We start from the raw sequence: 144179 nt of genomic DNA on the forward strand, positions 1-144179 counted from the left end.
CTTAATCTTTTAGCTTGAGTTACTATCAGGGAGATGACAACACATTGATGACAGCTAATTTTTCCCATGTACACGCCATAATGTGCTCATGATGCAGGATAAACTTTATTTTTAGTTTGTGGAAATAAATTTTTAAAAAATAGGCTTAAAATATTTCTTTTAAAAAATTGATTAAAAAAGAATTAAAATTAATAAATAAATTAATGAAGAATCTTTCCAAAACACAATACAAGAATCCCTTCAACAGTAATGGAATGATATACTAAGTAGAAGAATTAAATGACGATCAAAATATTACGTTTTGGAAGTTTAGAGACTGGCAGAAATTAGAAACGAAAAGGGAATGAAAAATTTTACTATTGTAATTCTAATATGTCCACAACTGTCCATAACGATTGATACGCCTTTCCCTTCTTACGTATGGGAAAGGTTAATGAATTCGAAACCTGAATGTCAACTGATATTTCAAAGTAATTTTAAAAACTGTGTTTGTTTTCATGATTTATTGTAGACTGCTTACCATTCTATGGATATATATCTCTCTAAATATTTGATTTTAGATGTACTGAAGCTTAAGCGTATAGCAATATTCATCTAAAATTTGATTAAATATTCAGAACAGCCATTTCTCCCTTAAACTAATGATAGAAGAAAAGTAAAAATGCATAAAAAAAAAAATAACTGTTCAATAGCTGTGCCATAGAAATGAACCGAAAATAAAAGCCAAATAGCTCATAGAACATTCATAATTCTAAATAATGCATAGTATACGATGGCGATTTCGAAAACATTCTAATGGAAAAACTAACACAATATTTAAATTTCCCTTAAAACAAATAATAGTGTTCCCAATTAACCCTATTTGACCTTGGCAATACTTTTCATGATAAATTATGAAACTTATCGAGAAAAACTAAAAAACAAATTAATTAATTAATAGGCGCTTGTTTAGCAATTCATTTGCTCTAAATATTAGGAGATTGTCCTGACTATTTAAAGCGGTTAAACTGATCGATCTTCATTTACCATTTTGTCATTTTTTGTGTGTGCAGTGAAGATATCAAAGAGAAACTGAAATGAGCAACAACGACAACTTGAATGAGAATCCAGTAAGTTTATACATGTTGAGATGCTCTTTATTATTCTCAACGTAGAATATAATCCATTTAATATTTCATTAAATCAATTCTTAAAGAGTCAGTTCACCAAGGTAACTTAATTTTCAACTTCAAGGAAGTACAAGTAACTTTTACTTATTCAAGAAATAATTAACGCTATTGCATGCCATCGTAAAATTATAAGTATTTTATAACGTAGAGCAGATATCAGAACTTTTAAGCGTTCAAGAACAAGCTGCAAAACAGTTTTGAACCGCGCAACACTTCCAAAAACTTTGGTTGATTTTGTTTTTAGTTTTCTACTTCAGTTGGATTTTTTTTCTTTTAAATTAATTTTTAAATTTTAAATTTTTGACACTGAATAGATTTGGAACTTATTGTCTTTTCTTTCATGCCTTTAATATCTAGTAATCAAAATTGTAAAATTCATTTCAAATACAAAATTTCTTTTCCTAGAGTCAATTTTAAGGAGTAAAATAAAAATGCAACTTTATCAAAATGTGCATTCCCACAAACAAACTACGCACAATGCATTCGTACATTCGTTCCGCTGTACGTTGCATTGTATATTATCGTTGTCTAGCTTTAGCTTACTTATATTTATATTCCGTATCGAAGTATCATGAAGATTGTTATATGCATATAATCACTGCGCTTAATTTAGTTAATTAAATTTACGTTCCACTTCAAGACAAAAAATAGATTATTATGTAAGTTATCCTGTGATTACTATCCATTAAAACAATTTTACATTTTTTTCTTTATAATAATTTCGGTTTATATACACATATATATAGTTTCTTATTTTCTTCAATCAATTCTTATAATTATTCATATAACTAAGCTTGATACTCATTATTTGATTTGCATATCCTGCTAAAAATTGCTTTTGAATAGTTATCGTCATGTTTTAAAGCAGAAGTTTACAATCAATTTATTCAAAACTTTTGAATTGGTTCTTTAATTGATATTATAAATTAACTTATATGTAAATGTCGTCTGTATGCTTTTGAAATTTCTGTTCATCTTTTTAATTACTTTCAAAAAACATTTACTGGCATCAAAGAGAGATCAATTTCAGTTGATAATGAAAATATAATTATTGAACAGAGCTTTTATAATGCAGCTATTTTCAATAGCTATCACACGCCGACAAAACTCTTATTATATCGTAGAATTATCATGCATTCAGGTTTAATAAATAAATAAAAAGTAATTGAATGAGAATAGAATTTGAATGAACGAATGGTGCGTTTATCCATTTTATAAATTATTTCCAGCAGACAAATTGAAGACTTTGTGCCGAAAATTGAAGCCGTATTTCTTTTGTTGAAAATGTATACATTTATTATTTACTACTCTATTGTATGCAGAAAATACTCTGAAATTAATTTTGCAATCCATGAATTATAAACAGAAAATTTCCCCATTAAAATCCCTATAAAGAAAGAATTTGAAACACGGACAGCGACAGTTCTTTTTGTTCACAATGAAGCGGATCTTTTTGTTGTTGAATAAATCTCGTGTAAAAGGGGAAAGTCCGAGATTTCTGATATGCTATCCGGTTGTGTGTCTTGCGTCGTTCCTTTAATATTTTAACACTTTATTCATTGAAAACTCCTTAGCAAAGTCGAACATTTTAATGCAGTCGCATGAAACAGTGAATATTGCTCACCTCTCTCCTCAATTTGTCTGAACAAGATGACTTAAAGTTTGCTGGCAGCCACACGCAACACTTTGATGAAGCTACAGTACAAATAAAAGGAAATTATTACAACTGAAGCAATTTACGATTCCTTTTCCGAACGATTTCACCACCTTGCTGAAAGAAAGCCTACATCTACTTAGAATATAGCATATACTACATATACAGAATATAAAAATATTGAAGAATGAAAATCCTATACCATATTAATTTTTATTTCATGGTATTTCTTCATTCCACGGTATATCTTCAAAAATAATTTATGTCATGAATCTCTCAGCCTGAAAAATATACTTTTTCAAAATGGTTTTCTCAGTTTCAGCCTCCGACTCCTTTTGGACCACCAAAGGCGAGTGTGTAAGTATTTTATTCAGAGAAATTCTTTCCATTTCATTCATCGCGAAAATATTTTGAAATAGACGAAATCATCCCTTCTCGTATCATAGTTTAATTTTTTTATATGAAACTGGCTTTCATAATAGGTATCCTGCAAAATTAAAACCATTTTTAGAAGAGGAGAAAATATAATTGTACTGACAATTAGGGTTGGGCGATTACCGAACTTTATCATCGCGATATATCGTCCAGCACATATCAATATTTTTTTCGATGTATCTTGACATTATTTATTTATAGCTATTATAAATAGCATCTCTTAACCTACTGACTGATTAGAATGACTCCAAATGAAAGAAAGTTTCATTTTATTTAATAAAAATATTCGCATTCTTTTCATTAAAAATAGTTAGAAAATAATTGCGTTAAAACCCCTTTAATAAAGTGTGTCAATGAAAAAGCAAAGTCTGCATGTTACAATTTATCATATTGGGTTTTTCAATAATTAAATAATTTTTAAAATTTTACCTTTTTTCTGCTTTCGAAAAAGAACTTTCTTTCATTCTTCATAAAAAGGAAAAGAAAAACGACATAAAAATACCTTTAACAAGAAATGAAACCCGATTTCGAAATTTGATGTCTTGGAAAAACTAATTTTGTAACTTAAAATTAATTTTGAAGCATAAATTTTTATTGTTAATAGTATTATTGGCAGATTTAATTTAAATATGTACTAGAATTTTAATAATATGCATATTAGATAGATAAATATTTATCGCTCAATTTACTATTTCAAAATTCAAAAAGAGATACAAAGTAATAATTCCGAAATGAATGAAAAACATTAATAACAAATATTATCGAGAAAAATTTATGGACGAATGATGTAATACATTAAAATAACTAGAAAAGTACTTGAACATGATCAAATAAAAGAAAAATATGCCTTTGTATATTACCATTAATATAAACTCAATGAAAAAATAATCAAAATTCAAGTACAACGATATGTTTCTGAATATTAAAATTCTAGCTAATTCATCTATTATTTCTAATTATTCTGTCAAAACTTTGGCGTATTATGAAATTCGAAATAAAATAAAAAATAAAATATCAAAAATTAAAATGAAGGTGGAAAAATGGGGAAAAAAAAAAGATTATATAAAAAAAACAGGTAAAAGATTGAAAAATTACCATTTAAATATACTTAAAAAAGAAAAATAATAATTTTACACAAACTTTCTTGTATGAATTTATAGTCAATTGAATGCGAGAATTTTAAAATCAATTCAAAATACAGTATATTTGAAAAGAACATGAATATAAAAGGGAAAGAAAATAAAGTTCTTTTAACTGCGTGAAAAATTGAAAATAAAATAAAATAAAAACCGCAATATATAATCCAATCATATAGAGTGAAATAAATCGGAGAAATAAATTTATACATTAAAATTAATCTTTAACTTAAATAAAAATAAGATATTATAATAAAAGAATATATTCTGAAATTTGAAAACATCATTTTTTAAAGCTATAAAACAAGAAAAATTATGAATTTTGAAAATATAGAAGCACATACTATAGAAAAACCTTGGATTGAAAAGTTGAAAAAACACCAATACACTTTCTATTAATATACAAAATAGTATATTAATATTCAAATTCAGTCCTAAAATATTACACGACTGATTTTCAATAGTCACGAAAATTCGATCATTATCAAAATCTAATTCAGTAATTATCGAATCATCACCAAAATATATATCATTATAACAATGTAATATCTATTATCGAAATTCGATAAGTATTGAAAATTCGGTATGCATCGAAATTTAATAAGTATTGGAAGTTTGATCAAGACCTATCGAGCATATATTATGCAATCAATTTAGTTTCGAAAGGAGGAATTTCTAAGAGTCCTAATGGTCATCATTTTAGGAGGCATTGATTTCTTCTCCATTGTCCATTCTGATTGATTTCTTTTCCATTGTCCAAGGCGGAATGGAAGAGAATCTCATTCAGAAAAGGGTATTCATACAAAGTTTCATTTCGCATGTGCTGTAACCCTTTATGCAAAAATTCCATGTTATGACAAGTGCATAATATATGTTATATGTGTAGAAAGCATTTTAATGCAGATTATTAAGCTTTCGCATTGTAAGTTTGACTCGCATTAAAAACGCTGATACTAATCTCCCTTAAATGTATTTACTGTGAGGAGATCTGAAAGACTTCAAATGCTGTTGCCTTTTTACACCAGATTGTTTGAGATCAAATATAGTTTCATATTTATACTAAATTTTTAACATCAAAAAGAAACTGAAAATTTAAATTTCGCGCTGCTCCATTTATATTTATATATATCTGTAACATAGAATTTGAAAGTTTCCTGCTACACTCATTTTTTTCTCTTGGAAGAATCACTCTACATATCTCGGCTACATTTAGTTGTCAATAGTACATTCTTTTACAGTAAGATATAATATTTGTGTTCTTTACTAAAGCAAGTTTTATTTTAATTCTGTTTATTTAATAAGAATATTTATTGATTAAATAGCAACCTCTGTCCCTTGGCTGTCTAGAACAACAATACAAAGAAAAAAAAATGCCAAATTTGACAGTAAAAATGTTTTAAAAAATTATTATAGTAAATTAAAATCGGACCTTTAAAAAACATTAGATGAAAAATTAAAAAGAGACATGACTCGTTTAAAATTCAATTTAGAAAAAAAATTTAATTTTTAGCTTTACAGTGTATATACATAAGTACATTTTCGAAATATTTATAAGAATTAAACAAAAAAGTGCTTGGGAAATGATGACAATGTTCGAATTAAACATACTTGATCTGAATTTCAAATTTAAATTAATATATTTTTAATGAAAAAATAATTAATATCTCGCTTAATTGTTTTAATTAGACAGTAATTTCTTAATTGCATAAAAGCTGTAAGTTAAAAAAAATACATTTTAACATGAGCTGATAATGATATCGAAAAATCTATTTTTTTTTTAAAATATCGAATTTTTTCGAATCGAAAATCAGTACAACCCTACTGACAACCGAATACAACTAGGTTGAATAATTGAATTTATGTGAAACTAGATAAATAATATGTTTTAAAGCACATTAACGCTGAAATCGTGTATGTTCTAAAGGTATACCTTTTTGACAATATGATTTAACAACACACATTAAATGTCACATTTTCAGTTTCAGTATTTATCGCTGAAAAGAGCAGCTAAGACCGACAATCCTCAATAGTTTCAAGGCAAACTTTTAAAAAGGCTTCCAAATATTTCAAACCTTTCCCAGTCGGAGGGGTCTTTGCAAAGATTTAAAAAAAGCTTTAAACTGAGATTAATTCTATTTTTAGTTTGAAAGTGCTTAGTAATATTGCCAGTGCTGTAATTCATATTTTGCTAATATCTGCAAGAAATCGTATATTGATCGTACCAGTATTCTATGACGCCCACTTTTCGACGATTCTATATCATTAAGGGGAGAGAAAAGGAAGAATGAGCGCATTTCCAAAATTCTTTGTCATTGTTTGACCTTTGATTTTCGCCTATTAGATACCTTTTTTTTTTTCAATTTTTTTTCACGTGTATGTGAATGTCGTTTCTGATCTTATTATTTTAATTCAAGTCTGCGAGTAAGCTGAGTTTATTCTTTTGTTAAATGTAAACATCCCCTCCTTTCATCTTTCCTCTCAGCCCTATTTTGACGAATTAAACCCATCCTAACGCATGCGTGAAAGCGCGGAGGGTTTTAGAATCAATTGTTAAACACTAGCAATGATTGCATACACAAAATATACCATTTTGAAACCCGTACTAAAAGATTATTAGCTGATGCAGGCCGATTAATGAAATCGTGCCAGAATATGTGGCTATTCTTTTATTTTTTGGACAATTTACACGAAACTTCATGATTTAAAATATCATCAGGCTTGCAGATTGAAGCAGAAACCCTTGTATATGATGTAAAATTGGAAACTTCCATTAATTCACAATTTCTGAAATCAGATTGCCACCTGTCGGCGATGTCTGATTCGAAGAAAAGAATGAAAACGAAATCCTCTGTTGAATGCACAAATGAGAAGAATTCGCATAGGGTATTTCGTATTTAATCTTTTGAAGGAAGTTGGGACAGCCTCCGTTCCAATTTTTAAATTTAAAAATATAAACAAAAAATTAAACAGATATGTGAATAATAAATTTTTTAAAACAAATATGAGAATGTCTGCTATATTTTAAAAACTCATTAACCTCAACAAAATGAACCTCATCAGATCATTGATCACAGAAATAATAGTTGCTTGGTATTTTGAATATTTGAGGAGGGATGGGGAGAAAGCTCCAAGAATATTTGGGGGAATTTTTGGAAAAAATTAGTGATTTATCAACAGAGAATAATTCAGCTTTTTTTTCCCTTTCAAAATATGTTTTGATTGGGCTAACACGATCATTTCAAATACCTTGACATAATGATTAATGACAATAATAAACTCAGAGCAGAAATTGATAACAGAATGAAAATGGCTTATAAATGTTTTTTTCGACTGAAAAAACAACTAAGATCCAACTTAATCAGTTGAAAAACTATACTAAGAATTTATAACTCTTATTATGCCTGTTCTGCTCTATGCAAGTGACACTTGGACGCTCAGCGTTCTCTGAACACGTTCGAGAAAAAGATCCTTAGAACTATCTTAAGCCCAGTACTAGAGAGAGGATGTTGGAGAGAATTAGATTCAATTTTTAACTATACAGACTCTGTAGGCAAACACAGATAACACTGGTGATCCGGAGCAATAGGTCAAGATGGCTCGGCCATATCTGGAGATGTCCTGAAAACAGCGCCCTCACATATCCACTTTTAAAAATCCTATGGGATGCCGGGGCAGAGGAAGACCTCCAAATAGATGGCTGGATGATATGGAGAGAGACCTGAGTGTTCTGAGAATAAAGAACTGGAAGGGAGTTGCGGGGCATAGAAGACGCTGGGAAGCGCGTGTGGTTGAGGCAACCAAGGGTGCTCATGAAGCTGTGTTCATGAAGAAGAAGATAGAATACGTTATTGCTTTGTACGACGGAAAATTTTAGAATAATGAAATTTGCAGAATTATTTTATTGATCCTCAGAACTTCTGAATTCAGAATGTCAGCTACTGTCAATATCTGATTCAAATAAAAAGAAGAAAAATAATAAAATTTTCTCATGTTGTACTTTATTCTGAAGCGATAATAACATAATTGACTACAAAATTTACTTATTATTTCAGGTTAAGAACTCCCAAATTGTGTAAATGTGTATGGAATTGCAGTTGTGGAATCTGTATATTGTCAATTTTTATTCCAAAATGTAAATGTCTAATAATCAAAGACATCAAACATTATACTTCTTTTCAACTTATTTCATGCTGGAAAGATGGAATTTTGTAACTATTTCTCTCTTGACTTTTGCTAGAAGTTTGAAATTGTGTATATCTATGTATTCGTAATGACAATTTACTTAAATATTTGCAGAATTTAATTATTAGGATATCTATAATTGTAATTAAATTTTATTTTTATGTCAATTTAATTGCTTTTTAGAGAATTTATAAAAAAAGAATCCTTTTTTTTCAATATTTATTTTAATGAATTAGTATAAAAAATCATATAAGTATAAAAATACTAAAGTGAAGAAAATGGATAAATTACAAATATTTGAGATACTTAAATGCTGTAACAAAAGTATATTTTTAAAAACTTTTATACGCTTTTATTGTATCATTGATCTTTCAATAAATAAAGATTATTTTTGACACTATCAAAAGAAAGAATCTTGATTTTGATAAGGAATTTTTTCAACTTTTTTATTGTGTCATCTCATTTCGCTCCGAACCACTTATTTTACAAATGATAAAAATTTCTGAAGCAGTTATAAATCTATTACTTTCGAATTTATGGCTTTAAATGTACAAAAATTCAATTCAAAATTTTTTTAGCATTTTTGTCATGCTGCTACAAGAAATGAGAAGCATCGTAGCTTCACGAGAAAGATATGGACTTCAGTAGAAATTGCCCTTGAAGATCCAAAAAAAGACAAAAGTATTTCCAAATGTCAAATTGCTTGGAGAGCTTTCAAATGCGTCATCTTCATGACCTGCTTAGCCTATCTTCTCATACAAGCAGCTGAGTTCTACAAGCATTTCTACACCTACCCGACGAACATTAACATCCGTGTGGTATCCTCACCTAAGATAAAGTTACCAGCTGCCACCCTGTGCTACAGAAACAGGTGAGATTTTAATCAAGGTTTTTAATTAATTTGCAAAAGAAGAGTAGTTTCTGTTCTTCTTCCTTGTCAGGAAACCAGAATATTTTGAATGAAATAAAGAAATCCTAAAATAATTTCTATCACATATCTGCCTTCTATTTGCTAACCAGTAGAGTCAATGTTCATACAAAATGTAGGATTGAGGCATTCACATCTCATATAAAAATTTTAATAAAGCAACAGAATTCCATTCCAATCGCGAAACGACGAACTGAGTTGTTGTTTCTTATCTCCTCTTGGACTGAACTGCAATTCAAATCACGTCCAAGGGACCGGGGAAAGAGGGGTGCTGCAGCTTCTGAGGGTAAGGACCTAGGAACACCCGACGGCAGAAGTCTGACTTTAGCTCATAAGAAGATGACACTCACACTTGCACAATCTTTTGTTACGGGGGCCTTTTTCACACGCCTCATAGATAGAACACAGGGTAGAGAACACCCATCCCCGAACCCGGACTCAACCCTGGGACGCCCAGATCACAGGAAGACGCGCTACCCCTAGGCCAGGAAGCCGGCAAGAGCAGAGTAGCGTTAGTTATTTACATTAAAAATTCAGTCAGTCATTGTCCAATGAATTGGAAAGACTGGCTCCAAAGGATTATTACAAATTCATGGTAATCATAAACACAGAGTATCTCAATGCAACTGAATCAACTTGTTTTGTTTCTAATTTCTACTCTAATTGAGATATTTTAATAAAAGTTTCAACACAAGTACATTTTTTGAAATATTCATTCATTATACAGGAATGTATGGGAGCAAATCACACAAATAAGAGACAGAAAGAAAGACAAAACGTTTTATGATGGCGCCGTTGATAAGTGAAATGCTTACAAGAACTGCTCAAAATTTCGTTCACCAACAACGGCACATGCTTGACAGCGTCGGTGAAGTGATTGGTGTACACTGCCAATGATGTCAGGTATTTCATGCACATGTGCATCAGCTATTGAAATTTGAATAGCGAAATCCTCAGCTGAAGTCTCATAAACAAGATTCTTCAAATGTCCCAGAAAAGGTAATCGATGCTCGATAAATCAAAATATCAAGGTGGCCAAGGGACTGGCCCATCACGCCTAATCCATCGCGGCCCAAGAGTGGCATTCAGGTAATTGCGAACATCACTGCTGACGCTTTAAATTCGGTATCATGCTGTAACCACATTCGGTTACGACTATCTTGCAGCCATTCTGGCAATACCATTCCTAAACAATAAATGACTGTTTTAAATAAATGTCCCACTGTTGGAAGTTCCATAAAAATATCTTCACTAATGCAGAAATTAAACATCCTATTTCAGCTAAACTGACACACCCTGTATATATGACTAATGAAATGGGTTGTGAGCTGGATTTCCTATGTGAATATTTATATTATAGTATGAATGTTGTATTCTATTATGTCAATATTTATATTCTAACTTACCTCTAAGTTTATACCGTGAATTTGGAATCCCGTTAACCTTTTCTTAAACCAGGTTACAATACGTTTTCTGTAAGATATACATTCCAGAAGACATCGTATTATAGTTAAAACACACCAAAATTTAAAATTCTTCTAAACTTACAGAAGATTGTTGTCGGATTTGTCTTTAGAAGTTAGCAGTAGATTTTCTTTTAAAAAATAAACAGTCCAGGTGACAGAGCGTGAATATTGCTGACACGAATTGAATCATGTCATGATGACGAAGCGATTTTGTCATTGCCAAGATAAAAATACGGTGGTAAAAGGATGTAACGTACCCGTACTCCACCTCAAAGGAGAAAAGATCTTACGTTTGAAAGTGTAAAATAACGTGTTTTTTTTTTTCGTTTTTTTTTCTAAAACAGAATCTTTTATGAGATTTCGTTTTTGTGAAATATTTCAACATAAAACACAAATAATAATAAGAAAAGCATATAATTAGAAAATACAAAGAAAAAAAAACAACCCTTTAAAACTTTTTTTCGAAAAGCAAATTCAGCATTTATAAAAATTAAAAGCAATTAAATAAAAATGGTGATGGTGATGTAATTATTCAAGTTTAAGATTCTTCTTTTTTTTTTTCATATAGAAATATTCGTTAAGAATGTGAAAAAAAAAACCGGCAAGAAATTCTAAAATGCAGTTAAAAAAAATGCAGCTTCAAAAAATTAATTAAATTGAATTAAGTTAAAAAGATCGTTTGTGGGACTTTATGTTATAAAATTTAAGTTAACACTTGAGTTAAAAATAAATTCTTCACTTTGAATTAATTAAAATATGATGCATTAAAAAATCTTAAGTAATTTTTTGTGTCTAATCTAAACATATTCTTTTTTTAGAATTTCGGCTGACGCATTTTGCAAAATGTATCCCTCTTTATGTGAAAGTCCCAAAAATGCAAGAGAATATTGCGAAAAACATCCACAGTTCTGTCCGGAAAATATCTCTAGCTTAGTGGTAAGTTTCTTATGGATGCATTTAATTCTAGTTATAAATGACCATTTGTTTAATTATACAAATATAGCGTCGTAAATCTGCATTGTTTAAAACAGGGAATGTTATGATTTTGGATATAAATTGCCGACGAGGCAATGTTTTGGTGATTGATGTATAGATATTGGACGACATGGGAAAAGAAAAACAGGCAATAAACAAGGAATCATTACATTTTTTAAAAATGATATTTGTTGGTAAACAAAAAAAACATAAAAAAAAAGGCACGATTCTTGTATGCATAAGTAAACAAACAAGCAAAAATGTGATTTCTCTGATGAAACCGAGTTTGATTAACGGGTACGATTTTATCTGATCGAAAGCAACATCGCACATCATAAAGCAAGGAATCAAAAAGTGATACTCTGTCCTATTGTTTGACAACGAATTCTAAAACCCTCCGCGCTTTTGCGCATGCGTGAGGATGGATTTCATTCGTCAAAATAGGGGTGAGAGGAAAGATGAAAGGTGGGGATGTTTTCATTTTACAATGAAATAAACTCGGATAACTCGCAGACTGAATTAAAATAATTCGGTCAGAAACGACACGATACTCACATACACGTGGGAAAAAAATGAACAAAAAAGTATCCAATAGGGTGAAAATCAAGGTCAAAAAATGACGGAGAATTCCGGAAATGCGCTCATCCTTCAGCGTCTCTCCCCTTCATGAGATAGGATCGTCGAAAAGTCGTCTCAGAATACTGAATTGTAGTCTTATAGAAGAGAATTTTTCCAATTGCTGAATTGTTTCAGGGGCTGATAAGAGATTGACAACCCCTCTCCTCAGAATGTCAAATACATGTTCTAGTGGGTTCATATCTGGGAAGTACGCTGGGCATTCAAAGGATTTGGTGTCGAAAGGGAAATTATCCAAGGAAAATCGAAGCAGGATGTGGGCGCTACCATCAATGATAATGCATTCCTGATTCCTTCAGCCTAAATCCCCACAATTATTCTGAGAATTCTTATATCCCTGATGGTTAATGTTCCATTCCCGATTATGCACAGATCGGTGCGGCTATTGAAGGAAATTGTTGTTGTTACTTATGGCACTTATTTGATGCAATGATGTACCATCATATAACTCTGAAAAGAAAAGTTGACTCGGTTCTCGATAAAACAAAGACTTAGATGTCTCAATTCCTTATCTCAAAAGAGATCGGAGGGTCTTGATCTAATAATTTATGATCAAATTCTTTTTACAAATATAATTGATTTTTACCTAATTAGTTTAAAGTATCTCTTTCCCTAAATTAAATTGATTTCCAAATATGTTTTGATATATCGAAGAGGAAAAAATAATCCTTTAATGGCAGGCAGCACGTCCAGAATCTAAATCGAGAACAAGGCTGTAAAAGAATTTTTAATTTTAAACCATATAAAAAGTTATTATTAAATATTTTTATAGAATTTTTTTAAATTTCAGTTTTGAGATTCAGTAATATATTTTTATATGCAGCTAGCTTGATACAAATTCGTTTTTATATTTTGGAGCCAATTTCAAAAAGAAATCAAACTCTCTGCTGATAAATGTACATCTGAACATAATTTCTAAAATTTTTATATTTCTCATGCAACACTAATTACAGAAATAAATATCCAAAATTAATGATCTACTCTTTTTTTAAATTTTGTTTTTCTTTGAATTATTTTTAAAACGATATAATCAAATTTCTAGAATTATATTATTATTAACATCGAGATGTTCTGTTCTAAATTCGAAAAAATCTTTTGTTGCTAGTTTGTAAAAAGTGAGACGATAATTATCAAAAAAAAAATTAACTTATCATGAAAAATAAGGCTATTTAAAAAAATCTATTTTAAAAATAGCAAACATTTCTGGCGATTAATTTCAATGCAATTTCTGACTTACATATTTACAAATATTTTTATCTTTTGTGCTTTTTTTATAACTTTTAACATATTTTTTAACTAAAAAAAATCGAGTACAACAAATGAATTGAAATATAATTTCTTTACTCTCTAAACAAGATGTAGAACTTTTAGAAAGAGGTAGAATTTTACCATTCTTTCTGAACATGCGTTTAATACCGAGAATTATGAAATGGATTATTCTTTTCTAAAAACTTTCAGTTTGAATTCGTTCCGTTTCAGATTCCCAAGCATGGATACCACTCAACTTTCTCGATCGAAGTCGCACAAGTGTCTCAACAGCTACTATTTAACAGAAGTGACGACTTACCTTTCACTTTCTCCATCCCTCGGTATGACAAATAGCTCCATGGAGTTTTGCTACTCTTTTATTTCGTGGAAGCTTGCTGAAATTTGAAAAACCGAAATGTATATATGTATTTCTCATTTATGTCAGTGAAGGAGAAGGAATAAATTTTGGATTTTGTCCATATTTGAAGCGGCGGTGAGACAACAATTCTGATAGTTAAAAGGATTCAATATCAGAAATATTTTTAGCATTCATTTTCACACGAATTGATAAAAATGGGAAGATTTTTCTATGGCCTTCTACAAAATAAAGTTCTTCAAAATAAAAATGAAATATTAGTATTGACCATTGATTGACCAATGTCAATTTGATCACTGGTATCGAACCAATATAATATATTTCTTATCAAAAATTGTCTAAATAAAACTGTTTTAAACTAATATAATATAAACATATTTTCATAAATCATGTTTAGTGTTTAAGGAGATATAAAAGCCGAACTCCATTGAAGCACATTGTCGGCTCTGTGTGTATGATAATTTGTGTAAATATTTGAAAGTTGGCCATGAATTAAAAGGAATAGAAAATCACAATATTTACGTAAATATTTCTGCGTCATCAAACATTGTATTAAACATTTAATTACATAGACATTACATTACATAATTAATATATGCATAATACATTACATTATATAATTTCTAAAAATAGTTTGCTAATAGTGTTGTAGTATCAAAAAAAATAATCTGTAAATGGTTTAAAGATGTAGATAAATACTAAAGTTTCTCTGACTTCTGTGAATACCTTTAAAATAATGACTCTGAGTAAAATTTATGAGCTGTGTCATTCCCTTTTTTAACTCCATAAATTAATATTTTACTCATAGATAAATTGATATTTTGATCACTACTTGTGTTCTTATACGATGCAAATAAATAAACAGAAGTATGGATTGAGCTAAAACCAATTAAATCTGCTTTTTTGAAATAGCAGATAGATGCAGTTATGAAATCTGGAATTAAGATCCATCTTATAGACTTCAAGTGCATTAATAAATCTGTTTCTACGTGCATTTTGCTTTCTAGAATCAAATCAACTGTAATTTATTGCTATTTATAGTACATTAATTAAACGTAAACAACATTATTTTTGCAACATGAGAAGTTTTTATGTAATATTCTGCTATATGTGTATTTCAAAATTGATTTCTGATGGCAAACTTTTTTCCAACTAATATACTCGGCGGAATTTTCTTTTTCCTTTTCTGTAGTAAAACTTTGGATTAAAGTCAATTATCTTTGATTCGGCATTTCTTTAATGAATAATAATTCAATGTTAGAGACTATGGAGTTTATTTATAACCTGATTTTACATGCATTTTTTCGAAACGAATATTAAGTCTTATTACATTTTAGGAAGAAGAATGTAACAGTTTCATATATTCAAGAAACTGTTGAAGGATACGTTAAATGCTTCTCAGAGAATCTCCATTTATATCAAGACGGAAGGGAACAAGAAATGCAGGACATTGGTAAGTTTTTGTTGCTGCTTATCCCCCTTGGATTCAAACACCAATTCAAAAGATCAAGAGATCGGGAAAAGAGGAGTGCAGTAGCATCTGAGGGTAAATACCGCTGAACACCCGAGGGCAGAAGTCTGACTTTAGCTCATATGAAGATGACACTGACGCACACGCTTGCACTATCCTTTCTCACAGGGGGAGGCGGCCCTTTCATACACCTCACAGATAAAATACAGGAAGAAGAACAACCATGTCAGAACTGGGACTCGAACCCGGGACGCCCAGACCACTGTGTAGAAGCGTTAACCGTAGACACGGAAGCCGGTGGCAATTTTTTTTCTAATAGATGTTCATTTTTTTGGTAAAGTGAGCTGTTTTTGGGAAAATATGCGGTTTTAGGGAGCTTTCAATAATTCGTTACAAAGTTAATTCCTTATTGTTAGTTTTGAGAGAAATTAGTTTAACAGATTTGATTGACTCTATAGTTTTGTTTCCTTTTCTTTAGTTTTGTTCCAACGTCCCGTTTCAAATTAAAAAAAAGGCTGGTTTGGCAGGAACAACGTAATGTGGTAATAATGGTCAGACACCATAGTCAACATTCTCATGTCAAATGTTTGCACCACACCATATGAAAATCATTTGTCACTCAACGTCGTCCCATTTAATAGACACCGGGACAAGACATACAGAGGATCTTGTGTAGAGATGTTTTTATATTCGGAAATCCTCCAGCTCCGAGACTTAGACTTACCATTAAATCACTTGGAATCGTAAGATCACTGGCTCCAATTCTGGCTCGTATAAAGAAAAGGAAATGAAACTTATCATAGCTATTTGTGAACGAAAACTGATTCATTAAATTTTGAGTCAACAAGGTTTCTATTGATCATATATATCAGTAAATGATGCATATTAATGGCTTGTTCGAAAGCATTAATGTGATGCAAGCTTTATAAAATTTACTAAACAGCCAATTTCGCCCTAATAAAGAATTTTGTCATCTATTGTGAAATAAAGAGAAAAAAACTCTTTAAAATGAGGCATCGTTTATCGCAGAATCTAAATTTAAATTAATAAATAGAAAGTTTTATACATCTTATTAATTTTTCATATAATTTGGAATTTTTGAAAATTTTCCTGGATACATTTTTTTACGCATATAAAAACATATTGTTTAGAATTGAGGGAAAACAAAATGCGAATTTTCCCCCTCTTTTTAAAACATTAAAAGATTTTTGATATTCCAAAAGGGAAAAATACATTTTCTAATGACACTTTAAAAATTTTTTTTGGAGATCAATTTAGCACCGATTCATTGCATACAAAGTTTAACATACTTTGATTTTCAGTAATAGTAAGGGTTGATGCCTCTCTTTTTTCACACTCTATAATCATTACCATTTGAAGGGTTTGCTGCAAAATGGATGTAGCTCCAACCTAGGGGAATTTGGAGTTGCATGTACTATCATGTGGTAAAATAAAAACTTGTTCGTTTGGTGCCAGAAAGATGCAGCAACAGTCGTTAGTTCTCGCGATACTCAAGCGATGGAGCTGTTCGTCTCATTAGTTTGTTGCAGTATAGAGGTGGCTCCTGGAGCTACCGCCATTTTCCCCCACCATGCCTTCGGAAACACTGAAAAGCGTACAAGGAAACTCTACTTTTCTTGTAAGTATACTGGTATCATAGAGAAGACAAGTGAAAAGTGCGTTGTTACTCAAGTTACCCAAGGAATGATTTTTAACTTCGTTGACCTATTAAAAGGTTTCTTCCAGGAAACACCTTACATGATTTCTAATGGTAACAAAAGTATTTTATAACGAAATATAAAGTTTTTTCTCATGAAAAATCTCAAATTTATACAGGACACATATTATGTAAAGAGAGTTTTAGACTACTCTGTAACAATCCAGTAAAAATATTCAACATCCACAACTTTACTCTATTAATGTTAAACAACATTCAGCCCTCTCACTCCCATTCCTTTCCAAAATACAAAGATGTAACGGAACTAACTCACAAATACGTCCCAAAAGATGATATGTGGTTCTACGATGGCCTACAATCCGACGCAGCAGCAGAAGAGCCCGACGTTACAGAGGGAGAGTGTGATGATTAATGGGAATATAATTTTTTGTTTTTAAAGCCAAGTTGTGTATATATTTTGTAAGTTTACTTTAAATAAAATAATATTATGGTAAACTGCATTTTTATTGTGAAATATTTTTCATAGGGATAAACAGACTATCTATTTGGTTCCAAGAAAGAGGTAGCTCCAACATTCCAACATGTGCCACGTCATCTGGAAAAGATATTTTTGAGTGAAAATACTGTCATATTATATGTAGGAACAATTAAGAAGATTTATCAAAAGAAAAATCTTCACACAATTTAAAGTTTGGAATTTTGAAACGTTTTTTACAGCTTTCTGCAAGCTTGAATAATTGGAGCTACCTCCTTTTTACAGCAAACCCTTCCTTCTACTTCCATGCACTTTAGGCAGTTAGATAATTTTTCCTTCTAATTGTTCGCTATCAGCTTATTCATGATAATTTAATTGCATCAAATCAATTTGCAAAATCTTTTAACAGAATTAGACACATTCACAGTATCTGAAGTCTACCGCTATAATTTGACTTTGCATGAAGAGGAATCCTTTAACCCGGCTCTACCTCAGGTTTTCTTCGCCATTCATCCTCCATTTAATCCGATAAATCCCGTCTTCGAGGGCCACGCCATCAGATCAGGATTTATTTATGCTGTAGAGATCACACTGGTGAGTATAGAATCCCACTTTATACTCATTTTTAGATGCCAAAAGTATCTATTGCTAAAATTCGCCGTAGAGATTGAATTGAAATTCTCGGGGAGAACTTTAAAGGATGGCAGAATGCGTCACAATTTACATTTGAGATCAGAAGAAGGCACGAGATGGGGCACAATATAAGGTTGGTTGATTAAAATTTAATGGCGTAAAAGCCAAAAATAGGCTATAATGCGCCAATCATATGCTTTGAGATGATACCAAGTGAGGAGTTAAAGTTTAAATAGATAAAGTACATTAAAAATCAGTTCAGTAAAACAGCAGTAATCAAAACCAGAGAAATAAGTCAGGTAAAACAAGTGAATCATAGAAAAACATCTATATAAAATGATGAAACCTAATTTCCTTTAAAAAGTTAAAAATATACTAATGGAGAGATTTTGTCACTGATTCCCGTATGTTAAGTGAAGATAAATTCAAATATATCATACGATGAGAATTAAAGTTGGGGCACTCAGCTAGGATATGCGCGACTGTAAAATCTACATCACATGATGGGCATCTGGGCGCTCTCTCGCCAAATAATAGATATTTGTGAGTGAAACGAGTATGAGCGATGGGAAGTTGAATCAGTTTCACGTCGGCTGTTCTTATTGGAAAAATCGACCCTAAACGAATGTGCGGTTTAATGAAATATAGCTTGTTACGAGTCTTCCTTGTTACAAGACTCCTGCCAAAGGGAATGGATATAATGAGTAAGGTGCAAGTTTTGAATCACGATATGGAATCGATATCTAGCATAAACTTGAAGCTGCCTTGAAAGCGCAGTCAGCTTCTTCATTGCCTAAAATTCCAACATTGCTAGGAACCCAACAGAAAAAAACTGAAAGTCCCTCGGCCTGTAGTGTTTGCAAGCAACAGAAAATATCTACTGTGACAGGAGGATTCCATTTTCCAGGGTGGGATAATATCTCCAAAGCATTTAGGCTGTCTGTATATACGAGGGATGATTCAAAAAAAGTTTACAAGCAGCAGTATTTGGAAAGTAGAAATTGTGGATGGGAATATTGTTACCCAGAGTGGAGACAGATGGCGTTAGTTGTCTCATACCAGTCGTTTGAGCGGATCGTGTTAGTACTGAGACCTGAAACAGCGACACTAATGGCAAGACGTCCAGAGAAGTGGTCTCGCGATCATACAATTTCTATGGGTCAAGAATGTGCCCCCATCGGACATTCACGGACAAATCGCTGGAGTGTACGGGGGCGAAGCAATGGCAACAGGTGACGAAATGGTGTTATTCTTTTGAGCGGGCAGAGATATTGCTGGAAACGTTTAGATGGAAGGTCTGGAGCCACTCCTCCATACAGTCCAAATTTGGCTCCCAGTGACTATTTCCTTTTCCCGGCATTGAAGAAACACTTATCCAAAACAAGCTTTATATAAGACGGTGATGTTCAAAAAGGTGCCGAGAACTGGCTCAAAGGCCAGGGACCTGATTATTACCAAGAAGGATTTAAAAAATTGGCTCAGCGGAGTGATAAATGCCTCAACCGGTTTGGTGATTATGTAGTTAAGTGACCGTCACGCATGTCTCTTAATTACCATTTGTATCCTGTATCTATTGTTGATAAAGTATTTTTCCTTTGCCTTGTAAACTGTTTTTTGAATCACCCCTCTTACGATTATAAGAAACTGCAATTTTCTGAAGTGCGCAAAAAACTGCTACAAGTTCCGCAATTGCACAAACATAAAGAGTAGACATGAAAATAAACATAAATGCGGTGTTAATAAATGCCGGTGCCATTATGGCCGGTGTAATGCCATAATGTTTCTGCGTGTGTACTTTGTTGCTCTCTCAGTGCACAAAGTACACAAAGAGAAATCTAATCGTCAAAAAAATTCTTACTCGAAATTTTTATTCATTTCCAAGTTCCAGGCGTTTTTGAATCCAAAAAAATGTAATAAAATTGTAGAGTCTCTCCTCTAAATTTGTAGATTTTGGCCAAATTTTAAAAGAAATCCATTCGGAGGAAGTCTGTCTCTTTGGCTGTCAGAATATAAGTTAATGCATAATTATAAGGCGAAGAGAACTAAATGGATAATATCTGAAAAAAAGATTTAACATTTAAAATTTAGATACGCATCAAATTCGTCAAAGTATTGATCATCTGCTGATTTGCATTTTCACAATCAAGTAAAGGCGTGGGAAAGAGAAGCGCTTAAAAAGAAAGTTTTTTTTTCTCATTTTTAAAAAAAAATTAGAATCTAATTATTTTAAACTCGGAAAGTGGAAAGAAATAAACATTTTTTTTTATGAGTATCGCTTTTAGATGTTGGGTTTGTTATTAGTCTGGCTGGGAACAAAATTAAAAATATCCCCTGTCGTACTCTTCATCCGAACATGATTTAGATGACGAACTGTGTCCAAAAATCCCGCAAAAACGTTATTCTAATTAAATTAACTAATATTTCACTTTCACTTCCCAAACATAAATCTTGATAACAACAACAAAAACAATATAGTATAGCTTTAACTCGTTCATACATTTCTCAATTTCAATAAAAATTTCGGTATTAAAAGTCTAAGAATTTCAATTCTGATAATAGATCTTACTAAACAGCAGGGGAAAATCTGATCCTTCATTATTTTATTATTAATTCTACTACATTCATTAACTATGTTTAGATTATATTTGTTTTCTCCACAGATATATACACGATGCAAAAACATTTTATGATTCATTGTTATTGTTGTTGTTGTCGTGTCCATGGAAATGTAAAATGTAGGAAATGTAGTTTCAAATATTGTCAACGGTTCGGAGGACCCATGCCGCCAGCTTTGGTGCTTCAGGATTGTAAAGGATCTCCTGAAGCGGATCCATCAGCTATAACCAGCCAAGCTTTAAGATATCTGCGGTAATAGATGAGCACTCGAAGATGTGTCTCGGTGTGAGCTGAGTTTCCGGGCTGTTCTTGTAGTAAATATAAGTTCTTGTCCCATCGGGAAGGATCTTCATTCTCTTATAGTGATTTGTTCTTAATCTAGCCAGTGTAGTTATTACATTTCTAGGAAAATCAAAGTCAGTGATTAAAGGTTTTCTAGAGGGCTGATTTATAAGTCTACATCTGGCCACAGCGTTCACATCTGCAAGTGTGATGGTGGAATTAGGTTGGACAAGATTTTGTGCCTCTTTGGCCAAAGCATCCGCACACTCATTATCCTCGATGTTTACATGTATGGGTATCCACTGCAGCACACAAGATTATGATTCATTATTTTGTAGAAATGAGAAAATCCACTGCACCACACAAGATTATGATCCACTATTTTATAGAAATGTTATTGTGGCTTATCACACCTGGTCGACAGTAACATCGAACCAGGTCCATGAGCCCGAACGCCTCTTGATAAAAGGGCTTAAAATGCAGTTTCAAGAGGTCAAAGACCCAGAGGTACCAAAGTCTGAAGTCTGACTTTGCCTCATGCATGTATTGCATTTAGCTGAGAATAATGGAATGGCCTTCCACCTTGAGTGACCTTACTTCGCTCGCTCCGTCCAGGAACACTCTCCCGCTGCGATGAGGCAGCAATACAAGACTTTAGGGGAGATTTTGTAGAAATGGATATGAGAATCCTTAAGCCGTATCTGTTAAGCAACATAAATCGCTTTCTTATTTGAACCATAACAACACATTTTTAGTTTCTTGCATTCATATACAGGCGATTCCGAATTCATGGTACAGACATTAAGAGTCGGTGTTGGTCGCTGCAATAGTCACTTGTTGCACAGGTCTCAAGGAACATGAGCAGGCTCAAGCACATGAAATAAGAGATCAAAGGAAAGATGAAGTGTTTACTGGCTGCGTTGTTGACGAGTGAAATGTTTACAATAATTACTTCCCAAATACGAGCCAACTAACGTGCTTAGCAACGTTGGTGAAGCAGTTTACGTATGCGTTCAAAGATGCCAGGTATTTCACGTGTAGGCGCAGATATTCGATCAATGAGATTCTCATATGAATCAGGAGAACTAGCATACACAAGACTCTTCGGATGTGACCATAAAAAATATTTTAGGGTGTCCCATAAGTTTCTTTACTATTTCTAATATGAAATGAATACACATTATTTACAGTTTAAGATATTATTTATTTTGTTATATAAGAATCATTTTGCTCCATTATATTTCTCCATCTCTCAAGAAGCCTCATTATGCCTAATTTTTAAAATTATTGTGTTTTGGACAAAAGATAATCCTCAAAGTGCGCTTTTATTTCGCTGATGGATTTTAAGCGCTTATCGCGAAGTGAATTTTTTAAGAACATTAAAAGATAATAATTAGATGAAGCGAGATCTGGAGAGTAGGCAGGATGCGGTAAAACATCCCAATAAAACTGTAAGAGCTTCTCTCTGGTGGTCTCGCATTGTCATGATGAAAAACAACGCCTGATCGGTTCATTCATTTTGACCATTTTCTTGCTATGGCGGTTTTCAGTTGATTCAGCTGATGATAGTATTTCGTAGAATTTATTGTTTCACCTAAAGGAAGGAGCTCGTAGAAAATTATGCCTTTCCAATCCAACCAAATGGACAAAAGAACTTTTTGGGATGTTGTCCCGGCTTTGCGACAGTTGAAGGTCTATTGTCCTTACATCAAGTGACATAGGCGGCTAATAGATAAGCCTGCATGTTTGGACAAGCAGACCCAGATAAGGCCATTCATAGCGGGATGAGAAAGAAACTTTTAGACACCCTAATAAATCGGGATATAGAGGTGACCGAAGGATTCGTTCATCAGGTTACATTCATCGCACTCCAAAACTCTATCCTTCTTCATTTCGTCTCTTATTTCTTGTGCTTGAGCCTTATCATTTGCGCAGCCCTTAAAGTATGCATCACGAATTCGGGGTCATCCTGCATTAATGACAAGAAGCAGAAAAAGACACAATCTCATAAAATGCACTTAATGATTCATTTGCTACAGAGCGATTTTGGAAGCATAAATTATACAATTCTGAGAGGCTTTTTTGTACAGTTTTATTGAAACTTTTTAAAGACTTTATGAACCTGCAAATAAATGTGGTTTATATTTATATACTTTTGTTTGGTTTTTCTCGATATTTTAGTGTAAGTTTTCGGAAAAAAAATTCAAAAAATATAAAGAAAATAAAAATATAAATAAATTCTATAGGATCAATGCCCAATTGTTTCACTTACATGACATATGTTTTTAACCCTTAGCTGGGGACGTGCGGTCTGTGAGACGGCTAGCGATGAATTTTCGGTCACTCCTGTTCTATTTTTAGCTCAATTGAATGAATTGACTCTGTAGCTTCCTGTTTTGTGACCTTCAATACACGTGCACTTTTTCAACTGATTTCAGCAGATACTTTTTTAAATAATTCAGTTATTTCTTCGAGCGCGGTCTCTAAGACCGCATCTCCCTGTAAGTGTCCCAGTGATAAACAAGGCTTAGCAGATGGCGCTAAAGCTTGGGCCCCGAAATATCATCCAATTTACTGATCGTATTAGGAAGCAGTGTTCCAGACACTTTTAAATGAAGCATAAAGTGATTTTAGTGATAAGGATAATTGTACAGAAGAGTTTTCGATGAAAGTTTGCATTCAACTGATTTTAATATGTATGTTCAAACATAATTATTTTTTCTAGTGATAATGTATTTTGAAAAATTTATAAAATATATTAATATACCAAGATATATATATGCAGAATTTATAGGTTGATTTTTATTCTAGTACTTAACCTATATGTTTAAAATGCCCTTGGAAACTCTGCTATGAAAGTCAAACAAGCCGATAAAAAAAGGGCCAATTTTACCTATTGTCATTTTTTTTTATTTTTCATATAATTGTTGAATTTTACATTATATTGTCTTCTATATACTTTCATATACTGTAAAAATAAATATGATTTAAAAAGTAAAAAGTAATATGCTTTTTCAAGAATATTATTTATTGTAACAGGCAATTTGAGAAGAAAATGTATGTTCCAACGCATTTACTTTTTTCAATGATAATATATTTTGAAAAATTTCTAAAACGTATCTATATATCAAGAAAAATATCTGCAAAATATATTGGCAGTTTTTCATACTAATATATTCATTAGAAAATTTAATTTGAGTGTAAATGAAATGCCGTCTCGTAGACCGCACCTCCCCAGTTAAGTCCTAAAATTTCACCTCCCCAGTTAAGGTTTAAATTTATAAGACAAAAGTAAGTCATTCATTTCTGTTACAATTTGATACAAGAACACAGAAGGTGGTATTAAAGGTTAAAAAAAAAGTAATTGAAGTTGTGATCCGGAACGCATCTATTTAAATGACAGTTGGTGCATGAAATAAAAGGATATGTTTTCTTCTTATTTTACATTGCAGGAAGAAGATCACCTTTTGCCATATCCGTATCCGACTAACTGCACGGATTATACCACTAAAATGGCAACAATCAATGGGGCAAAACCTCGCTCTCAAGAAGTAAGACTTTTTGCTCTAATACTTAAGAAATTGGAGGTTTCTTCATTTTTAAGTACCTCTGATATAATCTATCAATGATTAATTATTATTTGAGGCTATAAACTGATAAATTTATTAAAAAAATAATATGTCAATGAAAATGTAATAAAATTGCTTCTCGAAATCATTAAAGCGGCTTAAACTTTAGAAGCATTTATGAAATGAGACTCTTTAGTTTAATCATTGTTTCTTCAGTCGGATATAAAATTTAATTCTAAAAATCAAGTCAGTTCTTTTCCCTTTTTTGAAATCTAAACTTCTTATTTTGTATCTTGATTTATTACGTGTTTGCCTTGAAATAGAAAAGTTTATCCAATGAATATGTCATCAAATAATTAATGCTTCGGGTTTTTAAAAAAATGATGCGAAATTTTTAATTATTTCCCTTACATTGATAAGTCTGTTGATGATAATGGAAATTTTTTAAGTTTAATCGAATTTTAAGTAAATACGACTCCCGTGATAATAGATCATATAAACAGAATAAAGAATCCGAAAAATAGAATTATGTATGATTTAGCATATAGATCACTAGAACAAATCATTTTTGAGTTAGGAAAGGAAGTCATTAACGAAATTAAAGAGGATATGATAGCACTATAGTACCCAGATATTTACCATGAGGATGAAACTTCCGTCATTATTAAGTTTGAAAATTTTGAAGAGAAAAGGTGAACTATAAATGAGTTATTTATAGGGTTTATTAAAATAACTGGAGAGATGTAACTGGAGAAAGAGTAGCAAAGACTTTATTGAAAAGGTTAAGAGAGATTGATTTAGATATTGTAGAAAAATGAATTTTAGAGGAAAGGCACACGGCTGTGGTAGCAGCATGGAAAGGAAATATAAAGGTGTAAAATCTAGAAGAATTGCTCTAAACCCTCAAGCAATTTATGTGCCTTGCCTATCACATTCTTTTAATGTATTAATTTATAATGCCGCTTTCAGAAGAATATGTTGCATTTTTTTGTATATTTCAAAGTTTTATATCGCTTATTTTATGTATCTACAAAATTGTGCGAAAATTTACAAATATATTTTAAATATTTCCTTTCAAGAATTATGTGACACTAGCTGCGAAGTCAAAATAGATTCTATTAAAGCGGTGTACACACAGTTTGAACAAACTTGTAATGCTCTAGAAGAATTTATTGATGCAAATAACGATGATACAGCGGTATTGGAAACTGTAAGTCTAATAAGAAAGGACATTTATTTTACATTTAATAATATGATTTGCAGTATTGTCCAGAATTAAAGCTATCAATAAATATTTCAAGCAAAACCGATTGTTATTGATTGATTTAATTTATAATTTGAATATTTCAGAACATTTTCTTGGAAAACGAACTCGGGGGGGAAAAAGGAAAAAGCTCATATTCCGAAATAGCAGAAGATGAAATTGTAGATACCCCGATAGAGGAATTTAGATGTTAATTTTTAACACTGTGATTGTACAGGTATAAATTGGATTTAAAAGTATTTCAAATCAATCACTGATTAAAAAAAAAGAACTTTAGAAAAACAAAAAATAGAAAAATGTTCCAAAACTTTGTAAAGTTTTATAACAACGATGTAAATGAAAACCTAACCCAAAAAATTGCTTTGTTAGGGGATTATATTTATATTTAAAAAAAGACGAAAATTCATATAATTAAATATAATTATAACATGCTTTGCGATTGTATTTGGGCTTTATTTACAATACTTAAGTTTTTTCGAAATATTCTAATAATCAATATTATTAAATTTATATTAAAATATAATGACTTGTTGAATAGCTATAACATAATAATTAAACCTATATTAAATGAATATAAATGATGCTTTCAAGGATGCTTTAGAGGCTGATTTTAATGGAATACTTCAAATTTTCAACCTGAGAATTTTTATGCATGTGAAATATTTGAATGCATTCTTGAACTTGCACTTTTGAGAGAAATTTCTAAGAGAATGAGTCATGATATATCAGAAGGATAAAAAGTGAGTTGAATTTTAGAAGGTTTGAATTCTACTCATTTAAGCAATGGAAATTTAAATAGTTCTTTTTTTATTTATTTATTGTCGTGCATTGAGGTAATTTTATGTTTTCCTTCCACACAGATGTGCAAAGAATTGTGCAGATCTGAATTTTTCAAACAGTGCATCGGTTGTGACATGGGCATGACGATGCATTTGACAACAGAACATATGTGCCGCAGAAGTAAGTTCACAGAGCAGCGAATGATTTATTTGAGATTGGAAGATGGGAAATGAGAGAGAAAATTGTTTGGAATAACACAGATTTTGAATGTTTATCTATTTACTTTTCTATTTTCAAACGTATTGCAGAATTAAAAATTCATTTTCAATCAGTGTCCAATCTTACAATAAGGAAACAAAAATATACACTATTCCACGTAAACAAGAGATAAAAAGATATTAGAGTTATTTTAAAATATACTAACGGATGAAATTAAAAATTTAATCAAGTAAATCTGAATTAGTCGTAATTATATCAGACAAATAACCGCTAAATAAAGTGAATTACATAAAAAAGGTTAAATAAAAAACATTATTTTATAAAAAATAACATGATATCTGATATATTTACTAACAATAAGGATCGCCCATGGTCCTCTCACCCAAAAAAGGTGATATCCGGCCAATATTGTATCCCGGGGTTCCAAGGTCTTCCCCGGATAGCATTGACCGGAGAAAAAAAAAAGAGAGGGACGGGGTGTGTAGAAGCAGAGAGAGAACAATAGGGGATGTCATGTCCAGTAGTGTTTGTTGATTGTGAAGAAATGTGTTAGTTGTGTTAGAAATTATTTTTGAGCCACTAAACCTATATGTTCCCAAATGTTAACCCCTGTACATAATGTAATTTAATCTATAGCCTAGAATCTGGCGCTTGATCTTTATTTTTATGTCGGCAGGCATTTGCCCATATCTACACTACATGGAATGACAGACTAATTGACAGAACGGACAGCCCGTGCCGCTGTGAAACGCGGGAACTCATCGTAGCTGGACGGATAAAAACCTACTGAATTTTATCTAAATTAATATTATATGAGAAGAAGGATTATGAACGCAGTTAACTGATATTATTATAAGATTGCGCACATTTTCTCGAAAAACTTCAGACAATGCCAAATTTTGCTTCAAATTAAATTAATTCATCGTTTAAATTGTGTTTATGTACACCACCAACAAATCTACTCAATTGAAATAATTTTGAAACTGCATATTGAGGTGTACCTTCAATTCGAATAAAAATTATTTCTAAGTATTTATTCCATTTTTGGACGATGGAAATATTATTTGCATCATTTATTTTAAATGAAAAAGGTGGATTACTTGCAAAATCGCATTTCCGTAAAACGTGTTGTGAAAAAAAAAATGAAAAATCCTCTCTAAATACAGTTTGGTTAAAAGGAGAACTGAAGAGCTTTCGTACGACACAACATCTTCCTATTTTGGCAAAGTATAGGGTGGATATAATTAAGGTACAGCTTTGAAAGGATCATAAAAGAAAAACTTCTGGACCAAATGTTATCAAACTTGGTAATAGTTTAAAAGAGGTCATGGAAATTTCTATTCCGACGAAAAAAAAGTTAAAAAAAACTTACAACCAGGGGCGGATGGGGATGTATGCAATATTGTTAAGCAAAATAGGATATGGAGACATCGGTTTAAAATATGTTTAATCATTTCTGAAACGTGTTTGCAAAGCATGTTCAATGTGTGTTATCTCAAAAAGCACTGTTTATGGTGATAATCTGAACAATTTGGTGGAATTGAACGATGCGATACACAGACATGTGCGTAACATTCCTCCTGATATGCGAAGAGCTCCTGTTGAGAATGCAGTAATGCGATTTAACTTGCTTTCAGAAAATATTGGAAGCCACATTGAACATGCTTTGTAACACGTTTCAGAAACGATTAAACACATTTTAAACCGATGTCTTCATGTCCCATTCTGCTTAACAATACTGCATACAGCGTCATTTCTCCCCTAGTGGTGAGTTTTTGAACTTTTTTTGGGGCAGAAAAGAAATTCCCATGACTTCCTTTAAATTACTGTCAAGTTTGAAACATTTGGTCAGATAGTTTTTCTTTTATGTTCATTTCAGAGTGAAACTTTCATTATAACCCTGTAAAAGATGAGAAAGTTAAATATCGTGGAAGAATTTATTGAAGCGAATTTATAACTTACAATATCTGGAATATACAATTCGGCATATGCAATTCAAAGCGACGGTTTAAATTGAAATCAAAATGTTATTCTCAAAAGGCATACCAAGACAGTTAGAATCAATTTCCTCCAAAACTAGAGAGAGAAGGCTTCTAAATTACTTAATGCCCCATGCAGAAAACTTAAGGTTCTTATTCTTTTTAAGCAATCCTGCCAGTAGATGGGAATTTTTTTCTCCTTCAAAGTTGAAGATGCAACTGAAAATTTGAGTAGATTCACTTTGAATCGTTCCCTTTGAGCAAAAAGATTTCCAAGCTGCAATCAAGAAGAGATGCCACTGAGAATGATCCATTCAATTTCTTTCTTGCGCAGGCAATTCCTCATTTCATTGCTTTAATATAATCCAACTGTTCCAGGATATAAAGGATGTCACTACTCTTCATTAAATGAGCAAGAACTGAGAGATACGCCACACATGCTTACTGGAATGTCAACCAGACTGTTTGTAAGTTTCCTCTCAAATTTGATTCATTTCTGATAAAGCCAAAAGAAACAAAAAAAAAATTCATTATTCAAGTATTAAGTTTTGCAAGAAAACTTCGCTTTCATAGCAGCGATAGCATGAGTGCACACAAAAAAAATATTTAATATCATCACCACCAATGTAAATCCATTAACTTAAAGAGATGAAAAATGTTGTAAATATTGTTTAAATATCTTTAAAAATTTATTGAAATTTTGAAAAAAATTCTAAATTAAAAGCGATTTAACCCAAAACTAATGCATAAATGGATTTCGATCAATAATATATTTAAAAATTGAGGAAAAATCCTTAAAATTTTCATTTGATTTTTAATTTTTTAATTAAAAATCGAACCTTTTCTTAGTGAGCACCTTATACCCAAGAATAAATGTTTACTAACTTTGATGTTTCAAGATTCGCATTCTTGTTTTATAGAGCATTTTGAATCATTTTTTATAATGCATGTTTCAATAATTTTAAGAGTATATTAGGCATATGAACAATTGCGTCAAAATTGCGAACGCATTATGCAATATTGTAAATCTTTATAAAATGTTCTAAAGCTTGTTTCGATTGTTTCTTCAACTGACATTTTTTTGATATGTTGAAAACTTTTTGAGAGAGTAGACACCTTTTGAAGTATAGAATTTACACTGTCAGTGTCTTTACGCCACTGTTTAAAGGGGGAAAGGTCAAAACATTTTTGCACCTGTTTCTGTAATCACTAGAAAGAGTATAGTTATTGATAAAGACATGTTATAAATAATAAGGAAACTGTCATTGCAAGATGAATTAATTTACTTGATCAAAAATTTATTTATTTTTAAGCTCCAAAAAAGTAAACATCGACAAGTCTTCGTTTCAAATACTTTTTTAAATGTACAAATGCCATCATTTTTTACAGAATAAGTTTTCCAGATTAGTTATGCATTTCATCTTTGTGTTGATTTATGTAATTTTCAGAGGGGGAAAAAGTGAGAAATTTTGTTCATGAATAAACAAACATCGCCAGGAGAGAGAGCAAATAAGTAGAATGAATGAAGAAAAAATCACAAAAAGTCATTAAAAATGAACTCTGGAGCTCGGTTTTGTATTTAGTGCTAATTAAATGACACTAAGCCACCACTTCTTGGGTTTACTAAGAAATGGGTTTTCAAAATTCAAATTCGAATTTTAATTTAAAAATGAATCAAAATATTAACATTTTCGAGGCATGTTAATGCATACAATTAATTTTTACATCAATTTAAAATTTAATAAAAATATCTCTTCCATTGTATTAGTTTCATTTCCGTTCATTGCTTTTCCTGATTTAATGAATTTTTGCAAATATTTTAAGTACATTTTACTATAATATTTTTCATTGTTTCATTTATTGAGTTTAAATTAAAGCTCATTACAATGATATTTAATCTTTGTCTGTACATATCCATGATATTTGTCTCTACATTATCACTGTTGTAATTAATAGCAATTTTTAAGTAGTAAAAGCAAATGAAACATTATCATGCTGCGGTATATTAGACTAGCGGCTGGAACCTCTTTTAAATTTTCTAAATTACGAATGCGACATTGCAGCAAAACTCTTTTATTATGTTTACTTAGTATCTACTCAATTAATATTGTGTACAAAAATGGGATCATATATCATAATAAATAAATAATCCACCTTCAAAATGCATCGATTTTTAAGTCATTGCATTGACGAGTTTAAATTTTATATGAATGATTTTTTTTTTCTTCAGACCCATAGATGGTGAAGCGCTCGACAAATTTGTCGAAGGGTTCAAAATCTGATAAGATTCTACATTTTGGATGCTGAACGTGTGCACCAAATTTTATTGATCTAGCAATTTACGTTTTGTAGCTCTAGTTTGGTTTGTACTCGAACAGCCAGACAAAACTTCCTTGTGCATGTTTGTCCGTATACCAGATTTCATCTGCCTGTTTCAAAACCTTTGTGAGTTATCGTGTTCAAAGACAAACAGAATGCAAAAAATGAGTTTTTCGAATACAAGGAAGTCTAAAACGTGGAGATTTTTGTTGATTACAATACTTTCTTTTTACTTCATATGCGAAAAAGTAATAAAAACATACACTTCTTCACAAAGTTACTGAAATAAAAAGTTAACTTAAAATGAACCATTAATAGTTTAGTTAAGTTTAAAGTATGGTTCTAGTGTAGATTTAGGTGCCCCTTCGATTGGGGACAAATTTCAGCGATGAAGCACTACTTATGGTTTCCATATTATTTAGTTTTCATTGACGTCACTGTTGGTTACCGAATTGGGTCTTGGCGTAAAAAAAAAATCGCCAAAAAATCAAGGGGCACTCAATTGTAAATTTTTACCAAAAGTATGCTGAAATGTAAAACTGCCGAACTTATCAGTTTACTAAGAAAAATGCCTTTTAATGTTCATAAATTAAGGTGCCGATATCGCCACTGCCTGCTTCAATTCCTCTATTAATTTCATCAGAGCCGGATTTCAGAAGATGATAATTTTTTCGAAAAATGTCTTTTGCTCATTCTTCCGTAACTATACAATGCAGATAGACGCACTGCAATATACAAAATAGACTTTTATCGCACTACATCGGCCAGTTGGAAGTGTTTTGCATGCTTTCGAGAAATTTCAATGTCACCAAGGATATGCAAATGTTCATGATTGAATAAATTCTTGGCTCATTAGTTTCTCAATACAGTTTGTTTTCAGTTGCTTTATATCAGGTGAATGAACTGTAAAAGTTTCAGACAAAAAGTAAACATCTGAAACTTAAAAAAAAATTTAGAAAATTAATAACAAAATTATGTAGTTATATCTCGAAGTGCTAAATCTTTCTTATTGAATGAAAAATCATTGACTTATTTGACTGCTATATGCTGGGGTTTTTTTTCGTAATCAAGCCTTTCAGTCCTAATGGGTAAATATGTCATTCTCTATTTCGTAAATGGTAATCAAGTAAATTGCTTTTACAGGGGTCGTCGTAGTAAGAACCATTTTTACTAAGGATTTAAAAAGCAAAGTCTGACTGTAAGGGTTAAAACCTACTCTATTAAATTTTTTTCTTGTCTCTCAGTTTGACTTACACTTTCTATTGATTCAACATTCATGAAATCACAAAAGAGAAAGAGCTCAGTATTCATAATTCATCAGAAGATATATCTCAAAAGGAAATCTATACACAATAGCTGATACTAAAAATTATAATGCAGCTTGCTGTCTTATCCATTTTTGAAACTTATGTCAATTCTATAGCTTTTCATTCTTTTGTGAATATTCACTTAAAAAATTCACTTATATTCTTTTAAGTTTAAAATATGCATGCAATCCCATGTCGAAGTAACGGTGTCAGTGAAGTGCTATGCATAAATTTCTTAGCAGAATATTTGTTACTAAAGCTTTATAGTCCCTAAGTATCTAAAACTTAGCTACCAGAACCAAAATTTTCTTCATTATTATATTATATTCTAGATAATTCAGAAAATTTGATTATAAACATCTTGGAGCACAATTCTTATTTTAAAATATGTTTATGCCAGAAAAAATATCTCGTTCAGTTTAATAGCTTTTAATCTATTTATTTCCTTTGTTTTTTCGTTTAGAAAACAAAGATATCCGTACACAGTAGTGAAAACAGAAAACATACAAAATTTGGTAAAATTTATTCAAATAGCTTTCAATTATTTCATTCACTTATTCCTGTTCATTGATGGATTTTTTTTAATTCATAAGAGTATGTTTCTTCCAATGCAACGTACAGGAAAGTGGATTAAAGAGTGAAAAGTAAGTTGATATTTTTAAAAAGTTTTTATTTTAGAAAAAATTGTATTGAAGTTTCCACATCACATTTTTTTTCTTTTACTGAGTAATCCTTAACAGTATTGCAGCATTGAAGCATTTTATGTACTAATAAATCACTTAAAAATATTTTTTGGAAAAAAGTAAAGCATGCCTTTCTCTGAGAAGAAGAATATCTCAATAATAATCTTATTTATCTATTTATTTTGCAAGTTTCTGATCATGTGCAGGGTTAGGTGGAGTAAAATGAAAATTATTATATTATTGGATGTTGAATTTTATGCGTCTTTCGTATCATGAGTAATATTTTTAACTAATTTTTTTGTATTTGGCAACATTTTATTAGTATTTATTGGCATAATTTTGATTTCATATTTAATTCTGTCAATGAAATCGTTATTTTTCTCCATCATTTAATATTCTTGGAAAAATTTGATAATCTATTGCCCACTCTTTATCCTAAAAAAATATAATTCTATGCCTCAGAAAGTATCGTTCATTTTCACTTCTTGAAGCAGTTGAAGTGACAACTGTGCCTATTTGTGAGTTGAGTTATTGAACTGTGCTTACTTTTTATGTATTGTTTTTTGAGAAAAAAGCCACATATGCTTAGATTCTGATAAAATTCTTTATTTTTCCTATTCAGTTATCCTGCTGGGTTAATCTGAGAATGGAAAAAACAGTTATATATATGTAATGACATCTCTTAATCTAATTTTAATCTCAATCAATTTTTTTTATCTTAAATGTGCTTACATGGCTTTATTCTAAATTTTTCTCTTGCTTTCTAATCTGAATCCCATTTTTTTATTTAATTTTTTTTTCTAATACGAGCTCTTAAAAATTGCTCTAATTCTTATGCTACAAGGGAAGGGATGAATATATCTAATGCCCTTGATATAACTTCCAAACATGCCTAAGATTCCCTTTCCTGGATCGACACATGTCAAAGGAATCGCTAAAACCATCTCTCACAGAGGATAAAATGTCTTCCATTTTCGGTTTTATGTTCTGGTGCGGACAAATGGGCTCCACTTTTGTCCTCGTGTATTAATCTTGGAACAGTAAATTGAAATTAAATTTATCCAGTAAATAAATAAGAAAAATTCTTTTTAGTGTGTATTTCAGAGGAATTGTGCATTAGATAAAATTTAATTTTCTTTTACAGCGCAGAAATCATAGTTTTCCTGAAAAATCCTGATGTTAAAATAATGTCACATGACTCTTTATATGCGGTAGGTAAAGTTTGAATTTAGTAGCCCGCAGGCACTATTGACGTATTTTTAGTTTTCTTTTTACTACATATTTTGTTCATTGAAAGGCATTTCTTAAATGCATAGAATAATAAAAAGTCATTGAGCACTTTATCATGTTAATATGTAAAAACTCGGGAGAATCGAAAATTGGGAACACAGGAGCCAGAAAATAACGTATATTGTTGTATATAATATAAACCTATTAAATAAAAAAGAGATGACGTTATTTACAATGCAATTAAAAATGATAAGATTTACTTCTCCGCTTGTTATTCAATGTCATCACAGAATTTCACAAAAATGGTTTTTATATTCTTTTAAAATTTAAAAAATTACTATTTTATCAATACATTCCGTCATTCCAGTTCCGTACATTAAAAAACTTCTTTCATGAATTTTAAAAATATAATTCGATACTCAATCTCTAAAATTTTTTTACCGATACGATGAAATTCAAACGAATTCCTCTCCCATTAAAACATACATGATTTTTGATCTGATTTTTTTTTTATCTGTAAGAATTTTTTGGGGTTTTTCGGACATTAACTCCGAAATAATCTTTTCGCTTCCTGTTTTATTTTGGGTATATACTTTTTTAAATTTGCACTGACAATGATTCCTTTAAACTCGTGTTTTTTAAGTGTACGAAATCACGAAATAAAAGTTTCATAAAATTCCTTCCATATTAAACAACTAAAAAGTTAATTATCTGGGTGAACTAGGTGGTCGCCAAAGGCGGCTCATTTCAATTATTTCAATACCGTAGTTAGCAGAATATTACGAGTTTATTAATTGAACCTTTCCATTGCATCTAAAACACCGCGCCAATTTTGACTTTTAGTTCTGCGACCCTTATTATTTGTCTTCACTCATCCATCTCTATATTATGATGAATGTCCATCCGATTTTTATTTCCAGAAGGGAGAGCTCTTCAGTTACATCGGCGGTCTCATCGGCTGCTGGCTCGGCATCTCCGTCTGGGCGTTCACGAGCATTTTGGAAAAATCCATACAGAAGATTGCTGTGATGAAGCGAAATTACAGGCTGAAGAAAGAGCAGGCCAGAAAGTGATTGAGCTCGAGAGGCACGGATCTGGTGTGAAAAATATTCAATCTTAATAATGTCCTATTTTTCAATTGAACGTAGCGTTATTTTTCCCTTTCTGCTATTTCTATGCTCTAAAACGTATCATTCAATGGATACGCAGGCTCAAATAAAGGATTTTTAAAATGACATGCACAGTACTATGTCTTTATGTATTAACTTGATTTTATCATATGCACATAATCAGTGTTGCTTATCATGTGAAACACAAATAAAAATACTTCTGCAATGGCTACAGTTTCTTTGGTTATTTTTGTTTCCTATGAAAAGAATTTCATTTCCAATTTTTTTCTTTTGGAAACTTTGCAGTCCTTCAGTGCGATATTGCATTAATTAACATTATATCCCTGCTGAGACAACATATTTATAATTTTCTTTATTCAATCTAAGAAATTATAATTGTTTTTTATTTTATATGTTCATTAGTTTGCAGGATTCAAAAAAGAAATCACGATATTTCTTATCACCTATATCTGTTTTGAAAATACTATTTAAAAATTATTAGATTATATAATTTTAAAGTTTTAGCTTTAGATCTTCAATACTATTTCATTTAAATAACATTTTAAAAAAGAAATAGCTTACTTTTCTTGAGTTATATTGGATGGGCCCTAAACATTTCCATATAATAAGATCTCCTTCCTGATATCTTTTGGAGAAAGATAAATCAAAGAAAAATCATACCCAAAGAAAGGAAAGAATTTGTTCTGTATATCTTAAAGACGGATTAACAGTTTAAATAACAAAAGAGATCACATAGCGATCCCAGTTTTTTTAAACGCATTATTATTCATTAAACACATTTCATTCATGAATGGCGGTTTAAATTTTATTTTGCCCGGACGCTACTCAGAAGATTTGCTGCATTGCAAATGGTGTAAATACTTCGTTCTAACACCGTCGTGCTGGCGATTCCACGTCCAACAGCAGCAGCATTTTTAACACCATTCGCTGGGGAATGTGGTCCTTGACCTCGAATATACGAAGAATCTCTAATGAATCATCTTTCTGAATGACAATATTGCCCCTAAGGAAAAAGCAGAAGGAACGCCTTTAGCATTTGGGAACAATTTTAATATTATAAAAGTGACTTATTATAAAGTTTTATTCAGTCTATAAAAGTCGCATAATAAAATAGGAACAATCGACACTCATTATTTCGGTTATATCTCTGTCTTAAAAAGAACAATTTTCGGTCTCCTTTATTGAACGCGCATTTCATTTCCTTAGAAATAACGGTGTCGCCTAGATGCCAGTGGCGCATATACATAAAAGGGCGCCTGAGGCAAATATCAAAACTGCGCCCTTCCCCCATTTTTTTAAAACGCTACCCTTGTTGTATCAGGTATTTATATCGAGAACTGGAAACATTGAAAGTGCAATTAAACCTGAATAATAATATATGAAGTATTTTTTAACTGATGTGATTTAAAAATACAAATAACTTCACAATGATCGGTCATTAGTGGACAGCTATATAAAAACTCTGAATATAAAATGAATCCTTTGTTAACAGATATAAAAATCATTCGAAAGTCTTGGTAATTGTTAAAATCTATAAGAATATACAGAATTATTTCTTGCGTATCTTTAAATTATCTATAAAAATTTACAATTAATTACGTTTCATAATACAGGGAGTCCCACAAGGTATGCACGTCTAATATTTACTGATTCGGATAGAACACGTGATGAAGAGTATTTTGATGTATGACATTTGAGGTCCCGAATATAACGTCGTAGTAAAAAAAACCAATCTAAAATCAATGTATATTGAGAAAACCAAGTTAAAATCAATGTATATTGAAAACTTTCAGTACAACAGATTTTCGAAATGTCGGCCATTCGAAGAAATGACTTGGTGAAGTGCTGAATAGAAGTTTCACAACTGCTTTCTGCAAAACTTTTTTTAATTTTCTTGACATCGATTTCAATTACTGCCCTCAAGTCGTCCAATGTTGAGGACTGTGTAAGATACACTGTGTCTTTCAGACGCCCCCATAAAAAAGTCTCACGGGTTAAGATCCGGCCTGTAAGGTGACCACTCTATACCTTTGCCTGCTCTCATAACGGAATCTAATCCTATTAGTTTATCGTAAAAATGTTCCGCTAAGAGATCGAAGTTTTGCGGAGTGCGGTGAGGTCTAGCATCATCGTATATAAACCAATAATCTTTTATCTAATTTATGTCATGAAATAATAGGATGACACCGTCATTCAACACTTCAAAATAAGCTTCACCGGTGAAATTTTCGATAAAAAAAAACTGGACCATTGACGCCTTCGGAAGATAGCGTACATCAAACTGTGAGGCAAATTGGATGCAGCGGCCGAACTATTGCATAATAAAGATTTTAAGTGGCTCAAAACCTTCAGAACTATTTGTTAACAGGTGGTGACATTTTCGATGAAAAAAACTAGCCCAATGGCGCCTTCGTCAGATTATGCACATTAAACTGTGAGCCAAAGTGAACCATTGCATGATAATGATTTTCAGTGACTCAGAACCCCCAATTCTATTTGTTAACATATCCTTGAAGGTGGAATTGCGTCTCGTCACTGAACCAGATCCGTTTAAAATCAGTTTCGCCACATTCACCCTTATTAATCATCGAGCCTGCAAAATCAAACCTCCTTAAACCATCCAAATCTGTCAATGGTGATCGATTTGAATTTTGTGAGGGAACAGAGCCGCATAAGAATTTGCATATTCGCTTACAGAAGCGCTTTTCAACTCATTGATTGCCACAAATTTGCATAGTCAGCTAGGAAAGCTTCCATGTTGTGCAATCATAGTATGCATTGTAATTTGGAATACAAACTGCCAGATTCGTAACGAACTTTCTTCGTGTAATTAGACTATAGCGCTATATTCGAGGATCCCACATGTTATATATCAAAATACTCGTGTTGATGTGTTCTAACCGAATCTGAAAATATTAGATGCTGCATATCTTATGGGACACCGTGTATATTTAGCACTCTGACAAAGTTAAAACGCAAAAAATAAAATAAATTAATAAAAATATGTAAATAAAAAATATGTAATTACATAAAAATTTAGATGCAAAGATGAATTAAAATTAACATATTATTAATTTGTCTATGGCATGTAAAATTGCACTCTGTTGTAATTTAAAAAAAAATTATTTATATAGTTATAAAAAGCCATACATTACTTTTGAAAATTTTTGAAGGCTTTTGGCTTCGAAAATCGCTGTTCCTTGCTGTTATCGATGCGAAAATACTTATGGTTTTGTTAAAGTCATTTTATACCCAAGGGAACTAAGTCTCTTCTTGTCTCTGTTTCCTTGCCTCTGAGACTCTTCTTGAGAAGCTCTGATATGAAAATATATGTCTTAGTTAGATAAGAGATCTCTCACAACTTGATTTGCCAAAAGTATCAGAAGAACTGCCTCACATAAATTAAAAGTAAAAAAAAAATAAATTTAAGAATGTATAAGGTAAAAATATTTAATTGATATTTGGCTATGATATTGTTACAAACCTGTAATGTTGCTTCCCAGCATGGTTAGTTCTCTCACTGGAAAGACCGTTTTACGATCAGTTCTGTTGGGTGCTGATCGGATGTCGTGTCAGTAATACCAGAGCTTGGCGACGAATTTAGAGACTTTGGCGACAAAATAGTTATTACTGGAAACCTTCAGAGTTTTAGCAATTAAGCCATTAGGAACCGAGATACGCTTGATTGGACCAGAACCAGCTCTGGCCGCCTCCCGGTGACTATAAAAGACTGGCAGTCTCAAGCTGCCGTCAGTTGTAGTCGTGAAAGGAGTCGTAATCCTGTAAAGAGTAGCTGGGTCAGTCCAGCGAAGAGCAAGCGGTGTGTGGAAATCAAGCAATTGCTAAATTGAGCTGTGTCCCAATATTGTGTTTATTGTGGAAGCACCATCGAATCGTGTGCGGAGTAGCCAGTCATGTAGTAGTGAGTCGTCATTTGGATACAGCTATAGCGAGGAGACAGTGGAGAATTGCTGGAGGAGAACTGAAGAGGTCGTAGAGTGGAGCTACGTGAATTCCCTCGTCCTGCTGAATTCTGTCAGGCCGTTTTGTATGCTGTGGTTGTAATTGCTACCGATTACTACTTGTGGGCTACTGTTTGTTGTATTGTACTGCTGTGTGTTGCCTTTGTTCATCTGGGCTGTACATTTGTCGTCTGTGTGTTTTCGTGTCTTCGTGTTTAATAAAATTCGTCGCCTTCACTAAAATAACCAAAAAAATCGTCGAAAAGAACCCCGATGGAGAAATAATCCGTAACAATACATTCTCCTGTATTATGGGGCGAACAAATCGCATGCCGTGTAATGCTGTACAAATCATGCCCTTCTCTCTTCTTGTTTTATCAGTGCATTTTAGCTTCTTTTTCTTTCTTACCTTGGGAAGTGGTAAAATTTGTTTCATCATTAAACACATTCTCTTTGTTGCTGTACCTTTCCCTTTAAACATATTTCTTTTGAACCAATTCATACCATGCTCAAAAGGATGCTTAATAAAATTCTTGTATAGTTATATATATATAAAAAGCCAACAATTGCAGACGTTTGGAGGGATTGTAGACTGAAATTGTGCAGATACCTCCTTCTGCTGAATTCTGTCTGGCCGCTTTGTGTGCTGTGGTATTTTTTATTAAAGATTACTGCTTGTGGGGTATTGTTTGTTTTAATGTGCTGCTGTGTGTTTCCTGTGTTCGTCTCGGCTGCATATTTGTCGTCATCGTGTTAATAAAAGTCGTCGTATGTCACTAAAGGAGTGTTTATTTCATCGACCAACAAATCGAAAAGAACCCCTTTAGTCCCGTAACAATATGACCTTTCGGACTCATTTACATTTTGTCTGTAGTCTTCTGCTGACGCTCCTAACAAGAAAAACTTTGTTTTATTACGAGTGTTTCCCTTTCACTATTTTATCTCTATTTATACCCATTGGTTATATCAATCATAAATATTAGTGATTCGATTTTCTGGAATGTAAATCTCAATAATTGTTCAGATATGTGAAAGACGACCCTATTCTGAAACAGGTATGATATTTGTATAGAAATCCACACCATCTCTAGTTATGATGTATGTCAAGTGTTCATTGCTTCCGCAAGAATCGAAAATCTGAAAGATTTCTTCCCTTTTATGCACACAAAAAAGTTATTTAATATAAGTTTTATTATAATTTATTCTGTTTAACACATAAAATAACCATAATCTGTACGCGTTCTATATCATCAGCATCTAACAAACCCTTATTCCCAATTGGGTTGAAAAAATTAATTTACTCTTATTTTCCAGAAAGCATTTTAATTTTTTTTAAAAATCTTGGGAAACGAGAACTTATTAGAAAATTTTCTTTTAAATACACAGAACTAATTCCTTAATTTTGTGCTCCAGACCACGTGCCCTGTATGCCACTGATTGGTGCTAAAAAACAAAGCACCACCAAGATAATTTAGCAGAAACCGCTGCCAAAAAACAAGCAAAATATGTTGACAAAATGAGAGAATCATAAATTAAAAAAAATTAACTAGCTTAAAAATTTGATATTACATTGTTGTTGAGTCCCTTTAATTATCATTATTATTATTTGCCTTTTTCAGTTTCCAAAGATTCATTTGCTTAATTCATATCAAATTTAATGTAGAAAACTGTCAGTTATCAGAATATAATTGTGTCTAAAATAAACCTCACGAAATATAGGGAAGAGAATTTTGTCTAAGTTTGTGTTTGAAGTAAATATCAGTTTTTATGCCATTAAATACATTTCAAAGGATTAAATATGAATCAGTATCATCCAATTTCATGATTTTTTGGACCGAATTTAATTCTAAAGCAAAAAGAAAGACGCGATACTCAAGCAGCAGCAGAATTTCTGAAAATTGCGCATCTGTTTTTGAGTCAGTAGATCTTGAAGTTAATTTGAGCATAATTTAATTTATTGTAAAAGCTTGAATTCGAGTTGACTTATTAGGAAGCCATAAGTTTTAATGCATAAAGTGTTTTAAATAATAAAATTCTATCTTAATACAAAATAAAACCAAATGATGAATAACAACGTTTATTGTTTTCAACTTTTTATTTCAAATTACAATAATTTCTATAAGCAAGAAAGAAAAGCTATTAACAAATAAATGAAATATAAATTCTCTCGCGAAAGTACGAATTATTCATGAAGATACAAAATGAGCTTAGTTTGACATAAAAAAGACAATGGAAACAAAAATAATAAAACCTGCTTTCAATTTAAATGACAACACATAAGGTACTCTCCAAAATGTCTCAAAAAACTCTAAAGAATTAGTAAATAAGCAATATCTAATGTATTTCAAGGTTTTTTCATAATTTAGCATTAGTTTCCTATATATTCCAAGTACAATCGTTAAATGACGAATATCTGTCGGATGTTGACGCATGCGCTCTGAATATTTATTTAAATCTTCTCTTTGCGTTACTAGTAAACTGTTTCCGTTTTATTATTACAAATGATAACAATCGAGATATGATAAAACTGCAAACATCTGTGCATCAGGAGAAAAATATTAAGGTGAAAATTTATCATGTGAGGTAAGTGCTAATTAAAATATTAGGGTGTCTCATAAGTTTCTTTCCTATTTCTAATATGAAATGAAAAAACAATATTCACTGTTTAAGATATTATTTATTTTATTATATAAAGTAACTTTCACTTTATTATCTTCTCCCGTCTTTCAGAAAGCCTCATTACGCCTTCATTCCAAAACTGTTGTGTTTTGGACAAGAAATAATCCTCGAGGTGCGCTTTAATTCACTGACGGATTCAAAGCGCTTATGGCGAAGAGAAATTTTTAAGGACAGGAAGAAGTAATAATCAGATGGAGCGAGATCTGGAGAGTATGCAGAATGCGGTAAAAGATCCCAATCAAACTGTACGATCTTCTTCTCTCTTACGACTAATGCATTACGTGGTCTGGCGTTGTCATGATGGAAAACAACGCCTTGTCGGTTCATTCATTCTGGCCGTTTTTCTGCTATGGCAGCTTTCAATTGATCCAGCTGATGACAGTATTTCGTAGAATTTTTTGTTTCACTTTGAGGAAGGAGATCGTAGAAAATGACGCCCTTCCAATCCCATCAAATGGACAAAAGAACTTTTTGGGGGTGTAGTCCCGGCTTGGAGTGTAGTAGAGCTCTGGGACGACTGAAACCGATGACAAAGACGGCTAATAGAGAAGCCTGAATGTTTGCACATGCAGATTCAGATAAGTCCATTCATAGCGCGATGAGAAAGAAACTTTTGGGACACCCTAATAACACCAGCCTGCAAAAAAAAAAGAAAATTTTTTCACAAACTGCTTTATGAGTCCCAATTTTATGTGAAGTGGGGGCAATAAAATATTTTGTGGATCTATTAAATATTTATTTAAAATATTCTTCTTACCAGGAATCCTTTCTTGTTTCGTCGGATATATCTTTTTTATCCAATGACTTTCTCATACCCTGCTATCCCATTCACAAATAAAGCACGGAAATTTAGTAAATCCACTTTGTTGCCCGAGAAGCAGACCTATAACCTTTAAGTCACCACATATTGCACACTTGTGTTCAGTGTATTTTATTTTAGTGATAAGCATCTCCATACTTTCATATGTTTCTTTCATGAAAACGGAATGTGCAACTGGAACTGATGCAAGTTTAGATTCGTTATGCATTAAAACTGCTTTTAGACTCCTCTTTGAGGAATCTATAAATAGTCGCCAATCATTCGGATTATAAGGAATATTATCTTCTAATTCATGTAATAAACCAGGTATGTCAGCTCAATAAACCAAGAAGTTATCAGATTTGAAAAATGATAAAAATTGTTTTTCTCGATTCCTGTACCAACTAAACTACGTATGTGTCGTTAATAAATTTTTCTCTTTTAACCGAGAGTCTAATAATTTTCTGTATTTTCTTTAGTTAAACCAAAATCACGAATTAAGTCATTTAATTCGGCTTTATTAAATTTTTCAGGTACTTCATTTTTCACGTTGAAATCCAACTGCCATCTATGTTTTGAATTTTAAAATAAAAGGTTTTTTTAAATACAATTATAAGTATTTATTCAATATAAATGTATTATTTAATTTCAATGAAGTAAGAGGTTTTCAGAATTTATTTAAACAAATAAACACACATACTTTATTAATTTATCCTATCCAAAGCGCAAAAAATCTGTGTATTTTTACTTATTTAAAAAATGTACTTTTCAAAAAACACTGTACGTGATACGCAAAAACTGATATTATTTTTGAAATAAGCATGCGAAAATACATAAAAAACAACTATTACTTTTAAAACAAGAAATTGTTGCAGGCTGGTGTAATTTAAGTTATTCCCTTGAATCCCTTGAAATTCGTAAAAATTTTCTGGAATATGCTAGAAAACAACGAAAAAGGAAAAAAAAAAGAGTTTGCCTTAGTGGAATATATGATGCACAGATAGCAGGCTTTAATACTTAAGCGAGTATTAATACATTTAAGTCACACTCTGGTGAAAGCAGTGTTTTTAATTACTGCATCCAGTCCATGATTTTCCGGACTGCTTTCTCCATCATTCCGACCATCGCCCAGATGGAGATGCCAATCCAAAAAGCGAGCAGGCCTCCAACATGGCTGAGAAGATGTCCTACCTACAAGTGTTGTAAAAGTAAGTACACACAGAAATAATTGCAAGATTTATAAAAGAAAAAATGAGCTGAAATGTGAAACTAAATTGACCATCTTGTTCAAAGAGAGGGAAACTCATAGTTCACACTAGGGCTGGGAGATGACGGAACTTCATCATCGCGATATATCGTCCAACACATATCGATATTTTTTATATATCGTGATATCATTGCTTATTTATAGATGTTATAAATTATAAATAGCGTCTCTTAACCTGTTGACTGATCAGAACGACTCCAAATAAAAGGAAGTTTCAATTTATGTAATAAAAATATTTGTTTTCTTTTGAATAAAAATAGTTAGAAAATAATTGTGTTAAAGTCGCTTTAATAAAGTGTGCCAATGCCAAAGCAATGTCTGCATGTTACAATTTATAAGATTGCTTTTAAAACAAGTGTTTTTTATATATTAAAATATGACAGTATTTATAGAGATATTAATAAAAAATCTGTATGAAGGCCAATAAGAATAAAGAGCCACAAAAATAAACCAAAACGAAATCGAAAACGTAAATGAATTGTGAATATCCATTTATTGTATCGCGATTTATCATGAGCCGTTAATCAAGAACGAAAGTATAACAAATTTTTTTTATGCCAGTACGCTTAAGAGTAAAATTGAATAAAGTAATTGTAAAAAATTGTAAAATTGAAGCTGTGAATAAAATTGTGATTTTAATCTGAACGAATCCTTTTTGCTTTTATTTCTGAAGATGCATATTTAGCGATTAAACAAACGACAGTCGACAACCTTCTGATAAGCGCAATTGTTTTTCCATAATAGTATCATTCGGTTAGAGAACAGACATCAGTTTATTTCAAAACGACATGCTTCAAACAAGTATTTTTATACATTAGAAAAAGACACTATGTATAGAAATATTAACACAAATTCTGTATGAAGGTGAAAATTATGAAGAGCAACAAAAACAAACACTAAAATATAACCAAAACGAAATCGAATGCACAAAATAATTGTGAATATCGATTTATTGCATCGCGATTTATTATGAACTATTATTCATGATCACGATTTCGATAGATCGATATTTTTCAAAAACTGGCATCAAAAAATCGATTTTTCAAAAATATCGATTTTTTTTTCAATAAATCGAAAATTTGCACAGTCCTAGTGCGCACTGCGTAGGAATCGCAAGATGCGTACATCTGCTACTAATGAAGATAATTGGAAAGTGGTTCTTTTTTAAAACATTCATTAAGACTTTCTAAATATTTTACTGTTGTCTATGTAAGAGCTATTTTTACGGAAGTGCAAGAACTCTCGAGAACAAGTGTATGTATTACTGAAAGGTTGGTTTGATCCTTAACAGTTGTAAGTCACCTTTCATAAGACAGCAGTGCTTGTCAACTATGTATAAAAATGTAGCGTCCGATAAGAGTTACTTTAAACGGTTATATTACAAACAAATTTAAATGAATTTATTTTTTGGAAAACTTGTTTGTTACTTCTCATTATAAAATTGGAATTTCGTTGCACAGTAGCCTGGTTCTTGCAAATACTTCGATGGGATAGAAATGCAAGTTCATCATATATACAGTATTTAACAGTTTTAGTTCTGTGTCATTTGTGAATTTTTAAATTTAGGTACATTTATGATAAAGTTGTTTGGCAGATACTATTTTAAGCGATTATCGAATCGAATCACTGAAAGTGTTTTTAAATTAAATAGTTCATTTACCAAAAAGGCTGTTTATCGAATCAATAAATAGGTTGTCAAATGTGAATCTATTCAATAGGTACAATGATTAATAATTTTTGTCCTAGTGTATAAATTGCTCTCTCCACTCTCTTTGCTCAAGCACTCTATTTAAATATCATGAATTACTTTTAAATAAGTTAAGTGCTAAAGAAGGGAAAAGAATTTTTACATAAAGCCGCGAGATAATACGATCGAAGATCCAAAAGAAAAATATAACATGAATTTATTACTTTACAATTGATGAAACATTAAATGCTCTAAATGCTAGATATGAATAACTTAGTCAGCATAATAAATATTAGGGTGTCCCATAAGTCCCGTATGAAATGAATACACAATATTTTCTGTTTAAGATATTATTTATTTTGTTATATAAGAATTCTTTTTCTCTATTACCTTCTTCCATCTCTCAAGAAGCCTCATTATGCCATCTTTCCAAAACTGTTGTGTTTTGGACAAGAAGCAATCCTCGAGGTACGCTTTTATTTCGCTGACGGATTCAAAGCGCTTATGGCGAAGAGAAATTTTTAAAGACAGAAAGAAGTAATAATGAGATGGAGCGAGATCTGGAGAGTATGCAGAATGCGGTAAAAGATCCCAATCAAACTGTAAGATCTTCTTCTCTCTTGCGACTAATGCATTACGTGGTCTGGCGTTGTCATGATGGAAAACAACGCCTTGTCTGTTCATTCATTCTGGCCGCTTTTCAGCTATGGCAGTTTTCAGTTGATATAGTTGATGATAGTATTTCGTAGACTTTATTGTTTCACTTTGAGGAAGGAGCTCGTAGAAAAATGACACCTTTCCGATCCCACCAAATGGACAAAAAAACTTTTTTGAGCTGTAATAGAATTCTGGTACGACTGAAACCGATGTCATAGACGGCTAATAGATAACCCTGCATGTTTACACAGGCAGAGGCAGATAAGGCGATTTTCATAGTAATAAAAAATTTGGAGAGTTAAGAATGAGAAAAATTATTTTTTTGGGGGGGCGGGGGGGATTTTAAAGTATTTGATGATATTTTTGTCTGATTGCGCAATAATGCATTAAAGTTACAAAAAAATGTAGTGGTTAATAATTTATGGCAACTACAAACTGTGAACTACTTATTTTTAACAACTACAGTTATTTCGTAATTTCTACCGATTTGCACTATTTGCTTATCAATTTTATGTTACACGTTTCTTTCTAAACATTAAAATTAATTATAATTTCAAAAGAATTGAATTTTATTTAAAATCAGAAATATACTTAAGAAAAATATGTGTGATTTTTGTATGAAAGAGCATGTATTTTTTAAAGTCAAAAACACCCCTAACAAAAAAAAAAAATCATGTATGTGTGTCTTTGTGTGTGTGTGTAAAAGTATATATATTTCATTTTTTTTTTATTCGGAGCAACATAAATTTGAGGAAGGATGGACGCTCCTTGAGTTTTGGTTAAATTTTATTGAATTGTCTATCTTATTCTATGCATATGTATCTAAATGAGGATTCTTATTTCAAAATAATGAATTTTGTACAAAAAGAAGATGTTAAATCCGTCTTCTTCTTAAAACATTATTCTTAAATATCTAAAATATGCGAGTTAATAACTGAAAATTAGAGTTATGTTGCTCTATAAATAATAATGTCAATTTCAATAGTATTTTCTGTCATTAATTTATCTAAAACGCACGCGCCCCTATTCTTTTCAAATCAAAATTCAAAACAAAATAAAGAAAAAAGTTTTGACAAAAAAAAAAAAAAAAAACGGAGCTTTTTTTATAGGAAAGTATTTTTTTCTTTTTCAATAAAGCGAAGCAGTCATCTTTTATGTACTTTAAATAAAATTCACACATGAAAATTTAGGCATGAAAATTTGCTATATCTTGTAAATTGAAGCCTTAAATGTGTATAATTGTAATTTGCTTAGGTGAACATTCAACTCTCTGTAATTAAAAAAACAAAAAAAAACTACTTACACCAAACGATTGAATGTGCATCGTTACTGGCACCTGAGGATCTGCTATTAAAATCTGAACTGATATTTCATCGCTAAAAAATAAATATTACGTTTTCGATTTTATACTAAAATTATCAAATGATCAAATGGCAACAATTAAAAAAATTACTATGGAGGAGTTTTGAAATGAATGGAATCACAATAAAAATACAATTTACGTAAAAATTCTAATTAAAAAAACAATTATCTAAAATGAGCACATTAAGAGAAGAGGTTTTAAGGTTTTGACAGGTTTAAAGCAAAAAAGATGAGAGTGAAGACAGGCTTTTTTCTACCGTTAAAAATTTAATCAATAACACAACATTAATAAAATAATAAGTAATTTTAATTAATAAATTGATATATATTATTTATCATAACAAGAAAATGTTCAATAATTTCAATAATTGGTCAAGTAATTTGAATAATTGGACAAGTAATTTCAATAACTAAACAGCATATTGAATACAATAATTGACCAGAATATACACTTAAAATCTTGAAAGTTTATTAAAAAATCAGAAATATTAATTATATTTTTGATTGAATACATTGTATAATCCGCGTAATGTATTCATTTAAAAAGGGAATGAAAAACCAATACTAGCTCGCTGCTTTTATTTTTTCGAACGCATAGAAAATTAAATACTGGAAGGTTTCTTCTTCTCGACTACCTTGTTCCTAATATTCTCATTCATAGGGCCATTTTCTCTGCCAGGCTCATTGATTTTTTGACGTCTGTTTTTGCGATTTTCGCCAAATAAATATCACCTAAGACCCTATGTTTTATGTTAATTTTTCATCTCCTTAATACCTACTATCACCGATGTTGCTGCGATGTTTTCTGGTGCCCAGTTTAGTTTCTCTTGATTATCTTAAAAACTCCTCAGTTTTCACACTACATGCTTATATCAAATTAAAGAGTATAAAATTCCTTATATTTTCCTGTTTTTATTCTTCTTCTAGTTTTAATATTTATGCAGATATTGGTTCCAAACTACTTTTTCGTTTTCAGTAATTTACGACCTCCCTGGATCATCAAATCGCCATGTTACTTACATAAAAAAACACTTTTAAGATTGTGTTTTCACTTATAAAAAAATTATTGTTGAAACATCACTTTTTTTTAATTAACTTTTTTACAGTTTCCAATAATTCTGGGGCACTTTATATTTTTGCGATTTTCACCTATTAAACGTTTGGGACCCTATGTTGTATGGTGATTCTTTTCATCCTCTTGGTATCTGTTATCACCTCTCTGAATTTGTTAGTCGAATTCGGCAACACCCTGTATATTCCAAATTTAGGGTATATACCAAGCCTTATATACATAACTTGAAGGCTTAGTAATATGTTCCAGACGTATCGTGTATAGCTAAGCCTTCTAGAAGGATACACATATGCCAAAGTTCATTCCATTCCCTTGATCGCCTGTCATTTTAATAAACTATTGATTAATTAATGATGAAATATACTTAATTTTTAGTGGCTTCTATAAATCATCAAGTTCTTTTTTAACTAAATGATAGATATAAGTCTTTAATTTAATTAAAGTCATCCAATACTCTTCATATAAATTATATTTATTGTCTTTATTTGAATTTTTTCATGGAAAGTTTCAGAAACACTATGTACCTTCACTTTTGGAGATAAATTTATTTTATAAAGTGAAAATCTTGTAAAAAGTTAATGAACTTTCGATGCACCGTTTTATGAAAATAGTTTTAAATTTCTCAACATCATATCCAGAGTACAATCCCTGAAAAATATTCAGAGCACATAGACAATAAAATTAATAATTATATGCAAAGCGACATATTGTTGAAATTTCAACCTTATCACCTTTCAGCCTTTGTCATATGAAACTGACTTACTTTTCTAAGGGTAGAAATCCATCAACGGCCTGAAAAGAAATCAAGATCGTAAATAAAGGGTTTACATTGATAAATTTGCAAAAGTTATGAGACTCGCCACACTTTAGAATAAGTTTACAAAAGTACAGTTTTTAAATTATTTAAAACTGAACATTTCTTTGATATTTAGATAGGTTTCGTATCTCTCGAAACAGCCACTGACATCGAGTTTCTCGAACAATTTATTAAGGTTTTTCAAATTGGTTAGGCTGCCAAAATAATCAGAAATCTCAACTCTCATCCAAATAGATCTCCATCATTCTTTAGGACCCCTGAACAGCTTTAATGCAATGAACTCGTGTGAAACAATTCTCGTCTATGGGTGAAACAATTCTTTTTTCATCATACGATTTAACATTTCATAGGGAATTCTTTTTAGAAAAATAGATCTTAAGTACTTTCCTTTTGTTTATATTCGAACAAGTTGATAGTTTAAAATTGATAGTTGAAGTTGATAGTTAAAAAATAATATAATCTATCAATATTCACAGTTATAATATAGATACATATTTGAACATGCATGAATTAATCCGATAATTCATGTCTTGTATATTGCGGTTTCTTATTATTTGAAGCATCGGAGACTTATTATACAATATGCGAATAGAATGTATGAGCATATATAAATTTGATGAATTCTATTTATAAATATCAAACGAATACAGGCAGCACAGTAAAACCGTAGCAGAAATGTCATTTTTTTTCTTTTCATAGTTCAACTAAGAAACGGTATAAAATTACTTTTGACACTATTAAGAATTTATTTTTCATAAAGAAAGGTGTCAGAATCGAAAAAAATTATTAAAAGAAAAATGTTTGCCATGGGTCATTATTGAACCACACACTGAATGGAAACTTAATATGTTTTAATACACAAGTTAGAATACATTAAATAAAGTCATGAAAACCTGTCCAAATAAAAATGGAACACTTTAGAATTTTTCAATTTCATCATATAGTATTATATACATATGCTGCATAAACTTGATGCAGGTTTTATTTTACTTATTTGTAAAAAAGCAATTAACTGTATTCTATAAAAAAAATAAAAAATAAAAAAATATTTATAGTGTTTTTATATCCATGGAAGCCTAGCTCGTTTCATTTTAAATAAAAGTCATCTTCTTAACTTGACAAAGTGGTCGAAAATTTATGATTTATATTTACAGTGTTATAACTTTCTTCTTGACAGCCTTAGATTAAAAATATTATATTATCTAAAGATATTGGTTATTAAGTAAAAATATTAGTCCTACTTACTCCCAGGAACCTTTCAAACACAGAATAACTGTACTTCAGTTTCCTAATAAAAATTAAAGAGTACACTGTTATAATTTGAAGCATAAATGGCCGCTTAGAAAAAATTATAGACCTTAATAAGTGACAGCATTGCTTTGTCCGTTAACACATCATTCAAATTCTTATCTATTCTAAGTAAAATTTACTTTGAAGAACTGATTGAGGGTATATGCATCATGACGGTAAAAAAACAGGTTATAGTCCTTCCTGACAGATTATTGTAGACCTTAATAAGTGACAGCATTGCTTTGTACTTTAATACATCACTGAAATTCTTAGCTATTCTAAGTAAAATTTGTTTTGAAGAACTAATGGAGGGCACATACATATTGACGGTCTAAAGGAAGCAGATAATTATAGACCTTGTTAATTGTCCGTTAACACATCATTCAAATTCTTAGCGGTTCTTTATTTGAGGAACTGATTGAGCGCATTTACATCATGTTGGTCTTAAGGAAACAGATGATTATAGACCTTCCTGACAAATGATTATATACAATAAGTGATAGCATGGAATTGACCGTTAACACATCACTCAAATTCTTAGCGATTCTAAGCAAAATTTGTTTTGAAAAACTGATTGAGAGTATATACATCATGGTGGCCTTGAGCAAACAAATGATCATATCATTGAAACTTGTACTAACGATTTTTTAGCAAAAAAACTGAATTACGCTTCGGTAAATACTAGGCGTTGGACGCTGTGATGAATATGGAGATACATACCATCTTGCATAAAACTCGTTTCCTGGACCCGGTAACATTATTGGATTTCTGAAATCACCACTGATTTTCACTAATTATTTACCATTGTGAAACAAATTGCAAATAACTTTGGAACGGACTAAACATAATAAGGCTCAATAAAAACCATAGTTTTAATTTGCATTAAAATTGCATATGGCATAGTTTTTACCATACTTTGTGATGACCTTATAGGATATTTTAGTTGCCAAAATGAAGAAATAGTGCTCATTAATTCCATCATTCGAGTGAAAATTTCCTTCATCCGCCCTTTAACCCATCGCAGAAGAAACTGCAACTCCCGAATCTCCACTTTATCTAATAGTTGCAGATTTTATATAAACAAAAATCAAGAACACTTCTTATTAATTTCCAAGAGAAGTGATCAAGTGATTGGCATATCCAAATGTTCCCCATGTGCAGAATACTCAAATTTAAATGATATGCAAGGTGAAATTATAAGACAACAAGTTCCTCAAAAAATTACTATCTATTACGTAGGAGATCTCAGTATTTTAATTTCTCATCATTATTCAATAATCTGTAACATATTGTTACGCAAATTCAAGTCGGGTGTTCTTTTGCCGAATTGTTGGTAAGTGAAATAAATTCGATCAACAGCCCTCAGTAGAAAACAATGACGAAGTTTATTGAACACGAAGACGGCAAATATACAGCAGAGACGAACACAGGAAACACACAGCAGTACACTGTAACAAACAGTAGCTCACAAGTGGTAATCGGTAGTAAAAACAACCACAGTACACAAAGCGTCCAGACCGAATTCAGCAGAACGAAGCAATCTGCGTAACTTCATTCTATGGTCTCTCCAAACGTCTGCAATTCTCCTCTGTCTTCTCGCTTTAGCTGTATCCAACTGCCGCCTCATTACTACACGGTTGGCTACTCCACCCACCACTCGACGCTCTTTCTATAATAAATACCAGAACTCAGCACACATCTCAATTCAGCAATCGCTTGAGATCTTCGCTGGACTATTCCGCCATTGCATCGTTATCCTCTCGACGACTTGATATTTGACTACAATTGACTACAACTTGAGACTGCAGACCTTTTATAGTTCCCGGGAGGCGGGTAGAGAATGTTCTGGACTAATAAGGCGTATCTCGGTTCCTATTGGCTGAATCGCTAAAATTCTTGAAGTTTCCTGTAATATCTATTTTGTCACCAAGCTCTGTGATCACTGACACAGCACCTGATCAGCACCCAACAGAGCTGATCATAAAACGGTTTTTCCAGTGATTAAACTCACCGTGCTGGGTAGCAACGTTACAGGTTTGTAACAATATGTTTTACTGATAGAATGCTCCTGCTGTAGCAGTGGAGTTTTCACCATTTTAGTAGAAATATTTGATTCCCGGTCTTTTTTTTACAGTAATTGCATGATTTGTTGATAAACTCTTATTTCCATATCAATGTTTATCTTTCGTCGCTAGTTTGAGCAAGAATTTCCCTTTCTGAAAATCCCATATCACTAAACAATCTTTTCTCACTTTTTAAAAATATATATTAAGCATAATTTGAAATTTCTAAATTCCAGATCACTATGAATTATATTTATCCTATAGTTGGAAGAGTTTAATTTCGACTTCTACTCTTAATAAACAAACAAATATATCCATTTAAATTTATAAATTAAAAACATGCTAGATCTTTTGTCACTCTAATTTATTGATTCATCAGTACAACTGGTTATCTTATAAATAATTCAGAAGTAAAAACAGAATATTTGATACATTCGTAATTAAAGAAAGGTTTGCAGAGACTCTACCTAAAGTATCGGCTTCGGGATATAAAATTTCCAGGTTCGAAACCTGATTCCAACAAAGAAATGCCATGTAAGCGGCACATTAAATCTATTGAGCCCAAATGCCCTCTCGCAAGTGCATCATGAAATTTTGTAAAGAGGCTGGTTTGGTTTGATGATGCAAAGGCAGGCCGCCATATGACCGGTTTCGATTAGGAGAAGGAAACACCGATTCTGATCATGGCCCGAAAGTATGAAATTTGTCCCTCTTGCTGCTTCGAAGTGTGGTTCAAATATATCGGAACTAAACCAATTTCATGATTTAAAAACATAGCTTAGACGGGTTTTTATTCTATATAAGCTATTTCGCCCCCAAATAAATATATCACTAAAGCGCCATTAGCATCTTTATTTTTTTTACACAACGAAATATTTTATGCTTAAGCTCACTTTTAATAAAATGTAATGTTTTTCTATTAAATTTCTGATTCCTGAAAGTGTTTACGGCCCAAAACACTTATTCAAGTAATAAAGTTCATTGACAAGAAACATAGTTAACTTGGAACTGTGTTGAAGTCGAATTATGCTGCAAATATTAAATTCGTGTAACCTAAGCTGCAATTTTTCGGTCTCTCTATAAGCTTTCATGTTATACTGAAGCGGAATTCGTAAGATAGTACATTTATAACAATGCATACCCAAGAATTATTTAATGTTCACGTTGATTGAATTATTTTTTTAGTTCTGAATTAAGTGAATTCTTTCAGTTTTATTTATTGATGAAATTGGGATTTTTTTTTTGTCTGTACCTTGGAAAGCAAAACTAAATTAGACGTTAAAATATTAAATACCTACTTACGTGCAGTCTGTGCTGCAATTTTCCATGCATTCATCTGTGGAATTCCAACGTTTGTACATTTCTATATAAAATGGAACATTTTTTATTATTTTGTAAAGAGTCGCTTTTTGCTTGACTAACATTGATGCGACATATTTCTTTAAAATGCCACTTCGCTGAAAATAGGACAAATTATAACAATTTTTAAACAATGGGAAAATATCAAAATGATTCAGACTGAATGTTCAAATGATGTCTAAACTGAAATTTTAAATTGTTCATGTTGTAATTATTAATCAAATACAAATACAGATTGAAAAGCTGGAGAATTCATTTTCATATTTTTTTAATTCTTTTACTGTATGGAGTAAAATATAGTACTCACCGGAATTTAAAATTATTATACAAGATGTTGAACTGCGAGTAAAATTCACTGATTTTTTTAACCAGTTGGACGATTATTTATTCAAATTCATAGAAAATATCAGCACTATTATAAAGTCATAGTATCTCCTATTATTATTTTTCACCAATACTACTTAAAAACAATCATTAATTGTATTACAAAATAAAATAATAAGGAATTTAAAAGGTATTTTTGTAGAAGTTAATTCATGTATATAGGCTTCAATCTTTCAGTGGTCGCTCTATAAATGGCCCCTTTTCAAATCGACAAATTGCGGATGAGTTGTTGAATAGGAAGCGTGCATTTTAGTTCAAAAATGTAAGAAAGACCTGAATGCTTATTCAAAAACATTGATTACTCCACTGCATAGCAAATGATCTGAACAAAACTTACATTCCAATAATCACTTTTGGATATTTTATTTACTAATATGTAAAAGAATTTACCTAAATACCTTTGAAACAGGGTTTGAAAGATTTTCAAAAAAAAAAAAATAATAATAATTAAATTTAGTTAAGGATGTAAGATTAAGATGAAATTTTACAACTTTTGCAAAAAAAAAAAAAAAAATCATTTGAAAACATGTAAAGGAGAAATTTTACATTCTAAACAGTTCAGACGCTTTTATTTAAATAAATGGATTCCCACTACTCATAAATTTAAAAACTTTAAGACAAAATAATATTATTTGACTAAACTGAATCTTCCATGACGACTAATAAAAAATAATTTTTTAAAAAGCCGTTTTAAAAGTGAACCTTTTTAGTTTAATATAAATAGTATTCTTTACGTTTTAATGTACTTATAATTCATTACTATAGATATTATAAAATTTTAGAATAAACTTTTTCCGATTTTTCGCTGCCATATAGCACTTCTCTTATTGAATTAAAATTCAACTAAATTAATGAATAAAGTGCCAATTAAGTTTTGAAATTATTGAAAAAGTGTATCATAATCAAGAAAGCACAAATGAAAAGTAGGAAATTTCAAAAGTAAGAGAAATTGGACTTTCAAAACTCTTATATGTCTGGACCCGAGTGAAAAATAGATTACAAACCTTCATTTTTACAAACGTGAAATAAACTAAATTAAAAAAAGCTATGTAAAAAAATGTGTTTAAAATATTATTTAAGTAAGGAATTGAATTCGTTTAGAATTTTAATTCATCATATGCGGGGATTTAACACTAATTAAATTAATACATTTTAATTACTAGAACTGAGATAGAATTTCATTAAGTAGAAACACATTTAGATCCAAAAATGCAGGACACAGATTTCACTATACAATGATGAATTACATTAATTTCTAAGTATAAACAAAGAAAACATAAAATCATACTAGCAAGAATTTTTTAGAACAAAAAAAAATTCTTTTAAGTATGATTTTGGCCATAAATTACAAATATACGTCCTTGAATAAAATAGTATTTCAAAACCAGCATTCGAATTCTAACCTAGAAAAATCGAAATTTCGCCGTTTCTTTTCATAGAATTAAAACTGCTATATTATCACTGAGTGCAAATATTTGACCGCGAGCTGTAAAATATTTGCAGGACAATTCGCTGCCAAATAATTGAATGCTGCTCCATTCAAATTCAAAATAAAATGCAAATTTGTTAAACAAATAAAGACAAAAGATATTTACATGCATAAATATGTACTCTAAACAAAAAATTCTGAACAGCATTTTAGAAATTCGGACCTTATACCAAGTCACTTCACAACCAAACAATATGACAATTCACATTACTCAAAGTAAAGTAAGGTTAACTTTAATACAAGAACTGGGAAATAATAACCTGTAAAGGCCTCCGATGAATATTTAGGCAACACCATTTTTATGGTAGAATTGGTAGCAGAGAACCACATGCACATGTCTCGACACATCTATTGAGAAACAAAATATAAAGACATCAGAAACATTCGTTATCTCTATTAGACCGAAAAGTTATTCAAAACCTCCGAATTACCTCTCGCGATCGAGGGCCAGTCATGTTATTTTTTCTCCACAATTCATCATAATCAGTGCAATTAGTTCCATAAGGAGAAGCTAACAAGTGTTCCTCTTCCTAAAAGAAAATAAACAACAAGTAATTATTGATTTAAAATAGCCTAATTCCATTCAATTTACTTTGAAAAAATATTTATCATTAAATTTATTCTAAAAAATGGCGGCTGTGTCCTCCTTTAGGGATGCGATTATTGAAGGATTGGTCTAGATTTGCTTTGAGATTTTAAAGACTAGAGTAGTGTCAGGGAGCCAGCGGAAGGGTGTGCCTTCTGACTGTCTCGTAGACCCCAGATAGACATTTAGTGTTTAGTTTCCGACGTCGGTCCTTTGACTAATAGGACCTAAATTAAGACATAAATCTACATTTTCAATCATCTAACAGTTTTTATTAATAAAAAGTCAGTGTCCTATAGGAATCGTCTCTAGACGTGCACAAGAGTCATGTCAAAGTTTTCTTCTTTACTGCTCATTTTTATTGCTATTACTTAGATACTAGGATATTCAAGTCAAAAACTTGCAACTAATATTCAGCTTTTACACTTAGTAGTTTATCAGTAATCTAGCAAGCAATATGCTAGTGAACTGACTTATTGATGGAGATCTAGTAATGCTGACAAGCTTATACTATCGCTGTTCTTAGATTCTAGGATATATTTGCCAAAATAGGGGAGCACAGCTTATATTCGACTTGTGCATGCAAAAGTCATTCAGTGCTCCAACAAGAAGACGGACAGATTAATTCACTAGTATGAAATAGTCACTAGTGAAGCTCATTAACACATAAATGCTTTTAAACAGCAAAATTTGTGTTAATTGCACAAAATATTATCAAGAAAATTATAGTAATTGTCATAAATATTAGAAATTGATAAATTTGATATATATATATATATATATATATATATATATCAAAATTAAAATTCAGTATTATAAATAGTATTATGAAATCTTGAAATCAACTGCTCTCAAATTCACCACCAGGTGGCGCTAGTCCCATATAAGCAATAATTTAGTTTTGAAAATATTAAGGTAATGGAATGTCATCAGAGGTCACAAGTGCATAAAATTTCGAATTTCAAAAGCATGCGAATGTGTGAAGTGTCGGAAACAAATAAACAAACATAAAAGAAGTCGAGTAAAAAGTATGGGCTTACAAGACGTATGTATATGCTGTAACTATGTCCAGTTTTCAAAGGAATGCCTTCCAGTAGGGGATTGACGGGAACTAATGAAGAGTGAATCGACAGAAAGATTTGAGGGTGAGTCCAAGGATAGAACGATTCATTTTTGTGAACGGTGATCTTATAATCGATCACTTCATTTTGCATTTGTGAATCTGAAAAAAAAATCGAAATTTTAAAAGAAGTAATCGTATTCTGCAAATGAATTGATATGAGTCATAAAAAAGATTAAGTGAAATATGTCTTTATATATATAAAGACATATTTATAGCTATTCTATAGCTATTTGAATACAAAAGCTTATAAATGCAAAATTTAATATATCTTAGAAATACAAAATTTGAATATATATATATATATATATATATATAATAGCTTAGAAATACAAAATTTGAATTAAATCAGTTTTTGTTTCACGCACTTTAAATTTGAAATTCTTGTGAGTCGTATGCAACGGGGTCTTGAACGTTCATTTAGTGTATGTTTAGATGATGATGTTGTGATGTCTTTGCCATGTGTTTACATTGTCATGTGAATTGCATTTACTATTTAAACGCATTTTGCGTTGCAATTATACAAATTTTACATATACGCACTGTCTCAAGCTGGATGTGATTAACCGTGAACAGGAAAAAATAGTCTCTTTTCGTCCACCTTTTGGATTGGACAATTTCAGGACAATGTTAAAAATTTGATGAAAAATACTTTTCTTACCCCTTTCAACCCAAACAATAATTATTAAACCTCATTAAGATCGTCAATCATGCGGATTATATAAATTTTACAATAATGTACTGTCTCAAGCTGGAAGCGAATAAGCGTGATTTTTTCATGAGCCTTTTGGATAAATATTTGTAGAATATCGGTCACTCCAATGCCAACATTTTGTTCTTTCTGGGCATTTACAACCCGACTGCCAAATGACTTTTAAGTACATAATTTAAATCGATGCTGAAGGTCTTACCAGTTGGCCACGTATCTACTTCAAATCGATCATCCAGGTGAAGGTAACTGGAGAGACAAGTCACAAAAGTCTTCCGTTCTGGATCTTCCACAAATGTAGGCGTCAATTCGCTTTCGCTAAAAAGAAAAGATTGAAGAAATAACTAAATATATTTAAAATGATAATAAAATAAGAATGATTGACGACCCTCCTGCACCTTTATTTAACAAAAATCTTTATTCGTTTTACACGCAAAAATATAAAACCTTTTGATTTGTTAAACGGGATTTAAAAGGGGAAAGTCATAAACGACGCACTGCGTTTAAACAAGAAGAAATCAGAAAAAAAAGTTTTCATTAACTCCAAGTTTCGAAAAGGAATTCAAAATTATTTCCTAATCAACCTTGGTCTAGCAAAACATAATTATATGATAAAAATCTTTGATTTCTAAAATAAGTTAAATCGAGTTTCAGTGTTAATAATTCTTGAAAAGAAAGAAAAAAAAATTATCTTTAACTATCGCACATTTTAAGACATTAAAATTATTATGTTCACGTGCAGACATACAAGCGGAAATAATTCTCTAGATGAGTTTCCACTCAAATTTTATAGATATCTTAAAATTTGTCTCAATTTCATAATTAGATTTCATCCATCTCTTTGCATTCTCGAATTATTTTGTGGACAGGCTTAATCGTAAAATAAATGAATAAATAAATAAAATATGGGTTTTTTTTTTCAAAAATGTGGAGATTCCACAGAATTTTAAGGTTGATTTTTTTTGACAATTATAATATTTGTTTTTCATCTATATTGTAAAAGTAAAAATTTAAAAAACTGCTCTGTGACCAAAAACTAATTTCCTCATTCAGATGGCAGAAACACTACGTTAGGAACAGAGAAAGACGAATGCAGCGAAAGTTGAGATGATACAGATAACATTTCTGAATTTTGCCACAAATCAGTTCTTTTTTTTTAATGTGGTTGCAATGATAAAGAGATTAAACATGATTTGGTACATATTAATCGATCTTTTATTTGGTGAATATCCTTTAACTGATTTTTCTTGTCATAGTAAGTCATTTTCTTGTCCATCCAAGTGCCGAATGTTAACCGAAAATTAACTTTTTCTCACATATCCGAGATGGGTGATGGCTCTGGCTATCCGGAAGGCCATAAGTATCCTCTAAAGTCGATTAACGTTAGAGGATAATCATGACTTTCAGAGGACTAATATTAATAGAGTAGTGTGATATAGAAACACAGTGGCGTAATGGCATCTGTAAATATTTATCTAGATTTTATCAGCAGGCATAAATGAAAGGGTTTTGTTCAGTATAAATTTAAAATTTCCAATCTTCTAACGTGCGTTCTTATCCTTAGCACTCCATTGGCTTCTTTATTAAATTACATGCAGACTAATGACACTTAGAATTCAATTTTTTATTCAAATAATATAGGTAGAACTTTATTGAGATCACTGTTATTCATTTTGGTTACCAATGAAAGTAATTCCCCCAGGGGAGGGGGCAACTCAAAATGAATATGAGAGACTTCCGTCATGGTGGTTGGAACTCGCCGTTAATGATATGTTTAACGGAGCGCCTAGCCCCTAGGGTTGGGGCTTAATCTCCGGTAGATGACAAACTTTTAAAGAGCCTGGCTTTCCATATTTGACGTGATCATCTTCGCAAAAAAGTCAGATGCACTGGCTTAAATAGTATTAGCAGGAGATGAGGTGTGAGGTGCTTGACGAAGTTAAGGTTTCTATTGGCTGTCAGGATGTGATAGGAGGTGCCGCATGGATTGGGAAAACGCTGCCGAGCTATTTAATAAGGATATGAAAAAATTAAGTTAAAATAAAATAAAATGTAAATAAAATGGAAAAACTAAAGATTGGGGGGGGCTAAATCAGAATATTACGGGGTCTTTTAATACGAAGATTAGGAGTATATTTAGGAATATCTAGAACTGCTTTATTATCATGAGTGTCAATATTTTTAAAGAATTTTTCAGCAAGTTTTTTAATAAATTTTTTAAGTGGTGGGTAGTCAAATGCTTTATACATGTTAGTGTTTGGCATATACCAATGTCAGTTACAGAATCTTCTGATAAGGTTATTTTGTTGGGTTTCTATAATTCTTAGGTTTGATTTAGCAGCGTATCCCCAAACCGGACATGCGTAAGTTAAAACTGGACGCAGATAGGCGGTGTAAATAAGTATTTTGTTGTTCCTATTCATTTTGGAGTTTCGAGAAATTAAGGGATAAAATTTACGAGTTAGGTCTCGAAACTTCTTTTTAACATAAAAAAAGTGGGGTTTCCAAATAAGTTTATTGTCAAGAATGACACCTAAATATTTGCATTCCTTAGACTACGGGATATTTTGATTTTTAATTTTAATTGTGCGGAAATCCTTGTAAACTTGATTTTTAGTGAACATGATTGCTTCAGTTTTACTAGGATTGATTTCAATTTTCCATTTATTAAACCAGTCTTCAAGAGTTTTGAGATGTCTTGTGAGAGCTATTGAGATGAAATTTGGATTTTTATTTCTGGCTAGTATTGCAGTGTCGTTGGCAAGGTGGTTGGAACTCGCCACCCTGGAGGGTACATAAATAGGTGAAGGTCTAGCTCCTCCCATCGATGACGGGACGTACTTCCTTAGGGAAGGGTTGTACCGTGGCCGGTGATGACCCTTAGGACTCAACCATAGTTCCGCCAATGCTGCTGTTGTGGCTGTCCGTTCATTCAGTATTTATTATCCGTGGGCCTTCGGGAGGGTCGGAGAGTCAATGATATGACTTACCAATGAAAGTAATTGCATGAAATTTTAAAGGAATTTAACCTGTGTTGCGACCAACAAGGCACGAGATCAACAAATCATCTTAGAAAAGAAAACATCACAGAAATATCTGATAGCAAAGTAGCATTAAATTTTTTATTGTCTCATAAATTGAGTATAATTTACATTAGTACATTTTATTAATTGATTGTTGTTTAATTTCATTGAATACAAGACAATAGGTCCGAACTAAAATGCTCTTTTCACAGTTTCAATTTTTTTCTTCATGATAGTTCCGGCAAACAATAGTTTCTGTGCACTTCGACATTGGCTATTACCTTTTCTTACCTTTCTGTTTCTGCTATACGAAGAAGGATTACGAAGAAAATCGAATTTATGATGATGCCGTGTCCGCTTTACAGCGGAAGAGGAGTGCGTTACTTCTGTGGGTAAAGACCCCTGAGCACCTGAAGGCAGAAGTATGACTTCTAGCTCATATGAAGATGACACACACATGCTTGCACAACCCCTTTTTACAACGGAGCTCTTTCACACACCTCACAAATAGGACACAGGATAAAGAACAACCATGACCGAACCAGGATTCGAACCCTACCCTAGATCAAGGGAAAGCTAAGCCCTAAGCCAGGACGCCGACAATCGAATTTATCAATTCATAAATTGATTTTCTTCTTATTTCATGAAATAATTTTCCTCCAAAGAATTCGAACTCTTTTTTTTATTTTCTGCGATAGATTTTGAAACTGACATTTTAAATGTGCTTTCGCACATCATAATCTAAAAGGAAGGATCCAATTATTGTAGACAGATATTCTTGCCGTAGACATTGCGCAATTAAGTTCCAATATTTAAGAGATTTTTTTTTTTAATTTTCTAAAGTGCGTTTCTTTTTTTAGATCCGAAGAAGTCCTTTTGAAATCCGTATTCTTAATGAATAACGTTGCAAATATTTTTTATTTAATCCAAAACAGTCTACAGAATCACCATTGAAAAGCACCGGCATCATGGTTTAGGGGTAGCACATCTTTTCCATGGTCTGGGCGTCTCGGGTTCGAGTCCTGATTTAGGCATGGTTGTTCTTCCCTGTGTTCTATCTGCGAGGTGTGTGAAAGAGCCCCCTTGTAACAAGGGGTTGAGCAAGAGAATGTGTGTGTCATCTTCCTGTGGATGAGTGATTGAAATGCATGAACGAAATCCACCCCTTAAAAAGGGTTGTGACGACGCATAAGTAGCTAAGACGTACTTTTGGTCCTAGATGGCGCTATTGAAAAATATGAGGTGCTCTCTTGGCTTAAAATCGGTGACTTTGTCAACGGACTTGGCTGCATGTGCCATAAGGAACAACACCCATTGAGATGATTTTTATTTTATCAAATAAATTAGTCCATAACAGACGATAACAGTAACAAATTTTAATTCTCTTTTACATTTTACAACGCCATCGCTTCTTACTTCCACTTCTTCCGGCACATATATTGAAAAAAGGCAACATTTGAACCAGACTGTTTATTTGAGAGCTTATAGCAATAATATGGAAAATGAGAAAACGACAGATTTTAGAAACTTGTAATTTTTTCCAATTTATTTTCATAAGCACTTAATCATATGGACTCACTAAACCAATAATAACAAGAATTTTGATACAGATACAAAAGCTAAAATTATTTATTTGGTCATTTAATGAGTCAAAAGGGGTCACGACTCAATTTTAGAAACTTAGTTATGAGTCGCAGAAATCTTAAATATGAAAATGGGGTCTCTTTCGCTTATTTGTTCGTATCATTTCAAATTGTGTGAAAAAAAAATCCAAATCCTTTTTAAAGTAAGGATAAATTAAATTCAAAAGAATTAGAATTATTCAACAAATATTTGAATAGCTAAAAAATATTTGATTTTTTTTTTAACTAACTCTTCTTTTTACAATAGAAATACATCTACAGAATAAAGATGATTCATGGGAATAGAAAATCATTTCCCATATATTGTGACACAAAAAAAAATTCTTTCTTTTTTAATACTTTTATATATAAAGTAAGCAAAGAGAAAGTATTGCAATAGGAAAAAATTCGCCCCGCAGATTGTGGAGGATTTCTACATTTTTGACCTTCTTGAGATCAGAGTAAAAACCCGTGTTCGATACAATAACTGCATGTACGCGCTTGAACAAGAGGATTCGAAAACACAATGATAAAATTTTCATCAAAAATGAAGATAGGCGGATAAAAGTTCATCAAAATTTTCCCCTGGGCAAGTTTTTCTGATATATATATATATATATATATATATATATATATATATATATATATATATATATATATATATATATATATATATACAAAAAAAGGCACAAAAATGAAATTTGGCATATTATTTAATCATCAGATTTACTGATCTGCCCCTAATTTTGGACCAAAGGGTTGAGTGCTTGCCGCTTACTTATTCGTGCGCATGTAAATACTATAAATAAGAGACGCAATCATTTGTATAAATAAAATCGGCGCTCGGTGCTATCCTTAAAAGTACTATTTCTGATTTTGTTTTTAATTAGTAGTGAAGAAGATATTAAAACGGCTCTATGTTATGAATATAAATTATAAAAATACTCTATGTTATGAATATAAATTATAAAAATACTCTATGTTATGAAAATGTATGAGAATGTCGAGAAGATAGTATTCTTGCCAATTCTGTTACTAGAGGCATAATGGATTCCAAAAGTGAATCGGCGAGGCTTACTTAATGCGATTCTATCCCAGAGCATTTCTTCCTTACAATAATAATGATTTTTGCATCTGGATTCAAAGTATTTTACCTTTCTTGAAATAAAACAACTTCAAATGTCACTTTTGAAAATACATCTAAATATGAATTTTATTTAGCACAATTCGTAAATTTGTTGCTCAAATAAATAGCGGATATGTCAGGAGTCGTGAGACAGCATTCATTAATTATTCATTCTTTGGGCATTCATGACTCCTATCTGTAATTATATTAATTTATATGAAGATGAGAATTTTTGACTGGCATCCTGGTCTAGGGATAGCGCCTAGTGATCTGGATGTCCCGGTTTCGAGCATGGTTGTTCTCTACTCTGTGTTCTATCGATGAGATGTGTGAAAGAGCCCCTACCCCCGCCCTGTAAAAAAAGGGTTCTGCAAGCGTGTGCGTCAGTGCCATCTTCATATGAGATAAAGTCAGACTTCTGTCTTTGGATGCTCAGCGGTATTTACCCTCAGAAGCTACTGCACCCCTCTCTCCCCGATCTCTTGTGTTCAATCCAAGGGGGATAAGCAACTACTGAAAATTTTTGTACCTCTTACTGATATTCTTATGATGGTAACATATGTCATTATTTTTATATTAATATTTTTGCAGTAAAGATAAAAATAAATACTTTCAAATACTATACTTTTTATTGTTTGAAATGCTCCAAGCCAGGGATCCAAAGTGCGTTTCACAAAGGCTCGAAAAGTTATTTCTGTAGTTTTCACGAGAGCATAAACGCTCTCTGAACGCTCCGTCTAAAGCGTTTTCTCCTCGTTCCTTTGTGCAATAACCGAAATTAGGTATCTGAAATGGAAGATAAACAAACCAAATACGTGCTAATTTATTCTTGAAAATTTTAATAACATAATTGTTATATATCAATGCTTTTTCTTTCACGTCCTACTCATGCACTTTTACGATCCAAGTGGATACTACGCATGCGTTAAATGAGACTCCTTCTGATTACTAATAAGAAAAGAGGGGGTTCTCCTACCCTCTTATATGATTTTGCGTTAGCTTTCACAAGATCCGAGTTTTGTGCTATGGTGAAACCTCGATTCAATTCTGCATAACATTTACTCACGGATTCATTTGAAATGTTTCTATTCTTTTGACAGTAAGGTGGTATTAGCTGTCCAAGCAGCTAATACAAGCTCTCAAGAGGCGCAATGTCGCCAGGGTCACTGAAAGCAGCTGTCACCAGCTGTGTGTCAGCTGTCCAAGCAACTCAAATTTTTACATTTACAAAACAGTAATGAACGTTGGAAAAAATATTCGATGCCATATGAAGTAGATGTATATTATAGTAAATTCATTCTTAATATTTAGACTAGTAATTTAGTAGCGAGGTTATTGGCATTTCTTTTTCGAATTTGAAATTTTTATTAAGAGATTTATTATCAATAGGTTGTAAAATATTTTATCATTTTCAGAATTATGAATAAAATATTTTTTAAAAATTGAATCCTAATTTCGATAATATATAAAGCATTATGTCAATTTTTAAACCTTAATGTAGAACGAGACATCCTTTGAGTAACTAGGAAATATAGAGGGCGGTTAAAATTAAGCTTCCCATATAAACAGCATCATACAACGCAAATGGGTGAGCGGGTGGCAACGGAATTTGGTACATAGACTACACATAAGATGCGCTCACGGAATTTCGAAAAACATTTAGTTCCAAAATGTCCACCAGAGGACGTCTTTTCCGGAAAAACATTAAATTTAACACAATAAGCGACCAAAACGGAATACAGAAACAGTATTAACATTTATTGACTAATTTCTGATCACCTTGTCATCGAACCACATTAAGTAAAGGTAAGGAAAAAAACAGACGCTGGAATGTATCGCTTTAAATCATTCAACGTTTCAACAAAATACCAGCCGGAAACATCGGCATAAAACATGATAACGACTGCAAACGTTTCTTACCCTAATCTGTTTTGCGTAAAGCTTCCTCTTCTTCGCAACTATGCAAATATCGACATTTTTTCATAGAACTGATAGTTTTTCCCAGTTTTACATTTTATTAGTCATAATTCTTGTTCTTTATTGTTAATATTGTTTCTGTATTCCGTTTTGGTTGTTTATTGCGTTAAATTTAATGTTTTTCCGGAAAAGGCTTCCTCGAACATTTTGGAACTTTTTTTTTTTTTTTTTGAAATTCCGTGAGCGCATTTTGTGTATAGTCTATATACCTAATTTCGTTGCATTCCATTCACTTGTTTGAGTTGTAGGATGCTGTTTATAGGGGACGTTTAATTATAACCACCCTTTATTTTGAATTTTCTTGTATTTGTATGCATTAAGGAGAAAAACATAAGCACTACTTGTCTGCACCCGAGTTTATGCCCAATTTTCTGTAGATCATTAGACAACGGATTCTAAAACCGTCCGCGCTTTTGCACATGAGTTAGGATGGGTTTAATTCGTCAAAATAGGGATGAGAGGAAAGATGAAAGGTGGGAATGTTTTCATTTAACAATAAAATAAACTCGGATTACTCGCAGACTGAATAAAAATAATACGGTCAGAAACGACACGATACTCACATACACGTGACAAAAAATGAACAAAAAAGTATCTAATAGGGCCAAATCAAGAAATCAAGATCAATCAAGCAACATCTCCCCTTAATGAGATATAATCGTCGAAAAGTGGTCGTCTCAGAATACTGAAACGAAAAGTAAATCAAAGTACGGTTGATGCAATTTATTGTTGCAAGAAACACATTTTGAGATGATGCGTCACATATATAGAATAATTCACAGATAGCCTTAAAGACAATCATTAAAAGTTTAGTTAAAACGTTTAATGAAACTATAAAAGAATTTTTTTTAAATACAAGGTAAGATAGTTATAAGAAATTCATACAAAGAATATATAAATTAAAAGTACAAAACACTAAAATTGATATATAGACTCTGATTTCACTTAGGATCTTACAAAAATTTGTAGATCTCATATTTATTGTAAAAGTGCATCAAGATAACGACCTATAATTGAAAATTCATAGCAAGTTATTTTTTTTTGTTGTTTCGGAGTATAATTCTGATTGAAAAATCATTTTGTGTACTAGGCAAAAATTTGAACTTTAAAGGTTATCCTTTATATTTGGGATATGTCTTGAGAATGATAAAATTGTTCACTCCTATGTGAGACTCACGAGAAAAGTGTGGAAATTAGTATAGATTAAATTTCTAAGACGAGTCACAAAACTCAGCTGACGGAAAATTATTGCTTTATTCTTGCATTGACAATACAGCACCAGATAATCCTTGTCTTATCGGGTAATCCTTAAAAGAAATGTTTATGATGACATAAAAATTTTCGTTTCTCGGAAAATAGTTCATTAGAGCTATTAAAGAATTTCGTAAAAATGATAAAAACATATGCGATTTCTTTCAAAAATACAAAAGTATACCTTCAAAATATGTTTCATTTCATTTGAATTAAAAAGAAGAAAAAAAAAAGGCATTGATTTTTAAAGTATCGAATTTCCAATAGGATTCAAAAGTAGTATTTTTTCATGCTATTCAATGGAAAAAAATATTGGAGGAAAAAATTATACTTTAAATCTGCAATTTATGCAGATTTAAAGCCCTCCTGCAAAGGGCTTAATATTTGTAAAAAAAAAAGCGGGGGAAAAGGCCCACCAAAATTCATCTTTTCACTAAAATTATAGAGATTAAAGATTTATGTGGATACTTTCACAAGTCAGAATTACGCTGTATCGTCATTTCTGCGCCCTAGCATTCACATAAATGTCTGAATAGTGGGAAGTTGAAATGATGAATGGCAATGAACCATTGCAATGGGCACGAATATTGAGGTTTCGGTTACGTGTAATACTAGTTTTCCACTCTGTGTTGAAGTTGTGCAATCGTCACCAGTTTCTTAATATACCGAGTATTCCAGAGAACCAAATACCATATAACAAGTGGATGATCGAAAATGTGTCGTTTTCAGCCTTACGCTTGGGAAATCAGGAAATTTTATCCTACCAAATTTAGTTAATATTGCTAGCGATAAAAGGTGCTGCAAATCGGAAAAATAAAACCTGCTCTGAAAACGTTGCAAGGACTGTTGCAAAAAATTAAACAATGATTTTTTTTAATGTAACTCACATTTGCAGCAACACATAGCGCAGTCTAAAGCAACAATTTTCAGATCTCATATACTTTAATTTAATTACACCTGTTGTATGTCACCTGCATCCTCACCTGACAGTTGAAATGTAATTAATTTGCAATTTGGTGGGGTAAAATCCCCTGATTTAACAATTATACTTTTCTATCACATGCAGTCAATATTTTATATTGATTTTCAAAATGCACAATCATTTTTGCAACACCAAGTATGTTTCTTAGTATTATCTTCTAGTTGCAAGGACACTTGCATCAGCTGTAATAATACTGTTACAAATCTTTAATGTTGCTTCCCAGCATAGTTTGTTCCAGAAAGATGAAAGAAAGAAAGAAAAGGTTAGTTTCTTCCCAGAAAGACCGTATTACAATCTGCTCTGTTGGGTGCTGATCGGGTTGGCGACAAACTTGGTGACGAATTTGGCTACTTTGGCTACAAAATAGATATCACTGGAAACTTCCCAAGTTTTAGCAATTCAGCCAATGGGAACCCAGATACGCCTGATTGGTCTAGAATTCCCAACTCACTCGCCCACCATCTTAAAGCGAGCTCCTGATTCGTCCCCTTCGAACAATAGTTTATCCAACACCAGGCACCGAAAACTGTAAAGATCCAGCAAACTTTACCCTCTCCCGCACGTTTCCCACTAATCGTTCCTAATTGTTCACCGCCGCACCTACTCCTCCTGCCTTCTCGCTTTATCAGCTCAGGCCTCATTTTCCATCTGCTATGAAATGAGGTCGGTCCTTCGGACCGCACCTCTAGGATAAGTCAATGCCATTCCCAAAAGCCAAGCCTTCTTCAGTCATCGCAATTATAGGAGATAGCTTCTGTTTGAAGCGGGTACTCCTTTAACCTCTAATCATAGCTTCAGTCAGGCATCAATTAGTCGTAGTCGTGTATCGAGCCGTCGAGAGGATAACGAAGCAGCGGCGGAATAGTCCAGCGAAGAACACGCTTTGTGTGGAGCTCAAGCGATTGCTGAACTGAGCAGTGTGCCCAGTCTTGGCGTTTCTTGTAAAAGCAGCCTCGATTCATGTGTGGAATAGCCAGTCGTGTAGTAGTGAGTATAACCAAAGCGAGGAGACAGTGGTGAATTGAGACGTTTGGAGAAGCCGTAGAGTGAAAGTACGTGAATTCCCTCCTTCTGCTGAATTCTATCTGGCAGCTTTGTGTACTGTGGTTGTTATTGCTAGCGATTACGACTTGTGGGCTACTATTTGTTGTATTGTGCTGCTGTGTGTTGCCTGTGTTCTCTCGGCTGTACATTTGTCGTCTGTGTGCCTTCGTGTGTTCGTGTTTAATAAAAGTCGTCGTCTGTCACTAAAGGACTATTAGTTTCATCGACCAACAAATCGTCGAAAAGAACCGCGCCGGAGAATTAATCCGTAACAATACATTCTCCAGTATTACAGGACTAAAAAATCCTCTGCCGGGCTCGCGAATGCTCGTGCACTTATTTTTTAATGCCTTTTAGCTTTTTTTCCCCCTTTGGAGGAGGTAAAATTTTTTTCATCATTAAACATATTCCCCTTGTTGCTGTACTTTTCCCTTTAAACATATTTCTTTTGAACCGATTCATACCATGTTCAAAAATATGATGTTTAGTAAAATTCTTGTATATTTATATAAAAAAATACAAAAAATACAATAATTTTCACAGATATGCAAAAAGTTTAGCCTATATATATATATATATATATATATATATATATATTTGCTACCATAAGACAATAATAATACAGCATTCATATACTAACAGAAATAAAAAAAACTATAGTCCGTTTAATTTTATAGGAAAGCTAAGTATTAGAGAGGTTTCATTACATTTTCTCCCAGCATTAAACCCTTTGCGTGACTTGAAATTTAAAATATAATATTTTTCAATATTTTTTTTTTTTTTTTTTTTTTTTTTTTTTTTTTTATTATACGTCTCAATTTTTGAATTCTATCAGAATTCGATACTCAATGAATCACATTTATTCATTCACATACTGACTTTAGAATCAAAGCTTCCGCAGGATCCTGTTTCAGTTGCGTCTTCGCAGAGAAAAGAATAATTTGCGCAGAAACTGCTCCTTCTCACCCTTAAATAGAAAATAAATTATTCATGGTATTTTGGGAAAAAAGTTCATTTTCTTTTGCATTAATTAAATTCTTATTTTTTATGACTGATAAACAATGAAAAACATAGTTAGTGATTGTGAATTAAATTAAATTTTAAAATATTATTGGAATTAGGCAAAACTATGTCCAGAAATTAAATGATTATCATTTTAAAAAATAAGTTTTGTTTCCTTATTTAGTTTTAATGTAATACAAAAACCATTTTTCGGATGATATTTGTGCAAGATATAGATAAAAATAACAAAATGTTTTTATTTTTAATTAATGTATTGTAATTCAGTTTTGGATTTTGAAACACTGATAAAGATGTTACTCTTGTTCCCCCGAGAAGCGTGTGTGCCAAATTTCATCAAAATCTTAAAAAAAATAATAATAATAAACTGTAGATTTGTATAAAAAATATGCAGCGAAATATTCAACTTTGCATCTTTTTAATCAAAATTTTAATGCATTAAATTGTATTCACACTACAATGTTCAAGTATTGGAAGGTTTAGGAAAAATTTAAAAGTACAAATTACGTGCAGTTCCTTTCCCTGTGTATACGGAACGGGCGTCTTTAAACGAAGTAAAATATTTGAAAAGAAATGCAGTTTTCCCCTACCCTTCTTCGATTGAACGTTCTTATTAATTACATGGAAAATTTAAAATATCAAATATATTAATGATATTTTAAATTTTCAGCAACAAATGTTAAAATAAAATTGAATAATGCGTTAAATAAATTTTGTTTGCTACTACTCAAAGTCTGAGTCTTAGCATTGAATTATAGACGGAAAAAGGACGCTAATATTAAGATTCTTCCTTTTCTCTGTCGCCGTTTAACCCCCGTTCGAAGAGGGTTCTTGATTGAACACATGTCCAGTGAACTTTTACAAAATTTGCTGTTGTCAGATAACATAATCATAAGTCTTCTGACAACATAAATTATAAATAATCTCCTCCAATTATGTGCATAATTATCATTTGTTATTCATTTGAGTATGCCTAGCGCTCATGGTTTATTATTTGTATTTCGAAAATCTGATTGCTATATCTGCGTTTCATTAAAATTGAATATGTTGTACTTATTCATTTTTAGTAATAATTTCAGACCTTTTTATGAACATAAAAAAAGAACATTTTACTAGTGATAAGAAGAAAGATAATAATTGGAATGATTCAAACCATTTCAAATGAAAATTTACCGACATTTTACGTAGCATTGTATTCCCATGAAGAGCATCCAGAAATATGTTATTTTAAGCAATGAACAACCAGTAAAAATGATTCTCCTCAAAACGTTCTCGCATACTCCTAGTAAAAACATTATCCCCGGGAACGTCTGGCATGCCACTGGCATACAATAGTCAAGAAATATTAACTTTTGGTGTTAATGTAGCATTTTTATTGGATCTATCGTGTGATCCTAGGCCAGTTTTTTGATGATTAATCCCTGGCATGCATATAATAACATCTGAAAATTGAATTTATTTTTCAGATACGTTGTTTCCAACTGATTGAAACAAAATCTAAAACTGCACTTGCGGTTACGCACCAAATTTGATAGATTGAAATCATTGCGTTTTTGAGCTATCAAGTTTGCTTGTTTCTGAGAATGCAAACGGCTCGATTCCTTGTTGAAATAGGTGTCTACACTGTAGATATTATATCTATGGACCGAATTTCATCCATTTAGCCGTCTTAGTCTTCTAGTTGTATTAAATCAGAGGGTCGAATCGACTTCCTGTGAATAAAAGTTCAAAATTTGATAAAAAAATCTACAAATTGGTTGTAAAGATCCTATATCAAATGACAGCAGTCTAACACAAAGAGTATTTGAGTTATCTCTGACATGGACTGGTACACACATAAATATAAAGTCAAAAATTTATAATGATAAATTGCCTTGGTGTCGAAAAGATATCAACGGATGTTCTAGGTATATTTAATTTTAAAATCTCGCCTAATGAACCAAGAACTACAAATTTTTCTGTGTAATCGCCTGGAAAATGATTAAAAGTCACGAAAAATTTTCAAATTCTCTACTAAAATGAGAAAAGGAAAACAAACTAAACAGTCCCCGAAATCCAATCGACAACGATGGACGTTCTAGTGTTAAAATTGAATTCCATTGTTTGCCAGCGAGTGAGCGAAGAAGATGCGTATGCTTGAAAACACGAGCGCAGTGTTTTCGCGGCAAAAGCTAAAAAAGAAACAATTTTTGGATACTCTTCCTAAGAAAAGAAATATCATGCACTAATATTTAAGCCGAACTCTCAATTTTCATGAGTCACTGCAAATGAAAGATGCACTCAAAACGAGAGAATGGTGTTGTGATACTTACGGATTGTCGCTGCAAAATGTGACTGCAGGCATCTTGAACACATCCGGATGTGTCATAATCGTGCTCGTAGTGGTGGAATAGGTGTAGTACAGATTAAAGAACCCCACCGACTGATGAATGAAGACTATCAAGCAGATGACGAAGAGGATGATTTTCAAAATCTTCCAAGCAGAGGATGCTTCGTCCTCTTTCTTCGGCATTTCATGAGCTGTTTCTTCGGTTACTATCGGGGAATGAAGTCCATTCCTCACAAACATGCTTGTGTCCACCATCTCCACGAACTGCAATAATTTTTTTTAACAAATTGTTCTTCGCATGCAGATTTACCATAAAACCTACCAATATTGTTAGAGAAGTTTCAAGCCGGCGTTCTGGCCTAGGGGTAGCGTGTCTCTCCAGTGATCTGGGCATCCTTGTTCGGTCATGGTTGCCCTCTACCCAGTATTCTATCGGTGAGGTGTGTGAAAGAGCCCCCCTGTAAAAAGGGGGTGTGCGAGCGAGTTTGTGAGTGTCATCTTCATATGAGCTAAAGTCAGACTTTTGCCATAGGGTGCTCAGGGGTCTTACCTTCAGAAGCTACTGCATCCCTCTCTTCCCGATCTCTTGGACTTGGTTTGCATTTATATTCAAACCAAAGGGGATAAACAACAACAAATAAACAAGATAATGGCTAGTGACTAATTCCTGTAGATTTCTGGTAATGAAAATACAAATTTCATGCATTTAAATCAAAGTTGTCCTATAAATTCTGTTATAAAAGCAGCTTTTTAAAAACCTACGCAAGAAAATTAATTATCTCTAAAATAAAAAAAAAATTCAAAAATATTAAAATTATCAAAAATTATGTCAATCTTATATATATATTTGGCAATGGAGCAAATTTTAGGAAGTGATGTGAAGTTTCAAGTGATTTGATAATCACGGAAGAAATTAATTTCGAAGCACAAAAAAACACGTACTTTTTGTCCTCCATAAAAAACTATATTTTGTACTTACTCTAAAGAGGAAAAAAAGAAAAAAAAAACCTTAGAACAAGCAAGATTTAGAGTGTGAATTGCTTCCTGCACACCATCAGACGTTAGTCAAGTCCATGTCATGTAGTGTTATGAAGCTTGTGCGCAGTCGCAGGGATCCTATGCGATATTGGGCAGGCGCAATAGTTTTTCTGGCTCTAGATCGTAAACAGATTTCAATTGAAAAGTGAAATCAGTATGCTCACAATGTGCACGTAAATTGGTCTCAAAAATCTGAACTGAAATAATTTCGCGTAAAAATAGGTCAGTTTCATCGGAAGTAACTTTTTTAATAATAGTTAATATTAACATTTCGCTATCTTCGTCATACATTTCTATAATTGAAAACTAAATATGATAAGCAAAAAAACTATGTGTTTCTCTAGAATAATTAACTATGATATATATTAGGAGAAAAATGTATGGTCTAAAATGAGTTTCTAATAGTTATAACCTGTAAAATTATAAATATATCGTTTTATGGTGATGAAAATATCTCCTTAACGTCATTACAAATCTTTGCATTTTCTAAAAACAAGCAGTATTGGAAATGCAAAAGAATGATTTTTCTCCACTAAAAAATAAAATCTCGAGCGAGATTGTCTTCAAAAAGGTTCATGGATGCGCCACTGACCTTGAACTGAAATGCAGAGGAGTTCGTTAATGCAGAGGAGTGTATTATTTGAATAAAAGCTGTAATATTTTGCCTAATTGATAAGATGTGTCGTACATTTAGAATCAAGAGTCTACTACATGCAGAGAGTCAATCTAATTCTTTTTAATCTCATAATTTCATTGAGTGTTAAAAAGACGAAAGAACAAACATTTCAATTTTAGATTTTTGACACAATAAAACGTAAAGTCAATGTATCTATATGCAATAAAAATGGGAGTCAAAAGAAAAATGTGGATTTTCTTTTAGAATCTCCGAAATAAACGCTGATTTAACGCATGTGACTGTGGTTGATATTTCAAAACTGGATGTTTTTAGTGTTAAACTGGCAGATAATTGATTTAATATAATTAACATACAGATGTAATGATATTTTAAAATCTAATTTAAACTTAATTAATTTCTTAATTTTTAGCTTAATTTAGCCCATATTAACTTCATTTTAAAATGTTCTCTTACTTCCTGATCCAATTCCACCTTTTTTATTTAATTAATTCAACATGAGTTCTAAAATGACTGAAGTGGACAAGTTCTCACACTCCGAGTGAAGGGATAAAAAAAATGCCAACCTAAACCAATTCTTTTAAAAGATACCTAAATTCCCCTTGCCTAAATCGACACGTGTAAAGAATCCCTATCAGAATCTCATAGTATTTAAACATTGGAGGAAATATTTTCTCCCCTTTTAGCTTCTCCTTTTTCGCTCTTGTGTCGTTCTTTTGATGTGGTCGTCGCTTTTGCTTATACATAAATCATGCCTTCCAGGATGGAATAAAAGCGAAGAAAGCGTCTTCTTTGTCATTGGCAACGATTCTGCTTAAAAAATTATGTGCTTACATTTTAGAGTCGTCAGGATTTTTATCTGTGCTACAATTGTCAGAGGAATTAAAAGAATTAAAATTAAAATACCCGGGAGGAAAGGCAATTCAACTTTGAGTTGCAACTTCTCGTCTCGCCGATGCTTTTCGTTCCGGCCACACTGTTTCCCGTGGAGTAGCATCTTCGCTGCCTTTCTCCTTAGGCCACGACGTTGAAGTCCCACGCCAGTCGATGCAATATCCTCTACCTTCCGTTTCTCATTGCATCGCCGATGGTATACTATGTCTTCCATAACCTGAAACCTCTTCCGACATTCCTGCTCTACTGCTCAATACCATTGTGCTGGTGTTCCTTATCATATCTTCAAGAAGTTCCAGCTTCAGAAATTATGTTTAAGAAGATATGCTGCCAGGTGCAGGTATTTCTAAAACCAGGACTAATTCGTAACTGAGATCTCATTCTTCATATTATTGTTTTTGGTTTTGTAGCAACAGAAATTTTCTAAATGGATAATTCATTCTGGACTTACTAAGAAAGAGAACAATCTATATAAAACACTTCAAAAGTTTTGGAAAATTAAGAATACTGAGAATTAGATAGGAGATTTATTTTCATAGAGTTTTTTTATTATTATCTGTTTCATAAGGCTATTTTATTGTAATAAAAATATTACAGTTTTTTACAAACAGTCAACAATAGCTATTTTAATTATTTCAATGCTATAAGCAAGTGTTGAATATTTAAAGATTTGTCTAATGATGCCATAATAGCAAAAGAAAGAATTGTGAAAAGATAATACAGTTTTTCCCACAAGGTATGCAGCGTCTAATATTTACGGATTCGGATAGAACATATGGGGTCCCCAAATATAGCGTCATAGTTTAATTACAGGAAGAACGTTAATTACGAATCCGATAGTCTGTATTCCAAATCACGGTGCATACGATGACTGCACAATGTCGAAGCTTCCCTAGGTGACTATGCAACTGACAAATGCAACCAATGAGAGAAAAAGAGTGTCTGCATGTGAATATGCAAACTCCCACAGCGGCATATATAGCTAAAAACAGGTTTGGTGAGAATGAGTCACGTGTTCTCCCTAAGAATTCGTTGTGTACGGTACGTAATCGTTGTGGTTCTGAAATGAGCAAATATTCGATTGAGCATCATGTTTTCATGGCGATGACATCATAATTGCAATAAGTATGATAATTGCAATAAGTATCATAATTGCAATTTGTATAAAATTGCAATTATGGTGCGGTGAAGAGATTCGGCAATTCGGAACATTTTCACCATAAACTGATCAGGTTGGATTCCATTACGAAAACAGGCAAAGGTATAGAATGGTCACCTTACTCCCCGGATCTTAAGCCTTGTGATTTTGTTTTATGGGACGACTGAAAGATAGAGTGTATCTCACACAGCCCTCAACATCGGACGATTCGAGAGTAGCAATTAAAACCGAGGTCGAGGAAATTGGAACAGATATTTTGCAGAAAACAATTGCGAACTTCGATTTCTGACTTTACCATGCGATTTGTTCGAACAGATACATTTCTAAAATCTTTCTCAATACACGTTGATTTTCACTTGATTTTTTTTTCCATTTCCTGAAGTTTTCATAACACAAGCTTCACACCTTAATTAGACTATGACGTTATATTCGGAGACCCCACATGTGAAGTGTCAAAATACTGATCTTGACATATTCTATCCGAATCTGCAAATATTAGACGCTGCATACCTTGTGGGACACCCTGCATTTATGGTGATAATACAATTTCTTACTTGTTCATTTACGAATTCAAAGATCTGTAGGCTTTAAATATATTGGACTCTAAATTTTAGCACGCCTTCATATTTCAGACCTTTTGCATCCGAAAAGAAACAGATTTGAAATTTGCTCGCAGACAGACAGATTTCAGTTCAAAGAACGCGCCAATTCATAAACGAGGCGACTTTGAAGGATGAAATTCATTATGTGATTTTTACATCAAAATATTGCAGATGCTCTGACCAAGGAAAGAAGCCTAAGTCCCAATTTCCTTTCTTCTAGACTGCAGGCCGCGGAGATCCATGCCTTGTTTAAACTAAGAAAAACGAAATGAAGGATTCCCCCCAAAGCATGTCTGATATGCCTGTAGGTGTCCAGGCTTGTCTCTGGAGTACACCAGTTCAAGGAGTACTTAACGCTCTTATCTAGGCTAAAGTCTAGCCATACCAAAAGTCTTTTCTTCATCAGAGGCTAAAAGATGTATACCCCTTGCCATTGCTCGGCCGAAGCTTCTCCCCCTCATGTCATTGACTGTATTGGCGCCTCTGTGAGGCAGCTGGCAAATGAGAGGAGTCAGTTTACAATCTTATCATGCGATTAATCTCATGGGCTTGATTTGAAGTGGAGTTCAATTCAAGGGGGATAAGAAACAACATCAAAATTATTTGAAACAAGTTTTGAACGAAATCTGCTAAAAAGAAATCTGTCTGTCGACTCAAAGTCATGCGAACGTGATTTAAATGAAACTAAATTGATGAAATTTTGTACAGACGTAATTATCAGATTTGTTTATTTAAATCAAATTTTTAAATTCGAGCTTTGGCAGAAAATAATATTTTTCACTCTGTTTATTACTCGCTGAAAAATGCGACACATTAGAAATGTGAAATTCGCTTTGACTCCTAAATTGTTCTTCTTTATCAAATTTTGGATCCAATCAATCGAAGAAATAACGCTTGGGAGCCTTAATGGATTGTCTTCTCTGAAGCTTAATAGAAGCATATTTTTTCAGCATGTACGGAAAAATTGGAATCGTGAGTTGACTGAAAATTCTTGGTCTACCGCATGATAACTTTAATACGTTAATTTTAAAATGATAGTCTTAGCACGACTTTTTTGAACACATTAATATTTGTGGGCTTGCGTGCTGTCTATGATGAGGCGTACAAAAACCGCTCATTGAAGCGAAAGGGAAAAAAAATAGTACTATAACGATATCTCTAAGAATGACAGTAGGATAGGTGAGGCAAATGCCCCGGGAGCCATTACCAGGCAGCTCAACATTGTAAAATAACTGAATAAAAAAATACTTTTTTTTTTTCTTTTTCGCCACAACTAAAATAAAATTTCTTAAAAAAAATGAACAATGTTTTTTCTCATTTTAATATTTTATACATTTAGTAGTAGTGTATAGTAGTTATCTCGATAAATTCCCATTTTCAAATCACTATTTAAATTTCGTTACAAACATCGTTTCTGGCATAAACAAGCTTTTTTGATTAATAGGCAAATTCAAATATACCTTCATAATATAAGTGAATTATAAGAATAGCGTTTGATAATCTAAACTCAACTCTGATGGAAGTTCATATTTATGTTCACAAAACAAAGCAGAAGACCGATTAAGGTTTTGAAACACCTAATAGATTGTTTAGAATTACTATAAACTAAACTGAAAGAAAAGAACTGGAAAAAATTTCATTATTAATAAAAATACCAAATATATAAATTATAATTAAAAAGAAAAAAAGCGTGCTTAAACTAGTACTTTTTGAGGCAGGAATGCATTTTTTTCGTTGCAAATTCATATAAGAACAAAAAAAAAAAAACTTTTTTAAAGCGTGTCGTTTGCAATAACAAATTTTTCAAAGGAGTTTTTAAGATGCGTAGATAATATATTTCATATTTTCGGAAACTGTTTCTCATCGAATTAAATTTAAGAAAATAACTCAATAATCGATGTGACAATAATTGAAAATATAAAAAATAAGAATAGAATACAGATTATAATCTTTGCATTTATGCGAAATTAATTTAATTTAAATATTTTATTAAATTCAATAATGTTGCTTTGAAATTAAATGAAGACTTGGAGTTAATATACTGCATTTAAAAAAAGCAAAATTAAAAATTCGACATTAAGGTTTATTAAATGAAAATATTTCGAACTTTTATAAAATTCGTATCTTCTGTGGAGTTTGGTGAGAAAAGTTGTTTGATTAGTTATTCCATGTCAAATTCTGTGCACACATAGTTAGAACTATCTATAGCTTTAGAAGTGAAGAAAATTTCTTAAATAATTTATAGAAAGATTTATTTTTGTCACAGTGAAAGAGAGAGATAGAAGAAATCCAATATTTGTAATATGTTCAATCATTTACTACCTTTCGATCGTCTAGGAATTGGAATAAAATTTTAGATTTCGGAAGTTATCTGAGATATAATAACTTTCTTCAATAGAGGAGAAACAAACGATCTAAAGATTTGGTGAAGCGATAAAATAAGTCCGATTTAAATTTTAACAAATGAAGTTATTGCTGCAAATTATACCCAGAAGATGTTTTGGGAAATTTGTCAAAATTGTTGAAAAATTCCTCAATTAAATATATTATTGAAACAATGAATGTTTAGATTTTAATTTCGTGTCATTGTTTGTTTTTAAAAAAATTTTAAGTTGATATAATTTGTAACAATATCAACTCCTCGAGCCTGCACAACCCCTTTTGCATTGGGGGGGGGGGGATCACTCACACACCTCACAGCCAGAACACAGGGTAAAGCGCAACCATGCCCGAAACAGGACTCCAATCCGGGACGCCCGGAAGACACACTATACCTCGGCCAGGATGATGTAATTGAAATAAGTATTGCTCGCAATGGTCCTTTCATTTAGAAACATCCAATAATAAATCCAAAAACCTTTTGCGATAATTTTAAAATCGTTTCGAAAGCCTTTAATGACATTTTACATTTCTTGCTCAGGAAATGTCCGAAATATTTTAATTTATACCGCTAAAAAAATTAACGGCTGATTGCGTGAAAATTTTGATATAATGGGATAGTATAAAATCAATAAGCGTATCATGGGTCAGGGCCGGAATAAACTTGCTGATGGCCCCTGGCGTTGATGTTCTTAGAGGCTCGCTCTGAAATACTCACACTTAATGTACATTTCGATTTGTTAATCAATAAGTTTAAAAAATAATTTCTAATTATTTAGGCTCAACTTCAACTCCCCGAGATCATATCTAATGGGTGGAAATAGGTATGAGGATCTTGATTTGAAAAGTGGGAAGGATAGCTATTTTGGAAATTGTCCTGGGTGCCCTTTTATGTAAGCACGCCATTATGGAGTGATGCACTGTTTTTCTTTTACACTCTTATGGTGAAATTGCATTTTCTATGCATTTCGTAATTGTATGTAACAAATTGTTGTATTAATGTAAAGATTCCGTCCTTAAAAAAGCGACGTTCAATGTTATAATATATTCAGTGAGAAACGTTGGCCTCTACAGAATTCAAAATTAAAACACGATACAGTTCACAGGAATTTGTCCGAGCGAAAATGCCGTTAATATAAACGAAAAATGTAACAGTACTGAGCTATCAACAAATTGTTAGAAATTTATGGATAATAGAATTCAAAATTTCAGTTTTTAAATACCCTTTGCAGCATTGTACATTTTCGAGTTTTGAGCAGCCCCTGGGCCACACAGTAGATTCAGTAAAATGCTGAATTCGCACCAAAGGGTAGTATTTCGTAACTATTGTGCTCCAATTCCATGCAAGGCGTTCTCTTGGATATCACCTTTATTAAAGAGTACAGGAGAAAATTTTGGGAGGACCCTTTTCGCTGCTTTATTATGTTATGACATTATAATTAACTTCTAATTATGCTCATGTCTCTCTATATAATTATTCCTAATCTAGATAATTCCTGCTCTAGAAACAGAATCTTTCTAGATATTCAAGAAAAATTCCATTTTACGTAAATAAAAGTATGCAGCAGCGCTATTACTTATAATAATTATATTCTCTTCTGAATTTCAGAGCTTTCGTAAATCGATAGATTTGATCGATGAATGCTTCTCTTCCTTTTGGAACTCTTGTATAACATATATACATGATATCAGTGTCTCTTGCAACGATAAAAGAGCAACATAATTGTCTAATAAAAAGTATGTTTGAAAAGGTTGTTTTATAATATCGAAGATTGCGTTATTTTCCGTTGACAGTGCGTGGTCACGCAAAAGGTTAGATTAACTGTCAATAATCGTAATTGAAATTTTCATCTTTACTGATGGAAGGGTGCCGCCTGTTTCCAATTTCAACAAATTGACATATTCACCAGAAAAATGGATTAACAAAGTAAAAAAAAATTAAATAGATGCTTTTTTCACTAAAATAAAAACAATGAAACGATGAGTCATCTTTAATCAAAATCATGGAGCGAAATTCAGAAAAAAAATTGAAAATTAAAGTTGTAGAAATTTAAGGTGCTGAGAATATTCTGATAAATAGGATTTTCATCTCCTCTCATTCAAAAAGCCCTAACATGAAATGAATAATGAATTTAAAACTGAATTCAACGGCGATTCATTGTATTATAATATATTCTAAAATTTCTTATATTCCTACAGTGATACGTTTTAATTCATTTATTTTTTCATTCACGAATTATAAAATTGTTTTTTATAATATTTATCAATTAAATATATATATTCACTTTTTAAAAGAAAATTCTTGTGTCCCTTATAAGTGAAGTGTCGAATATGATCACTGTTACGCTTTCAGGCTGTTCGAGCATTCAGGGCTTGCAAGCACATTCAAAGTCCGAAATCAGACACAATCCCAAAGATTCAGTGCATCCCAGAATGGAAGATCTGCATTTCAGAAGTAAAAAAAAAACCCAAAGCAAAACGGCTCATACATGAAACAGTTTTTTGATGTTCTAATCCTTCTGTTGCAGGGGTTAATAAGAATTTTTCTGTCATGAAAGAAGAATGAATAATAAAAAATAAAAAAAAATACAATTACAGTATTTTCAGTTAAATATTTGTTTTATAAGCAATCTCAAATCCTTTTTACCAATACCTGAAGCAAAAATTGTAAAAATATTCCAGAAAAAAATATAAAGGGAAAACTTTTAACTAAAATGCAATGGATATAAAAATAAATATGACGAAATGAAATCTTACGATGAAAAACAGCAATATTGATATCTGCGAAGAAATTTTTATTAACAACATTCATTATTATTTATGTTATCGATTAAATTTTATCTGGAAACACTCTTACTTTATTTATTACAGAAAAGGGTTGTGTTATATAATTTTTTTAAGATGATGGTCATGACTTAATACTATTGACTGAAAATGACTTAATACTATTTTTGTAAATTTGTGAAAATATTTAATCAGGAACGACAAAAAGAGCCATCCAGAACGAATGCAGACACTCCCAGATTTTTCTCAAGTTCGAATTTTGATCAGTTAGTTGATAAAAATGTAAAGAATAATTTAAATTAATATTTTATTTTGCATATCGTAGCCATCGCAAAGACGTAACAGTTGTTTATTTCCCTCATTATTACAACATATTTCCAATCATAAAATTTCATTAAAGTAGGCAGGCAGTTTTATTAATACATTTTGAATTCTGTGGAGGCTAGTAATGTAGAGTTAAAAAAATTCATTTTATACGGCGCCCCTTACTGCAAAAATGTTAATCAACAAGACTGTTTTTTTTAACATTCATTTACACACACGCAGGGTTTCACAATTTTTGAAACTGTATTTGTTTTTATTTTGATCCTAGACTGCCTGGCATCCTCGTTTCTACACAATATTATTGAAGCTGAGATCCGGTAGTTATAAATATTCAAATAACTAAGTGAACGAAATGAAACACATGAGAACCAAACCATTTATACTTTATTATGTGTTAATATTATCCTGAAATTTTATCATTAGCAATTTTTTTTCAATCTTGCTTATTTGGTAAGTTGGAAAAAAAATTTTTAATCGACATCTTATGTCGTATTTCAGGCAGTTGCCTAATGACAATTTATAATCTCCCCTTTTATATTTGCACCAATAATTGTAGAAATACTTGTATATTCATACATGAATGCTATCGATGGTCGAATTTTTTCAATCAACTAGTAATGCTAATGAATTGTCTGGTGAAATGTCATCAACTACAAGCAAAATGAAGAAAGAAAATATTAAGATGCGTTCTGAAAATACACCTTGGACAATTTTTGGACTTAGAATCAAGAATTTACAATTTTTAATAACTTTTTATTTATTTGTTTTTGTAATGACGGACGCAATTTTGTAGCATATAAAAGTTTCGCATTCCAATGTTTATATTTTATTAGCTCTGGAACAATATATATATAAAAGCTAATATTTCATTGATTACTGTTGTATTTTTTGGAGAAAACGATTAACATTTTTCTGCTTTTGTGTTTTGTAAGATAATTTGTGGTTTTCATTACGTTACATAATTCTGCTTTTTTTATTTACGTAAACCAAAACTGCAAAAAAAGTGCTGTTCTTTTTTTAATACAAACTTTTGAATGAAATACTTTATAGTCAACGGACATCAGAATGAACATCTTCGATTTATGACCCATGTATGATATGAAACAGAAGAGAAATATTTTCTAATTTGTGATATAAATATTGAATATCGTTCAAATGATAGAATTTACCCGAAGTCATCGAAACTTGAGCGTACGAAGGTGACAAAACACGTTTTGTGAATAGTAATCATTACTTAAGGAACTGCAATATCGAAAGTTCTCATTTTCAGGGTGGAGATGAAGTGAATTCAGTTACCACATAACACAGGGACCCAACTTCTACCACACAGACCTTGCCGAACTAAAGGGTGTGGCATTCTTACGAAATGTGAGAGAAGAACACTTTATATTAATAAGAATGAGGCCGATGATCAAAATCAGAACAATTATCTTGCTGTTTTAAGATTTTTATTGAGAACTATGCTAAAAATATACATTGTGTTAGGAAATACGTTTTCATTAAAATATAAATCATAATTTCATAAATATTATCTTGCTGTTTTAAAACATTTATTGTGAACTATGCTCAAAATATACATTTTGTTAGGAGATGCGATTTCATTAAAATATAAATCATAATTTCATAAATATTATCTTGCTGTTTTAAAACATTTATTGTGAACTATGCTAAAAATATACATTTTGTTAGGAGATGCGATTTCATTAAAATATAAATCATAATTTCATAAATATTATCTTGCTGTTTTAAAACATTTATTGTGAACTATGCTAAAAATATACATTTTGTTAGGAGATACGATTTCATTAAAATATAAATCATAATTTCATAAATATTATCTTGCTGTTTTAAAACATTTATTGTGAACTATGCTAAAAATATACATTGTGTTAGGAGATACGATTTCATTAAAATATAAATCATAATTTCATAAATATTATCTTGCTGTTTTAAAACATTTATTGTGAACTATGCTAAAAATATACATTTTGTTAGGAGATGCGATTTCATTAAAATATAAATCATAATTTCATAAATATTATCTTGCTGTTTTAAAACATTTATTGTGAACTATGCTAAAAATATACATTTTGTTAGGAGATACGATTTCATTAAAATATAAATCATAATTTCATAAATATTATCTTGCTGTTTTAAGACATTTATTGTGAACTATGCTAAAAATATACATTGTGTTAGGAGATACGATTTCATTAAAATATAAATCATAATTTCATAAATATTATCTTGCTGTTTTAAAACATTTATTGTGAACTATGCTAAAAATATACATTTTGTTAGGAGATGCGATTTCATTAAAATATAAATCATAATTTCATAAATATTATCTTGCTGTTTTAAAACATTTATTGTGAACTATGCTAAAAATATACATTTTGTTAGGAGATACGATTTCATTAAAATATAAATCATAATTTCATAAATATTATCTTGCTGTTTTAAAACATTTATTGTGAACTATGCTAAAAATATACATTTTGTTAGGAGATGCGATTTCATTAAAATATAAATCATAATTTCATAAATATTATCTTGCTGTTTTAAAACATTTATTGTGAACTATGCTAAAAATATACATTTTGTTAGGAGATGCGATTTCATTAAAATATAAATCATAATTTCATAAATATTATCTTTCTGTTTTAAAACATTTATTGTGAACTATGCTAAAAATATACATTTTGTTAGGAGATGCGATTTCATTAAAATATAAATCATAATTTCATAAATATTATCTTGCTGTTTTAAAACATTTATTGTGAACTATGCTAAAAATATACATTTTGTTAGGAGATGCGATTTCATTAAAATATAAATCATAATTTCATAAATATTATCTTGCTGTTTTAAAACATTTATTGTGAACTATGCTAAAAATATACATTTTGTTAGGAGATGCGATTTCATTAAAATATAAATCATAATTTCATAAATATTATCTTGCTGTTTTAAAACATTTATTGTGAACTATGCTAAAAATATACATTTTGTTAGGAGATGCGATTTCATTAAAATATAAATCATAATTTCATAAATATTATCTTGCTGTTTTAAAACATTTATTGTGAACTATGCTAAAAACATACATTGTGTTAGGAGATACGATTTCATTAAAATATAAATCATAATTTCATAAATATTATCTTGCTGTTTTAAAACATTTATTGTGAACTATGCTAAAAATATACATTTTGTTAGGAGATACGATTTCATTAAAATATAAATCATAATTTCATAAATATTATCTTGCTGTTTTAAAACATTTATTGTGAACTATGCTAAAAATATACATTTTGTTAGGAGATACGATTTCATTAAAATATAAATCATAATTTCATAAATATTATCTTGCTGTTTTAAAACATCTATTGTGAACTATGCTAAAAACATACATTGTGTTAGGAGATACGATTTCATTAAAATATAAATCATAATTTCATAAATATTATCTTGCTGTTTTAAAACATTTATTGTGAACTATGCTAAAAATATACATTGTGTTAGGAGATGCGATTTCATTAAAATGTACTTACTTTCCCTTTGAGATCGTTATTCATGTGCGGCAAAATTGTGAACATCAACTTTTACTTAGTGGCGATCTATATGCAATGGAGGACGAAGCGGCACGTTTTCTTGTTAGTTAAACAAACATAAAGGGCGTGAAAGAAAAACTATTCTTTCCCTGCCAAAGCAGAAAAACAGGAGAAAAAACTCAATTTATTAAATTTGATAGATGTTGAGTCACCTCTCCTAACTTGCCATTCAAAAGATATTTTGAAATTATACTCTGGGTCGTTATTTGAGAATAATCAATCATTCAAATACCGCAAAATGACACTCATAAATGCAATTTGCAATTGAATCTGGCAATATAACTTATCGAATTTTTCCCCCAAAAAGCCCTGCCTTTTGCATGACTTTGAAATCGATTTATGTTTATTTGATGCACAATCTGATAAGAGATAATGGATTTAACAGCAATCTCATGCTTTTGTGAAAACCAGAAAGCAAAACATAATAAATGAAATCGTGCAACTCAAAACTATTAAACGATGTTCCCATTAAAATATTGAGCCTCGCCTTGATTTGAGTAGAAAACGAAAGACCCATTCGATTATTTTAGTGACCTTGTTTTGCATCTTTTTTGCACAAAATTGTATTCAGAAAATTGGAATACATATAATATAATATTGAGAAAATAAATTATTTGCTCTTTGTAAATATATAAATGACGCTTGATTTTTAATCTCTCCTTTCATTTTTAAACCATTGTTTATTCAAAATATTTAAGTTCTTTCCAACATATCGTTATTGAATATAACAATTTTTCTGGAAGACTTGATGATACTCATTCGTTCTATCTCAGTTTCACAAAATGCGATTACAACCAATAACATTTTTGTAAAAATGTGTAAAGAACTATTACTATTGAAAACTGAATCATTTCTTAACGATAATGATAACATACACAATAATTTTACAATTTCTTATGACAGAATTTTATAATAATAATAATCTGGAATGACGATTCAAGGATTTAAACCCATGCTGATAAGATTCGGTAAACAAATAATATTAGAGCATTGAAAAATATAAAATCCACTTTTAAATTAGAATCACAATATTTGGCATCGGTTTTATATTTTAAAATGAATATGCTGGGTGTTTCACAATTATAATTCAGAAATTACACAGAGATGAAGAACATAATGACAAACATCATATAGGAGTTATGGTCGCATGCACAACCCAGGCGCGCGAAAAGTCACTGCATGTCGAGGGAGGTGCTAACTAATGAACCACTTCCTCGATCTGACTCATATGAAACGTCGGGATGGGCGTCGAAGGATGAATTCAATTTGGCTCCGATTTGTAGCAACATTAAGATTATTTTATTAAGGTTATGACGAGGACAACACCTGAGTTGACTACTCCCTCTCCAAATTTCTACTCTATGCTAACGGGAGGGTTTTTTTTGTTTGTTTATTTGTTTGCTTGTTTTTTTAAGGCTCGCCAGACCGTATTTTTACGAACCCTACTTTGATACATCAAAATAATGAAATCCGTCAATATTATTGGCTCTTGCTGGGAAACGCTTGTGACGCCGCACACTGACGTACAAAGCAAACACACAAAACAAGAGTCGACTCCTTTTCTAAATGATATGTTTATCTGAATGAATTCGATTATTATCTTTAGTAGTATCTTAATATATTTATTAATCTCGCATATTTTATTTGCTCTAATAAATTTTACATAGTAACTTTTCATTGTTAATTTGGAATAGCGTATTATCATCTATACAAAATATACTATATGCAAATATACAAAACATTCTACCAGGGATTGCACTCTTTTTTGACTGATAACATTGATTTAAAAAGTATAAAAATTATTTCCCCTATTGTAAAAAAAATAATAATTTACATCATCAAAAAAGCTAATAATAACAATTTTGACAATCTATAATAAAATAGTCTAGGTAAAATTTTCTCTGACATTTGTGTGCGTGTTTCAAGTTGCAATCGATTTCACGCCATATTTCAAATCCATAAAAATGATTTTAAAAAAACTAGAAGAAATTATATGTTGTCTTATAAAACTTCTTAATGCCTTGTTCTTCTTTGCATTTTTTTAGATTCTATTAAATGTTAGTTTCAATACATTCACTGTTCCATCGTAAGGTATAAACCATAATTACAATTTATTTCATTGTCATCAATCTGTCACAATAATCATATTTATTTTCGTTCAATAAATTCGTTTTAGAAATCTTCAAGCGCATTCCTATAAGCGATAGCATATTACCGTTTTATTATGAAAATGAACAATAACTCATTATCAAATAACTGGTTAAACTAGCCGGGAATAAGACAAGTAAGGAACAGCATCATTTACAACAAACACCGGCCCACAAGTAGTAATCGGTAATAAATAACGGCAACAACACTTCAAGTGGCCAGGCAGAACTCAGCAAGAAGAGAGAATACACGTAGCTATTCACCAAAGTCTGTCCAAACGCCTGCTACTCTTTTCTGTCTCCTCACTTTAGTTGTACTCAACTGCCAATAAACTACTTTACAACTAGCACACTTATCGAAGCTGCTTCCCTACTTGTCTCCAAGACTCGACGGACTGCTCAATTCTTTATCCACTGATTACTTGAACACCACTCAACGCTTGCGCTTCGCCGAACTAATCCCACTAATTCGTCGCGAACTCAATTCTGACGATATACACAATTTCAGCACATTATGCCGGCCTTTCATAGCTTCCGGAAAGGAACACAGAAATCACTCGAAGAACCAACAAAATTCGCCTCCAAGTAAAAATTCCAGAATATTCGAGTATCATCAATTTTGTTGCCAAAGTCTCTATATTCATCTTCAAAACACCAAGTTTGTCGCCAAACTCGACGGAGATTGATCCGACATCCCTTCATCATCCAACAGAGCAGTGTGCAAAACTATCTTCCCTACATGCTGGATCAAAATGCACAATCATAAGCATACGGATGATCTCTGCACATGTGCAAGACATCTAAACTTAAAATTTCTATTAAATTTATAGATATTTTGAAGTCAAATTTTATTTTAGGAAGTAAGAAAAATAATGCAATTCGTAGTAACTACAGAATAAGCACGGAGAAATATATATATATATATATATATATATATATATATATAAATAATGAATAAAAATATTATTCGTTCGGCTTCCAGACTCGAACTTAAGACCACTAAAGATAAAAACAAATCAACATGAATTCTATCAACCAGGCCACGCCTCCTGCAAACATAACAGTAATCTAAGATTCTTAACACCAAGAATCAAGTTTCAAATGCGATAGAAATCTGGATCGAAATGCACAATGCTAAGCATACAGATGATCTATGCTCATATACAAGACATCTACACTTAAAATTTCTATTAAATTAATACATATTTTGAAGTCAAATTTTATTTCAAGAACAATGACTATGGATGAAAATCATAGTTACTATAGAATAAGTGTGGAGAAAAATAATGAATAAAAATATATAAAAATAATGAATAAATATATTATTCGTTCGGCTTCCAGATTCAAACTTGAGACCACTAAAAAGAAAAAAATATCAATAAGTAGTTCTATCCACCAGGCCTTGCAACTGTCGAAGGGCGTAGCAATCTAAGATTCTTAACACCGATAATCAAGTTTCAAACATGATGGAAATGTAAATGGAAATGCACAATGCTAAGCATACGGATTATCTCTGCGCATGTGCAAGACATCGACACTTATAATTTCTATTAAAGTTATACATATTTTGAAGTCAAATTTTATTTCAGGGATCATGAAAATGGATGGAAATCATAGTTACTATAGAATAAGTATGGAGAAAAATAATAAATAAAAATATATAAAAATAATGAATATATAAATTATTCGTTCGGATTCCAGATTCGAACTTGAGACCACCAAAAACAAGAAGTAGTTCTATCCACCATGCCATACAACCCTCGAACTGCTTAGCAATCTAAGATTCTTAACACCGTTAATCAAGTTTCAAACGTGATGGAAATCTGAATCGAAATGCAGAATGCTAAGCATATGGATGATCTTTGCGCATGTGCAAGACATCGACAATTACAATTTCTAATAAATCTATAGATATTTTGTGCGTCAAATTTTATTTCTGGAAGTATGAATATGGATGGAAATCATAGTTATTATAGAATAAGTATGAAGAAAAATAATGAATAAAAATAATGAATAAAAATATTATTCGTTTGTTTTCCACATTCGAACTTGAGACCATCAAAAACAATTATATATCAAGATGTAGTTCAATCCACCAGGCCACGCATCCTTCGAGCTACGCAGCAATCTAAGATTCTTAACACCATTAATCAAATTTCAAACGTGATGGAAATCTGAATCGAAATGCACAATGTTAAGCATATGGATGATCTCTGCGGATATGCAAGACATCGACAATTACAATTTCTAATAAATCTATAGATATTTTGACGTCAAATTTTATTTCAGGAAGCATGAATATGGATGGAAAACATAGTTGCTATAGAATAAAGTATGGAGAAAAATAATAAATAAAAATATATAAAAATAATGAATAAATATATTATTCATTTGCTTTCCAGATTCGAACTTGAGACCATCAAAAAGAAATAGATATCAAGAAGTAGTTCTATCCACCAGGCCACGCATCCCTCGACCCACGTAGCAATCTAAGATTCTTAACACCATTAATCAAGTTTCAAACGTGATGGAAATCTGAATCGAAATGCACAATGTTAAGCATATGGATGATCTCTGCGCAAGTGCAAGACATCGACAGTTAAAATTTCTATTCAAGTTATAGATATTTTGACGTCAAATTTTATTTCAGGAAGCATGAATAGGGATGGAAATCATAGTTACTATAGAATAAAGTATGGAGAAAAATAATAAATAAAAATATATAAAAATAATGAATAAATATATTATTCCTTTGTTTTCCAGATTCGAACTTGAGACCCTCAAAATCAAATATATATCAAGATGTAGTTCAATCCACCAGGCCACGCATCCCTCGAGCTACGCAGCAATCTAAGATTCTTAACACCATTAATCAAGTTTGAAACGTGATGGAAATCTGAATCGAAATGCACAATGTTAAGCATATGGATGATCTCTGCGCATGTGCAAGACATCGACACTTAAAATTTCTATTAAATTTATAAATATTTTGACGTCAAATTTTATTTCAGGAAGCATGAATATGGATGGAAATCATAGTTACTATAGAATAAGTATGGAGAAAAATAATAAATAAAAATATATAAAAATAATGAATAAATAAATTATTCGTTCTTCTCACAGATTCGAACTTGAGACCATCAAAAACAAATAGATATCAAGATGTAGTTCTATCCACCACGCCACGCATCCCTCGAGCTACGCAGCAATCTAAGATTCTTAACACCATTAATCAAGTTTCAAACGTGATGGAAATCTGAATCGAAATGCACAATGTTAAGCATATGGATGATCTTTGCGCATGTGCAAGACATCGACACTTAAAATTTCTAATAAATCTATAGATATTTTGACGTGAAATTTTATTTCAGGAAGCATGAATATGGATGGAAAACATAGTTGCTATAGAATAAAGTATGGAGAAAAATAATAAAGAAAAATATATAAAAATAATGAATAAATATATTATTCATTTGTTTTCCAGATTCGAACTTGAGACCATCAAAAAGAAATAGATATCAAGAAGTAGTTCTATCCACCAGGCCACGCATCCCTCGACCCACGTAGCAATCTAAGATTCTTAACACCATTTATCAAGTTTCAAACGTGACGGAAATCTGAATTGAAATGCACAATGTTAAGCATATGGATGATCTCTGCGCATGTGCAAGACATCGACAGTTAAAATTTCTATTAAACTTATAGATATTTTGACATCAAATTTTATTTCTATAAGTATGAATATGGATGGAAATCATAGTTACTATAGGATAAGTCTGGAGAAAAATAATAAATAAAAATATATAAAAATAATGAATAAATATATTATTCGTTCGCCATGAAGATTCGAACTTGAGACCATCAAAAACAAATAGATATCAAGATGTAGTTCTATCCACCAGGCCACGCATCCCTCAAGCTACGCAGCAATCTAAGATTCTTAACACCTTTAATCAAGTTTCAAACGTGATGGAAATCTGAATCGAAATGCACAATGTTAAGCATATGGATGATCTCTGCGCATGTGCAAGACATCGACAATTAAAATTTCTAATAAATTTATAGATATTTTGACGTCAAATTTTATTTCTATAAGTATGATTATGGATGGAAATCATAGTTACTATAGAATATGTACGGAGAAAAATAATAAATAAAAATATATAAAAACAATGAATAAATATATTATTCGTTTGTTTTCCAGATTCGAACTTGAGACCATCAAAAACAAATAGATATCAAGATATAGTTCTATCCACCAGGCCACGCATCCCTCGAGCGGCGCAGCAATCTAATATTCTTAACACCATTAATCAAGTTTTAAACGTGATGGAAATCTGAATCGAAATGCACAATGTTAAACATATTGATGATCTCTGCGCATGTGCAAGACATCGACAATTACAATTTCTAATAAATCTATAGATATTTTGACGTCAAATTTTATTTCAAGAAGCATGAATATGGATGGAAATCACAGTTACTGTAGAATAAAGTATGGAGAAAAATAATAAATAAAAATATATAAAAATAATGAATAAATATATTATTTGTTCGGCTTGAAGATTCGAACTTGAGACCATCAAAAAGCAATAGATATCAAGATGTAGTTCTATCCACCAGGCCACGCATCCCTCGACCTACGCAGCAGTATAAGATTCTTAACACCATTAATCAAAATTCGAACGTGACGGAAATCTGAATCGACATGCACAATGTTAAGCATATGGATGATCTCTGCGCATGTGCAAGACATCGACAATTAAAATTTAATATTAAATTTATAGATATTTTGACTTCAAATTTTATTTCTATAAGTATGAATATGGATGGAAAAAATAGTTACTATAGAATAAATATGGAGAAAAATAATATATAAAAATATATAAAAATAATGAATAAATAGATTATTCCTTCGGCTTCCAGATTCGAGCTTGAGACCATCAAAAACCAATTGATATCAAGATGTAGTTCTATCCACCAGGCCACGCATCCCTCGACCTACGCAGCAATCTAAGATTCTTAATACCATTAATCAAGTTTCAAACGTGATGGAAATCTGAATCGAAATGCACAATGTTAAGCATATGGATGATCTCTGCGCATGTACAAGACATCGACAATTAAAATTTCTAATAAATTTATAGATATTTTGACGTCAAATTTTATTTCTGGAAGTATGAATATAGATGGAAATCATAGTTATTATAGAATAAGTATTTAGAAAAATAATAAATAAAAATATATAAATATAATGAATAAATATATTATTCGTTCGGCTTCCAGGTTCGAACTTGAGACCATGAAAAACAAATAGATATCAAGATGTAGTTCTATCCACCAGGCCACGCATCCCTCGAGCTACGCTGCAATCTAAGATTCTTAACACCATTAATCATGTTTCAAACGTGATGGAAATCTGAATCGAAATGCACAATGTTAAGCAAATGGATGTTGTCTGCGCATGTGCAAGACATCGACACTTAAAATTTCTATTAAATTTATAGATATTTTGACGTCAAATTTTATTTCTATAAGTATGAATATGGATTTAAATCATAGTTACTATAGAATAAGTATGGAGAAAAATAATAAATAAAAATATATAAAAATAATGAATAAATATATTATTCGTTCCTCCCACAGATTCGAACTTGAGACCATCAAAAACAAATAGATATCAAGATGTAGTTCTATCCACCAGGCCACGCATCCCTCTAGCTACGCAGCAATCTAAGATTCTTAACACCATTAATCAAGTTTCAAACGTGATGGAAATCTGAATCGAAATGCACAATGTTAAACATATTGATGATCTCTGCGCATGTGCAAGACATCGACAATTACAATTTCTATTAAATTTATAGATATTTTGACGTCAAATTTTATTTCTATAAGTATGATTATGGATGGAAATCATAGTTACTATAGAATATGTACGGAGAAAAATAATAAATAAAAATATATAAAAACAATGAATAAATATATTATTCGTTTGTTTTCCAGATTCGAACTTGAGACCATCAAAAACAAATAGATATCAAGATATAGTTCTATCCACCAGGCCACGCATCCCTCGAGCTGCGCAGCAATCTAATATTCTTAACACCATTAATCAAGTTTTAAACGTGATGGAAATCTGAATCGAAATGCACAATGTTAAACATATTGATGATCTCTGCGCATGTGCAAGACATCGACAATTACAATTTCTAATAAATCTATAGATATTTTGACGTCAAATTTTATTTCAAGAAGCATGAATATGGATGGAAATCACAGTTACTGTAGAATAAAGTATGGAGAAAAATAATAAATAAAAATATATAAAAATAATGAATAAATATATTATTTGTTCGGCTTGAAGATTCGAACTTGAGACCATCAAAAACCAATACATATCAAGATGTAGTTCTATCCACCAGGCCACGCATCCCTCGACCTACGCAGCAGTATAAGATTCTTAACACCATTAATCAAAATTCGAACGTGACGGAAATCTGAATCGAAATGCACAATGTTAAGCATATGGATGATCTCTGCGCATGTGCAAGACATCGACAATTAAAATTTAATATTAAATTTATAGATATTTTGACTTCAAATTTTATTTCTATAAGTATGAATATGGATGGAAAAAATAGTTACTATAGAATAAATATGGAGAAAAATAATATATAAAAATATATAAAAATAATGAATAAATAGATTATTCCTTCGGCTTCCAGATTCGAACTTGAGACCATCAAAAACCAATTGATATCAAGATGTAGTTCTATCCACCAGGCCACGCATCCCTCGACCTACGCAGCAATCTAAGATTCTTAATACCATTAATCAAGTTTCAAACGTGATGGAAATCTGAATCGAAATGCACAATGTTAAGCATATGGATGATCTCTGCGCATGTACAAGACATCGACAATTAAAATTTCTAATAAATTTATAGATATTTTGACGTCAAATTTTATTTCTGGAAGTATGAATATAGATGGAAATCATAGTTATTATAGAATAAGTATTTTGAAAAATAATAAATAAAAATATATAAATATAATGAATAAATATATTATTCGTTCGGCTTCCAGGTTCGAACTTGAGACCATGAAAAACAAATAGATATCAAGATGTAGTTCTATCCACCAGGCCACGCATCCCTCGAGCTACGCTGCAATCTAAGATTCTTAACACCATTAATCATGTTTCAAACGTGATGGAAATCTGAATCGAAATGCACAATGTTAAGCAAATGGATGATGTCTGCGCATGTGCAAGACATCGACACTTAAAATTTCTGTTAAATTTATAGATATTTTGACGTCAAATTTTATTTCTATAAGTATGAATATGGATTTAAATCATAGTTACTATAGAATAAGTATGGAGAAAAATAATAAATAAAAATATATAAAAATAATGAATGAATATATTATTCGTTTGTTTTCCAGATTCGACCATCAAAAACAAATAGATATTAAGAAGTAGCTCTATCCACCAGGCCACGCATCCCTCGAGCTACGCAGCAATCTAAGATTCTTAACACCTTTAATCAAGTTTGAAACGTGATGGAAATCTGAATCTAAATGCACAATGTTAAACATATTGATGATCTCTGCGCATGTGCAAGACATCGACAATTACAATTTCTATTAAATTTATAGATATTTTACCGTCAAATTTTATTTCAGGAAGCATGAATAGGGATGGAAATCATAGTTATTATAGAATAAAGTATGGAGAAAAATAATAAATAAAAATATATAAAAATAATGAATGAATATATTATTCGTTTGTTTTCCAGATTCGACCATCAAAAACAAATAGATATCAAGAAGTAGCTCTATCCACCAGGCCACGCATCCCTCGAGCTACGCAGCAATCTAAGATTCTTAACACCTTTAATCAAGTTTGAAACGTGATGGAAATCTGAATCGAAATGCACAATGTTAAGCATATGGATGATCTCTGCGCATCTGCAAGACATCGGCACTTAAAATTTCTATTAAATTTATAGATATTTTGACGTCAAATTTTATTTCAGGAAGCATGAATAGGGATGGAAATCATAGTTACTGTAGAATAAAGTATGGAGAAAAATAATAAATAAAAATATATAAAAATAATGAATAAATATATTATTCGTTTGTTTTCCAGATTCGAACTTGAGACAATCAAAAACAAATAGATATCAAGATGCAGTTCTATCCACCAGGCCACGCATCCCTCGAGTTACGCAGCAATCTAAGATTGTTAACACTATTAATCAAATTTCAAACGTGATGGAAATCTGAATCGAAATGCACGATGTTAAACATATTGATGATCTCTACGCATGTGCTAGACATCGACAATTACAATTTCTAATAAATTTATAGATATTTTGACGTCAAATTTTATTTCTGGAAGTATGAATATAGATGGAAATCATAGTTATTATAGAATAAGTATGAAGAAAAATAATAAATAAAAATATATAAAAATAATGAATAAATATATTATTCGTTTGGCTTCCAGATTCGAACTTGAGACCATCAAAAACAAATAGATATCAAGAATTAGTTCTATCCACCAGGCCACGCATCCCTCGACCCACGTAGCAATCTAAGATTCTTAACACCATTCATCAAGTTTCAAACGTGACGGAAATCTGAATTGAAATGCACAATGTTAAGCATATGGATGATCTCTGCGCATGTGCAAGACATCGACAGTTAAAATTTCTATTAAACTTATAGATATTTTGACATCAAATTTTATTTCTATAAGTATGAATATGGATGGAAATCATAGTTACTATAGGATAAGTCTGGAGAAAAATAATAAATAAAAATATATAAAAATAATGAATAAATATATTATTCGTTCGCCATGAAGATTCGAACTTGAGACCATCAAAAACAAATAGATATCAAGATGTAGTTCTATCCACCAGGCCACGCATCCCTCAAGCTACGCAGCAATCTAAGATTCTTAACACCTTTAATCAAGTTTCAAACGTGATGGAAATCTGAATCGAAATGCACAATGTTAAGCATATGGATGATCTCTGCGCATGTGCAAGACATCGACAATTAAAATTTCTAATAAATTTATAGATATTTTGACGTCAAATTTTATTTCTATAAGTATGATTATGGATGGAAATCATAGTTACTATAGAATATGTACGGAGAAAAATAATAAATAAAAATATATAAAAACAATGAATAAATATATTATTCGTTTGTTTTCCAGATTCGAACTTGAGACCATCAAAAACAAATAGATATCAAGATATAGTTCTATCCACCAGGCCACGCATCCCTCGAGCTGCGCAGCAATCTAATATTCTTAACACCATTAATCAAGTTTTAAACGTGATGGAAATCTGAATCGAAATGCACAATGTTAAACATATTGATGATCTCTGCGCATGTGCAAGACATCGACAATTACAATTTCTAATAAATCTATAGATATTTTGACGTCAAATTTTATTTCAAGAAGCATGAATATCTATGGAAATCACAGTTACTGTAGAATAAAGTATGGAGAAAAATAATAAATAAAAATATATAAAAATAATGAATAAATATATTATTCGTTCGCCATGAAGATTCGAACTTGAGACCATCAAAAACAAATAGATATCAAGATGTAGTTCTATCCACCAGGCCACGCATCCCTCAAGCTACGCAGCAATCTAAGATTCTTAACACCTTTAATCAAGTTTCAAACGTGATGGAAATCTGAATCGAAATGCACAATGTTAAGCATATGGATGATCTCTGCGCATGTGCAAGACATCGACAATTAAAATTTCTAATAAATTTATAGATATTTTGACGTCAAATTTTATTTCTATAAGTATGATTATGGATGGAAATCATAGTTACTATAGAATATGTACGGAGAAAAATAATAAATAAAAATATATAAAAACAATGAATAAATATATTATTCGTTTGTTTTCCAGATTCGAACTTGAGACCATCAAAAACAAATAGATATCAAGATATAGTTCTATCCACCAGGCCACGCATCCCTCGAGCTGCGCAGCAATCTAATATTCTTAACACCATTAATCAAGTTTTAAACGTGATGGAAATCTGAATCGAAATGCACAATGTTAAACATATTGATGATCTCTGCGCATGTGCAAGACATCGACAATTACAATTTCTAATAAATCTATAGATATTTTGACGTCAAATTTTATTTCAAGAAGCATGAATATGGATGGAAATCACAGTTACTGTAGAATAAAGTATGGAGAAAAATAATAAATAAAAATATATAAAAATAATGAATAAATATATTATTTGTTCGGCTTGAAGATTCGAACTTGAGACCATCAAAAAGCAATAGATATCAAGATGTAGTTCTATCCACCAGGCCATGCATCCCTCGACCTACGCAGCAGTATAAGATTCTTAACACCATTAATCAAAATTCGAACGTGACGGAAATCTGAATCGACATGCACAATGTTAAGCATATGGATGATCTCTGCGCATGTGCAAGACATCGACAATTAAAATTTAATATTAAATTTATAGATATTTTGACTTCAAATTTTATTTCTATAAGTATGAATATGGATGGAAAAAATAGTTACTATAGAATAAATATGGAGAAAAATAATATATAAAAATATATAAAAATAATGAATAAATAGATTATTCCTTCGGCTTCCAGATTCGAGCTTGAGACCATCAAAAACCAATTGATATCAAGATGTAGTTCTATCCACCAGGCCACGCATCCCTCGACCTACGCAGCAATCTAAGATTCTTAATACCATTAATCAAGTTTCAAACGTGATGGAAATCTGAATCGAAATGCACAATGTTAAGCATATGGATGATCTCTGCGCATGTACAAGACATCGACAATTAAAATTTCTAATAAATTTATAGATATTTTGACGTCAAATTTTATTTCTGGAAGTATGAATATAGATGGAAATCATAGTTATTATAGAATAAGTATTTAGAAAAATAATAAATAAAAATATATAAATATAATGAATAAATATATTATTCGTTCGGCTTCCAGGTTCGAACTTGAGACCCTGAAAAACAAATAGATATCAAGATGTAGTTCTATCCACCAGGCCACGCATCCCTCGAGCTACGCTGCAATCTAAGATTCTTAACACCATTAATCATGTTTCAAACGTGATGGAAATCTGAATCGAAATGCACAATGTTAAGCAAATGGATGTTGTCTGCGCATGTGCAAGACATCGACACTTAAAATTTCTATTAAATTTATAGATATTTTGACGTCAAATTTTATTTCTATAAGTATGAATATGGATTTAAATCATAGTTACTATAGAATAAGTATGGAGAAAAATAATAAATAAAAATATATAAAAATAATGAATAAATATATTATTCGTTCCTCCCACAGATTCGAACTTGAGACCATCAAAAACAAATACATATCAAGATGTAGTTCTATCCACCAGGCCACGCATCCCTCTAGCTACGCAGCAATCTAAGATTCTTAACACCATTAATCAAGTTTAAACGTGATGGAAATCTGAATCGAAATGCACAATGTTAAACATATTGATGATCTCTGCGCATGTGCAAGACATCGACAATTACAATTTCTATTAAATTTATAGATATTTTGACGTCAAATTTTATTTCTATAAGTATGATTATGGATGGAAATCATAGTTACTATAGAATATGTACGGAGAAAAATAATAAATAAAAATATATAAAAACAATGAATAAATATATTATTCGTTTGTTTTCCAGATTCGAACTTGAGACCATCAAAAACAAATAGATATCAAGATATAGTTCTATCCACCAGGCCACGCATCCCTCGAGCTGCGCAGCAATCTAATATTCTTAACACCATTAATCAAGTTTTAAACGTGATGGAAATCTGAATCGAAATGCACAATGTTAAACATATTGATGATCTCTGCGCATGTGCAAGACATCGACAATTACAATTTCTAATAAATCTATAGATATTTTGACTTCAAATTTTATTTCAAGAAGCATGAATATGGATGGAAATCACAGTTACTGTAGAATAAAGTATGGAGAAAAATAATAAATAAAAATATATAAAAATAATGAATAAATATATTATTTGTTCGGCTTGAAGATTCGAACTTGAGACCATCAAAAACCAATACATATCAAGATGTAGTTCTATCCACCAGGCCACGCATCCCTCGACCTACGCAGCAGTATAAGATTCTTAACACCATTAATCAAAATTCGAACGTGACGGAAATCTGAATCGAAATGCACAATGTTAAGCATATGGATGATCTCTGCGCATGTGCAAGACATCGACAATTAAAATTTAATATTATATTTATAGATATTTTGACTTCAAATTTTATTTCTATAAGTATGAATATGGATGGAAAAAATAGTTACTATAGAATAAATATGGAGAAAAATAATATATAAAAATATATAAAAATAATGAATAAATAGATTGTTCCTTCGGCTTCCAGATTCGAACTTGAGACCGTCAAAAACCAATTGATATCAAGATGTAGTTCTATCCACCAGGCCACGCATCCCTCGACCTACGCAGCAATCTAAGATTCTTAATACCATTAATCAAGTTTCAAACGTGATGGAAATCTGAATCGAAATGCACAATGTTAAGCATATGGATGATCTCTGCGCATGTACAAGACATCGACAATTAAAATTTCTAATAAATTTATAGATATTTTGACGTCAAATTTTATTTCTGGAAGTATGAATATAGATGGAAATCATAGTTATTATAGAATAAGTATTTAGAAAAATAATAAATAAAAATATATAAATATAATGAATAAATATATTATTCGTTCGGCTTCCAGGTTCGAACTTGAGACCATGAAAAACAAATAGATATCAAGATGTAGTTCTATCCACCAGGCCACGCATCCCTCGAGCTACGCTGCAATCTAAGATTCTTAACACCATTAATCATGTTTCAAACGTGATGGAAATCTGAATCGAAATGCACAATGTTAAGCAAATGGATGATGTCTGCGCATGTGCAAGACATCGACACTTAAAATTTCTATTAAATTTATAGATATTTTGACGTCAAATTTTATTTCTATAAGTATGAATATGGATTTAAATCATAGTTACTATAGAATAAGTATGGAGAAAAATAATAAATAAAAATATATAAAAATAATGAATAAATATATTATTCGTTCCTCCCACAGATTCGAACTTGAGACCATCAAAAACAAATAGATATCAAGATGTAGTTCTATCCACCAGGCCACGCATCCCTCGAGCTACGCTGCAATCTAAGATTCTTAACACCATTAATCAAGTTTCAAACGTGATGGAAATCTGAATCGAAATGCACAATGTTAAACATATTGATGATCTCTGCGCATGTGCAAGACATCGACAATTACAATTTCTATTAAATTTATAGATATTTTAACGTCAAATTTTATTTCAGGAAGCATGAATAGGGATGGAAATCATAGTTATTATAGAATAAAGTATGGAGAAAAATAATAAATAAAAATATATAAAAATAATGAATGAATATATTATTCGTTTGTTTTCCAGATTCGACCATCAAAAACAAATAGATATCAAGAAGTAGCTCTATCCACCAGGCCACGCATCCCTCGAGCTACGCAGCAATCTAAGATTCTTAACACCTTTAATCAAGTTTGAAACGTGATGGAAATCTGAATCGAAATGCACAATGTTAAGCATATGGATGATCTCTGCGCATGTGCAAGACATCGGCACTTAAAATTTCTATTAAATTTATAGATATTTTGACGTCAAATTTTATTTCAGGAAGCATGAATAGGGATGGAAATCATAGTTACTGTAGAATAAAGTATGGAGAAAAATAATAAATAAAAATATATAAAAATAATGAATAAATATATTATTCGTTTGTTTTCCAGATTCGAACTTGAGACAATCAAAAACAAATAGATATCAAGATGCAGTTCTATCCACCAGGCCACGCATCCCTCGAGTTACGCAGCAATCTAAGATTGTTAACACTATTAATCAAATTTCAAACGTGATGGAAATCTGAATCGAAATGCACGATGTTAAACATATTGATGATCTCTGCGCATGTGCTAGACATCGACAATTACAATTTCTAATAAATTTATAGATATTTTGACGTCAAATTTTATTTCTGGAAGTATGAATATAGATGGAAATCATAGTTATTATAGAATAAGTATGAAGAAAAATAATAAATAAAAATATATAAAAATAATGAATAAATATATTATTCGTTTGGCTTCCAGATTCGAGCTTGAGACCATCAAAAACCAATTGATATCAAGATGTAGTTCTATCCACCAGGCCACGCATCCCTCGACCTACGCAGCAATCTAAGATTCTTAATACCATTAATCAAGTTTCAAACGTGATGGAAATCTGAATCGAAATGCACAATGTTAAGCATATGGATGATCTCTGCGCATGTACAAGACATCGACAATTAAAATTTCTAATAAATTTATAGATATTTTGACGTCAAATTTTATTTCTGGAAGTATGAATATAGATGGAAATCATAGTTATTATAGAATAAGTATTTAGAAAAATAATAAATAAAAATATATAAATATAATGAATAAATATATTATTCGTTCGGCTTCCAGGTTCGAACTTGAGACCCTGAAAAACAAATAGATATCAAGATGTAGTTCTATCCACCAGGCCACGCATCCCTCGAGCTACGCTGCAATCTAAGATTCTTAACACCATTAATCATGTTTCAAACGTGATGGAAATCTGAATCGAAATGCACAATGTTAAGCAAATGGATGTTGTCTGCGCATGTGCAAGACATCGACACTTAAAATTTCTATTAAATTTATAGATATTTTGACGTCAAATTTTATTTCTATAAGTATGAATATGGATTTAAATCATAGTTACTATAGAATAAGTATGGAGAAAAATAATAAATAAAAATATATAAAAATAATGAATAAATATATTATTCGTTCCTCCCACAGATTCGAACTTGAGACCATCAAAAACAAATAGATATCAAGATGTAGTTCTATCCACCAGGCCACGCATCCCTCTAGCTACGCAGCAATCTAAGATTCTTAACACCATTAATCAAGTTTAAACGTGATGGAAATCTGAATCGAAATGCACAATGTTAAACATATTGATGATCTCTGCGCATGTGCAAGACATCGACAATTACAATTTCTATTAAATTTATAGATATTTTGACGTCAAATTTTATTTCTATAAGTATGATTATGGATGGAAATCATAGTTACTATAGAATATGTACGGAGAAAAATAATAAATAAAAATATATAAAAACAATGAATAAATATATTATTCGTTTGTTTTCCAGATTCGAACTTGAGACCATCAAAAACAAATAGATATCAAGATATAGTTCTATCCACCAGGCCACGCATCCCTCGAGCTGCGCAGCAATCTAATATTCTTAACACCATTAATCAAGTTTTAAACGTGATTTAAATCTGAATCGAAATGCACAATGTTAAACATATTGATGATCTCTGCGCATGTGCAAGACATCGACAATTACAATTTCTAATAAATCTATAGATATTTTGACGTCAAATTTTATTTCAAGAAGCATGAATATGGATGGAAATCACAGTTACTGTAGAATAAAGTATGGAGAAAAATAATAAATAAAAATATATAAAAATAATGAATAAATATATTATTTGTTCGGCTTGAAGATTCGAACTTGAGACCATCACAAACCAATACATATCAAGATGTAGTTCTATCCACCAGGCCACGCATCCCTCGACCTACGCAGCAGTATAAGATTCTTAACACCATTAATCAAAATTCGAACGTGACGGAAATCTGAATCGAAATGCACAATGTTAAGCATATGGATGATCTCTGCGCATGTGCAAGACATCGACAATTAAAATTTAATATTAAATTTATAGATATTTTGACTTCAAATTTTATTTCTATAAGTATGAATATGGATGGAAAAAATAGTTACTATAGAATAAATATGGAGAAAAATAATATATAAAAATATATAAAAATAATGAATAAATAGATTGTTCCTTCGGCTTCCAGATTCGAACTTGAGACCGTCAAAAACCAATTGATATCAAGATGTAGTTCTATCCACCAGGCCACGCATCCCTCGACCTACGCAGCAATCTAAGATTCTTAATACCATTAATCAAGTTTCAAACGTGATGGAAATCTGAATCGAAATGCACAATGTTAAGCATATGGATGATCTCTGCGCATGTACAAGACATCGACAATTAAAATTTCTAATAAATTTATAGATATTTTGACGTCAAATTTTATTTCTGGAAGTATGAATATAGATGGAAATCATAGTTATTATAGAATAAGTATTTAGAAAAATAATAAATAAAAATATATAAATATAATGAATAAATATATTATTCGTTCGGCTTCCAGGTTCGAACTTGAGACCATGAAAAACAAATAGATATCAAGATGTAGTTCTATCCACCAGGCCACGCATCCCTCGAGCTACGCTGCAATCTAAGATTCTTAACACCATTAATCATGTTTCAAACGTGATGGAAATCTGAATCGAAATGCACAATGTTAAGCAAATGGATGATGTCTGCGCATGTGCAAGACATCGACACTTAAAATTTCTATTAAATTTATAGATATTTTGACGTCAAATTTTATTTCTATAAGTATGAATATGGATTTAAATCATAGTTACTATAGAATAAGTATGGAGAAAAATAATAAATAAAAATATATAAAAATAATGAATAAATATATTATTCGTTTGTTTTCCAGATTCGACCATCAAAAACAAATAGATATCAAGAAGTAGCTCTATCCACCAGGCCACGCATCCCTCGAGCTACGCAGCAATCTAAGATTCTTAACACCTTTAATCAAGTTTGAAACGTGATGGAAATCTGAATCGAAATGCACAATGTTAAGCATATGGATGATCTCTGCGCATGTGCAAGACATCGGCACTTAAAATTTCTATTAAATTTATAGATATTTTGACGTCAAATTTTATTTCAGGAAGCATGAATAGGGATGGAAATCATAGTTACTGTAGAATAAAGTATGGAGAAAAATAATAAATAAAAATATATAAAAATAATGAATAAATATATTATTCGTTTGTTTTCCAGATTCGAACTTGAGACAATCAAAAACAAATAGATATCAAGATGCAGTTCTATCCACCAGGCCACGCATCCCTCGAGTTACGCAGCAATCTAAGATTGTTAACACTATTAATCAAATTTCAAACGTGATGGAAATCTGAATCGAAATGCACGATGTTAAACATATTGATGATCTCTGCGCATGTGCTAGACATCGACAATTACAATTTCTAATAAATTTATAGATATTTTGACGTCAAATTTTATTTCTGGAAGTATGAATATAGATGGAAATCATAGTTATTATAGAATAAGTATGAAGAAAAATAATAAATAAAAATATATAAAAATAATGAATAAATATATTATTCGTTTGGCTTCCAGATTCGAACTTGAGACCATCAAAAAGAAAGAGATATCAAGAAGTAGTTCTATCCACCAGGCCACGCATCCCTCGAGCCATGCAGCGACCTAAGATTCTTAACACCATTAATCATGTTTCAAACGTGATGGAAATCTGAATCGAAATGCACAATGTTAAGCATATCGATGATCTCTGCGCATGTGCAAGACATCGACAGTTATAATTTCTATTAAATTTATAGATATTTTGACGTCAAATTTTATTTTTGGAAGTATGAATATGTAATTAAATCAGAGTTACTATAGATTAAGTATGGAGAAAAATAATCAATAAAAATATATAAAAATAATGAATAAATATATTATTCATTTGTTTTCCAGATTCGAACTTGAGAGCATCAAAAACAAATAGATACCAAGATTTAGTTCTATCCTCCAGGCCACGCATCCCTCGAGCTACGCAGCAATCTAAGATTCTTAACACCATTAATCAAGTTTCAAACGTGATGGAAATCTGTTTCGAAATGCACAATGTTAAGCATATGGATGATCTCTGCGCCTGTGCAAGACATCGACACTTAAAATTTCTATTAAATTTATAGATATTTTGACGTCAAATTTTATTTCTATAAATATGAATATGGACGGAAATCATAGTTACTATAGAATAAGTATGGAGAAAAATAATAAATAAAAATATATAAAAATAATGAATAACTATATTATTCGTTTGTTTTCCAGATTCGTACTTGATACCATCAAAAAGAAATAGATATCAAGAAGTAGTTCTATCCACAAGGCCACGCATCCCTCGAGCCATGCAGCAATCTAAGATTCTTAACACCATTAATCATGTTTCAAACGTGATGGAAATCTGAATCGAAATGCACAATGTTAAGGATATCGATGATCTCTGCGCATGTGCAAGACATCGACAGTTATAATTTCTATTAAATTTATAGATATTTTGACGTCAAATTTTATTTTTGGAAGTATGAATATGTAATTAAATCAGAGTTACTATAGATTAAGTATGGAGAAAAATAATCAATAAAAATATATAAAAATAATGAATAAATATATTATTCATTTGTTTTCCAGATTCGAACTTGAGACCATCAAAAACAAATAGATACCAAGATTTAGTTCTATCCTCCAGGCCACGCATCCCTCGAGCTACGCAGCAATCTAAGATTCTTAACACCATTAATCAAGTTTCAAACGTGATGGAAATCTGTTTCGAAATGCACAATGTTAAGCATATGGATGATCTCTGCGCCTGTGCAAGATATCGACACTTAAAATTTCTATTAAATTTATAGATATTTTGACGTCAAATTTTATTTCTATAAATATGAATATGGACGGAAATCATAGTTACTATAGAATAAGTATGGAGAAAAATAATAAATAAAAATATATAAAAATAATGAATAACTATATTATTCGTTTGTTTTCCAGATTCGTACTTGATACCATCAAAAAGAAATAGATATCAAGAAGTAGTTCTATCCACCAGGCCACACATCCCTCGAGCCATGCAGCAATCTAAGATTCTTAACACCATTAATCATGTTTCAAACGTGATGGAAATCTGAATCGAAACGTACAATGTTAAGCATATCGATGATCTCTGCGCATGTGCAAGACATCGACAGTTAAAATTTCTATTAAATTTATAGATATTTTGACGTCAAATTTTATTTCTATAAGTATGAATATGAATGGAAATCATAGTTACTATAGAATAAGTATGGAGAAAAATAATAAATAAAAATATATAAAAATAATGAATAAATATATTATTCGTTCGGCTTCCAGATTCGAACTTGAGACCATCAAAAACAAAGAGATATCAAGATGTAGTTCTATCAACCAGGCCACGCATCTCTCGAGCTACGCAGCAGTATAAGATTCTTAACACCATTAATCAAAATTCGAACGTGATGGAAATCTGAATCGAAATGCACAATGTTAAGCATATGGATGATCTCTGCGCATGTTCAAGACATCGACACTTAAAATTTCTATTAAATTTGTAGATATTTTGACGTCAAATTTTATTTCTATAAGTATGAATATGGATGGAAATCATAGTTACTATCGAATAAGTATGGAGAAAAATAATAAATAAAAATAATGAATAAATATATTATTCGTTTGTTTTCCAGATTCGAACTTCAGACCATCAAAAAGAAATAGATATCAAGAAGTAGTTCTATCCACCAGGCCACGCATCCCTCGAGCTACGCAGCAATCTAAGATTCTTAACACCATTAATCAAGTTTCAAACGTGATGGAAATCTGAATCGAAATGCAGAATGTTAAGCATATGGATGATATCGGCGCATGTGCAAGACATCGACACTTAAAATTTCTATTAAATTTATAGATATTTTGACGTCATATTTTATTTCTATAAATATGAATATGGATGGAAATCATAGTTACTATAGAATAAGTATGGAGAAAAATAATAAATAAAAATATATAAAAATAATGAATAAATATATTACTCGTTCGGCTTCCAGATTCGAACTTGAGACCATCAAAAACAAACAGATATCAAGATGTAGTTCTATCAACCAGGCCACGCATCTCTCGAGCTACGCAGCAGTATAAGATTCTTAACACCATTAATCAAAATTCGAACGTGATGGAAATCTGAATCGAAATGCACAATGTTAAGCATATGGATGATATCGGCGCATGTGCAAGACATCGACACTTAAAATTTCTATTAAATTTATAGATATTTTGACGTCATTATTTATTTCCATAAATATGAATATGGATGGAAATCAGAGTTACTGTAGATTAAGTATGGAGAAAAATAATAAATAAAAATATATAAAAATAATGAATAAATATATTATTCGTTCGGCTTCCATTTTCGAACTTGAGACCATCAAAAACAAATAGATATCAAGATGTAGTTCTATCCACCAGGCAACGCATCCCTCGAGCCATGCAGCAATCTAAGATTCTTAACACCATTAATCATGTTTCAAACGTGATGGAAATCTGAATCGAAATGCACAATGCTAAGCATATCGATGATCTCTGCGCATGTGCAAGACATCGACAGTTATAATTTCTATTAAATTTATAGATATTTTGACGTCAAATTTTATTTTTGGAAGTATGAATATATAATTAAATCAGAGTTACTATAGATTAAGTATGGAGAAAAATAATGAATAAAAATATATAAAAATAATGAATAAATATATTATTCATTTGTTTTCCAGATTCGAACTTGAGACCATCAAAAACAAATAGATACCAAGATTTAGTTCTATCCTCCAGGCCACGCATCCCTCGAGCTACGCAGCAATCTAAGATTCTTAACACCATTAATCAAGTTTCAAACGTGATGGAAATCTGTTTCGAAATGCACAATGTTAAGCATATGGATGATCTCTGCGCCTGTGCAAGACATCGACACTTAAAATTTCTATTAAATTTATAGATATTTTCACGTCAAATTTTATTTCTATAAATATGAATATGGACGGAAATCATAGTTACTATAGAATAAGTATGGAGAAAAATAATAAATAAAAATATATAAAAATAATGAATAAATATATTACTCGTTCGGCTTCCAGATTCGAACTTTAGACCATCAAAAACAAACAGATATCAAGATGTAGTTCTATCAACCAGGCCACGCATCTCTCGAGCTACGCAGCAATCTAAGATTCTTAACACCATTAATCAAGTTTCAAACGTGATGGAAATCTGAATCGAAATGCAGAATGTTAAGCATATGGATGATATCGGCGCATGTGCAAGACATCGACACTTAAAATTTCTATTAAATTTATAGATATTTTGACGTCATATTTTATTTCTATAAATATGAATATGGATGGAAATCATAGTTACTATAGAATAAGTATGGAGAAAAATAATAAATAAAAATATATAAAAATAATGAATAACTATATTATTCGTTTGTTTTCCAGATTCGAACTTCAGACCATCAAAAAGAAATAGATATCAAGAAGTAGTTCTATCCACCAGGCCACGCATCCCTCGAGCTACGCAGCAATCTAAGATTCTTAACACCATTAATCAAGTTTCAAACGTGATGGAAATCTGAATCGAAATGCAGAATGTTAAGCATATGGATGATATCGGCGCATGTGCAAGACATCGACACTTAAAATTTCTATTAAATTTATAGATATTTTGACGTCATATTTTATTTCTATAAATATGAATATGGATGGAAATCAGAGTTACTATAGATTAAGTATGGAGAAAAATAATAAATAAAAATATATAAAAATAATGAATAAATATATTATTCGTTCGGCTTCCATTTTCGAACTTGAGACCATCAAAAACAAATAGATATCAAGATGTAGTTCTATCCACCAGGCCACGCATCCCTCGAGCTACGCAGCAATCTAAGATTCTTAACAACATTAATCAAGTTTCAAACGTGATTTAAATCTGAATCGAAATGCACAATGTTAAGCATATGGATGATCTCTGCGCACGTGCAAGACATCGACACTTAAAATTTCTATTAAATTTATAAATATTTTGACGTCAAATTTTATTTCTATAAGTATGAATATGAATGGAAATCATAGTTACTATAGAATAAGTATGGAGAAAAATAATAAATAAAAATATATAAAAATAATGAATAAATATATTATTCGTTTGTTTTCCAGATTCGAACTTGATACCATCAAAAAGAAATAGATATCAAGAAGTAGTTCTATCCACCAGACCACGCATCCCTCGAGTTACGCAGCAATCTAAGATTCTTAACACCATTAATCAAAATTCAAACGAGATGGAAATCTGAATCGAAATGCACAATGTTAAGCAAATGGATGATCTCTGCGCATGTGCAAGACATCGACACTTAAAATTTCTATTAAATTTGTAGATATTTTGACGTCAAATTTTATTTCTATAATTATGAATATGAATGGAAATCATAGTTACTATAGAATAAGTATGGAGAAAAATAATAAATAAAAATATATAAAAATAATGAATAAATATATTATTCGTTTGTTTTCCAGATTCGAACTTCAGACCATCAAAAAGAAATAGATATCAAGAAGTAGTTCTATCCACCAGACCACGCATCCCTCGAGTTACGCAGCAATCTAAGATTCTTAACACCATTAATCAAGTTTCAAACGTGATTTAAATCTTAATCGAAATGCACAATGTTAAGCATATGGATGATCTCTGCGCACGTGCAAGACATCGACACTTAAAATTTCTATTAAATTTGTAGATATTTTGACGTCAAATTTTATTTCTATAAGTATGAATATGAATGGAAATCATAGTTACTATAGAATAAGTATGGAGAAAAATAATAAATAAAAATATATAAAAATAATGAATAAATATATTATTCGTTTGTTTTACAGATTCGAACTTCAGACCATCAAAAAGAAATAGATATCGAGAAGTAGTTCTATGCACCAGGCCACGCATCCCTCGAGCTACGCAGCAATCTAAGATTCTTAACAACATTAATCAAGTTTCAAACGTGATTTAAATCTGAATCGAAATGCACAATGTTAAGCATATGGATGATCTCTGCGCACGTGCAAGACATCGACACTTAAAATTTCTATTAAATTTATAAATATTTTGACGTCAAATTTTATTTCTATAAGTATGAATATGAATGGAAATCATAGTTACTATAGAATAAGTATGGAGAAAAATAATAAATAAAAATATATAAAAATAATGAATAAATATATTATTCGTTTGTTTTCCAGATTCGAACTTGATACCATCAAAAAGAAATAGATATCAAGAAGTAGTTCTATCCACCAGACCACGCATCCCTCGAGTTACGCAGCAATCTAAGATTCTTAACACCATTAATCAAGTTTCAAACGTGATGGAAATCTGAATCGAAATGCACAATGTTAAGCATATGGATGATCTCTGCGCATGTGCAAGACATCGACATTGAAATTTCTATTAAATTTATAGATATTTTGAAGTCAAATTTTATTTCAGGAAGCATGAATAGGGATGGAAATCATACTTACTATAGAATAAGTATGGAGAAAAATAATAAATAAAAATATATAAAAATAATGAATAACTATATTATTCGTTATTTTTCCAGATTCGAACTTCAGACCATCAAAAAGAAATAGATATCAAGAAGTAGTTCTATCCACCAGGCCACGCATCCCTTGAGTTACGCAGCAATCTAAGATTCTTAACACCACTAATCAAGTTTCAAACGTGATGGAAATCTGAATCGAAATGCAGAATGTTAAGCATATGGATGATATCGGCGCATTTGCAAGACATCGACAGTTAAAATTTCTATTAAATTTATAGATATTTTGACGTCATATTTTATTTCTATAAATATGAATATGGATGGAAATCAGAGTTACTATAGATTAAGTATTTAGAAAAATAATAAATAAAAATATATAAAAATAACGAATAAATATATTATTCGTTCGGCTTCCATTTTCGAACTTGAGACCATCAAAAACAAATAGATATCAAGATGTAGTTCTATCCACTAGGCCACGCATCCCTCGAGCTACGCAGCAATCTAAGATTCTTAACAACATTAATCAAGTTTGAAACGTGATTTAAATCTGAATCGAAATGCACAATGTTAAGCATATAGATGATCTCTGCGCACGTGCAAGACATCGACACTTAAAATTTCTATTAAATTTATAGATATTTTGACGTCAAATTTTATTTCTATAAGTATGAATATGAATGGAAATCATAGTTACTATAGAATAAGTATGGAGAAAAATAATAAAGAAAAATATATAAAAATAATGAATAAATATATTATTCGTTTGTTTTCCAGATTCGAACTTGATACCATCAAAAAAAAAATTGATATCAAGAAGTAGTTCTATCCACCAGACCACGCATCCCTCGAGTTACGCAGCAATCTAAGATTCTTAACACCATTAATCAAAATTCAAACGAGATGGAAATCTGAATCGAAATGCACAATGTTAAGCAAATGGATGATCTCTGCGCATGTTCAAGACATCGACACTTAAAATTTCTATTAAATTTGTAGATATTTTTACGTCAAATTTTATTTCTATAAGTATGAATATGGATGGAAATCATAGTTACTATCGAATAAGTATGGAGAAAAATAATAAATAAAAATATATAAAAATAATGAATAAATATATTATTCGTTTATTTTCCAGATTCGAACTTGAGACCATCAAAAAGAAATAGATATCAAGATGTAGTTCTATCCACCAGGCCATGCATCCCTCGAGCTACGAAGCAATCTAAGATTCTTAACACCATTAATCAAGTTTCAAACGTGATGGAAATCTGATTCGAAATGCTCAATGTTAAGCATATGGATGATCTCTGCGCATGTGCAAAACATCGACACTTAAAATTTTTATTAAATTTATAGATATTTTGACATCAAATTTTATTTCATGAATAGGATGGAAATCATAGTTACTATAGTATAAAGTATGGAGAAAAATAATAAATAAAAATATATAAAAATAATGAATATATAAATTATTCCTTCGGATTCCAGATTCGAACTTGAGACCACCAAAAACAAGAAGTAGTTCTATCCACCAGGCCACGCATCCCTCGAGCTGCGCAGCAATCTAAGATGCTTAACACCATTAATCAAGTTTCAAACGTGATGGAAATCTGAATCGAAATGCACATTGTTAAGCATATGGATGATCTCTGCGCATGTGCAAGACATCGACACTTGAAATTTCTATTAAATTTATAGATATTTTGAAGTCAAATTTTATTTCAGGAAGCATGAATAGGGATGGAAATCATAGTTACTATAGAATAAAGTATGGAGAAAAAAAATAAATAAAAATATATAAATATAATGAATAAATATATTATTCGTTCGGCTTACAGATTCGAACTTGAGACCATCAAAAACAAATAGATATCAAGATGTAGTTCTGTCCACCAGGCCACGCATCCCTCTAGCTCCGCAGCAATCTAAGATTCTTAACACCATTAATCAAGTTTCAAACGTGATGGAAATCTGAATCGAAATGCACAATGTTAAGCGTATTGATGATCTCTGCGCATGTGCAAGACATCGACACTTAAAATTTCTATTAAATTTATACCCCCCAGGGGCTCACCTACTATAGGTGAGTACGGGTTTCCCAATCCCGAGGTTCCCAGGGATCTTTACTCCCTTTCAGTTCGCTCTCCTCTACGCTTTCTGCTTTCTGCTGTGTCTTTCCTTCCCTGGACGGCAAGCGATGGAGCTCTCCATGAGAAGCTGTCGCCGCACTGTTTGCTTCTTGCTTCTCATGGACAGCCAAAACCCCACGTGTTGGCCGTGCGTGGTGACCCATTAGAAAGACGGGTGGTGCACTGTGGTCCCCAGTTCATCAATCGGCTGGTACCTAGTCACCTGAGTGGCTAGTCTGCTAGTTATCAAGCGAAGGGGTTCCTCCTTGGCTTGGCGTTAAGGGTGGTCACTGTCCCCGGGGGTAACTCCGAGCGTATAGGTTCCGGCTAGCACCAAGGTAAGCGCCGAGGCTGGGAATGGCCAGAGCCGGTGGCTGCCTTCCCTTGTTGGGCTCCGTGGTGGGCGGTGCCGTCGGACCCGAATCTTATTTCATATCGTATGGGCTCCTCCAAACGTCGTCCCTTCAGTGGGCGTAAAAATGTTCATAAATTTACTACAAACATGACTACAAATATGAATCAGTTTGACACGTATTTTATCATGAAGCGTATATCTGAAAAAAAATGAAACCTTTAATTCTGTCTCCCCATTTCTTGTACAGAAAGCCATCGCAGCAACTGTAGGCGAAGTGTCCTCTATTAGAAAGATGCGTTCAGGGGATTTGTTTTTGGAAGTTTGCACGAAAAAGCAAGCCCAACAAATCATTAAATTGAAGGCTTTGGCTACGTTCCCTATTGCGGTCACTCCTCATATCTCATTAAATTATTCAAAAGGTGTTATTACCTGCGGGGAACTGTTTAATGTTCGTATTGAGGAAATAACACACGAACTGAAACCTCAAGATGTAACGCTTGTACGCCAAATTACCATTCGGAGAGAAGGGCAAATTTTACCAACAAAGCACTATATTTTAATTTTTCATTCTACGAAATTACCTGAATGCATATATGCGGGGTACATAAGATTGCCAGTTCGGCAATACATACCAAATCCTTTGCGATGTTTTCAGTGTCAGCGTTTTGGGCATTCCAAAATTAATTGTCGAGGAACACTCACTTGCGCACGCTATGCTGAGAAAGGTCACGACAGCCAGCAGTGCACGGCGCAAGAAAAGTGCGTAAATTGCAGTGGTTGCCATGCCTCATATTCCAAATCGTGTGAACGCTGGCAGCTTGAAAAGCAAATTACAAGCATAAAAATTAAAGAGGACATATCCTATCCCGAAGCAAGACGGAAAATTTTAGCATCAACACCCAAACCTGGTGTGAGCTATGCATCCGTAGTGCAAAAGTCTTTCTGTGAAAATTATAGTTGCCCAAACTGTAAAAAAACAGTCAATAAAGAGAAAACTCAGGAAAAAATTTCCGAATCCGACACTGAGGCATCTTTGACCAGTACTCCTGAAAATAGTAACGCTGTTGCACATAAACCCAAACCCAAAACAAATAAATCTTTGAAGTTAAAACTCTCCAAGCGTGGAATGGTTGCAAAAGACATTTCTCATAAACTTAAAAAAAACTACTTTACGCAGTTCTGTAGCCCTAGGACTTGCAAACAAAGATGTCGCTCATAAAGACTTAACATCCATTTTTAGTGGCTCCCCGAAAAGTCCGGAAACCATCTCACTCCATCCGTCTGAGGAGGAGGATGAATTTAAAATGAGTTGCGATGATTCGCAACCTCCGAACATTGTTCCCAGAACCTCCCTTGCAAAAAGATTTTCTTAATGGGTACTTTCCTTTCTTGGAATTGTCGCTTCATTAGATCCAAACTTTCTGGCATCAAGTCCATTTTAAACAAATTTCATCCAATCTGCCTTGGGGTACAAGAAACTTTCTTGACACCCAACATCCCTATCAAAATACGAGGCTATAACTGTGTTCGGAAAGATGCAGACACAGGAACCCGAACCTCTGGTGGTGTCTGTATCTTTACTTCAAATCTATATCCGAGCACATCTCTCAAATTGGATACATCCCTGCAGGATGTGGCTGTGCAAGTTCACGAACGAACTTTGGTCACAGTCTGCTCTATTTACTTACCACATCATGATGTTATTCGTCAACATGAATTTGATGACTTAGTGGACCAACTTCCGTCCCCTTTCATTTTATTTGGCGACTTCAATGGGCACAGTACGTTGTGGGGTTCTGATTGTACAAACTCTCGTGGGCGGCAGATTGAACAATTTATTTCTGTCTCTGCCTGCTCAACAATGAGGAAAAAACATATTTCCAAGAGCCTACACGCAGCTTCCATAGTCTTGATCTAGCCATGTGTTCACCTGAACTTCTTCAAATGATAAACTTTCAAGTATGTGATGATTTATATAATAGTGATCACTTCCCAATTATTGTCTCTAATATTGATAGAGGAAATACGGATCTTCGCAGTCCACATTTCCTATTCCATAGGGCAGATTGGGATGCTTTCACACAACTGGCAGTTATCACAGAGGACATGGTAAGAGGTGTAGACATTTCGGAAGCTTTACAACATGTCACTGATGTCATAATGAACGCCGCTAATAAAAGTATTCCCAAAAGTTCACCACGTCTAAGACGATTTCGTAGACCGTGGTGGAATGACGCATGTCGCGACAGTTATAAGAAACAGAAAAGGTGTTGGAATATTTTCAGGAGATACCCAACGACAGAAAATCTTCTTGCTTTTAAATGTGCCAAAGCCTATGCTCGACGTATTCGTCGCGTTAGTCAAAGGGAATCTTTTATGTCCTTTGTTTCTTCTATTACATCCTGCACCTCCAGTAAGATTTTGTGGAAAAACGTCAAAGCCGCAAATGGGATTTATCGGGAATCGTTCTTTCCTGTATTAAAAGTTGGAAATGTAACGCATTCTGCCCCATTAGACATAGCTAATATTCTCGGAAAGGCTTTTGAACAGGTTTCCGCAATTGAATCTTACAACTCTGATTTTCTAGCAATTAAGAAACCTGCAGAACGTTTGCCTTTGTGTTTCCATAACAGGAATACTTTCCCATATAATTCTGAATTTGGGATGTTTGAACTAGAAACGGCCTCGTCTCAAGCCCATGATACTAGTCCAGGGCCAGATGGAATTACATATAACATGCTTCGCCATTTGAATACCATCTCCCTTTACAATCTGTTGATATTATTTAATAGAATATGGACTGAGCAGAAGTACCCTTCACAATGGCACGAAGCTATTGTGATTCCAATCCTAAAACCCAGTAAAAATCCCGAAAACCGTCTGCACTACAGGCCAATTGCTTTGACCAGTTGCGTGTGCAAAACTCTAGAACGCATGGTCAATGCCCGCCTCATCTATGAATTAGTGAAAGAAAGATGCATCCCCCCGTTGCAAAGTGGTTTCCGTCGAGGTCGTTCTACTTTTGACAACCTCATATTACTGGAAACCCAAATTCGCAACGCGTTTGTAAGGAGAAATCATCTTGTCTCTATTTACTTTGATATCGAAAAGGTATACGACCCTACATGGCGCTATGGCATACTTTCTATACTTTATAAATTTGGTTTCAGAGGAAACATGCCCATATTTTTACAAAACTTTTTATCACTTCGTACTTTTCGTGTTCGTGTTGTTAATTTTTACTCAAATCGTTTTATACAAGCTGAGGGTGTTCCGCAGGGAAGTGTCCTCAGCGTAACACTTTTTATAGTTCATTTAAGTCAAATTTTAAATCATTTGCCACAATCTGTTCATGGAATCCTGTATGTTGATGACCTGCATATATCATGTCAAGGAAGCAATATGAGCCTCATTGAGCGACAGCTACAAAATGCTGTTAACAATATGGTAGCTTGGTGCAAATATAACGGGCACACAATTTCTCCGGAAAAGAGTAGATGCGTACATTTTTGTCGGAAGAGAAGTATGCATGTAGATCCTGTTATCCACATACAGAATACACCTATTCCAGTTGTGGATGAAATACGGTTTTGGGGAGTGATTTTCGATCATAGACTCCCTTTCCTTCCGCATGTTCTTCAACTGCGAAAGAAGTGCGAGAAGGCCTTAAATATTTTGAAGGTACTCTCCAGAACATCTTGGGGGGCCGATCGAACCTCCTTACTCCGTATATATGAAGCAATCATACTTTCCTTCATAGATTATGGATGTATGGTGTATGGTTCTGCTCGAGATTCCGTTTTGCGACGACTGGATTCTGTGCACCACTCTGCTTTGCGAATCTGCTCAGGAGCATTTCGCACCTCACCAGTTGAAAGCCTATACGTTATTTGTCACCAATTGCCCCTTAATTTAAGAAGAAAAAAATTGTCCGCTTTATATCATTTTCGAACTATATCTCTGTCAGGACATCCCGTGTCCGAAATTACACTCCCAGTTGGCCTCCGCAGATTATATGATGCTCGTCCGTTTCATATCCCCCCATTCTGTGAAAGAGCCAAAATTCTTGTACAAGGCTCGAACCTTGAGAATATCATTCTTAAATCGGCTGATATGTCATGCGTTCCGACATGGGACACTCCAAAGTTTTCCTTTTTAAATCCATTTCTCGGATTTTATAAATCATCAACTGCTCCGATTGTTTTTCAACAGCTTTATCTCTACCATCGCAACCAGTACTCTTCCTCTATACCAATTTTCACGGATGGCTCAAAATCAGATGGTCATGTTGGTTGTGGAATCGTATTCCCGTCTGATACGCTGAGCTACCGTCTTCATAATTGTTGTTCCGTATTTACAGCTGAGTTAATGGGTATATTCTGCGCTGTACAGAAAATTTCACCATCCCTTCAACGAAAATTCATTATTTATACAGACAGCCTGAGTGCATTAGAAGCACTTTCTCATCATCATAATCGGATGCACCCGATAGCTATAGAAATTTTGTTCACTTTGAGTCTCTTGAAAAAAAAATGGTTTTCAAATCAATTTTTGCTGGGTTCCGGGTCACCTCGGCATCTCTGGAAATGAAATGGATGATTCGGTGGCAAAATCAGCAAATACTGTTTTGTCTCACGGACTTCCTTATTGCGATGTCAAAAAGGCCTTGGTGAAACGCATTTTTTCTACTTGGCAATCAACGTGGGACCTCCGGACACAAAATAAGTTGCGTTCCATTAAACCAATTATTGGATTGTGGTCTGTTCTGCCTACACGCGAGACTGACGTAAAATTGACTCGTCTCCGTATAGGTCATACGCGTTACACACACCGACATCTCATTTTTGGTGATGCCTCGCCAAAGTGCCCAACATGTCATGTGGATTTTACAGTAAATCATATTTTAATTGAATGCCCTGCTTTTAATTTAAATCGTGTTCTTTTTTTGAATCATCGCCATTAATTTTGCAGGAGTTGGTGGGTGAGAGATACCATCCGAGTATATTTAAGTTTATAAAGTCGATTAACTTTTATATATACATTTAGTATTGTGAGCTTTAGTTTTACCTATATGGTCATTACGTTCATGTCATTTATCTGGCATTCATTCAGAAAAGTACTATCTTATTGTATTGCATTATTATACTATACAGAATTTTATTTGATCTGCTTTTAGATTTTAATTAATGTATTATAACACCTATATATGAATGTTTTATTTTAACATTTGCTTGGCGCAGTGTGGCCAAATATGGCCCTTGCGTCACTAAACATCATAAAACAACAACAAAAACCACTATTAAATTTATAGATATTTTGACGTCAAATTTTATTTCAGGAAGCATGAATAGGGATAGAAATCATAGTTACTATAGAATAAGTATGGAGAAAAATAATAAATAAAATTATATAAAAATAATGAATAAATATATTATACGTTCGGCTTCCAGATTCGAACTTGAGACCATAAAAAAAAATAGTTATTAACATGTAGTTCTATCCACCAGGTCACGAATCCCTAGAGCGACGCAGGAATCTAAGATTCTTAACAAAATTAATCAAGTTTCAAACGATGGAAATCTGAATCGAAATGCACAATGTTAAGCATATGGATGATCTCTGAGCATGTGCAAGACATCGACACTTAAAATTTGTATTAAATTTATAGATATTTTAAAGTCAAATTTTATTTCAAGAATCATGAAAATGGATGGAAATTATAGTTACTATAGAATAAGTATGGAGAAAAATAATTAAAAAAATATATATAAATAATGAATAAATATATTATTTGTTCGGCTTCCAGATTCGAACTTGAGACCATCAAAAACAAATAGATATCAAGATGTAGTTCTATCCACCAGGCCACGCAACCCTCGAGATACGAAGCAATCTAAGATTCTTAACACCATTAATCAAGTTTCAAACGTGATGGAAATCTGAATCGAAATGCACAATGTTAAGCATATGGATGATGTCTGCGCATGTGCAAGACATCGATACTTAAAATTTCTATTAAATTTATAGATATTTTGACGCCAAATTTTATTTCTGGAAGTATGAATATGGATGGAAATCATAGTTACTATAGAATAAGTATGGAGAAAAATAATAAATAAAAATATATAAAAATAATGAATAAATATATTATTCGTTTGGCTTCCAGATTCGAACTTGAGACCATCAAAAACAAATAGATATCAAGATGTAGTTCTATCCAACAGACCACGCATCCCTCGAGATACGAAGCAATCTAAGATTCTTAACACCATTAATCAAGTTTCAAACGTGATGGAAATCTGAATCGAAATGCACAATGTTAAGCATATGGATGATCTCTGCGCATGTGCAAGACATCTACAATTAAAATTTGTATTACATTTATAGATATTTTAAAGTCAAATTTTATTTCAGGAATCATGAAAATGGATGGAAATTATAGTTACTATAGAATAAGTATGGAGAAAAATAATTAAAAAAATATATATAAATAATGAATAAATATATTATTTGTTCGGCTTCCAGATTCGAACTTGAGACCATCAAAAACAAATAGATATCAAGATGTAGTTCCATCCACCAGGCCACGCCTCCCTCAAGCAACGCAGCAATCTAAGATTCTTAACACCATTAATCAAGTTTCAAAGGTGATTGAAATCTCAATCGAAATGCAGAATATTAAGCATATTGATGATCTCTGCGCATGTGCAAGACATCGACACCTAAAATTTCTATTAAATTTATAGATATTTTGACGTCAAAGTTTATTGCTATAAGTATGAATATGGATGGAAATCATAGTTACTATAGAATAAGTATGGAGAAAAATAATAAAAAAAAATATATAAAAATAATGAATATTATTCGTTCGGCTTCCAGATTCGAACTTCAGACCATCAAAAACAAATAGATATCAAGATGTAGTTCTATCCACCAGGCCACGCATCCCTCGAGCTAAGCAGCAATCTAAGATTCTTAACACCATTAACCAAGTTTCAAACACGATGGAAATCTGAATCGAAATGCAAAATGTTAAGCATATGGATGATCTCTGCGCATGTACAAGACATCGACACTTAAAATTTCTATTAAATTTCTAGATATTTTGACGTCAAATTTTATTTCAGGAAGCATGAATATTGATGGAAATCATAGATTCTATAGAATAAAGTATGGAGAAAAATAATGAATAAAAGTATGGAGAAAAATAATGAATAAAAATATATAAAAATAATGAATAAATATATTATTCGTTTGTTTTCCAGATTCGAACTTGAGACCATCAAAAACAAATAGATACCAAGATGTAGTTCTATCCACCAGGCCACGCATCCCTCGAGCTAAGCAGCAATCTAAGATTCTTAACACCATTAACCAAGTTTCAAACACGATGGAAATCTGAATCGAAATGCACAATGTTAAGCATATGGATGATCTCTGCGCATGTACAAGACATCGACACTTAAAATTTCTATTAAATTTCTAGATATTTTGACGTCAAATTTTATTTCAGGAAGCATGAATATTGATGGAAATCATAGATTCTATAGAATAAAGTATGGAGAAAAATAATGAATAAAAGTATGGAGAAAAATAATGAATAAAAATATATAAAAATAATGAATAAATATATTATTCGTTTGTTTTCCAGATTCGAACTTGAGACCATCAAAAACAAATAGATACCAAGATGTAGTTCCATCCACCAGGCCACGCCTCCCTCGAGCTACGCCGCAATCTAAGATTCTTAACACCATTAATCAAGTTTCAAACGTGATGGAAATCTGAATCGAGATGAACAATGTTAAGCATATTGATGGCTTCGGGACCGGAGGGTTTCAGGTTCGTGAAACGATTCCTCCGAAGAAAAGTCGTGTAAGGGGGTCTGTTGCACGTTAAATCCGTCCTGACCGAACGTCCTCCTGCTGGTGTGCTGTGGTGAGGAGAGGGGGGTGGAAGCTCAGGTGTCGTTATCGTCATCTGACCGCAGTTCAAAATTACGAGGTCCGTCCCAAAATAGCCCTAGAGTTGCTTCAGAACGGGACGTTAATATAACTAAACTAAAGTAAACTATACTAAGCATATTGATGATCTCTGCGCATTTGCAAGACATCGACACTTAAAATTTCTATTAAATTTATAGATATTTTGACGAGCAATTTTATTTCTATAAGTATGAATATGGATGGAAATCATAGTTACTATAGAATAAAGTATGGAGAAAAATAATAAATAAAAATATATAAAAATAATGAATAAATATATTATTCGTTCTTCTTCCAGATTCGAACTTGAGACCATCAAAAACAAACAGATATCAAGATGTAGTTCTATCCACCAGGCCACGCATCAATCGCGATACTCAGCAATCTAAGATTCTTAACACCATTAATCAAGTTTCAAACGTGATTTAAATCTGAATCGAAATGCACAATGTTAAGCATATGGATGATGTCTGCGCATGTGCAAGACATCGACACTTAAAATTTCAATTAAATTTATAGATATTTTGACGTCAAATTTTATTTCTATAAATATGAATATGGATGGAAATAATAGTTACTAAAGAATAAGTATGGAGAAAAATAATAAATAAAAATATATAAAAATGATGAATAAATATATTATTCGTTCGGCTTCCAGATTCGAACTTGAGAACATCAAAAACGAACAGATATCAAGATGTAGTTCGATCCACTAGGCCACGCACCCCTAGAGCTACGCAGCAATCTAAGATTCTTAACACCATTAATCAAGTTTCAAACGTGATGGGAATCTGAATCGAAATGCACAAATTTAAACATATGGATGATCTCTGTGCATGTGCAAGACATCGACACTTAAAATTTCAATTAAATTTATAGATATTTTGACGTCAAATTTTATTTCTATAAATATGAATATGGATGGAAATAATAGTTACTAAAGAATAAGTATGGAGAAAAATAATAAATAAAAATATATAAAAATAATGAATAAATATATTATTCGTTTGTTTTCCAGATTCGAACTTGAGACCATCAAAAACGAGTAGATATCAAGATGTAGTTCTATCCACCATACCACGCATCCCTAGAGCTACGCAGCAATCTAAGATTCTTAACAGCATTAATCAAGTTTCAAACGTGATGGAAATCTGAATCGAAATGCACAATGTTAAGCATATGGATGATCTCTGTGCATGTGCAAGACATCGGCACTTAAAATTTCAATTAAATTTATAGATATTTTGATGTCAAATTTTATTTCTATAAATATGAATATGGATGGAAATAATAGTTAATATAGAATAAGTATGGAGAAAAATAATAAATAAAAATATATAAAAATAATGAATAAATATATTATTCGTTCGGCTTCCAGATTCGAACTTCAGACCATTAAAAACAAAGAGATATCAAGATGTAGTTCTATCCACCAAGCCACGCATCCCTCGAGTTACGCACCAATCTAAGATTCTTAACACCATTAATGAAGTTTCAAACGATGGAAATCAGAATCCAAATGCACAATGTTAAGCATATGGATGATGTCTGCGCATGTGCAAGACATCGACACTTAAAATTTCTATTAAATTTATAGATATTTTGACGTCAAATTTTATTTCTATAAATATGAATATGGATGGAAATCATAGTTACTATAGAATAAAATATGGAGAAAAATAATAAATATAAATATATAAAAATAATGAATAAATATATTATTCGTTCGGCTTCCAGATTCGAACTTCAGACCATCAAAAACAAATAGATATCAAGATGTAGTTCTATCCACCAGACCAGTCATCCCCCGAGTTACGCAGCAATCTAAGATTCTTAACACCATTAATCAAGTTTCAAACATGATTGAAATCTGAAACGAAATGCACAAGGTTTAGCATATTGATGATCTTTGCGCATGTGCAAGACATCGACACTTAAAATTTCTATTAAATTTATAGATATTTTGACGTCAAATTTTTTTTTTATAAATATGAATATGGATGGAAATCATAGTTACTATAGAATAAAGTATGGAGAAAAATAATAAATATAAATATATAAAAATGATGAATAAATATATTATTCGTTCTGCTTCCAGATTCGAACTTCAGACCATCAAAAACAAATAGATATCAAGATGTAGTTCTATTCACCAGGCCACGCATCCCTAGAGCTACGCAGCAATCTAAGATTCTTAACACCATTAATCAAGTTTCAAACATGATTGAAATCTGAATCGAAATGCACAATGTTTAGCATATTGATGATCTTTGCGCATGTGCAAGACATCGACACTTAAAATTTCTATTAAATTTATAGGTATTTTGACGTCAAATTTTATTTCTATAAATATGAATATGGATGGAAATCATAGTTACTATAGAATAAAGTATGGAGAAAAAAAATGAATAAAAATATATAAAAATAATGAATAAATATATTATTCGTTCTTCTTCCAGATTCGAACTTGAGACCATCAAAAACAAACAGATATCAAGATGTAGTTCTATCCACCAGGCCACGCATCCCTCGCGATACTCAGCAATCTAAGATTCTTAACACCATTAATCAAGTTTCAAACGTGATTTAAATCTGAATCGAAATGCACAATGTTAAGCATATGGATGATGTCTGCGCATGTGCAAGACATCGACACTTAAAATTTCAATTAAATTTATAGATATTTTGACGTCAAATTTTATTTCTATAAATATGAATATGGATGGAAATAATAGTTACTAAAGAATAAGTATGGAGAAAAATAATATATAAAAATATATAAAAATGATGAATAAATATATTATTCGTTCGGCTTCCAGATTCGAACTTGAGAACATCCAAAACAAATAGATATCAAGATGTAGTTCTATCCACCAGGCCACGCATCCCTCGAGCTACGCAGCAATCTAAGATTCTTAACACCATTAATCAAGTTTCAAACGTGATGGAAATCTGAATCGAAATGCAAAATGTTAAGCATATGGATGATCTCTGCGCATGTACAAGACATCGACACTTAAAATTTCTATTAAATTTATAGATATTTTGACGTCAAATTTTATTTCTATAAGTATGAATATGGATGGAAATCATAGTTACTATCGAATAAAGTATGGAGAAAAATAATAAATAAAAATATATAAAAATAATGAATAAATATATTATTCGTTCGGCTTCCAGATTCGAACTTGAGACCATCAAAAACGAATAGACATCAAGATGTAGTTCTATCCACCAGGCCACGCCTCCCTCGAGTTACACCGCAATCTAAGATTCTTAACACCATTAATCAAGTTTCAAACGTGATGGAAATCTGAATCGAAATGCACAATGTTAAGCATATGGATGATGTCTGCGCATGTGCAAGACATCGACACTTAAAATTTCTCTTAAATTTATAGATATTTTGACGTCAAATTTTATTTCAGGAAGCATGAATAGGGATGGAAATCATAGATTCTATATAATAAAGTATGGAGAAAAATAATGAATAAAAGTAAGGAGAAAAATAATGAATAAAAATATATAAAAATAATGAATAAATATATTATTCGTTTGTTTTCCAGATTCGAACTTGAGACCATCAAAAACAAATAGATACCAAGATGTAGTTCCATCCACCAGGCCACGCCTCCCTCGAGCTACGCCGCAATCTAAGATTCTTAACACCATTAATCAAGTTTCAAACGCGATGGAAATCTGAATCGAGATGAACAATGTTAAGCATATTGATGGCTTCGGGACCGGAGGGTTTCAGGTTCGTGAAACGATTCCTCCGAAGAAAAGTCGTGTAAGGGGGTCTGTTACACGTTAAATCCGTCCTGACCGAACGTCCTCCTGCTGGTGTGGTGTGGTGAGGAGAGGGGGGTGGAAGCTCAGGTGTCGTCCTCGTCATCTGACCGCAGTTCAAAATTACGAGGTCCGTCCCAAAATAGCCCTAGAGTTGCTTCAGAACGGGACGTTAATATAACTAAACTAAAGTAAACTATACTAAGCATATTGATGATCTCTGCGCATTTGCAAGTCATCGACACTTAAAATTTCTATTAAATTTATAGATATTTTGACGTGCAATTTTATTTCTATAAGTATGAATATGGATGGAAATCATAGTTACTATAGAATAAAGTATGGAGAAAAATAATAAATAAAAATATATAAAAATAATGAATAAATATATTATTCTTTTTTCTTCCAGATTCGAACTTGAGACCATCAAAAACAAACAGATATCAAGATGTAGTTCTATCCACCAGGCCACGCATCCCTCGCGATACTCAGCAATCTAAGATTCTTAACACCATTAATCAAGTTTCAAACGTGATTTAAATCTGAATCGAAATGCACAATGTTAAGCATATGGATGATGTCTGCGCATGTGCAAGACATCGACACTTAAAATTTCAATTAAATTTATAGATATTTTGACGTCAAATTTTATTTCTATAAATATGAATATGGATGGAAATAATAGTTACTAAAGAATAAGTATGGAGAAAAATAATAAATAAAAATATATAAAATTGATGAATAAATATATTATTCGTTCGGCTTCCAGATTCGAACTTGAGAACATCAAAAACGAACAGATATCAAGATGTAGTTCGATCCACTAGGCCACGCATCCCTAGAGCTACGCAGCAATCTAAAATTCTTAACACCATTAATCAAGTTTCAAACGTGATGGGAATCTGAATCGAAATGCACAAATTTAAGCATATGGATGATCTCTGTGCATGTGCAAGACATCGACACTTAAAATTTCAATTAAATTTATAGATATTTTGACGTCAAATTTTATTTCTATAAATATGAATATGGATGGAAATAATAGTTACTAAAGAATAAGTATGGAGAAAAATAATAAATAAAAATATATAAAAATAATGAATAAATATATTATTCGTTCGGCTTCCAGATTCGAACTTCAGACCATTAAAAACAAATAGATATCAAGATGTAGTTCTATCCACCAAGCCACGCATCCCTCGAGTTACGCACCAATCTAAGATTCTTAACACCATTAATGAAGTTTCAAACGTGATGGAAATCAGAATCCAAATGAACAATGTTAAGCATATGGATGATGTCTGCGCATGTGCAAGACATCGACACTTAAAATTTCTATTAAATTTATAGATATTTTGACGTCAGATTTTATTTCTATAAATATGAATATGGATGGAAATCATAGTTACTATAGAATAAAGTATGGAGAAAAATAATAAATATAAATATATAAAAATAATGAATAAATATATTATTCGTTCGGCTTCCAGATTCGAACTTCAGACCATCAAAAACAAATAGATATCAAGATGTAGTTCTATCCACCAGACCAGTCATCCCCCGAGTTACGCAGCAATCTAAGATTCTTAACACCATTAATCAAGTTTCAAACATGATTGAAATCTGAATCGAAATGCACAAGGTTTAGCATATTGATGATCTTTGCGCATGTGCAAGACATCGACACTTAAAATTTCTATTAAATTTATAGATATTTTGACGTCAAATTTTTTTTTTATAAATATGAATATGGATGGAAATCATAGTTACTATAGAATAAAGTATGGAGAAAAATAATAAATATAAATATATAAAAATGATGAATAAATATATTATTCGTTCTGCTTCCAGATTGGAACTTGAGACCATCAAAAACGAATAGATCTCAAGATGTAGTTCTATCCACCATACCACGCATCACTAGAGTTACGTAGCAATCTAAGATTCTTAACAGCATTAATCAAGTTTCAAACGTGATGGAAATCTGAATCGAAATGCACAATGTTAAGCATATGGATGATGTCTGCGCATGTGCAAGACATCGACAGTTAAAATTTCTATTAAATTTATAGATATATTGACGCCCAATTTTATTTAAGAAAGCATGAATAGGGATGGCAATCTTAGTTACTATAGAATAAAGTCTGGAGAAAAATAATGAATAAAAATAATGAATAAATATATTATTCGTTTGTTTTCGAGATTCGAACTTGAGACCATCAAAAACGAATAGATCTCAAGATGTAGTTCTATCCACCAGGCCACGCATCTCTAGAGCTACGCAGCAATCTAAGATTCTTAACACCATTAATCAAGTTTCAAACGTGATTGAAATCTGAATCGAAATGCACAATGTTAAGCATATGGATGATGTCTGCGCATGTGCAAGACATCGACACTTAAAATTTCTATTAAATTTATAGATATTTTGACGTCAAATTTTCTTTCTATAAATATGAATATGGATGGAAATCATAGTTACTATAGAATAAAGTATGGAGAAAAATAATAAATATAAATATATAAAAATAATGAATAAATATATAATTCGTTCGGCTTCCAGATTCGAACTTCAGACCATCAAAAACAAATAGATATCAAGATGTAGTTCTATCCACCAGACCACTCATCCTCCGAGTTACGCAGCAATCTAAGATTCTTAACACCATTAATGAAGTTTCAAACGTGATGGAAATCAGAATCCAAATGCACAATGTTAAGCATATTAATGATGTCTGCGCATGTGCAAGACATCGATACTTAAAATTTCTATTAAATATATAGATATTTTGACGCCCAATTTTATTTCAGGAAGCATGAATAGGGATGGCAATCATAGTTACTATAGAATAAAGTCTGGAGAAAAATAATGAATAAAAATATATAAAAATAATGAATAAATATATTATTCGTTTGTTTTCCAGATTGGAACTTGAGACCATCAAAAACGAATAGATCTCAAGATGTAGTTCTATCCACCATACCACGCATCACTAGAGTTACGTAGCAATCTAAGATTCTTAACAGCATTAATCAAGTTTCAAACGTGATGGAAATCTGAATCGAAATGCACAATGTTAAGCATATGGATGATGTCTGCGCATGTGCAAGACATCGACAGTTAAAATTTCTATTAAATTTATAGATATTTTGACGCCCAATTTTATTTAAGAAAGCATGAATAGGGATGGCAATCTTATTTACTATAGAATAAAGTCTGGAGAAAAATAATGAATAAAAATAAATATATTATTCGTTTGTTTTCGAGATTCGAACTTGAGACCATCAAAAACGAATAGATCTCAAGATGTAGTTCTATCCACCATACCACGCATCACTAGAGCTACGTAGCAATCTAAGATTCTTAACAGCATTAATCAAGTTTCAAACGTTATGGAAATCTGAATCGAAATGCACAATGTTAAGCCTATGGATAATGTCTGCGCATGTGCAAGACATCGACAGTTAAAATTTCTATTAAATTTATAGATATTTTGACGTCAAATTTTATTTCTATAAATATGAATATGGATGGAAATCATAGTTACTATAGAATAAAGTATGGAGAAAAATAATAAATATAAATATATAAAAATAATGAATAAATATATTATTCGTTCGGCTTCCAGATTCGAACTTCAGACCATCAAAAACAAATAGATATCAAGATGTAGTTCTATCCACCAGACCACTCATTCCCCGAGTTACGCAGCAATCTAAGATTCTTAACACCATTAATGAAGTTTCATACGTGATGGAAATCAGATTCCAAATGCACAATGTTAAGCATATGGATGATGTCTGCGCATGTGCAAGACATCGACACTTAAAATTTCTATCAAATATATAGATATTTTGACGCCCAATTTTATTTCAGGAAGCATGAATAGGGATGGCAATCATAGTTACTATAGAATAAAGTCTGGAGAAAAATAATGAATTAAAATATATAAAAATAATGAATAAATATATTATTCGTTTGTTTTCCAGATTGGAACTTGAGACCATCAAAAACGAATAGATCTCAAAATGTAGTTCTATCCACCATACCACGCATCACTAGAGTTACGTAGCAATCTAAGATTCTTAACAGCATTAATCAAGTTTCAAACGTGATGGAAATCTGAATCGAAATGCACAATGTTAAGCATATGGATGATGTCTGCGCATGTGCAAGACATCGACTCTTAAAATTTCTATTAATTTTATAGATATTTTGACGTCAAATTTTATTTCTATAAGTATGAATATGGATGGAAATCATAGTTACTATAGAATAAAGTATGGAGAAAAATAATAAATAAAAATATATAAAAATGATGAATAAATATATTATTCGTTCGGCTTCCAGATTCGAACTTGAGAACATCAAAAACGAACAGATATCAAGATGTAGTTCTATCCACTAGGCCACGCATCCCTAGAGCTACGTAGCAATCTAAGATTCTTAACACCATTAATCAAGTTTCAAACGTGATGGGAATCTGAATCGAAATGCACAAATTTAAGCATATGGATGATCTCTGTGCATGTGCAAGACATCGACACTTAAAATTTCAATTAAATTTATAGATATTTTGACGTCAAATTTTATTTCTATAAATATGAATATGGATGGAAATAATAGTTACTATAGAATAAGTATGGAGAAAAATAATAAATAAAAAATATATAAAAATATTGAATAAATATATTATTCGTTCTGCCTCCGGATTCGAACTTCAGACCATCAAAAACAAATAGATATCATGATGTAGTTCTATCCACCAGGCCACGCATCCCTCGAGCTGCGCAGCAATCTAAGATACTTAACACCATTAATAAAGTTTCAAACGATTGAAATCTGAATCGAAATGCACAATGTTAAGCATATTGATGATCTTTGCGCATGTGCAAGACATCGACACTTAAAATTTCTATAAAATTTATAGATATTTTGACGTCAAATTTTATTTCTATTCATATGAATATGGATGGAAATCATAGTTACTATAGAATAAAGTAAGGAGAAAAATAAGGAATAAAAATATATAAAAATAATGAATAAATATATTATTCGTTTGTTTTCCAGATTAGAACTTGAGACCATCAAAAACGAATAGATATCAAGATGTAGTTCTATCCACCATTCCACGCATTCGTAGAGCTACACAGCAATCTAAGATTCTTAACAGCATTAATCAAGTCTCAAACGTGATGGAAATCTGAATCGAAATGCACAATGTTAAGCATATGGATGATCTCTGTGCATGTGCAAGACATCGACTCTTAAAATTTCTATTAAATTTATAGATATTTTGACGTCAAATTTTATTTCTATAAGTATGAATATGGATGGAAATCATAGTTACTATAGAATAAAGTATGGAGAAAAATAATAAATAAAAATATATAAAAATGATGAATAAATATATTATTCGTTCGGCTTCCAGATTTGAACTTGAGAACATCAAAAACGAACAGATATCAACATGTAGTTCTATCCACTAGGCCACACATCCCTAGAGCTACGCAGCAAACTAAGAATCTTCACACCATTAATCAAGTTTCAAACGTGATGGGAATCTGAATCGAAATGCACAAATTTAAGCATATGGATGATTTCTGTGCATGTGCAAGACATCGACACTTAAAATTTCAATTAAATTTATAGATATTTTGACGTCAAATTTTATTTCTATAAATATGAATATGGATGGAAATAATAGTTACTATAGAATAAGTATGGAGAAAAATAATAAATATAAATATATAAAAATAATGAATAAATAAATTTTTCGTTCGGCTTCCAGATTCGAACTTCAGACCATCAAAAACAAATAGATAATAAGATATAGTTCTATCCACCAGACCACGTATCCCTCGAGTTTCGCAGCAATCTAAGATTCTTAACACCATTAATCAATTTTCAAACGTAATGGAAATCAGAATCCAAATGCACAATGTTAAGCATATGGATGATGTCTGCGCATGTGCAAGACATCGACACTTAAAATTTCGATTAAATTTATAGATATTTTGACGTCAAATTTTATTTCTATTCATATGAATATGGATGGAAATCATAGTTACTATAGAATAAAGTAAGGAGAAAAATAAGGAATAAAAATATATAAAAATAATGAATAAATATATTATTCGTTTGTTTTCCAGATTAGAACTTGAGACCATCAAAAACGAATAGATATCAAGATGTAGTTCTATCCACCATTCCACGCATTCGTAGAGCTACACAGCAATCTAAGATTCTTAACAGCATTAATCAAGTCTCAAACGTGATGGAAATCTGAATCGAAATGCACAATGTTAAGCATATGGATGATCTCTGTGCATGTGCAAGACATCGACTCTTAAAATTTCTATTAAATTTATAGATATTTTGACGTCAAATTTTATTTCTATAAGTATGAATATGGATGGAAATCATAGTTACTATAGAATAAAGTATGGAGAAAAATAATAAATAAAAATATATAAAAATGATGAATAAATATATTATTCGTTCGGCTTCCAGATTTGAACTTGAGAACATCAAAAACGAACAGATATCAACATGTAGTTCTATCCACTAGGCCACACATCCCTAGAGCTACGCAGCAAACTAAGAATCTTCACACCATTAATCAAGTTTCAAACGTGATGGGAATCTGAATCGAAATGCACAAATTTAAGCATATGGATGATTTCTGTGCATGTGCAAGACATCGACACTTAAAATTTCAATTAAATTTATAGATATTTTGACGTCAAATTTTATTTCTATAAATATGAATATGGATGGAAATAATAGTTACTATAGAATAAGTATGGAGAAAAATAATAAATATAAATATATAAAAATAATGAATAAATAAATTTTTCGTTCGGCTTCCAGATTCGAACTTCAGACCATCAAAAACAAATAGATAATAAGATATAGTTCTATCCACCAGACCACGTATCCCTCGAGTTTCGCAGCAATCTAAGATTCTTAACACCATTAATCAATTTTCAAACGTAATGGAAATCAGAATCCAAATGCACAATGTTAAGCATATGGATGATGTCTGCGCATGTGCAAGACATCGACACTTAAAATTTCGATTAAATTTATAGATATTTTGACGTCAAATTTTATTTCTATTCATATGAATATGGATGGAAATCATAGTTACTATAGAATAAAGTAAGGAGAAAAATAAGGAATAAAAATATATAAAAATAATGAATAAATATATTATTCGTTTGTTTTCCAGATTAGAACTTGAGACCATCAAAAACGAATAGATATCAAGATGTAGTTCTATCCACCATTCCACGCATTCGTAGAGCTACACAGCAATCTAAGATTCTTAACAGCATTAATCAAGTCTCAAACGTGATGGAAATCTGAATCGAAATGCACAATGTTAAGCATATGGATGATCTCTGTGCATGTGCAAGACATCGACACTTAAAATTTCTATTAAATTTATAGATATTTTGACGTCAAATTTTATTTCTATAAGTATGAATATGGTATGGAAATCATAGTTACTATAGAATAAAGTATGGAGAAAAATAATAAATAAAAATATATAAAAATGATGAATAAATATATTATTCGTTCGGCTTCCAGATTCGAACTTGAGAACATCGAAAACGAACAGATATCAACATGTAGTTCTATCCACTAGGCCACGCATCCCTAGAGCTACGCAGCAATCTAAGAATCTTCACACCATTAATCAAGTTTCAAACGTGATGGGAATCTGAATCGAAATGCACAAATTTAAGCATATGGATGATTTCTGTGCATGTGCAAGACATCGACACTTAAAATTTCAATTAAATTTATAGATATTTTGACGTCAAATTTTATTTCTATAAATATGAATATGGATGGAAATAATAGTTACTATAGAATAAGTATGGAGAAAAATAATAAATAAAAATATATAAAAATAATGAATAAATATTTTATTCGTTCGGCTTCCAGATTCGAACTTCAGACCATCAAAAACAAATAGATATCAAGATGTAGTTCTATCCACCAGGCCACGCATCCCTCCAGCTACGCAGCAATCTAAGATTCTTAACACCATTAATCAAGTTTCAAACGTGATGGAAATCTGAATCGAAATGCACAGTGTTAAGCAAATGGATGATCTCTGTGAATGTGCAAGACATCGACACTTAAAATTTCAATTAAATTTATAGATATTTTGACGTCAAATTTTATTTCTCTAAATATGAATATGGATGGAAATAATAGATACTATAGAATAAAGTATGGAGAAAAATAATAAATAAAAATATATAAAAATAATGAATAAATATATTATTCGCTCCGCTTCCAGATTCGAACTTGAGACCATCAAAAACAAACAGATAACAAGACGTAGTTCTATCCACCAGACCACGCATCCCTCGGCCTACGCAGCAATCTAAGATTCTTAACACCATTAATCAAGTTTCAAACGTGATGGAAATCTGAATCGAAATGCACAATGTTAAGCATATGGATGATGTCTGCGCATGTGCAAGACATCGACACTTAAAATTTCTATTAAATTTATAGATATTTTGACGTCAAATTTTATTTCAGGAAGCATGAATAGGGATGGAAATCATAGTTACAATAGAATAAAGTATAGAGAAAAATAATGAATAAAAATATATAAAAATAATGGATAAATATATTATTCGTTTGTTTTCCAGATTAGAACTTGAGACCATCAAAAACGAATAGATATCAAGATGTAGCAATCTAAGATTCTTAACAGCATTAATCAAGTCTCAAACGTGATGGAAATCTGAATCGAAATGCACAATGTTAAGCATATGGATGATCTCTGTGCATGTGCAAGACATCGACACTTAAAATTTCTATTAAATTTAATGATATTTTGACGTCAAATTTTATTTCTATGAGTATGAATATGGATGGAAATCATAGTTACTATAGAATAAAGTATGGAGAAAAATAATAAATAAAAATATATAAAAATGATGAATAAATATATTATTCGTTCGGCTTCCAGATTCGAACTTGAGAACATCAAAAACGAACAGATATCAAGATGTAGTTCTATCCACTAGGCCACACATCCCTAGAGATACGCAGCAATCTAAGATTCTTCACACCATTAATCAAGTTTCAAACGTGATGGGAATCTGAATCGAAATGCACAAATTTAAGCATATGGATGATCTCTGTGCATGTGCAAGACATCGACACTTAAAATTTCAATTAAATTTATAGATATTTTGACGTCAAATTTTATTTCTATAAATATGAATATGGATGGAAATAATAGTTACTATAGAATAAGTATGCAGAAAAATAATAAATAAAAATATATAAAAATAATGAATAAATATATTATTCGTTCGGCTTCCAGATTCGAACTTCAGACCATCAAAAACAAACAGATATCAAGATGTAGTTCTATCCACCAGGCCACGCATCCCTCGAGCTACGCAGCAATCTAAGATTCTTAACAGCATTAATCAAGTTTCAAACGTGATGGAAATCTGAATCGAAATGCACAGTTTTAAGCATATGGATGATCTCTGTGCATGTGCGAGACATCGACACTTAAAATTTCAATTAAATTTATAGATATTTTGAAGTCAAATTTTATTTCTATAAGTATGAATATGTATGTAAATCATAGTTACTATAGAATAAGTATGGAGAAAAATAATAAATAAAAATATATAAAAATAATGAATAAATATATTATTCGTTTTTTTTCCAGATTCGAACTTGAGACCATCAAAAACGAATAGATATCAAGATGTAGTTCTATCCACCATTCCACGCATCCGTAGAGCTACTCAGCAATCTAAGATTCTTAACAGCATTAATCAAGTCTCAAACGTGATGGAAATCTGAATCGAAATGCACAATGTTAAGCATATGGATGATCTCTGTGCATGTGCAAGACATCGACACTTAAAATTTCTATTAAATTTATAGATATTTTGACGTCAAATTTTATTTCTATAAGTATGAATATGGATGGAAATCATAGTTACTATAGAATAAAGTATGGAGAAAAATAATAAATAAAAATATATAAAAATGATGAATAAATATATTATTCGTTCGGCTTCCAGATTCGAACTTGAGAACATCAAAAACGAACAGATATCAAGATGTAGTTCTATCCACTAGGCCACGCATCCCTAGAGCTACGCAGCAATCTAAGATTCTTCACACCATTAATCAAGTTTCAAACGTGATGGGAATCTGAATCGAAATGCACAAATTTAAGCATATGGATGATCTCTGTGCATGTGCAAGACATCGACACTTAAAATTTCAATTAAATTTATAGATATTTTGACGTCAAATTTTATTTCTATAAATATGAATATGGATGGAAATAATAGTTACTATAGAATAAGTATGGAGAAAAATAATAAATAAAAATATATAAAAATAATGAATAAATATATTATTCTTTCGGCTTCCAGATTCTAACTTGAGACCATCAAAAACGAATAGATATCAAGATGTAGTTCTATCCACCAGGACACGCATTCCTCGACCTACGCAGCAATCTAAGATTCTTAACACCATTAATCAAGTTTCAAACGTGATGGAAATCTGAATCGATATGCACACTGTTAAACATATGGATGATCTCTGCGCATGTGCAAGACATCTACATATAAATTTTCTATTAAATTTATAGATATTTTGAAGTCAAATTTTATTTCTGGAAGTATGAATATGGATGGAAATCATAGTTACTATAGAATAAGTATGGAGAAAAATAATAAATAAAAATATATAAAAATAATGAATAAATATATTATTCTTTCGGCTTCCAGATTCTAACTTGAGACCATCAAAAACGAATAGATATCAAGATGTAGTTCTATCCACCAGGACACGCATCCCTAGAGCTACGCAGCAATCTAAGATTCTTAACACCATTAATCAAGTTTCAAAAGTGATGGAAATCTGAATCGAAATGCACAATGTTAAGCATATGGATGATGTCTGCGCATGTGCAAGACATCTACATATAAAATTTCTATTAAATTTATAGATATATTGACGTCAAATTTTATTTCTGAAAGTATGAATATGGATGGAAATCATAGTTACTATAGAATAAGTATGGAGAAAAATAATAAATAAAAATATATAAAAATAATGAATAAATATATTATTCGTTCGGCTTCAAGAATCGAACTTGAGACCATCAAAAACCAATAGATTATAAGATGTAGTTCTATAAACCAGGCCACGCCTAACTCTAGCTACGCAGCAATCTAAGATTCTTAACACCATTAATCAAGTTTCAAACGTGATGGAAATCTGAATCGAAATGCACAATGTTAAGCATATGGATGATCTCTGCGCATGTGCAAGACATCGACACTTAAAATTTCTATTAAATTTATAGATATTTTGACGTCAAATTTTATTTCTATAAGTATGAGTATGGATGGAAATCATAGTTACTATATAATAAAGTATGGAGAAAAATAATAAATAAAAATATATAAAAATAATGAATAAATATATTATTCGTTCGGCTTCCAAATTCGAACTTGAGACCATCAAAAAGAAATTAATATCAAGATGTAGTTCTATCCACCAGGCCACGCATCCCTCGACCTGCGCAGCAATCTAAAATTCTTTACAATATTAATCAAGTTTCAAACGTCATGGAAATCTGAATCGAAAAGCACAATTTTAAGCATTTGGATGATGTCTGCGCATGTGCAAGACATCGACACTCAAAATTTCTATTAAATTTATAGATATTTTGACGTCAAATTTTATTTCTGGAGGTATGAATATGGATGGAAATCATAGTTACTATAGAATAAGTATGGAGAAAAATAATAAATAAAAAAATAAAAAAATAATGAATAAATATATTATTCGTTCGGCTTCCGGATTCGAACTTGAGACCATCAAAAACAAATAGATATCAAGATGTAGTTCTGTCCACCAGGCCACCCATCCCTCGCGGTACGTAGCAATCTAAGATTCTTAACACCATTAATCAAGTTTCAAACGTGATGGAAATCTGAATCAAAATGCACAATGTTAAGCATATGGATGATCTCTGCGCATGTGCAAGACATCGACAGTTAAAATTTCTATTAAATTTATAGATATATTGAAGTCAAATTTTATTTCTATAAGTATGAATATGTATGTAAATCATAGTTACTATAGAATAAGTATGGAGAAAAATAATAAATAAAAATATATAAAAATAATGAATAAATATATTATTCGTTCGGCTTCCAGATTCTAACTTGAGACCATCAAAAACAAATAGATATCAAGATGCAGTTCTATCCACCAGGCCACGCATCCCTCGAGCTACGCAGCAATCTAAGATTCTTAACACCATTAATCATGTTTCAAACGTGATGGAAATCTGAATCGAAATGCGCACTGTTAAGCATATGGATGATGTCTGCGCATGTGCAAGACATCGATACTTAAAATTTCTATTAAATTTAGAGATATTTTGAAGTCAAATTTTATTTCTATAAGTATGAATATGGATGGAAAACATAGTTAATATAGAATAAGTATGGAGAAAAATAATAAATAAAAATATATAATAATAATGAATAAATATATTATTCGATCGGCTTCCAGATTCGAACATGAGACCATCAAAAACAAAAAGATATCAAGATGTTCTTCTGTCCACCAGGCCACGCATCCCTCGAGCTACGCAGCAATCTAAGATTCTTAACACCATTAATCAAGTTTGAAACGTGATGGAAATCTGAATCGAAATGCACAATGTTAAGCATATGGATGATCTCTGCGCATGTGCAAGACATCGACACTTAAAATTTCTATTAAATTTATAGATATTTTGACGTCAAATTTTATTTCTGGAAGTATGAATATGTATGTAAATCATAGTTACTATAGAATAAGTATGGAGAAAAATAATAAATAAAAATATATAAAAATAATGAATAAATATATTATTCGTTTGTTTCCCAGATTCGAACTTGAGACCATCAAAAACAAATAGATATCAAGATGCAGTTCTATCCACCAGGCCACGCATCCGTCGAGCTACGCAGCAATCTAAGATTCTTAACACCATTAATCAAGTTTCAAACGTGATGGAAATCTGAATCGAAATGCACAATGTTAAGCATACAGATGATCTCTGCGCATGTGCAAGACATCGACAGTTAAAATTTCTATAAAATTTATAGATATTTTGACGTCAAATTTTATTTCTATAAGTATGAGTATGGATGGAAATCATAGTTACTATATAATAAAGTATGGAGAAAAATAATAAATAAAAATATATAAAAATAATGAATAAATATATTATTCGTTCGGCTTCCAAATTCGAACTTGAGACCATCAAAAAGAAATTAATATCAAGATGTAGTTCTATAAACCAGGCCACGCATCCCTCGACCTGCGCACCAATCTAAAATTCTTTACAATATTAATCAAGTTTCAAACGTCATGGAAATCTGAATCGAAAAGCACAATTTTAAGCATTTGGATGATGTGTGCGCATGTGCAAGACATCGACACTTAAAATTTCTATTAAATATATAGATATTTTGACGTCAAATTTTATTTCTGGAGGTATGAATATGGATGGAAATCATAGTTACTATAGAATAAGTATGGAGAAAAATAATAAATAAAAATATATAAAAATAATGAATAAATATATTATTCGTTCGGCTTCCAGATTCGAACTTGAGACCATCAAAAACAAAAAGATATCAAGATGTAGTTCTGTCCACCAGGCCACCCATCCCTCGCGATACGTAGCAATCTAAGATTCTTAACACCATTAATCAAGTTTCAAACGTGATGGAAATCTGAATCGAAATGCAAAATATTAAGCATATGGATGATCTCTGCGCATGTGCAAGACATCGACAGTTAAAATTTCTATTAAATTTATAGATATATTGACGTCAAATTTTATTTCTGGAAGTATGAATATGGATGGAAATCATAGTTACTATAGAATAAGTATGGAGAAAAATAATAAATAAAAATATATAAAAATAATGAATAAATATATTATTCGTTTGTTTTCCAGATTCGAACTTGAGACCATCAAAAACAAATAGATATCAAGATGCAGTTCTACACACCAGGCCACGCATCCCTCGAGCTACGCAGCAATCTAAAATTCTTAACACCATTAATCATGTTTCAAACGTGATGGAAATCTGAATCGAAATGCGCACTGTTAAGCATATGGATGATGTCTTCGCATGTGGAAGACATCGATACTTAAAATTTCTATTAAATTTAGAGATATTTTGAAGTCAAATTTTATTTCTATAAGTATGAATATGGATGGAAAACATAGTTAATATAGAATAAGTATGGAGAAAAATAATAAATAAAAATATATAATAATAATAAATAAATATATTATTCGATCGGCTTCCAGATTCGAACATGAGACCATCAAAAACAAAAAGATATCAAGATGTTGTTCTGTCCACCAGGCCACGCATCCCTCGAGCTACGCAGCAATCTAAGATTCTTAACACCATTAATCAAGTTTCAAACGTGATGGAAATCTGAATCGAAATGCGCACTGTTAAGCATATGGATGATCTCTGCGCATGTGCAAGACATCTACATATAAAATTTCTATTAAATTTATAGATATATTGACGTCAAATTTTATTTCTGGAAGTATGAATATGGATGGAAATCATAGTTACTATAGAATAAGTATGGAGAAAAATAATAAATAAAAATATATAAAAATAATGAATAAATATATTATTCGTTTGTTTTCCAGATTCGAACTTGAGACCATCAAAAACAAATAGATATCAAGATGCAGTTCTACCCACCAGGCCACGCATCCCTCGAGCTACGCAGCAATCTAAGATTCTTAACACCATTAATCAAGTTTCAAACGTGATGGAAATCTGAATCGAAATGCACAATGTTAAGCATTTGGATGATGTCTGCGCATGTGCAAGACATCGACACTTAAAATTTCTATTAAATTTATAGATATTTTGACGTCAAATTTTATTTCTGGAGGTATGAATATGGATGGAAATCATTGTTACTATAGAATAAGTATGGAGAAAAATAATAAATAAAAATATATAAAAATAATGAATAAATATATTATTCGTTCGGCTTCCAGATTCGAACTTGAGACCATCAAAAACAAAAAGATATCAAGATGTAGTTCTGTCCACCAGGCCACCCATCCCTCGCGATACGTAGCAATCTAAGATTCTTAACACCATTAATCAAGTTTCAAACGTGATGGAAATCTGAATCGAAATGCAAAATGTTAAGCATATGGATGATCTCTGCGCATGTGCAAGACATCGACAGTTAAAATTTCTATTAAATTTATAGATATATTGACGTCAAATTTTATTTCTGGAAGTATGAATATGGATGGAAATCATAGTTACTATAGAATAAGTATGGAGAAAAATAATAAATAAAAATATATAAAAATAATGAATAAATATATTATTCGTTTGTTTTCCAGATTCGAACTTGAGACCATCAAAAACAAATAGATATCAAGATGCAGTTCTATCCACCAGGCCACGCATCCCACGAGCTACGCAGCAATCTAAGATTCTTAACATCATTAATCATGTTTCAAACGTGATGGAAATCTGAATCGAAATGCGCACTGTTAAGCATATGGATGATGTCTGCGCATGTGCAAGACATCGATACTTAAAATTTCTATTAAATTTAGAGATATTTTGAAGTCAAATTTTATTTCTATAAGTATGAATATGGATGGAAAACATAGTTAATATAGAATAAGTATTGAGAAAAATAATAAATAAAAATATATAATAATAATGAATAAATATATTATTCGATCGGCTTCCAGATTCGAACATGAGACCATCAAAAACAAAAAGATATGAAGATGTTGTTCTGTCCACCAGGCCACGCATCCCTCGAGCTACGCAGCAATCTAAGATTCTTAACACCATTAATCAAGTTTCAAACGTGATGGAAATCTGAATCGAAATGCGCACTGTTAAGCATATGGATGATCTCTGCGCATGTGCAAGACATCTACATATAAAATTTCTATTAAATTTATAGATATATTGACGTCAAATTTTATTTCTGGAAGTATGAATATGGATGGAAATCATAGTTACTATAGAATAAGTATGGAGAAAAATAATAAATAAAAATATATAAAAATAATGAATAAATATATTATTCGTTTGTTTTCCAGATTCGAACTTGAGACCATCAAAAACAAAAAGATATCAAGATGTTGTTCTGTCCACCAGGCCACGCATCCCTCGAGCTACGCAGCAATCTAAGATTCTTAACACCATTAATCAAGTTTCAAACGTGATAGAAATCTGAATCGAAATGCACAATGTTAAGCATATGGATGATCTCTGCGCATGTGCAAGACATCGACAATTAAAATTTCTATTAAATTTATAGATATATTGAAGTCAAATTTTATTTCTATAAGTATGAATATGTATGTAAATCATAGTTACTATAGAATAAGTATGGAGAAAAATAATAAATAAAAATATATAAAAATAATGAATAAATATATTATTCGTTTGTTTTCCAGATTCGAACTTGAGACCATCAAAAACAAATAGATACCAAGATGCAGTTCTATCCACCAGGCCACGCATCCCTCGAGCTACGCAGCAATCTTAGATTCTTAACACCATTAATCAAGTTTCAAACGTGATGGAAATCTGAATCGAAATGCACAATGTTAAGCATACAGATGATCTCTGCGCATGTGCAAGACATCGACAGTTAAAATTTCTATAAAATTTATAGATATTTTGACGTCAAATTTTATTTCTATAAGTATGAGTATGGATGGAAATCATAGTTACTATATAATAAAGTATGGAGAAAAATAATAAATAAAAATATATAAAAATAATGAATAAATATATTATTCGTTCGGCTTCCTAATTCGAACTTGAGACCATCAAAAAGAAATTAATATCAAGATGTAGTTCTATCCACCAGGCCACGCATCCCTCCACCTGCGCACCAATCTAAAATTCTTTACAATATTAATCAAGTTTCAAACGTCATGGAAATCTGAATCGAAAAGCACAATTTTAAGCATTTGGATGATGTGTGCGCATGTGCAAGACATCGACACTTAAAATTTCTATTAAATTTATAGATATTTTGACGTCAAATTTTATTTCTGGAGGTATGAATATGGATGGAAATCATAGTTACTATAGAATAAGTATGGAGAAAAATAATAAATAAAAATATATAAAAATAATGAATAAATATATT

The 144179-nt window shown here is 31.5% G+C and overlaps 4 protein-coding genes across 4 annotated transcripts; 3 read left to right on the forward strand and 1 right to left on the reverse strand.

Moving 5' to 3' along the window:
* Nucleotides 1-1035: 1035 nt before the first annotated feature.
* Nucleotides 1036-14183, forward strand: LOC129975578 (uncharacterized). The gene is made up of 4 exons (XM_056088641.1): nt 1036-1109; nt 9155-9447; nt 11789-11906; nt 14061-14183. The coding sequence occupies exons 1-4, from the start codon at nt 1077-1079 to the stop codon at nt 14181-14183; spliced, it is 567 nt and encodes a 188-aa protein (XP_055944616.1). The 5' UTR covers nt 1036-1076.
* Nucleotides 14184-15597: 1414 nt separating this feature from the next.
* Nucleotides 15598-35921, forward strand: LOC129976753 (uncharacterized). Its single transcript, XM_056090486.1, has 9 exons — nt 15598-15658; nt 18239-18423; nt 24813-24911; nt 27054-27153; nt 29550-29638; nt 33261-33312; nt 33419-33441; nt 34625-34691; nt 35631-35921. The coding sequence occupies exons 1-7, from the start codon at nt 15646-15648 to the stop codon at nt 33436-33438; spliced, it is 558 nt and encodes a 185-aa protein (XP_055946461.1). The 5' UTR covers nt 15598-15645; the 3' UTR covers nt 33439-33441; nt 34625-34691; nt 35631-35921.
* Nucleotides 35922-39412: 3491 nt separating this feature from the next.
* LOC129975579 (uncharacterized) lies at nt 39413-87033 on the reverse strand. Its single transcript, XM_056088642.1, has 10 exons — nt 86885-87033; nt 73500-73780; nt 71047-71134; nt 65539-65699; nt 59345-59460; nt 58354-58535; nt 57159-57257; nt 56988-57075; nt 54798-54858; nt 39413-39620 (listed from the first exon to the last, which is right to left on the reverse strand). The coding sequence occupies exons 1-10, from the start codon at nt 86927-86929 to the stop codon at nt 39413-39415; spliced, it is 1329 nt and encodes a 442-aa protein (XP_055944617.1). The 5' UTR covers nt 86930-87033.
* Nucleotides 87034-115428: 28395 nt separating this feature from the next.
* On the forward strand, nt 115429-116355 carry LOC129975580 (uncharacterized). Its single transcript, XM_056088643.1, has one exon. The coding sequence runs from the start codon at nt 115429-115431 to the stop codon at nt 116353-116355; it is 927 nt and encodes a 308-aa protein (XP_055944618.1).
* Nucleotides 116356-144179: the final 27824 nt, after the last annotated feature.

Source organism: Argiope bruennichi, chromosome 7 (genome assembly GCF_947563725.1).
Source record: "Argiope bruennichi chromosome 7, qqArgBrue1.1, whole genome shotgun sequence".
NCBI classification, from domain to species: Eukaryota; Metazoa; Arthropoda; class Arachnida; order Araneae; family Araneidae; genus Argiope; species Argiope bruennichi.

Excerpts from the sequence above, each read along its gene's own strand:
- LOC129975578 (XM_056088641.1), top strand. The coding sequence starts at position 1,077 with ATGAGCAACAACGACAACTTGAATGAGAATCCA. Across the intron at positions 1,110-9,154 it reads ACAACTTGAATGAGAATCCA|CATTTTTGTCATGCTGCTAC; the intron begins GTAAGTTTATAC and ends AAATTTTTTTAG. Across the intron at positions 9,448-11,788 it reads ACCCTGTGCTACAGAAACAG|AATTTCGGCTGACGCATTTT; the intron begins GTGAGATTTTAA and ends TTCTTTTTTTAG.
- LOC129976753 (XM_056090486.1), top strand. Across the intron at positions 18,424-24,812 it reads ATGCTGTAGAGATCACACTG|GAAGAAGATCACCTTTTGCC; the intron begins GTGAGTATAGAA and ends TTTACATTGCAG. Across the intron at positions 33,313-33,418 it reads CAGAAAACATACAAAATTTG|GAAAGTGGATTAAAGAGTGA; the intron begins GTAAAATTTATT and ends TGCAACGTACAG.
- LOC129975579 (XM_056088642.1), bottom strand. The coding sequence starts at position 86,929 with ATGTTCACAATTTTGCCGCACATGAATAACGATCTCAAAGGGAAA. Across the intron at positions 73,781-86,884 it reads ATAACGATCTCAAAGGGAAA|TTCGTGGAGATGGTGGACAC; the intron begins GTAAGTACATTT and ends AAATTATTGCAG. Across the intron at positions 71,135-73,499 it reads ACATTTTGCAGCGACAATCC|GGTGAGAAGGAGCAGTTTCT; the intron begins GTAAGTATCACA and ends TTTCTATTTAAG.
- LOC129975580 (XM_056088643.1), top strand. The coding sequence starts at position 115,429 with ATGCGTTCAGGGGATTTGTTTTTGGAAGTTTGCACGAAAAAGCAAGCC.